Source organism: Atractosteus spatula, chromosome 14, assembly GCF_055471065.1.
Source record: "Atractosteus spatula isolate fAtrSpa1 chromosome 14, fAtrSpa1.hap1, whole genome shotgun sequence".
In the NCBI taxonomy this organism is placed as follows: domain Eukaryota; kingdom Metazoa; phylum Chordata; class Actinopteri; order Semionotiformes; family Lepisosteidae; genus Atractosteus; species Atractosteus spatula.
In genome coordinates this window covers 4450145-4592914 of record NC_142719.1, presented here as the reverse complement: position 1 = coordinate 4592914, position 142770 = coordinate 4450145, and the positions used below count along the sequence as shown (strand labels likewise).

General features: G+C 41.3%; 5 protein-coding genes and 1 long non-coding RNA gene across 18 annotated transcripts; 5 read left to right on the top strand and 1 right to left on the bottom strand.

Moving 5' to 3' along the window:
- Positions 1-15895: 15895 nt before the first annotated feature.
- Positions 15896-25886, top strand: nipal3 (NIPA like domain containing 3). 3 transcript variants are annotated; one of them, XM_088931614.1, is made up of 12 exons: positions 15896-16012; positions 16108-16293; positions 17723-17791; positions 18156-18327; positions 18991-19050; positions 19862-20007; positions 20695-20791; positions 21014-21149; positions 21470-21558; positions 22615-22678; positions 23171-23265; positions 24588-25886. In XM_088931614.1, the coding sequence occupies exons 2-12, from the start codon at positions 16213-16215 to the stop codon at positions 24761-24763; spliced, it is 1185 nt and encodes a 394-aa protein (XP_088787740.1). In that variant the 5' UTR covers positions 15896-16012; positions 16108-16212; the 3' UTR covers positions 24764-25886. The 3 variants fall into 3 exon arrangements, with proteins under 3 accessions (XP_088787740.1, XP_088787739.1, XP_088787738.1); XM_088931613.1 differs by having other exon boundaries at positions 15916-16019; XM_088931612.1 differs by having other exon boundaries at positions 15940-16293.
- Positions 25887-27220: 1334 nt separating this feature from the next.
- Positions 27221-32700, bottom strand: LOC148820445 (uncharacterized). Its single transcript, XR_016094155.1, has 5 exons — positions 32314-32700; positions 31033-31092; positions 28707-28766; positions 28223-28273; positions 27221-27253 (listed from the first exon to the last, which is right to left on the bottom strand). It is a non-coding gene; the product is annotated as an uncharacterized LOC148820445 (long non-coding RNA).
- A 1927-nt stretch (positions 32701-34627) lies between these two features.
- rcan3 (regulator of calcineurin 3) lies at positions 34628-74088 on the top strand. Of its 2 annotated transcripts, XM_088931608.1 has the most exons (6): positions 34628-34868; positions 36313-36531; positions 48341-48433; positions 66364-66537; positions 67410-67581; positions 70678-74088. In XM_088931608.1, the coding sequence occupies exons 2-6, from the start codon at positions 36346-36348 to the stop codon at positions 70830-70832; spliced, it is 780 nt and encodes a 259-aa protein (XP_088787734.1). In that variant the 5' UTR covers positions 34628-34868; positions 36313-36345; the 3' UTR covers positions 70833-74088. The 2 variants fall into 2 exon arrangements, with proteins under 2 accessions (XP_088787734.1, XP_088787735.1); XM_088931609.1 differs by lacking the exon at positions 48341-48433.
- Positions 74089-78553: 4465 nt separating this feature from the next.
- Positions 78554-92059, top strand: ncmap (non-compact myelin associated protein). Its single transcript, XM_088932857.1, has 5 exons — positions 78554-78838; positions 85398-85453; positions 87577-87680; positions 88436-88520; positions 89072-92059. Exons 3-5 carry the CDS (start codon positions 87590-87592, stop codon positions 89334-89336), a joined length of 441 nt encoding a protein of 146 aa, XP_088788983.1. The 5' UTR covers positions 78554-78838; positions 85398-85453; positions 87577-87589; the 3' UTR covers positions 89337-92059.
- A 1039-nt stretch (positions 92060-93098) lies between these two features.
- Positions 93099-106356, top strand: srrm1 (serine/arginine repetitive matrix 1). Of its 10 annotated transcripts, none has more exons than XM_088932438.1 (18): positions 93099-93180; positions 94364-94453; positions 94959-95081; positions 97189-97359; positions 97618-97727; positions 98043-98252; positions 98417-98632; positions 98940-99059; positions 99399-99670; positions 100434-100514; positions 100801-100884; positions 101092-101236; positions 101511-101552; positions 101810-101902; positions 102381-102875; positions 103369-103558; positions 104046-104222; positions 104623-106356. In XM_088932438.1, the coding sequence occupies exons 1-18, from the start codon at positions 93160-93162 to the stop codon at positions 104728-104730; spliced, it is 2748 nt and encodes a 915-aa protein (XP_088788564.1). In that variant the 5' UTR covers positions 93099-93159; the 3' UTR covers positions 104731-106356. The 10 variants fall into 10 exon arrangements, with proteins under 10 accessions (XP_088788564.1, XP_088788567.1, XP_088788563.1 ...); XM_088932441.1 differs by having other exon boundaries at positions 100798-100884; positions 104630-106356; XM_088932437.1 differs by having other exon boundaries at positions 100798-100884.
- Positions 106357-111097: 4741 nt separating this feature from the next.
- clic4 (CLIC family member 4) lies at positions 111098-139653 on the top strand. Its single transcript, XM_088931826.1, has 6 exons — positions 111098-111549; positions 130807-130916; positions 132491-132616; positions 133121-133227; positions 136139-136320; positions 136890-139653. The coding sequence occupies exons 1-6, from the start codon at positions 111481-111483 to the stop codon at positions 137052-137054; spliced, it is 759 nt and encodes a 252-aa protein (XP_088787952.1). The 5' UTR covers positions 111098-111480; the 3' UTR covers positions 137055-139653.
- The last annotated feature ends 3117 nt before the right edge of the window (positions 139654-142770 follow it).

Below are 142770 nucleotides of genomic sequence, written 5' to 3'. Positions count from 1 at the left end.
CAACAAAGTGCAGCTTTGACAGTAAATCTAACACATAGTATCGCTGTGGCAAAATCATGGGGCACCTGACTTGGTCAACTTTTATATGTTTTCTTTACCAGAATTGAAAAAAAATGTTCTTAGCCAGAGATGAACACGCATAGTCGAGCTGAAGAGTTAAGGTGTTCCAAAACAAGTTTCTGCTAAACTGCCCTACGCAGTATCTACAGACATTAGAAATGATTCATTGTAACTCACTGTGTACTGGAGCTTTGTTAGAGTTCTGCACGTATCCTAATGTGCCTGGATATGCTAATTCGAGTGCTGATAATATGTGGATTATGCTTTAGCTGTTCACTTTTCCCCTAAGCTAAGGTGTTGCCAGTTTTCATTTGACATTAAAGGTTTTACCTTTCTCAGGGAGAAAGGTTTCACAAATGGCTTGGCTGTAGTGATTAAATTCCTAGTGCCTACACTTCTACGACATCTTAACCACAGAATGACAAATGTGACAAAAGTGACTTGCAGGCTATTTAACCATTTACGAGGTAACTTTGCTTAGGTAGGGTGATATTGGCTTTTTTGTCTTATACTGTAAGTAGAAGCATCTGCTTAATTTCTCACCCATTTATTAAAAACTGTTTGTTTTAAAGGTTTAAGGCATGCAAACACATGGGAGTCCTATTAGTGCACCGTCTTCTTTCTAACCAGAGCACTATGATTACAAAGTAAAATGTGACATACATTGAACATGTTCTCCATCCCCCTGATAATCCATTTAAAAGCTACAGATTCCTCTGTGGGCTGGGCAGAGAGCTGCAGATTGACAAAATCTGTCATGCCTGTCTTTAAGAAGACAGAGCTGTGCACCTGTTGTAATAGTTCAGCCAGTCTGACACAATGTCTGTATGTTTGAAATGAGCCAGTACAGAACACTACAACATTTGGAGCCTGGCCTTTGCCTCTTAAGGGTTGCTGAAACTGGTCTCTGACAGGTGTTTGTCCTCTGTTTAGAGAGTGGTCTGGGAGCCCAGAGCCAGAGTTTGTTTAGAGAGATAATTCCTGAGAAAAGGGAAAGACACGTTCCCGCCCCACCTGTACTTCCAGGAGTGCTGTGGGATTGTAGAGGAATGTGCAGAATTTGAAGTGACTTCAAAGAAGCCCATTCAACATGTTCTGCTAGAAAAAAGGATCTCTACCGCTTTACATAGGTTGTCTCCGCTCCAGGTTCCTGGTTTTAAATCAGGGTTTTGCAATACCCCTCAGGCCTCTGAAAACAATGCCAAGTAAACCTTCCAAAATTGTTGTTCTTCCAGCTAAGATAAAACATGGGTTGGAAATAAAGGAGCACTGGAGGAATAGCCTGTGTTGAGTGCTATATATTTGCATTCTTCCTCTGGCTAAATGTTGTGGATCTGATTGGCGGCACCTTGAAAGAGCTTGTGCTAATTAGCGTAGGCTTAATAAAATAGGACAAAAACAAAGCATTCATATGCTGGTTTTCAAGAAAAATAGCCCATGTGTTATCCTGTGCAAGTGCCCCAGTCTATCAAATAAAGGGTGTTTATACTGAAAGCTCAGAAGAAAGACAAACCCCATCTTCCATCAATCAGCTATGCGCTAAGGTATATACAGTAAATGTGAGACTTTAGACTTTCTATCCCAGTGTTCCTAGCGCAAACACCTCTCCACCAACCCCACTGCCAATAGCGCTATCCTCTGGCTCGTGATAAAGGGTGTACCAAGTACCCAGTCACACAAGCTCAGGGCAACAGTGTGAAGAAATGGTTATGGTTCCAGACTTGTAACTAGAGGGTTGTGGGCCCAAATCCTGGGTACAACACTTCTGTTGTACTCTTGGGCAAGATTCTTCACTCAATTTGCTCTATAACAGGGTATTTATACTTTTACAACAGGGTAAGTGTTCTATATAAGGTATAAAATATCATAGTGTATAAAAGGGTACAAATATGAGTTCCTTTGGATAAAATTATTAGCCAAACAAATTAGTAACTGCCTGTATCTCTAGAATCTATTATAATTGTCTCTGTAAATTCCTTTTATGAAAGCTAAAGGTTTAATAATTACTACGAAAACTATTTGTCATCAACATTACATTAAAATGCAGCCAGTGACACTTGGTAATTGAAGGCTTGCTGAGCATGAACAATAATATCCTGACGTTGCTGAAGGAGGGTTTTGGATCTAGGCATAGATACTATTTACACACATAACAGAACTTTCTTCATTTCGTTTGGTATTTGCATGTTATATCATTCATTGGCACCACAAAGTACTAGGCTTTCTAGACAGAAAAGGCTTGCCAAGTAGCTTGGTCTTTCTCAATATCAGAAGTCATTGTGTTTTGGACCAATATGTTGGAAGACCTTGTTCAAAGATCATTAATGCTGATATGAGTTTTTTTTGTAGCAGATTCTTTTAAGGATGAGGACAGAAGCACATGTGATTTATCTCTGTAGGTTACAATTACCACATACTTCCTTCAGGGCTGGTCTGCAGCTAGTTCTAGTCCTATTACATCTATTACATTTGTAAGAGTTTTTTTAAAGACAGCATACAGATGTTGCCAGTATATATTAGAGAGACACTCTTTTTTTAACTTTTATTATAAATTTTATTTCTGTAAAGCACCAAGTATGACTTTGTTAAGATGCCAGATTTGATATTTCAACCTTAATTCATTCAATAAAAAAAAAAAAACTGCAGCAATTTGGAATTTGAGTTCTAAGATACAATACGGAAGAAAGGTAGCACAATATTTACTCTAGTAAAGTTAAAAAAATCATGTTAAATGTTAAAGTCGTGTTATAAAATATCTGACAGCCCAAAACGCCTTCAGAATCTCATGACAGAATCATCGGAGTGTAAGACATCTTGAAAAATTAAAACAAATGTAAGGGAAGAAAATAACTAAAAATGCTCAACTGAAACTACTTTTATCGAAAGGGACTGGAAAAGAGGGATTAGGAAACCAGAGGAGCCGGCTGTCTGTGCCCGAACATAAGATGTCATTTCAATACTGCAGTTGTGATACAGGTGGGGATTCTTGTAAAGATAATAATGTCGTTTTTAAAGCACATAACATCTCCAGACTTATAATCAGCATGATAAATCTGCTAACAGTGGTAACCTTGCTGCAGGCCTTCTCATTTCTCTATGGATGGGTTGCAATATTCCCGTGGGATCGTAAGGTGGGAACGTTTTCCAGGGTCCGTTGCCTCATTAGGCACAACTAAACATTGAACATGTACAGACCACCACCTCAGAGCCAGCGGCATGCAGGCTCCGGGGGTCTGGAACAGCCTTCCCAAGTGCTGCTCCAGATTTGCACATCTACAGTTTCACTCCCAGTTTGCGCTCAGCAGGTTTGGTCTTGTCAACGCCGTTTCCAAAGCAAAGAAACGGGGGAAAAAAAAGCAATCGAGAATCCAAAGGGAGAGGGAAACAGAAAGCCAGCACTCCCTTTGTGGATTGTAGGCTATTACTCACGTATGGTCCTTATCGTACTGTTCTTAAGCCTTTTTAAACAATAGGCATGCACAGAGGGACAGAAAGACAGATGGACTGACAGCCGCAAAGATGGATTAGACAGATAAGAAGTGAAAACGTCACTGTAAAAACGGGCTGAAAGATTAAAATCAAACATGCTAGGCATGGAGAGAAGAAATATTATAATTATATATATATACTGTATATGTACTTAACCATTCACCACCTTAAACAAAGTTCTGTAATTTTAGATAATAATAGCAAAAACAAATCGGTTTCTCGATGGATGTATACTCAACAGGTCCCCAGATTTTACCACCTACATTAACAGTATCTTTTATACCCAACTTAGTTCCCCCGTGTGCTGAATAACTCCACATGTGAAGCAGTTCCATACCCTTGAGGACAAAGCCAGCCTGCTATTATATCGATTAAGCCACTGTAAGAGACCACCAATTAGTTTGCCCCCACTTCAATATGAAAGGGGGTCACCTCCAACTGGTTTGACTCGTATCTAGAGCAAGCAAAGAGCCATGATTGCAGGGTGCTGAAAATATGAAGGGAACAACAACAAAGAAAGTGCCTGCTGTTCATTTGCTGCTCAGGTTTCTCTCTCTGTTTTCTTAGCATGTTTTAGTCTCTAAGGCGTCCAATATTGACAGGGATAAAGCTGTCACAAGCTAACCATGACCGCATTTGTATTAGGTCTCAAGCCAACCATAGAAAAGGCCATTGTCTTGGCGGTGCTGCTGTCGCCTGCTGCAAGCCTTTGTAAGACAACAGCAGACACACGCACACACCCTGCTGCACACACACACACGCACCCACATGTATTCAAATACATCCTGTGCTATTGAAATCTGAACACCAAGCAACTGTTTACCATTCATTCCTGCTTTATGATTTATCAAGAAAAATCACGGCTTTGTTATTCTCCCTGACCAAGCTGGCATCAACCCCGAGAGTTCAAAAGTGCTGCTACAGTTCATTGTTCTTTCCTTTTCTGGCATCTGCTTTTTTTTCCTTTTTCTACCCAAAGGCAATTTTTTTTTTGGGTTTCACTCCCTTCCACCTGCTGGTCTAACTATCTGATGAAGGGAGAGAGAAAGAGAAAGCACAAGGAAATGTGACATTTTAAATCAAAAGCCAGCCATTCTGTGGTTGAGCAAGCTGCGCTCTGTAATGTGCTGAAATGTTTACTCCAGTTTTAATGAAAGGCATTTTGGGTATGGGTAAATGGTATTAATTTATTCTTACAGTAACTAAAAGATTACGTTCAGCCCCAGTCCAGCAATAGACAACATAAAAAAGAAGAAATGTAATTCTTACTTTGTCTTTTCCTTATCCCTTTTTTAAAAATCCTGAGAGTTAGCTATACCTAAAGTTAAAAATACTGCAGAAATTCCTGACTGACATATTGACCTTTGAAACTCTTCCTGACAATACGCTTGTACTGGCTCCACAGCCAGAAAGTAGTGTTTCTTTTCTTTACCTTTTAGCATGGAATGGACCTTCATATGCTCATATGTTTGTTCAGGGAGCTCCCACCTAAATGTGGTATAAGGTAGAATTCCTGCAGAACCTTTCATGGGTCCAAATACACACCAATTGCCAGAGCGCTATATTCTACTGCGAAACTGGCAACATGAGTTTCTCTCTCCAGATTGGAGCTCATTGTGTATCCACCCCTCAAATAAACAATCCAGGTGAGCACATGAAGTTTATTTTTGTGTTCCGCCTGTGTCATAGTTCCAGTTTGAATGGGGTGTTCACACGTTAAGAATGATTTCTCTGTACGCAGTGAGAGCAGATTCTCCCCTGGAGGGGGAAAAGGTTTTGAAACCCTCCCTGTCTTCATCTCCTGCTTTAAAAGCAAGGAGGACCCCTGTGGGGACTGGAGACCCCCCTACTGTGCTTACAGGCCTCTGCGTAAGGGAAGGTTCTGGAGAGCTGCAATGGTCGCTCCCTGGATTTCATTGTCAGCCCTGTACAATGGAGGTGGAAGTGTGGATCAGCACTGAAGACCTCTGGTGGTGGAACTGGAAGGTTGTGGAATGCGATCCCAGGTGGAAACTGCTGTACTACTCTTGAGCAAGATTCTGCACTCACGTTCTCAAGTAAAATACACAGATGTACAGTATAAATGAGTACATGTGCAAGTAGCTAACAATTAGCATTTCAGCCAAATTAATACAGAAACGGAAATAACAGCCTTTTTTACTTGTGACTACACAAGTAAACGACTTGCGACTACTTTTACTAGTGACTACTTGCAAAATCCTCAAAGGCTTTGGCAATGTCACCCCAGTGCATGGGCTTTGAAAAATGGAAATACAAACCAGAGGGCCTAGGTAGAAAACATGCGACACTGTTTTTAAAACTGAGAACAGCAGGACTTTCTTTACCCAGAGAGTTGTGGGAGACTTGACCTGGCTTTCCAGCAATGTTCCCTCTAATTTCTAATGGTGATATGCATGCCAAAAATTCAAGTTGACAAGTTTTGTCAAGTGACAAAAACTTGTGTGCACTAAATGGAGTGTATTTAAAGTTGTAAACCTAAAATTATTTTTTGTTAATATTTCTCGCAACAGAACATATATCAAATTATGACTTTTCGGATTGGCGGTTTACACCTGCTCCTTTCAATCCTCCCTCCCCTGTCCTGCAAACGGAAAAGGAATAGTTTAGGAACTAAGAAAAAAATCCCAGAAGTTTTATGAAGAATTATCCCATTAATCCCACCAGATCATGTGAGGAAGACTTTCACAGTCCTTGAAAGGAGACGTGGGGTGAGGTCATTTCGTTTTGAAAGAGAATGCATGTTGTCAGCAGCCACTACCCTAATCCACCAAACGCTCCAGACTTCTGGTATTGTTGCTGGATTTATACAATAAAATACAAGTAACCCCGGTGAAGAAGGAAAACTCTGACACATGCCTTTATTGAAGACACCACCATTTTCAAACAATGCCTTAATCGCCCATCTGTACCTTGCCCTCTCCTCCAGCAGTGTGCCTCTTATTGCACTGGCAGATGCAGGGATGAAGATAGAAGTTCCCTCTGCAGTGCTGTGGGGGCAGAACTCAGCAGAAGCACAAAGCAATGGAACGAGAGGTCAAATGAGGCTATTCGCCAGGACAGGGTGTTTTCGTCTCAACATGGCTGGACAGCAAAAATTCTGCTGATTGATTGCTTGAACAAACTTAATGTTTTACCACTGTGTGGCGTTAATATGCTTATTGGAACCACTTTGGGTGCAAAAAAACATGGAACTCTGAAAAAAATATATTTTTTAAATTCTGTTTGAACAAGTGAGTTACTCCGTTGGTTACAGTGCTAACAATGAGAAAATGACACAGCAAAACAAAACCAGAGGAAAACAGGTGGAAACCATGTGGCAGTGCATTTAAGCCCATGAACAGGAGGCACTTCTTTACTCAAAGGGTAGTGGGAGTGTGGAACAAGCTACCCAGCCATATTGTTGAAGCCCATACCCTGTCTCCCTTCAGGAAACAGCTGGATGTTTCTTAAAGAAAAGCAGAAAAGATTAAAGCACTGGAAATACCTGTGAGAGACAAGACAGTAATATGGGAATTCATTGTTCTGTATGGTATGTGCTGGAAATGCTGTATGCATATATATAGATGCAGCACTTCAATGAGAGCAGAAGACGTGATGTACATGAGTCCACATCCTAAATTTATCTCTTTTAATCTACTTGTACAATTTCAGGTACACCCATGAAATATGTCTCTGTTGCCTTGGTAATTAAACCATGATTACTTAGTCAGCATGAAAAAATGAGTTGATGAGTCATTTCATTGAGCATTTGGGTGGATCCAATTGGATAATAGCTTCTTTTCAGTTGTTGTTGGACAGATTTATAGTCAGGTTCTGGCAAATGCCTTTTTTCCCCTTTAAGACATATAGGAAGCAGTGCAAATGAGGCGGATCCTTTCCTTAAAAAAATAATCCGAATTCCATCCTTTTGGTTTTACAGGTTTGATAAGACCCCACGCATGGTGACATATGATCATGAAAACTTGCACCTTATTCTTATTTGTTGTCACCCTTGAATCAATTTGAAATATTTGGAAATATGCACAGAGACAAGTCTGGACAAGGGAAGGATTTTGGATGTCGTCCTCAATGTGATTGCATTCCACCTGAAAAACATATACAAGGCATACAGTCTGTTCACCAATAGTTTCTGGTCTGTTCAAGTGTGACGTGTGTTACCTGTGTTCAAGTCACAATAAGTGCTTTACATTTGCTTATTTTGAATTTCACAGGGAGATAATCATGTCTAGGTTATGAGGCATTACACTGCTTGTAAAGACGTTTTGTGTACAAGAGCCAGAATTACCTTATAAGGAGTTATGCATGAACCTAATATGGAATTGAGTAGCTGAAAGCTGAGTTGTGATGTTGAGTCATTATGTATGTGCTATTCCTCATGAAACTTTTCCTATGTCTATGTGGTGTTTTTCCATGCTTTCACTGGGCTAATATCTTTAAAATTGAAAATGTAATCTATATAACCACATTATGTATATGCAGCTCATCTGTGCACAGAATCACTTGAAAAAACAACATGATTCTTGGTGTGATGCCTGATCAAAATTTTCCTTGATCAATTTTGTTGGTATTTTGACAGTCTTTTACTCTGCTTTTAGTAAATATGTATATATATATTTTCATTTTGACTATCGGTTTTTAAGATTTGATTCTCTAGCAGATCATAGACCCCTGCCGGCCCTGTACTCACTGGACTGGCTCCTATCTTGCCACTGCAGGGACACTGTCCTCTTCAAGGAGAATGAGTCAGAATGAGTTTTTCCACAGAAGAAAACCAGGATCTGTATGTCTGAGGATCCCATCCAGCTCTTTCTTGAAAAGAAAAAAACAGGACAGAATCCTTTTCAACAACAGGGTCTAGGCAGCTTGTTACAGACACCCGCCTCCTTTTGTGTAAAGACATGTTTTTCATCCTTGGCCCACAGGGCTTCTCAAGATATAGTTACAAGGTCTTAAGAACCATTACAGGTAACTGCAACATTTTGCAATTAAAAAACAGAGAAGAGTGTCTAAATTTCAAGGCACCGGGATTTCATCTAGAACGTTTCCTTTCTGGTCCCATGACTCCAGTGCAGTCATCTTCTGAAGAAAGAGGGTGGTTTGCTTAGCTTGTTTAATTGTGCTGCCTGAAACACAGGGACACGGCAGTGGAGAGCAAATGTTCAACTGAATTCTCCATTCACGTTCACATGGTTTCAAAACAAAAATATTTTTTTCCTCATATTTTCTCTTCTTTCTTCTTTTTGCCTGAAACACAGGGACACGGCAGTGGAGAGCAAATGTTCAACTGAATTCTCCATTCACGTTCACATGGTTTCAAAACAAAAATATTTTTTTCCTCATATTTTCTCTTCTTTCTGTATTTGCAAAAGCAACGTCAAGCCTATTGACACTCCAGGGCCACTTTTGTACACTATGTCCCACGGAGAGTGCTTTCTCAGCACCCGCCCTGTGTGTTAGAAAGATGACAGGAAATGCTCCTGTAAGGAATAATAGTGGAATGTATGGAATTAATCAGGAGGAAGCAGTCTATGTGTTTGTAAGTGGCTAGTCCAGTCACATACTGTACTGAGTGCATTTTATTTTAAATTAAATTTCACATTTTGTAAATATGCTCTCTTATTCTCTATGAGTTTTTATTTCTGAGTGTAGTACACAAGCAGAGGACATTTACAGGAGAAGGTTTTTATTTACAGCTCAACCTCAGAAATACACGTCATGGTTGAGAAAGGGACTAGTCACGCACATCTTTCATTTTCACAAGTTACAAATATGGGGTAGTCCCAGAAAGAACAGGAAAGTTTAAGTGTGGACAAGTTACTATTTTAAGAACTTGTGTGTGTTGGTGCCTCAAGCTTTACTTTATTTACTTCACTGGGAATTTACTTTACTGGGATCAGGTGCTTCACTAATTTTTGGACCAAGAGTTTTTTTTTTTATGGCTTACAAACTCGAACCCACAACAGCACTTCCTTTCCCTCACCTACAGATGGGTTTCTTTCCCTCAGGGTGACACCTGCTTGTCTGCTGTTTGCAAGGAATGCTGCTCCTGTGCGTGACTGGCTTGGAGATTGTAACACCTCGGGAGCCCCACTGGAAAATTACAAGAGTCATGATGATAGATCATCCTATAGAGGCATGTGCACTCTTTGTGCCAGGCAAGGTGATTTTCACAACCCAAAGGATGCCTTGCACGTTTCTTCCACGAATGTCTTTCTCAATAAAAATGGTACTCGGCAAACAAACAAAAAATAGCCTCAGAGAACAGATACTGAACAATCTTGCAGGGGCCTTGATCAAATATACCTGTGCTCATTCTTCCTCCACATCATTTTATGTTATTATGCAAACCGTAATAATAGGTATCTGCCTTTGTTTAGTAGATGAAACTATCTTACAATATCACCTAGGTGGCTGTGTCAGCATGCATAGGCTGCAAAGGAAAAGTGTAGGTTTATTCCCCACTGAAAAGAGAAGAGAACAGGTGTCAGCTGTGTCTCCGTTCTTTTCAGCATGGAATAAACCAATACTTCTTCCTTTGTATCTTACAATATGAACAAAATACCAAATGTACAGTAGCACTGCAGGGATTTCAAAGCAACTCATCTCTATTATAGGACTGGGACTGAATTCTTAGGCACTTTCTTTCTAACACTTAAGACTGGGACTTTAAGACTGGCAGGAGAATCCATGAGTTATGTTGCTTTTCCCTTCTTTGGCTAAACTGAGGGGGTATTATCATGTAGCAAAACCTACAAGAAGAGCCCAGGCTGAGGCTTTCACTGTCAAGAAGACTAACATGACCAAGAATTACTCATTTGCTGTGGGTGGCCTTTAATCCCGCTGTTTGAATGGAGGGGTGTCCAGCACTGACTTTTCCAAGCCCTTGTGCACCTGTAATGTCTGGCTTTAACCAAATCCAACTGATGCATTCCTTTGCCTTTCTCCATGGCTTGACCACTACACCTGATAGCAAGATGCACGCACCTCTGTGCACCCCTTTTTAGCAAGACATTTCCACAGTTTCTAGCACCCTCTCACCTGGATTAGCTGACAGTTTGCATGTTGAGAGGCTGATCAGGTGACTTGGCTTCCACAGTTGCAAAACTGATTGTTCCCAGAAACACTACTCCCTCCACAGTGACATCTTCACTGTGCCTTTGCCCTGGAATGGAATGTGTTTTTTTCTGGGTGTAATTGTTGCTTGGCATATTTCTTGGAGTGTACAGTACCACATAGTTGGATTTATATTGGGATGGTCTTTTCCATTTGTCATCAGCGTAGCATTTCTCATTATTTAATTTCCTTTTATTCGTTATTGATTTATTTTAGACATGCTGGGCTGTAATACTCAAACATTGCAGTATTTCCACACTTTAAAAAGTCATGTGCATAAGGATCTTGGGTGCCCATCTATGATGAATGGGCAGTCCAGTATCCCACAGGTATCAGGGAGTCTGTCCTACAGTACTGTGGCTGTAGGGAAGTTGCTGCTAAAGATTTAGTAAACCTGTTTGTTCTTCTGAACAGAAAAAAACTGTTTTCCCACTTATTCTAGAATGTGTTTTGTGGGCAGATGCTAGCATGACATTTTTTTTGCTGAATGTGGTGCCTCAGCTTTGTTGAATTGAACTAAATTCTGCTTTTGTTCAGTGCAAAATTCAAGCTTCAAGCTCTCCAGCAATGTTTCTTTGGTTAGTCATGACAGAACTCCATATTTTTCACACTGAAGGCTTCTTCAGTAAAATTGCACAATGTCATCATCAAGTTCCCATCTCTGAGGGAAACACAGAGCACACACTGAGAATTTAAATACTCCAGGTAACCTCATCCCATATTCCCTGTATATGGCAGAAATGGCAGAAAACCAGAGCCCCACATCACATTGCAAATGTGTGTATCGCAGCAAAGAATGTTGATGTTATGTAGTCAGTCCTACCTCAGTGAATGTTCCTTAATAAATAAATGAGGGATTTATGGCGTCCAGGGCAGCCAGCTTCATGAACGATACAGTATATACATTTCTAGGTAGTGTATTTTTTAGCAAATGAATATAGAAAATGTAGTCATAAAGAAAAGAAAAAACCGTGGAAAATTAATCTTTCTGTAATTCCAATAGGTACCTCTTCACGAATTTATTCCACAGAACAGCGGCGGTTTCTTAAACTGTGAGGAATGTGTTTTGTTTCTAATCAGTGACTGTGAAAAATAAAGACACAACGCTGAAAAGTGTCGCGTTATAATAATGACATATCACCGTATCATCCATTTTCCGGTTAAGACCCTCGAGGGACTGTTCAATTCACGGATTTCAAGTTAATTGTGAGAGGAGGGAGTGAGATGCCTTTGAAATACAAGTTTTTTAATACTGCGCCCTCTACTGGACTTGCGCGGAATTTTTTTAACATGCTCTGCAGCATGTGAAGAAACGCGTTTTTGCTGTAGTCAAAACATCACCTTAAAGTCAAAATCCATCTAGGAATAATGTATAACTACGAGTAATAATTTAACATATTAAAAAACAAGCTCCCTATTAACATAGGTCTGCATAACGTTAGCTCAGACCGCAGTCCTTCTTTGCAGTGCTCATTTCAATTAGGAGAAAGTATTATCCCCAATGGCAATTTAACAGCAACATACAATATAAACTAAACACAAAAACAATACACGTCAACATTAAGAATAGAATCGGCTTTTGAGCAAGGTTATGGCTATAGGTTTAAAAGAGAACTTGAGCCTAACTTTTTTTAAATTGAGAAGTCTGTTCCTGTGCTCTGATGGGAGTAATCGACATTCGTTAAACAAACGGCGTGAAGGGTCCTCTAGGATTGAATATGTCATGTCGTGTCATTTCCCAAACCGCTGTATACCCTACGGTGTCGCGGGACGCCGGAGCCTACCCGGCAAGCAGCGAGCGCAAGGCAGGGTACACTCTGGGCGGGGCGCCAGTCCATCGCAGGGCAAGTGCAAGCCAACCATACATGAGGACAAACGTGAGACCACGGTAAAGGCCGAGGGGGGAATTTGGCCCGGACACCGGGATAACTCCCTACTCTTCTCGAGAAATGCCCGGGAATCTTTAATGACCACTGAGAGTCAGGACCTCGGTTTAACGTCTCATCCACAAGACGGCGCCCACTACAGTATAGTGTCCCCGCCACTATACCGGGGCATTAGGACCCACACAGACCGCAGGGTGGACGCCCCCTACTGGTCCCACTAACACCTCTTTAGGCAGCAACCAAAGCTTCCCAGGAAGGCTCCCATCCAGGTACTGACCAGGCTCAACCCTAGCATTGAATATGCTTAATTCAATTTATTCAAGACTCGTAATCAATAGACGCGGGCCTGTTCAGACATATCAGAGCCAGGGACTAATTTGACTCCCTTTCAGCTTGCCAAACCAGCGGATCAGTGCAAAAGTTAAAGCAGATTCAATAAAAAGACTAATAAAACGTATACGATTTTTAAAGAAAACAAATACGCTTTCTCACGAAAATGCTGTTGCCTAAGTACTGATGTCCACAGTGGCTGTGAAGGGAAAACAAGGTTTTTCTGTCTGTAGGTACTGAGACCACAAGCCTCAGTATTCAGATCTGGAATTTGTTAATATTGTAGCAAAATATGTATTGATTTAATTCCCCTCGTCTCAGCTCTCTTGTCTCGATTTCTTCAGCGAAATGTCCGCAACAGAGATTGATTCGATGAAAATATATTCGCGTATTTTGTTATTTTATTTTCATGCGCACTAACGCTGCGTTGTGAACGTTCGTTTTCCAGCTAAATACTGGATTGTTGCATGTAAGTAATTGAAGTGAGTTTTTGCACAAAACTAATAGATTTCTTCCTCATACAGTAAATGGAACTCGCTCGACTACGCTTGATGCTGTGGTCTTCAGCAATAGTAACTCGTTAGTCCCACGCCTCGCGTGAAGATGGGAGGTTTGATACAGAACAGCCGAAGGCTCTCAGCAGTTGTTGTGACACAAGACAATGGCATGCGAGTTTTTATTTTTAATGTTCCTGTCACGCTATAGTTGACTGACGTTCTCTTATTAATTCTAACCATTGTTTCCTGTTAGTAAAACAAAAATGAAATGATTGCTCAAAAGATGTAACTATAGAAGCAACACTAACGAAAAATATATACGCAATATCAGACCAGCCAGTTAGGAATCTGTTTTGATTTAAGGAGGTTTTGATACTCGAGATGTTTTTTTTTAATTAAAAATAAACTTGTGGCTGATGGAAATCGATGGTGCACATTTACAAAATGAGAACTCAGATGTTTAGCTACTATCAAACTAGTGCCTCGGAGAGGTTCTGAAAGAATAAACTACAACCAGTTGAATACATGAAATAACAAGAAATAATCCGAATTTATGAAAATTGTGTTTAATTTTCACTATCGTACTATAAACTGTACAGACTCTTAAACTCTTAAGATATTTAAAAAGAAGAAAAATTAAGAACTGTGTTGAAATAGTATATATGGATCGTTTAATAATATAAAAATAGAAATAGATATTCATCCATATTTACGTCTTTTTTGCCGGATCTAACATCAATCTCCCAAAAGACACATTTTAGAAGTTTAACAAACCGTAAGGTTTTTAAGCTCAGCACGTTTGCGCCATCTACCGAATGCATGATGTACTGCAAAACAATAATGTACATGCGCAGCATATTGTTAAAACATCTTTCTTTCACCTCAGAAACATCGCTAGACTACGCCCCTAAACGCTGGAGCTCTCTCCCCAAGGATATCAGAAAGTCATCTTCTCTAAACTCCTTCAGATCCAGACTCAACACCTTCTTCATTAAAAGAGCCTTTACTGAACTGGTTCCATTCTTTACCCCTCTGCTCCTACTGTACTGTATTTAGTACCACCGTCTAGTGTCTGCTGAGCGCCTTCTCATCGGGTTTATCTTGTGTATTTTTACATTATTTTTAATTGCTGTTGTTTTTGTTGTCATTCTGTAAAGCGCTTTGAGAAGCCACCTTTAAAATCGCTACATAAAATAAAGTGTATTATTATTATTATTATTATTATTATTATTATTATTATTATTATTATTATAACTGATTGACACCGTGGCGGGGACACTATACTGTAGTGGGCGCCGTCTTGTGGATGAGACGTTAAACCGAGGTCCTGACTCTCAGTGGTCATTAAAGATTCCCGGGCATTTCTCGAGAAGAGTAGGGAGTTATCCCGGTGTCCGGGCCAAATTCCCCCCTCGGCCTTTATCGTGGTCTCACGTTTGTCCCCATGTATGGTTGGCTTGCACTTGCCCTGCGATGGACTGGTGTCCCGTCCAGGGTGTACCCTGCCTTGCGCTCGCTGCTTGCCGGGTAGGCTCCGGCGTCCCGCGACACCGTAGGGTATACAGCGGTTTGGGAAATGACACGACATGACAAGTAAAACCGCTTGAAAAGAAGCAACACAATAAAAAACGTTCGAGCGGGGAGCGACAGCCTCAGAGTAGCACGTAGAAGCTGAATGAACTCCACGCCGAGAAGAGAAAAGTGAAGATTTTCTCTCCTCAATCTCTTTCAAAGGTGCCTCTTACACCCGAAGATCGCTCAGCTGCCGAAAACTTGTTTTCGCCGACACAATCAAAGACGTGTTTTCTGTTTTGCGTGAGAAAATAGCCGCGTTGTAAACAGTGCCGTTGCCTCGCAGCTCCAGGGTTCCAGACCGGGCTGGGATCCTTCGGTGTGGAACCCGCATGTTCTTCTCGGGTCGACGTGGAAAATTCCCCGGGTGCTGAGGTTTCCCCTCCCACCTATGTCTTGTAAATGCTGCTGCGACCTTCGCCCGTACAAGCGGATTTCTGACCCTAGATGCTTAAAACACCTCAAAAAGACCGATGCAGGCGCTGCAATGTTACTCGACACCAGGAACCGGTAATGCGCATCATCATGCACCGGACAAAACTGATAGTGAACCTGCCCATTCGGATCATACGTTTCAAAGGATGCATGTGGCGGGGAAATAATATCATTGTTAACACTTAAAGGCGTCGTATCATTTTGCAATTCGGGTGAGACTTGATGAGTTCTCGCCCAAGCAGCGACCGAACTAAATGCAAGAGGAAGTCCGCGGCGGCTCGTTCCCTTTCCTCTTTCTTTCTACGACGGAGGGCTGTTAAGACACACCTCCTCCGCTCACGCCCGGGCGAATCGCGATTGATGCGGAGTAACTGCGACAGCCGGCGGCGAGTAACCGGCTTGGGGAGCCTGGAGCTCAGCAGCGCTCCCCGGCTGTGAGCTCTGACGTGCCGGCACCGCGGACGTCAGCCGGCGGCCGGCTCCTGATTGGCTGAGCGCACCCCGAGCTCCACAGGCAGCTGCCGCACCTGCCCGACAGTGATGACGGCATAGACCCGCTCGCCCCGTCTGCCGCTGCGCCTGGTGGGTCCTTCCTGTAACCTGTGGCAGGTAGGAGGTGAGCTGAGCTGAGCAGAGCAACGTTTCAAAGATGGCGTGAGGTTCTGCGGTACTGAGGACACCTCTCGGTGGCTGTCTTTTTGTAGGCTGCGGGTCAGCAAAGCTAAACGGAAGATGCCCTCGGTGTCGATGTACGTGTGTTGTCAGGACAGCTGCTGAAGAAGAAGAAGAAGAAGAAATAGAAATAAAAAATGGAAGTGGCACACGACACCGACGTCATACTCAAGCAAGTAAAAACTTTCCAGGATTCTGGGAAGGAATCCTCTTACACGGTAGGCACAGTTTTATCAGCTCCGGCCAGAACTGAATGACCATTGATGAGTACTGAGTAATGCGTAATTTCACCTTTCGGTAGGGGGCCAGTGTTGCGTGCTGATGATTGCTGTAATAGTCGTGTTCAAACAGGGAGGAAACGGCACAGGCATCGTCGTGCAGTCGTGACAATACGCGTACACTAGCTCCGGCAATGAAACTGCCTTCGGAAACAATGGCGAGAGCGGACTTGCGGGTTGCTTTGCAAGATATTGTAACGGCGCTGTGTATCTGAGGAAATGGCAGGTTAAAAAAAAAAAAACAGATTCATGCAAGTGTACGCAGCAGCCCCTCCGCTGTTATGTCACGTTGTATTTTTAAACTGCTTCAGACACAGTTCACAGAATAACTGTAGGCGACGTGTTTAGCTGAGAAAGTGAAACTGACAAGTCGTTTTTCCTCAATATAAAATTAAAAATCAAACTGGAATTAGAAGGCTTTATCCTCCATCTTCAGCTGTATGCCCATAATTGTATATACAGTGTGTATATAGATTAGGCAGTGTGTTTTGTTCTGGACATTTTGTTTTTTTCTAATTGGTTAATTGTCCTGGATTAGGTTCTTTTTGCCTCTCAGGAGAGAACACGGTGTTTTCCCATCTTTATTCCTGTGACTGCCGAACCAGTAGGACGAACTATTAAAAATTTGCATTGAAAAAGAGCAAGGATTTGCTTATCTCTGTTCCTGTCATTGCTATCATGCACCATCGAGAGTTTCAGGAAATGTTACCCTACTTTGCTGAAAGTCTGAGCACTGCCAGTTTACTGTGTGCAATAAATTTACAGCTCCATGTCCCTGTGAAGGACTTGTAGCCTGGAAGTGGTTGTTTACACTCCCTGATGTTATTGACAATGACGGGAGTTCACACTGGAGCCACACCCCCTTCCTGTCAGTTAACAATGTTGTGATATTCAATGGTGCAGCCAAGACAATGCTATATTAATTGGCAGTGAACTCAATAATGATGCCTTGGGCGAACAATATTTATGATATTGTTTATAATGGTTCAGTGAAACAGCTCAGTACTGGGATATGTGTGTGTAAGAGAGCTTGGTAAGTTAATCAGGGCATGGTATCTGAAAAGGATGTCTTTGTTAGTGGAAAAAAAAGCTCTGCCTATATTTCATCTTTACTGGCAAGCAATGGCTTTGCTGCTATGTGTGAGTTCGGAACGGAAATGATATGAAACGAAACATCAGTTGCCTCTTTCGGCTAATGTTACGAATATCTGTGCTATTACAGTATGCGAAGATAGGTCTTTAACCCTCTGAAGGCTTTGTAATTGTAATGCATCAAATTGTAATATAATTGTAATGCATGCATGTTTTTTTCTGTATTTATCTTGTATTTGAAGGTATTAAGCCACTGTTTTTGCTATGTGATTTGCAGGAGAATCTCATTGGAACGTTGCTAGCTATATTCGGAAACCTCCTCATCAGTATTTCACTGAGTGTGCAGGTGAGTGTTCTTTTGTCAGGCTTTGGTGCTTTAAAGCAATGGATCAGTGAGGGTGTGTCAAGTCTCTCTGAATGCTGATGCTCTTCTGTAAAATACCAGAGTTACATGTAACATTTGAGACTTGTGTTATTAAACACCAGCAACACAGCAGGAAGTTTATTTGCACGCTGTTTCGTCACTGGACATGTAACCTGAGGCAGGTGTATCTGAATAGGACAGTATCTCTGTCCAGGAATTTCACTGGAAGGCCTCTTTTTTTGTAGAATCCTGTAGACTGCATTAAATTGCTGTCAATTCTCAAAAAAGCCTCGTTTGTATTAGTGGGTGACAGTGTTTTTCCATCCGAGTTTTTCTCCCCCTGCAGAAATACGCCCACATGCATCTTGCTGGGACGAAGGACCCGCAGCCTTTTTACCACACCAAGACATGGTGGCTTGGACTGGTGCTCTCGTTCCTCGGAGAAGTGGGCATCTTCGTGGCATACGCCTTCGCTCCAGTCTCGCTGGTGGCGCCTCTCAACGCTGTGTCTGTCATAGGTATAAGATCACTTTATTGGCCATGTACAATGTCTTGCATTAGGAATTTGTCTTTTCGCAGATCCTCTCCATGAGACAGGGAGAGAAGCTTGGGGTCAGAGCGCAGGGTCAGCCATTTATATGGCTTCTGGAGCAGTTGGGGTTAATGGCCTTGCTCAGGGACCCAATGAAGTAGGATTCCCCTGCCGGCTGCATGATTTGAACCGGCAACCTTTCAGCCACAGACGCAGATCTTAGCCACAGTGCCACTGCTCTGTTCCTATCGTATCGTACAGTACCCGTCACTCCAAGCGCTGTGTAGAGTGGGGCACTGCTGCTCGTTTAGCATGACGGGACGAAAAGGACAATAAGAAACTTCCACATTTTTGTCTTCAGCATCTGATTTTTTTTCCACTTTGCTTTTTTTTCTTTTTGCAATGTCTTCTTGTATGTCTATTTACTATGATGTTCTGTGGTAAAACTGTTTGTTAAAGCTTTCTTTGTCTGGTTGCAGAAGTTCGTTCCCTTGTGCCATTTTAAAAGTGGTGCCAGGAGCACAGGAGGATGCCAGGCAGAAACAATTTCATTTTCACCACGCCTGTCTCCTGTGTGTCGACCTTTAGGGTTCACACCGACTGTACTGTTCTGAGCATTACCGCTGAACTGTGCTCTTTCTTTCCACAGCAAGTTCGATTTTAGGATTCATCTTTCTTAGGGAGAAATGGAAATTCAAGGAGTTTTTAAGTAAGTAATGTCTTCAGTAAACAATTTTAAGCTTTTCACTTTCAAACTGCATGGATATACTAGTGTTGACCTGCTGCTGTGTCTTCCCCTGTAGCCATCTTTACTCCCTCTGTTCAGCAGCAGTTAGTGAAATTTCTCTTTCATCTCTACAGTGACAGTGGCTTTAAAAGATTCAAGCTCAGCCAGAAACAATGGCCCTATATTGTAGGGCTGCGAATTCATCTGGTGCCAAGCTACTTGAAAACTATTTTCACAATATGAGAGACAAATAAAAAGATATATCGTTTATGTATTATTATACAAAACTTTAATCTGTTTCTGTTAAACATCTTAAGTGTCTTTTATGTTAGATATATTTCAAAATTGTAGTTTTTACTTAACTAGTGAATTAATTAATCTGGGTTCTCTTCTGCTTTTGGATGTAATCATGCTTGCTTTTGATTGAAAAATCACAATTTACAAACAAGACATTTTACAATGTTTATTGTTCTAATTATGGTATTAGAATAACACTCTGCTTGTGTTTTGTAATGAATCTTAAACATTTCTAAACCCTAACTGCTGAAATTTAAATATGTCTAAAGTCCTTACCCCAGTCCTGCTAATTATTAAAAATACAGGGACAGGAAGAAGTTATGAATACATCAGTGACAAAGCATTGTGACACAGGAAGGAGGCACAGAATGCATTTTATAAGCTGATAAAGTCTGTCAGCCATTCATTAGCATTAACCTCATTCTTTTACAGTTGGCATTACTAACCAGCATGAAAACTTCTTTCTTACTCTCTCCTGTGTCTCCATCCCCTGTAGGACGCTATATCTTATCCTTTTTAGGCTGTGCCTTGACAGTGGTGGGGACCTACCTGTTTGTAACATTTGGGCCCAATACTCATGAGAAACTGACTGCAGATAATATAATAAAGCATGTCATAGGCTGGCCATTCCTTTTGTATTTGGTAAGCATGTTTTCTCTTCAGTTTCCTTTTGTTTTAAAGTTAAACTTTGAATGGCTGTGCTTCAGATAGACAAAATGCCATTTCTGACTAAAATAAAATGTGGACATTCACCGGTGAGTTTATGCTATCTATAATCTTTATGTAAACTGTTTTATTTACTTTCAGTCACAACAGACATTTGCTCTGTTTCTGAAACCTAAATCCTTTTGCTGTGTACAATTGAAGAATTATACAAATTACAAATGTTAGACAAATAGTAACACAACTGTAAAAGATCAAACAGGAAAATAAATTGAAGTGATTTTAGGAGTAGAAGTAGCTCATTTCATTACATGTCAGAGAAGGTTTAACAATTAAAATATGCCATCCCTACATTATTTTGTTGTGATCTTCAGTTTCTTTATCAACAGTGGTACTTTCAAATATAAGAAAACATCTGTACTTTATCTGATTCTCTATAAACAGGACTTTCTGTGTCAGGACATCATGGTCAGGGTGTTAGAATTTCAGCCATAAGCTTTCCCATTCAGACATGGTCAAATATGAAAATGTAGGTTCTTTAAGTGTTTATACTACACAGACATTACTGAATGAAAGAGTATTTGATGTTCATGGTTAAATACAGTTGTTAAAACTGACCAAATCGAAAATCGGTCAATTTTCTTTGTTGATGTCTTTTTATTCTAGCTTCTGGAAATCATCGCTTTCTGCTTCCTGTTATTTTTTTACAAGCAAAGGAAAGTAGTTTTCCTTGTAGTTATTCTCCTGCTGGTAGCATTGCTAGGTATGTATGACTATTTTCTACATTTTTAATTGTACATTTGTGATTGCAAAAAAAAAAGTGATCAACTGCATTTTAAAGACAATGTTAAAACCAGTATGCTGTCGGAAAGAGCAAAAGTCATCTGCTGATTTCACTAAATTTCGACATCTAACACTCATGCTGTATTGTGTAATTTGCAAAGGGTTACATTTAATAGCTAGTGAATCGTTGCTCTTTCCCCAGGCTCCATGACCGTTATTACAGTTAAGGCAGTGTCTGGCATGATTGTTCTCACAGCACAAGGAAACATGCAACTGAACTACCCCATCTTCTACGTCATGTTTGTGTGCATGGTGACGACGGCTGTATTTCAGGCAACGTAAGTTAACCAACCGTCCATTCAGAACAAGCAAGGCAGTCAGTTGTCCCCTGCAGCTGCGAATACACTGAGAAGTTTGAATGCCTTGTGCCGAAATTCAAGGAATTCACTTTTTGCTTTTAGATCTGGATGAGCCAGTGTTAAAGCTCTTCTATATTAGGGCATCACAAACATCGGACTTTAAGCCTTTTAGTTTGGACATTTGGACAAGGTTTGGAGATGCTTATAAACTCTGCTGGACTGAGGACATTCAATATTCAAGGCCCTCTGCAAATTCAGCATGTCCTGTTCTTTGTTTTCATACCGCCTTTGTCTTTCAGATTCCTGACTCAAGCCTCACATCTGTACGAATCCTCACTAATTGCCAGTGTGAATTATATCTTGTCAACGTCTTTTTCCGTCTCGGCTGGTAAGGAAAATCATTTTTATCTGTAGTGCAAAGACTTACTGTAGGGAGGTACTGTGGCTCTGTGGTTAGAATTGCAAGCTCACAGCACAGGGCCCTGGGTTCAATTCCAGACCTGGGGTGCTGTCTGCCTGGAGTTAGTATGTTTTACTATGTTTGTGGGATTTTTCTCCGGGTGCTCCAGTTTCCTCCCACAGCCCTGGAGCATACTGGTAGGTTAATTGGCTTCTGGGTAAATTGGCCCTGGTGTGATGTGTGTTGGTTTGTGCCTGCTCTCTGATTGACTGGCATAACATACAGGGTGTGTCCTGCCTTGAGCCCGTTGCTTGCTGGGAATGACAGCAGCTCCCCTGCGACCCTAAATTGGACAAAGAAGTTAGGAAATGGATCAGTCTGAAGACATTTTTATTTCTTCCACATCCTAGCTCTCATTTTTGGAGGAAGGTGTTTTGAAACATTAGGGGCCTAAGTAAATGTATGTAAATAAATGTATATATGTCCTATATAGTTCCACAGGTTGCCACTCCTGTTGTGCATAGTAGCTTCAACATTTGCAGGATCTTATGATTTCTGACTGTGGCCTTCATACTGTAGTAGTGGCTTATGGAGCTGTTTGTATGAAACATATATAATTTAGTTTTGGGGAACATGGCTCTTGTTTAGCATGCATGCCAGTGTCAGATAACTGTTATATACCAGTAGCCAGCTTTGGCACTTTCAAAGCAGCTACAGCTAGTCCTTAATTATTGTAGTAAGAATCTATGGTAACATAGCATCTATGGTAATTGAGCAATACAGGATGATTTGAGCAATTAATTTATTGGCAAGTCCTTTTATTGGCATAGAATGAAAGTTTGAGTACTCCTGGTGTATTGTTGTTTAATTAATTGTACCTTTTTAATTTTTTGAGTCATTTAATAAAGATCATGGCCTCTTTGTGAAAAACAGCTGATTGCCTTAGATCAAAATCTCAAAAATATTTGGATTCCTGTGACTTAAATGAGAGAATTCATGTTTTGATTGTTTTTTTTTTGACTGATTTTTCTCTTTCTGCTTTAGGAGCAATATTTTACTTGGAATTTAACCATGAAGATGTACTGCACATTTGCATGTTTTTGTTAGGGTATGTACAGTATAAATCATATCCTTCTCTAGTGTAATGTTTAGCAGAAAGGAGCAGAAGCTTTTAGTGTGTGTTTGGTGTAAAATATGATAATAATTAATGTTTTTGCCTAAATAACTTGGGGAAAATGTTTACTTGTACATTTATATATACAAGGTGTGCACATTTCCTTAAGAAGCAGCCTTCCTCACACCTGAAGAAGGCTCCACGGCCGAAACGTTGTGTTTTCTTTCTTCTCTTTTCAGCATGGAATAAACCTGTATGTTTCCTTAGATTACTGAGGAAGAGGCAGAGTGAATGAGATGAGATCTCCAGGCTTCAGTCCCTTGCTGTTGTAGTCCAATTCAGTAGTCCTGCTGCTTTTATTGAAACCCATTGGCAAAAGTCTGACTTGCGCATTTATGTGGAATCATGCTACTGAGGAGCTATGTTACTGAGATGATGCATTGCAAACCCGTGCTCATCAGAAAATGCCTTTTATCATCTTTGCAGATGCTTAATTGCCTTTTTAGGCGTCTTCTTAATCACCAGGAACAGGAAGAAGTCGAAGGCTTTTGAACCCTATGTGACAATGGATGTCATGCAAGGTAAATGCATGGGAGCCACATCAGTGCAGGACTCACACCATCGTTTTAATGATTACAGATTAATTCACATAAGTCTAGAGTATGTAATGTTTCAATGTATACTTATATACTAATGATGTGAATTAAAAATATAAAAGGCTCCGAAGCCTTTTATTTTTAAATCTAAATTAAAATGAAATAAAATGGTAACAAATATCAATGTTTTTTTGACAATAAGTCCTAAGCAGTAACAATATAATTGTGTGATTTATAGGAGAAATTTAGTAACATTTTTGCAGAGGCTAGCATATCTAGTGACACTTTCTTATATCTGCAATTCCCTTGTTAGCTTTTAGAGTTAGCAAGATTCTTTTCACAACTTAAAGGTGAGAATTTGTTTCTAATAAGCTAGTGTCCAGCTCAGCGATATCCTCATGGTTTTTTGGCACAGCTGTAGGCAGAGATCATTTCTGCTATAGCTCAGCTGTACTGTGCCTTACCTGCGGCTGTGGCAGTACACTAACCTGTAACCAATGGGGACAAATTGTGCATTTGGATTTACATCATAATTGCAGAAGTATGTGCTGTGGAGGCAGACAGTGCTTTGCATAAAGGCAGTTGGAAGGGAGACCCTGTGTGGTAAACCAGCATCTCTGGTTCACAGTATTCAGGTGATTTAAATTCTCTCTATGATACAGACAGGAAATAAGATTTAATTTAAAACCGTGGCAATCATCTAGTAGTATTGAATTTAGGATTAAGACAACATTAAAAGATTAAGATCTAATCTTATAAAAAATGTAGTCAGATGGTCTTCAGGTTATTTTTTAGCCCAGTTTTCATTACATCTGTTTAACATTCTCCATCTTCTGCTTGCTTGCCGAGATGTGTTTAACTATATGGCATGACTTCATCATGACTCACTAACACTTCCTCTGTCAGCTGAACATGATACACACTAGACAGTCAGACATAATTAACTGCATCTCGCCAAACTGTCCATGCCTTTAATCCTTCAGCCAGTACTTTATTTTATTGGGAACAAACCTGAAAATCCCACTGGACAGCAATATTTTAGAGTAGTCAATAAAACCTAAACCCTCATAATTTTGGGAGCTGGAGCTCTTAGCAAAAACCCATGGGGAGTTTTCCAGAACACCGGGGGGAACATATTAACTCCACATGGACAGGTGCCCCAAGTTGGAACTAAACTCAGAAGCCTGGAGCTGTGATCAGAAGTAAATCAAAGAATCAGGGTGTTTAATTTCTTTGCTTCCTGAAATACAATATGGAGTCATAGGCTTTTTAGCTTACAGATATTTTTTTTTCCCCACTGATTGCAGGCATCCCAACTATACATGATAAGGGACGGGCTATTCAACCTGACTACAATGGCTCTTTCTCCTATGGTGCCCTGGTGAACAATGACAATGTCACTCCTGCTACTCTCCCTGTCCTGCAGGAGCAGCTCAGGTCTGCTGCAGTTCCATACAGGGTGTCTGACCTCAAAAAGGAATGAGATATGAGGTTGTATCCGAGATCTTCTCAAATTCAGATCAAGGACAGTCTCAGACTGAACAGTCTCAGTTTTGCTTGGTTGTTGTATTAGAACAGTCTCCTCACTACAGTATATATTGCTATAGCTCCTGGTTTCTGGAATTCCAGATTGGCAGTATTGATGCCAAGCAACTCTGTCCTGCTGGTTAGAATGCACAAGAAACTGAATGTGCCTTAGCAATCACCCATCAAGATGCAAGGTATCCTCCTTTGTTAAAATCATGTAGTTGAAGTAAACTCTTATGCGGTATGAGAGATGTTTGTGCACCTGATCTCTTAGAGCTGACCTGGTAAACGGTGGGGTTGGTTTAAACTAGTAACTGAAAACTGGTGCAAGTTACTTCATGTTACTCGGCAGACTTTCCGGCTCATTCTTTTTTATCCCAGAAGGGTTTAGCCATACAGAAAACATGCTGCGGGTGAATACGTGTAAGTGGTAAAGTTTATTTCAGCCACCACTTTCAGTTCCAATAATGCTGTAAGTTTTGTGCGTGCGTAATTGGCTTATCTCTGACCCATTTCCAGCTCAGCTGTTAAATGACTCGTAGGCAAAGCACGGAACTGGATTCTCTTAAATTTATTTATTATTGTCATTTTAAAGACTTTACTTATGAATTGATAAGAATTTATGATTTGTTGTTCTGTTTGTTGACTGCTAATGTAACATAAAATGTATAGTATGTATAATGTTATGATGCTCTTGTGTCCAACGTAATGCCTTAACTTCTTTGAGCTCTTGACAACGTTGACCTCCCTGTTTTGTTCTTTATTTATTCCGCCATGTTAAAAATATTGCGATTTTACTGATTTATCCATGCTTTGGGCTTAAGTAAAGGTAATAAAACCAAAATGCAAGTATTTTGTCTTCCAAATGATATTTCCGTTAAGATTTAAGAAACCTTAATTATTTTAATTGATAGTTTATAATATGACATTTGTTACAGTGCGTAGTGTTGAGCCGTTGACCTTGTAGTCCTTACAGAGGATAAAAAAACAAAATTGCAATGGAAGTCAATTTCAGCTTTCTCATAAAAAGGGAAATTTTGCTCTTGGTGTCCAATAAATGTTTATTTTTGTTATATCAGTATTCCTCCTTCATGTGGTTTTATTTTTATCCTTATTTCATTTACGTTATTATGCTTGTGGCAGGATACCCTGAGGACTGTTTAAATGGAACTATCACTGAAATCTAGTTATAATAAAATAATGTGAGCAATAATATCACAAGACCTGTGGAGCTGGGACAAATTTAGTACTAATGCAGTAAAACTGTAAGCTAGCTCAAATCTCATCTACAGATCATATCTTCACCAAATGGTAATCTTATGAGATTGTTAGTTCAATATGTAGCCTGATCTCTTCGGATCTCAGAATTACAACCAGGCTGATTCCTGGTCTACTGGGTAGACCTCCAGGGAAAAACAGGTTACTGAAAAGAGACAGCATGGTGAGAGGGGACACTATGCTGTGAAGGTTGCCATCCTTTTGAAAACATGGCAAATGGAGGTCAACTCTGTGGTCACTAAAACTCCCATAGCTCTGTTTGAAAGAATATGTGTGTTAGCCACATCTTAGATGAATTCCACTCTGAGCTTTGACAGCCTGGCCTGCCTAATGTTTTGCATTAATTCAGTTGTTGGAAGAATTTTTCATGTCGCCAGCTGATCTGCTGTGCAGTGGGGCTGCTGGCTGCCACCCAGGTGGGAGCTGTAAGTCTTTGATGGATGAAGTGGGTCCCTTCCTATATGTGAAAAAGCGCTTTGGAATGAAAAGTGCTGCATAAAAGAAATATATTCCTATTATACCCAAGTAAGTTTTTTTTTTTAGTGTATCTTCTGTGCTTTCTGTTGTTATTTCAAGGTATATACACAGAGAGTGAATATCAGAGCAATTATTTTTATTTCATTATATGCACATGGTTCTTTTGGACGAGAGCCTAGAATGAAAAAAAAACCATGAGTAATTAAAAAAAACAGTAAAAAGGCTATCCCTTAAAGTTTTGATTAGACGACAGGGTCACTGCACAAAGTGTCTTGCAGGGGTAAAACTGGATGGAATAATATATTGAAAAGTTGTGTGCTGCAGGTTTTGATTATTTCTTCTTAAGATTGTGTCAATGAAATTTGAATTTTGTCACATTATCAGATGTGAAACTACAGTAGGTTTATGGTTGCTTAATTTTGCTTAGTTTTTTTAACACAAGACTAGGAAACATTTTTAATAAACTGGATACCAGTTCATTATAACTAAGGAAGTGACACCAATAATGATATACTGTATTGATACAAGCTACTATCATTTAAATAATTACTTCTAATTGGCTTCTTTACATTCTATTTTCAGGATATATAGGGATAGAAAGTGCTGATTCTGTTTTCATACACATTTCAGTGATTCTATGAAAAAATGAATCATCATCTGAAGGCTTTGTGCTATGATTCCTCTTCAGCCTCTGAAACAAACAAAAAAAAAGGCAGCAGTTTGAAACTGGCAGTATGTGTCATGTTAGTCATTTCCTAATTAAATAAGATGTCACAAATGGTGAGGTGATGTTACTGTAGAAACAAGATCATGATGACACTTAACTCAAAAGCTTTTGTTAATAGTATTTCTCATGGGAGTTACTTTAGATGCGAAAAACATTACTTGGTCTCTACAGAAATCAAAGAGAGAACTTATTAAATTATCAATTGCAATGTGAGCCATAGGGGTCTGGACAGTTACCGGTACTGTTACACAATTTGTATTCACAGCAGGGGAGTGGTAAGAGGAGCTGTGGGAGTTTCGTGCTACATAATGTGAATACAGGTCAAGGTGAAGCTCCGTAGTAGTTTAATCACCTACTAGTCAATAGAAAGTCGTTTCCTTATTAATGCAGAATAATTGGTCTACATTGCTTTCCTGGATTTTCTTTTATTAATGAATTAAGAATTGTTCATCATTTTAGTTGTACCCACAGGATTTGGGGAATTTTCGTGTTTTTCACCTCTCGGCATACAGTGACAAGCCCCATCTCACACGGGAGAATGAGGGAGTGCAGTAAGACTCCTCTGACCCACCTGAGCTCCTCGTCACTCGTCTTTTAACACATCACAGGCAGCATAGCCCTGACTTCTGGATTGGCTTGGTGTATACCTAGTGGCCAAGTACTGCTTGAACCCCAATATCACATGGACCCAGGCTTGGACCCCAATATCAATAGGCTCAGGCTTGAACCCCAGTATCACAAGAACCTAGACTTTAATCCCAGTATCACAGAGCTCAGGCAAGTGCCTTTACAGACTCTGGAGGAATCCATCCTCTTGAATGGATAAAGTCAATATCACTTTAGAAAATAGTCCCGCAGGTATTAGTACATCAATTGGAAGATTTGAGCTCTCCTCCCACACCCGGACTCCTGTCGTGACTGCTTGTTACTTACTGTCTGTCCCCGGTGAGTGCTCGCCTTCATTGCAGGAAGGATTACTCCTCTCTGTGGAGAAAACACAGAGCAGATGTGTGTGTACAGTATATTAAAATCAGATCCCAAAAGCTACTCCTTCAGCAAAACATTCCATATCCCGTAGACATGCACAGATTTCTTTCTGAAATCACTGCTTTATGAAATGGCAGCAATCTTATTATTTATCTGGCAATTCAAAACATGGTATAAATATTAATAGAGTTACTGGGAATGTTCAGAACCTGTTGAAAGGGGGATAAAAGGGTTTTTATAGGTTTTACAAGTATCAGTTTGAGTCACCTGACAGATGATTCCCAATGGAAGATGCTTCTGAATTAAGATATCTCACAGCGTATTCTCAGCTAAAACGTGGTGCTGGGGTAAGATCTTTTTTATTTTTACTATAACTCACTTTTTGTCTCCCAAAGGGTTCTTCAGTGTGTGTTTTCATTGCTTATCTTACCTTCTACTCTCTCTGCTTCAGATTCAGGATGAGATGTAGGTTCCTTGCTCTGTTCTTCATCTGAAAAAAAAAGGTTTTATGTTTTAGCTATTGAGAACGTAAAAAAATATAAGAGTGGTTACATAGAAGAGACAATTCGTCCCATTTAGCTCCTATGGTTGTAGATTGTTAATTCATCCATGGGTCTCATCCTGTATTTAATTTTGTCATCCTTCATTTAAATTTGCATTTGAATCTTCTAATCTTCTTGTTTTGTTCCAGAGAGGAAAGCAGATACTGTACATATTAAAGTGTGGTGGCTCTTTTTGGAACAAGTCCTAGAAATAAGCAGAACAGAGCTCTAATTTTAAGTCCAGTGTGTACACATCGTACAGACAGAGGAATCCGGTGTGTACACACTGTACAGACAAAAATGGCAAAAGTCATGTCCCTGGGCTTTTATTTGGAATACTGCACCATGCTGATAGCCTGTAAGAAGGATGAATGGACACTTGAGAAAATTGGTATTATAAATCAAAGTGATTTTACTACGGAATTTTTGACAACTGTGAAAGATTGGGGCTCATTTTTTGAAGGGTGGCTTAGGGTTGTGAATCTGTTTACGCATCTTAACTCTTCATTCCAAATCACCAGCTGACCTGAGCTGAACCTCTGGTGACAGGTTTGAGAAAAAGGATAGGAACATTATTAGCGTGGGCTTGTGAACTGGGTGACAGTTCTAATACTCATTGGTAGCATGAGATGTTTGTCCTACATAAATCAGAGTTTAGGAATGTCTGCATTCCAATTTCAGTAACTTGTGAAATGGAAGTATCCATTAGGTGTTTTATATATTAATGCAAACCATGGACTATACATAACTAGTTGTGCCTCTTAAGTAGCAAATCTAATTTTCCTTGACCTGTAAGAATTTAAGAACAGCTACAACTCTGAAGAGGACTTCTACAACATAGTTGGGTAGCTTGTTCCAGACGCCTTCAGCTTATGAACTAACAGGATTGTGGATCTCTGGGATCTAGTTTGAAGAGTTATTCCTGTGCAAACTGTAAATGTATCTTTCTTTAGTGTAAACCTTGATGTGTCGAGGCTATAGTGGTTTGCTTTGTTAGTTGATATTTGAGGGTTCGTTCAGCAGGTGACGGACAGTACAGTGGCGCAGTGGTTAATATGGCTGCCCTTGCAGTGCTGGGGCCCTGGGCCCAGCTCCTGGAGTCCTCTCTGTGTGGAGTTGGTACATGCTTCCTGTGTTTGTGTGGGTTTCCTCTGGGCGTTCCAACTTCCTCCCACAGTCCAAGGACGTGCTGAAAGGTTGACTGGCATCTGGGAAAATTGGCCCTGGTATGAGTGTATCTTTGTCTGTGTGTGGCCTGCAATGGGCTGCAATTCCTAAAGAATAGGCAATATCTTCTGTGCTTCCTTTATCAAAAGCCATTTTAAACTGATATATTGCCCACTTAACGGCAGCCAGAATCCTGACCAGGTCTAGTGCAAGAGTTCACATTACCCCTATCCTCGGAGTCCTTACACTGGCTTCCTGTCAAATTCCGTGTGGACTTTAAAATCCTCATGCTCACCTATAAGGCTCTGCATGGCTTGGCACCTCAGTACCTGTCTGAACTATTATCACCCCACTCCCCATCTCACAACTTTCACTCTTCTAATTCTGCTCTCCTAACTGTCCCCCAAGCCCGTCTACATTGTATGTGTGACAGGGCCTTCTCCTGGTATGCCCCCAAGCTCTGGAACTCTCTGCCCAAGGATATCAGAGTCACCTTCTCTAAACTCCTTCAAACCCAGACTCAAACCTTCTTCTTTAGAAGAGCCTTTACTTAACTGGTTCCATTTTTTACCCCTCTGCTCCTACTATACTTATACTTAGTACCACCATCTACTGTCTCCTCTGTGTATTGTAATTGTGTTCTATCTTGTGTATTCTTTTTATTTATTGTTGTTGTCATTCTGTAAAGCGCTTTGAGAAGCCACCTTTAAAGGCACTATATAAAATAAAGTTTATTATTTTATTATATTAACAAAGGAACTATAGATCTTCTACAGAGCATGGTCCATAACCCTATGTTTTCATTCAAATATTTCTGTGTGCGCGTGTTAGTGTCTCTCTGTCCCATGTGACAGACTGGCGTCCAGTCCAGGGTGTACCCTGCCTTGCACCCACTGCTGGCCAGGCGAGACTCCGGCTCCCACCCAGCCCCGAACTGGATAAAGCAGTTCGAAGATGGATGGATTAGTAAGAGAGATGGTCTTCTGTAGTTGTGTTGCTTCCTAACTGTGAGAGCCGAAAATGAGTGTTCTTGTCCACAGGCCATACTTGTAGTGGCAGCTAGGTCGAGGACTTCTTCAAACTGGGAAACTGGAGTTTTATTTCTCTCTACAATTAAAAAGGAGAAAAAAAGAGATTCTATAGAAGCATCATCGCAGACTTTTCAGAGATTTTTATTGAATCTGAAAAGCTATATAATTCTAAGCAGATGAAGAGTTAACCTGTTAAATAGAATTTAAATGAAGCACATGAAAAGAGTACATCAGAACAACCCATACTGTATGATTTTGAATTAACCTATACTTTTTAAGATGGAAGAATCTTAGTTTTGCCTGACAATAATATCACAAAATGACAAATGAACATCTTCTGGGCTGGAAATACAGGGTGTCCAACCATGTTCCTGAAACCAGTACTCTAGTTTGATTCACAAAACCACTGGATGAGATCCTTGGATCAATTAAATACTATCAAATGGGCTGAATGGCTCCTCTCATTTGTAACCTGTCTTATGTTTTTATGGTGGTACTTGACCCAGCACTGAGGAAAGCCATCAAATAAGACTGACTTCTCTGAATGCACACTAGTCAGTGTAAAGACGCAGATATTAGTCATAGCTTCTAACCTACTACAGTCTCATCAAAAATGAATGTGAGTTTTGAAAACAGGATTTTTTTATTCAGAAAAATGGTCAAGTTTGCCTCACTCTCCTTACTGCTGTTTTAGAATATAGTTAATCAAAAGAACTTTCAAATACTCTGTAATCCGATTCATTAACGACCTTCTGAATTAGGTTAATACATGACAGATTTGGAATGCTAATGTTTTTTTTCCCCATTCAAACCACAGTGGAAACTAGTTACACATTACTCAGGTTTTGCAGTATTGTTTCATAAGAACTGCACCTTTATTTCCTTTTCAAATTTCATCTGCTGCCCGCCTAAGAATCTACCTATCTAATGCATGCCTTTCACTTTAGTTTTACTTTTCAAGATACCCTGAATGCAGATGAATTAATTTTAATATTAACTTCATTAGTGATCACAGACATCTGCAATAATTAAAGATGGCTGTGTTGGTATCGTACTTTTCTGCTCCTGTTTTGAGGGCTGCTGAAATATGCCCATATTTGTTGGTTGGAGGAGAGAAGATGGATAGAGACAGAAAACTGCTAATTGAAAAACAAGGAATGTGACTTAAGAATGTAAGAGCATTAAACACGTGAAGGCATCTTCATCTTAAAACTAAAAATTCCCAAATTAGAATATGTCCTAAACATTTCAAAACATTTCTTTAATTTAATGTTGAAATACGTAAAGAAAACCTTACCTGGTGTGTCCTTTGGGGCGTTTGTCGGAGGATTCTGAGTTTTGACTTCTGTGCTGGTTGTGCATCCCATCTTTGAAAACAAGAATATACTCCAAACTCTGGCTGTAGCTGTCTGATTCCTGTATGAACTGATCCCTTTTCCTTCCACTGCTGGTTATTAATCATTTTATTTACACTGCCTTTTATCACAGCTTCCCGTCACTTGTCTGCCATAGTAACACCTTGTGTGGGATGTTTCCCTGCAGAGCCCGGCTATGGTTTTGAAATCTGGAGATAATTCAACAAAGTTAATCTTTCAGTTAAGCAAAAGTTAATGATTTAACTCTCATTACCCATGGCAGAACTAATGCCCAAGGAGCTGATCCCAACATAGTTCTCGTTCACAGGCTTCTTAGTCACTAACTCTAATTGTTAGTACTTTAAATGTTTATCTTTTGTGACTTTCTCCAGAGAAGACAAAGACCAAGGTACAAAAGCTTTCAAAAGTGCTGAAGAATTCAGTAAGCTTCTGTGTTGTAAAATCATTTTATATGTTCAAAATAGGCATATTGCTTTGCTGTCCAGCAACATTTTAGAGTCATCAATTTGGAAAAAAAACACACAGCTTTTTACAAACCCCCAAATGTGTATGTGCATGTCTCCAGGAAGTTGGTAATACTGACTCCCTGTCCCTTTCGGATTTTGTTTTGCTCTGCTCTATTTTCCCTAATGTATATACAACAAATGTGTTTACACAAGAACCACAGCACTAACAATATTATCAGAACCGCAGCGTAAGCCAAAATAAATTAGATTATGGGATTTGGGAGGAAAACAGGAAAACTTTAATGCCCGTTGCTTAACTGGTCCTGTAGTACTACAAATTTTAGCCTCCCTTCACTCTGTGCTGTGTCGGCAAATAAAATCATATCAGTGCACAGTTCAGGCGGCTCGGAATGTTCTTTGTAAATGATGGTGACGGATGAGCGTGACTGCTGCCGTGGCAACAGATGCCCTCTTTTGAACAAGTTCCTACTTGTGGAACAAAAACCGAGGCAATGTCAGAGGAGGGGCGGACACCAGGTTACACTTCACCTGGCATTTACAAGGCATTTGCTAAGTGGTAACCTTTTAAGAACATGCTTAAATATGCTAGAATACATACTGTAAATCTGGAAGGTTTCTTCTCATAAAAAAATAAGAATGACCTCTAGTTAAACGCATTTTATCGAGACACTTTGAAGTGTATGGTATTGTAAATTAATCGGAAAGACTCACAAGCTCAGCAGGTGTGAGCCTGGTCACTACCTGGATGGGAGATCTCTTGGGAACGCTAAGGTTGCTGCTGGAAGAGGTGTTACTGGGGCCAGCAGGGGGCGCTCACCCTGCGGTCTGTGTGGGTCCTAATGCCCCAGTATAGCGACGGGGACACTATACTGTAAAAAGGCACCATCCTTCAGTTGTGATGTAAAAACGAGGTCCTGACTCTCTGTGGTCATTAAAAATCCCAGGGCGTTTCTTGAAAAGAGTACCATCTCTGAACCGGCTTCATCACTCTGCTCTCCTCCCCACTGAGAGCTGGTGTGTGGGGAGTGTACTGGTGCACTATGGCTGCCGTCACATCATCCAGGTGGGCTGCACATTGTTGGTGGAGGGGAGTCCCCACTACCTGTAAAGCACTTTGAGTGGAGTGTCCAGAAAAGCGCTACAGAAGTGTAAGGATTTATTATTATTCCTTCATAAGATAAAATTTGCACAGTAGATTTCATGGCACACAGGGGACTCTTAAAGAATATTTTGGATGTTATCAGGATTAAGAATGCCCTTTTCACTTTCATTTTGGAGGCGCAGTCTATTTTCTCTTATCTACTCTAGTTAACCTCGTACGTTTTTTAATTTCTTTGTACGATGTTTCATTTTTAATTTTCTTTTCACGTCCGGTACTTGTTAGACGTGCCACCCCTGTAGAAGTACCATTGCCATGGGAACCCGTGTACTGCAAGAAGCAGCTCCTTTGAAGAACCTTCCGAAGCCTCCAGTTTTGTTTTGTTTGTTTGTTTTTTTGTTACTAAAACGAAATCCGCGACGTCTGAAAACTGAATGACGCCGAATTGAAACAGCCACGAATGGGCCGCATTCATTTTTTTTTCCTCGCCGAGCGCCAGGAGGGGCTTCTGGCCGAGCTGTCGCCGCCGGCACGGCGAATCTTCCCAGGTGAGCCGTGTTTACCCAGCGCTCGCCACCAGTCTTGACGCGCAGCCTCCCCGACCCCGTCCACCGCCGTCCCGATTGGTCACAGAGCGAGAGGGGCGGCAGGCCATTGGTCCTGTCCTGCAGCCCTGTGATGAAGGTGTAGGGTGCACCCACCTGCAGCCGGAGCGGTCACGGGGTGGGGTGGGGGGAGGTGATGCACGGGGGATTGAGCGATATAACTTCCAGCTGTTAAAATACAGCTGCAGGCGCACCAAAACAGCCCGAGGATTGCGCTGCCTTTGTGCGCCGCGCTGCGCGTCTGTTTTGCACTAAATCCAAGAGCAGCGGAAACTCGGCAGACTGTTAACGCGGGTGGCTTTGTGGTGAGTAAGGCGATCCGCCCGTTGTCGATCTGTAGTTGACCCGAGCGGTCCTCTTGATCTGCGGAGAGCGTGATTTGGAGCTGGCAGGAAGACGCGCCGGCTACGCTGGGGCTGCGTGATGTAACCGCGCTCCGGTTGTCATTTTGACATTGAGCCGGTGTGACGCGAGGTCTGTGTGGTGTCCCACATGCACGTCTATTTTTAAGTCTATTTAGTTGTTATCCCATCATATTTTAGGTGCATGTAACGGCAGCTCTTACAACGCTACAATGAATCTTCTCCGACCAGTGTTGTGAACATTCCCGGTGTATTTAAGTACGGGATGGCCCAGATTAACAACTGTATACTTTGTTAGAGGAACAAATCTGTGCTCCTTAGATTGTGTTGCAACGTTTATGAATAATAAAAAAAACTTTCTACGATAAGTTCCACGATCCGCTGGTGTATTAATTAAAAAAGAAATATATGGTCTTGAAAGTCAAACGTTTTAATTGTTTGAAATGTAGACGCCACATGAGAGTAAAGTTCTTTTAAAGAAATATTCCTCAAATATTACATCATGGTGTATTTACCTCCTCTGCACTTCACCGCTTTTTTCGAATGATGTCGCTGCGCGGCGACAAATTATGGTTTAAAGTGGAGGTCGTTCACAGTGCTGTTTCTGTTTATACCTGACGAATGTTTGTATTCGCACTTCAAAACTATGCGGTATTTGTCTGTGAAAATAGTAATAACACTGTTATGTAAGAGGACGGTAGTCACAAATGTGGTTCTTTTCTTTATGTCTTTGCAATGGTTGTCACAACACTTGATTGTCGTCTAGGACAATATGTATTTTTTCTCTGTTTCAATCAATCTAACAATATTACAATAATTACCTACATACAAAAATGCCTTCCTGCTTTGTGCAACACGTGTTAGACGGACGTTATTGTCGTAAAGATCTAAAAAAGTCATTTTTATTCCTTGATTGTTACCTATGTGGTATGTTCTGTTTCTTATATCTATTATTGCATCTACTGTACGGGGGTGGAGGAGCACGGGTATACAAAAGATCAGTGCAATCTTAGTTTTAAACACCCTGCGTTTAAATAACACTTTAGCAGAAGAAGCATACAATTCTTGTTCCAGTGATTTCCTTCCCTGCTTCTTCCTTTCAATTCTTTCTCAAACAATTAAAAAAACAAGGGACCGCAACAACAACAATATTAATGTTGGAGTAGCGAGCTGCGTCGGCATGCGTAGGCTGCAAAAGAACAGGCGAAGGCTTAGGACAGAGGGGAACCAGCAGAAAATAATCAGGAATAATAATAGCTTTGATTTATAAAGCGCCTTTCGAAACCCAACCACACCGTACGTGGTGATGCAGAAACAGACGAAGATGCATGTCGGATGTTGCACCGACAGGGCAGCTGCTAAGTGTGCGACTCTTTGTTCCCCTCAGCACGCGCAGTGTCCGGCCCACTCCCATCCCACCATGCTGAGAGACAGCGGGAAGGCCTGGAGCGACCCGGAGGAGGAGGAGGAGGAGGAGGAGGAAGAGGAGATGATCTTCGGGGAGAACGACGAGGACGCGGAGGAGATGATGGACCTCAGCGACCTGCCCACGTCCCTGTTCGCCTGCAGCGTCCACGAGGCTGCGTTCGAGGAGGACCTGCACCGGGTGAGCACTGCAGCTCCAAGGGGCAGGGTGTCCTGGTCATGTCATTGTGTGCCACCCAGTGGAGAAGCGATCCCAGTAACAGTTAACCCAGCGACACTACCCGGCCTCCAGCCCCTGACCTGCGCTCAGAGTGAGTGCCTGTATTGATAGATAGATACTTTATTGATCCCAAGAGGGAAATTGCAGTGCAACAGCAGCTTAACACAGACAACACAGCAACAGTGTAATGAATGATACAATAATAATAATACAATACATACAATTGATCCAGCCATGTGTTATATGGATTTTCTTTACCCTGCATTATTTGTTTTTAAGTGTGCGTTGCCTTGATCAGAGGCATGGGATCAATAATTTAATATTGCTGGCACCGCTCAAAAGGGTACAATAAAGCAATTGTCAGGTTGCCGGTATGAAAAATAGCAGGCGCGTGCACTGAGGTTTCTGAAGCAATGAAGAGCAGTGAGTCTGGAAACCAGAATTCTCCACAAGAGCCAGAACCCTGCTATAGGTGACCTCAGTCCTAATGTACTGTGGAAATGTGCACCTGCTGTATGGTCCAGTAAATGCTAGCCGTGCACTCAGGCTAACGGTGACAAGAGTGGTCTCACGTCTCTTTCAGTGTGTGCCGATTCCTGCTCAGATCTCCTCTCCTGCGTTATGTTCCTCATCAAACAGCACCAGAGCATTGACATGCTAATGATCATCATTTGTAAGGATTACCGTTTTGTAATCTCTGTCGTTACTTTCATAATGGAAAGATTTGGCTTGCACTGTAGCGAATACAACCTCTCTCTTTTATGCATTTTGATCCACTTACTTTTTTCAGCCTCCCAACTGGCGACTCTTTGGGGCCTAACGAAAAGAACAAGTTAGTGGGTATTCCGTTACCCATGCATTTTCACTTCCGAAAAAGGGAATTCAAGTTAATCACCTGTTGATTTTAAATGTGCAATTTCCACGCATCTCCATTTGATCAAATTATCTGCCCACTGCATCATCAGTTGCTGGTGTTGTGTTTCACTGACGTTGTTTTAATAAGAACGCTCCCCTCTCTTAACCTACCCCTCCACGGCCTAGTTTACCTTCGTGTGATTAATGAGCAAAGAAAGCGTGGCTGAATGAGGCTTCAGAAAATAAGTCCCACAAGTTGTCTTATGACATCAATTTGCATCTATCTGTCCATTTCATCCTCCTGTTAAAAATCCAGTAATCTGCCTGGATCCCATGTATAAAGGTTTTTCTTGAGGTGATGTTTTTTTTTTTGGCAAATCTAAAGTCATTCGGTGTCTGTCTGACTTTCCTTTTCACATTCTCGTCACTCTGCACATTGTCCAGTCATCTTGGCTTTGTTCTGTTCAGAGGGCTGTTTTCTTTACAGAGCAGGTGTGCCAATTTAAGACAAAGCTCTCAACATCTCTCTCAGATGGAAAGTGCATTAGTGGAAACAGAGTTTAGTAGAACACCCCGTTCTTTTATCTTAAGTATAATGGCTGCTACTCAGCTCTCAGCATCACCCTCATAACCTGAAAATATACCATTACCTCCTGTTTTTCTCAATTTCTAGATTGAATGCTTTTACGAAGGTCGCCCCTTTTCATCCGCAAGATCTTTTATTTTTACAGTGTTTGAAATTTCAAGATCAAGTGGAGCACTCTTAGGGAACATGGCTGGTTAAGGTACACTCCGTACCATTTCTGGACTTTGCATAGGTATTGTGCTCGTGTGAGAGCAACAGGTTGGAAAACGGAAATCAAACTTTCTGAAAGGAAAGGTTTCAAACTTTACGTTCTATTTGTGCTATATTTATTTGTGGATTTTGTTGCTTTTGGTACATCAAAAGGGGAGGTGATGAGGCATGAGAGAGAGTTGTGCAGATCTGACTCTCTACACAATGGTTTAAGGTCAAGTGCGTGGCAGTGTGGTAAAATTACTGCCGACATCTCCCTGCATCGATATCCTGCAGTCATGCAAGAGGGATGCAACAAAACCTTCATTATTGTGATATTGAAAAGCTCTACTTTATAATTGTGCTGGTTAAATCTTTAATGCACCTCTTCATTTTCAATGTCCACATTAGACAAATTAAGGTGGGTAAGTTTTATAATGGTAAGGATACTTATTAAAGTAATGATGTGCCAGAAGGATGTTAAGTTATAGGGCCGCATGGTGTTGCAGTGGTCAGCACTGCTGCCTTGTCATGCTGGGGCCCTGGGTTCAATTCCTGACCTGGGGTGCTGTCTTCATGGAGTTTGTATGTTCTCCCTGTGTTTGTGTGGGTTTCCTCCAGGTGCTCTGGTTTCTTCCTACAGTCCAAAAACATGCTGGTAGGTTAAGTGGCTTCTGGGAAAATGATTGCTTGCCAGGATAGACTCCAGCTCCCCTGCGATCCTGAACTGGATAAAGCACTTACAGGATGGTTGGATGGTAAGTAATAGCTAATGGGGTTTGAACTGGGAAGCTTCTCTCAGCAGTGCTTTGGCCTTAACTACGGCCCCATTTAGCCCGCTGAATGGAGCCATGGGCAGGCTGAGTGTACAGTCTGGTTATTTACTATTTTACTGGGAGAGCTGGGGTCAAGCAGCCCGACCATATTGTTGAAGTTGATGCCCTGTCTTTTTTTGAGAAACGTCTGGACAAGATTGTGAGCTCAATTAGAGGAACAAACAAGCTAGATGGCCCAAATGGACTCCTATTATTTGCAAACTTTCTTGCGTTAAATGCTTAGCAGAAGCAGGGTGATGTAGATATATATAGTAGAACCTAAAGGTTAATGAGTCTAAAAGCCATACAGATTAAGTGTCCCTCTTCCTTTTCTCAGAGATCACTGTTACGTCATTTTTTGGAAAATGTATCTTTTTCCTGGTTACAGTCCTTGACCGTGTGTCACTGACGCCTTGTCTTTTTTTGCAGTCCAACATTGCTGCCTCAGACTCCCTTTGGATGTTTTGTTTTCTTGTCCTTCCTTTCCGATCTCTTGGGTATCTTCTTCTGATCTCACGGCGGGCTCTCCTGCGCTGTGATCCAAAACTTATTTAAAATTTCCATTTGCTAAATTTTCCAGTCAGTCTGCCAGGAGATTGTTTAGTTCATGGAGCATAAAGAAATGCAGTTCTTAACTGCAACAAATGATTGGTTATTACCAGGAAAGGGAGAATATTGTTTAGCAGCAGATGCACTGGCGTGTTATTGATGGATACATCCCTGAAACTGAATGAGTCTATAATAAAAGGTATAGGCTAGAAGTTCATCCCTCCATCCATTTTCTGACTGCTCAGTTCAGTACGGGATCATGGGGAAGACTGAAATCTAATCAGGCAGGCAGTGGGCACAAGGCAGGAAACATCCTGGATGGGACGCCAGTCCATTGCAGGGCACACACGGACACAACTGTGCACATCAGAGCCAATGTGACAGAAGCCAGTTAATTTGCCAGTATGTCTTTGGACTGTGGGAGGAATCCGGAGGACCTGGAAACCCTTCCCAACGCAGGGAGAGACCTATAAACTCCATGCGGAGAGCACCCCATGCCTCCTTGGCTGGAAGGGAGAGGGGGTACTGCTTTCTGAATTGTTCTCCAGGCTGGACATTGGACAGGATAAATGATGGCAATTTAGTTCTCATGCAGTAGTCCACCTAACCCAAGTGACTCGCAGTCAGTCATGAATGATCAGTTCATTAAAATAACAACAACAAGAACAATTTAAATTATTGAAAAATAAAAGTAAGATTTTTTTTATTTCTAAGAATATGCATTAAGAGTGATCAGATCCTTTTTATGCTCCCTATATTTCTAAAAATATGATGGCTGAAGATTAGCAAGAAAAAGCTCTTATTCTTTAAAGCAGGACACGAAAGCCTGTACTGTAACACTTTTTTTTTTCAGCATGCTTCCTACTCCAACAGCAACGTTGAAATAATGAAACATTAGCAGAGTGTTATAGTTGCAGTGATGTGTGGTTGGGGCGGCTCTTTGCATTCAGTCAGCGCACCGAGTCATGAAAAGATGCCAGAGAGCTTTACTACACCTCATCAATGTCAAGTTCTTTTTTCCTCTCCTAGAAAGTAGCAGGTTTTTTTCCTGCTCTTACGAGCTCATCTGTTATTTACTGAATGGAGTCTTTAATATCCTGAAGCAATCAGCTGCCCACACAGCACTTTCACAACAATTGTTTTTTTATTCTCTCTCTCTCTCTCTCAAAAATAAAAAGTACACACCGTCCCAGAAAATATTCCACAGTACAGATCTTGCGTGCCTATTTATAAATCTCACCATCTCAGCTATGTCTGTCAGTCTCTGGTTCTAGTCGGTTTTCTTCATGCTCAGTATCTTTCCTGTTCAGAATGTTGCTTCGGCCTATAGGCTGTCACCTGGATTGACAGACCAAGCACAACAATAGGCACAAATCCAGAGCAGTAGTCTTACACACACGAGTCCAGCGGGGATGGAATGGAGGGTCGCAGAGCTTGGAACAGGACAGCTTTTACACTGCTTGGTTCCCTTAAAGAAATGTAGCTAAATAGAATATTTTACTAGATTAGACTATATAACAACACTGACCTATTGTAGAAAAATGTAAATGTTGTTTTCAGTTTGCTGGTCCACTAGATTAGGGCTCAGTGGAGCTGTCTTCTTGCTGCATTGTAACTCATTTTCACGAAGTGTATTACAGAATCCAGATCTTTTAATTAGTGAATGATTAAACGAAGTAAATAAAAAGTGGCAGAAATAGACACTTGATTAAAAAACAAACAAACAAACAAACAAACAAACAGCCCTGGGCTTGCCAGTTAAGACACAAGAGATGTGTCATCCCTGTACAGCGTACTGTGAAAATTGCTCCTCTGCATGCAAAATATAGGAACTGCAGCATTCTGTGAATTTCCCTGGTTTAGCCTGCCTGGATGCCTGCTTTATAAATAGAATGGCCTAGATTACAACAACTGCAGTGGTGACAGGAAGCTGCCTTGAGCACTGCTTCGGCTTTGTTGTGTAGACGGGACTGTGATGGCACAGGCATTCTGCCAAAGTTATCCTTCCTTTGCTGGATTAGCCTGGTATTGACAGAAATGACCACAGTCACAAGCTGACTGATTCAGCGTTCGCCCCCATTCCAAAACATAAGCGTGCACTCTTCTCAGATGAGCTGGTTGTCCTGTCTGTCTGTTTGGTGGAGGAGTATGGTGTACATTTATACTGTGTCGCCTGAGATGAAGGCAGAGAACACAGAGACAAAGTGGACTTTTTTATTATATTATTTTAGTATTTTATTAGACGCACTTCTCTCCTTTATAATAATGTTTTCATAGAAAACAATTCGCAGCCACGTTATCGGGGAACCAAATGTTGCGCAGTTGCATGGATAAAGGACTTTTTATCACAGAGTATGAAATTTCCGCTCTGTTTTTTTCGTCTGAGAGACACAGAAGAAATACTGCCTCTTGTCTGCAGCAGCTTCTGTCTCGGGCTGCAGTCCATCATTGCACTCCAGAAATTTCCTGCTTGAGTCTTGTACAAGACCCCAGTGCCTGTGTCCAAAAATAACCCCTTTTCAGTGGCTTAGGTGTGCTGCCTTCATGAAGCTTCAAAAGAAAGAATACTTTCTTCATTCTTGTTCTAAAGGTTTCCTGTGCTATTCCTTGTATGACCGAATATGGGGCAAAGTTATAGAGGGTGTCTGTTGGGCCAGTGATATGGCATAATGCATACCCCTTTGTAACCTTTTAATAGTGCAAGGAGCTCCTCAGAAGGAGCTAGACCTACATACAGTAGTCTGGTGGAATACTGGATAAACCTGTCCAATTTCTAGGATTTCCAGAGTTAACTGAGCACAGGTGTTGTCAACAAAGGCCTGTACTCAGTTGTTATAATGCCATGGAACACTGGAGTGAGGGGTCTGTTATTTCAGATCAGGTGATTGTGTTGAAAACTGGGGATTTCAACAGAAGAATAGAAAAAAGAAGAGGCATTTTGAATGTGAATATTGAGTCTAAGAGAAGCTCAAGACCTCTTTTGGTAGTTGGTGGGGTGGAATAGCCACACATCCTACAAGTTTGTTAGTATTGCTCATAAACAGAGATGCTTCTTTGTTTTCACAAGTGCTACTTCTGTGACATGTTGGAAGTTATTAAAAATCTTTAGTGGCATTGAAACACTGGAACCTTAATTTTGCACTAGAGTAGAAGCACAAACTCTTCTATATGCTAGAGGTCAAGCCAGGAAGAGTCAAGCTGTGGAGACCAGTGCCCGCTGGTGTCCCACATAGTAAAAACATAGGAACAAGCTGTAGATCTCAGTGTAAGCAAGGTAAATGCATGGTAAAGCACATAATTATTGTGGTATTGTGACATGCAAAGCAGATGTGTGGTATTAGCATGGTAAAGCTCCAAAATGCCCTGGTTAACTTTTATGAGATGTCAGGCTTGAGACATTAGCCCCGCTGGATAATGAAATGAGTTAGCTATGGGTTAGTTATGAGTTCATTCCAGCTGGAGAACACAAATCGCTTCCGATATGAAAATCTTTAGAAAGATTGGCTGCTCTTGTCCTTTACAGGCTTTTTTAAAGAGAATTTGTTTTACACCACTTTTCTAGTCCTGTCTGTCCAGTACCTTTAATAAGCATTAAAAACACAGTACACTAAGGGAAGAAATGTTCTATACGTAACCTGTATACGACAAAACATCTGCTTTAAAGGGTTTGATCTTCTAGACTTCTCTGCTTTTGGGCATCTTGTTATCTAGTACTTGCTTTTTACGCCTGTGCCCTTACATCCTGGCCATTTTCAGAGTGGAACATGTGTAGTCCCTGCAGGCTATATGCGTGGTGAGCGTTTGATTAATTGCACAGGGTTTTGTTCTGTTGTAAGAGAATTATCAGCTCCAGAAACCTTGTAGAATTTATTCAAATGAAACACTGTTCTCTCCTAACAGAAAATTGCTTGTTTTAACACTGAGGTAACATTATAGCATATAGAGGAAATGTGCAATTGGTCAGAAAAGCAAGTGGCATGCTTGTTGCCACCCTAAAACAAATGTTTGATAGACTCCTAACTTTAGCCTGTGCTTTCAAAGTGACCTAATTAGCCAACCCAGTTTAAATCAGTGTATGGTATACGCTTTGTACATAACAGCACCACAAGCATGGAAGAGAACGAAGGGATGTATCTGTAGGCTAGCAAACATTTGCCTTGGTATTTAAAAACTGCACTTGCTTGCCTGCAAGCCTGCCTGTGCTCTCAGTCTTTAGAACATTATGCATTGTCTTTTGCCCCAAAAGAAGCACGATGTGAGTGTGATTGAACCTACCCATAGTTCCTGCTTGTCTCCTCTAGCATGTGTTTTGCAGTATACTGCATTGTGTGCTACAGTACGCGAAGTGCCATGCTTTGTTTTTTCCATTAGGGATGAGGTTTTAAGTGCGGTCGACCATTGTGAACTTTGAACATTGAACTCTTTCTCGAGAGTTTGAGACTGTATCTGGGACTGTGGTGGGACTGTGGTGGTGGACACTTAAATACACTGGACATTTCAAGCGTCAAATCATAATTAGTAGAGTGCGCTAAAGACAAATCCATCATAGTGGACTGTATATAGCTGTGGTAATGTTTCTTATTGACAAAAGCTTTTTGTGACAGATTGATCGATAAACATAATTAGTCAGGTGATTATAAAGAAACCCGATGAAGCATGCAGTTTATCATTTTCATTTGCTATTTTTCAAAATTACTTTTAAATGAGATATTTTGTTAAAATGTAAAAACACTGGGGATCTTGGACTGCCTTTAGGAGTGTGGCCGGATTTGTTTAGACTTCTGTGATAGTGGCTCATGCTTGCTTTCTGCTTTTGTCTGTTGTACATTGAAACAACGTGTAAGCTCATCTGTCAAGCTGCATGCTGTAGTACACCCCCTTGCCTCCTGTTTTTTGTTGCAGTGCAGCAAAACATTTTGATAGAGGCAGAGTAATCAAGTAAGAATTAATGATGTTACTGCTTTCCTTTTTTGTTTTTTTCAGACTCATAGCTCTGGTTTAGCGCACTCACAAGGTAAAGAAAGCAGGGTTTTATGACCAACATACAATTCTAAAAATAGAAACTGAGAAAAAAAGAAGATAATCCTTACCTTTGTCTCTGATACATTTTGCATCACTGCATTTCGTTGTTCATGAATGGAAAATGATCCGCTTCCTTTTGTATAGCCTTGCACTGTGTTGTAAGCTGTCTCCCAGCCCATGTGTTCCACATTAAGGCTTTCGAAATAGATGGTAAACCTGGGCTTTGGCTTAAGGAGTCTTATTTCCTGCAGATGCAAATTACACAACAGTAACAGGCTGTGCTGTGTGGGCTGTCCAGGTGTGTTATGCAATGCTTGAAAACCGGTTGAAGGTCTGCCCCCTGAGTTTCTATGAAATGAAGACAAATGAAGCATTGTGGTGCCCTTCCAAAATGAGCCTTACTTTTCACATGCTGATCTCTCAAGAGTTATTCAGCTAGACAGTGATTAGATGTGGGGCAGGAGCAGTTCAATAATTACTGTCATTTTGTTCAATTTGTAAGTGTATGTACAGTATTTAGAATGCTTTTCCAAGTGTGGCCTAGATTTTCAGCAGGGGGGAGAACTTGCCCAAAGGAATATTGTTTACTAATGACTGTTTACAGTAGAATTATTTTTTGTTGTACCAGTTGCATATTGCGGATTATGACAAGATGGCAGATTTTGCTTTTTCAGAGGATTTTCGATCCAGTCCAGAGAAAACCCTCCGTAACATTTTGGCAGGTGGATCAAAGTTTTGATTGAATCCAGTCCGTAGGGGATTCGTTGTTCCTCTACCAGAGGGTTGCTTCTTCAGAAGTACTTGGAGTAAGAATGAAAACCACTGAGGGACAGCGTGTTGTTTTGCTTTCATTAACATAGATTATGTTAATTAAATGTGGGAGATGGACTCTTATGATAGAAACATCGAGGAATTGGATATCTTTTGCAGACGTTCTTCTACATCCCCAGGAGTTCATTGTGATTAAGTTGTTTGCTCATCGGCTATTGCTCCGATTTACATAAAAGAATGCAAAGACTCTGTTCCTTAATGCCAGCAGGCATTGATTAGCAGCTGTACAGGAACTGCGTCCCACAGTTTCTAATGGATTATCAGCAATGACTCCTTTAAACCAAAATGGACTCTGTGTTAACAAATCAGCCCCTTTGAGTGCTGTGAATGCCTTTATTGCACAGATTATATAAATCCTGGTGTGCAGTTGCCAAGCAGATTTACAGTGCAGTTTTGGAATAATTAAGGAAAAAGAACAAAGCTTAGGCTTTCTGGATATCTGGGAGCTGTGCGTGGACTGTGCGCATGGCCCGTTTTATAAGGAGGAATGGGATCTTGTGATCTGATGATGCCACTGTGGTTTTGCAGGGCATCTGTGGGAACATTGGGCCTTAAAGAAACAGTACTAGGAGGTCTGAGTGCCATGTGTGAAGGTTGCATTTTAGACCCAATCTAAGATTAAGGTGTAATGGCCCGGCTCTAACCCAAGGAATTCTAGGCCTTTGAAAGCCAGTGGACACTCTGAGTGGAGCATGCACTGGTATTCAGGCAGACCAGGGAACATGCTGTACACGCTGTAAGCGGCCGTGCAGCACACAGAATAATGGAGGAGGTTTTCGAGCTGGTGGTCAGGTCTGGTGTCTGGTCTGAAGGGTCGGGCTGTTGTGGGTGGAATTCTGGAGTAGCACAGACAGACAGGTTTGTGTGAAGATCACTGAGACTCTCAGGGCAATTACCCAATGACAGGGCACCTGAGAGAGGACAGGACACGGCTTAAGTATCCAGCGCCAATAAAGTAATTGCCCGTTAAGTGGGAGCAGGTAGCAGTGACAGACAACCGTATCATGTTCTCACGGCAGCGGGAGGTGTTTGATTCTGCGTGCGAACGTGGCCGGTTGCCGTGGGGACTGGGGGCTGTGAGCAGGGGGCAGAGACTAGGTGTTATATTAGGATGACAGGATCCTGAGTGTGTAGTCTTACTGCACCTGTTTTTACAGGTGCTTACAGGTAAGGATGGGAGTTTGTTCAAGGCCTAAAAGCTGTCCACCTGAGAAAAACTTGTGGCTACAAGGGTATCATATATTTACCGAAAACATAGAAACAGCCAATACTCCACCTGCTTGCTAATGGAAAAACCAGTTATCCTGGCGATGCAGCCGGCAAGCCACAGGCCTGTCCTGTAGATTCAGAGCTCAAGGCAGCACCGGGAGGATGAGACCATTCTCTTGCCTGAATGGGAGATAGAAAGAAGGTCAGTTTGGAGTGGCCAGTCAGGTCTAGCCAGCACTTCGCAATCTCTGCACAGACACCTGAATCTGGCTAGAGTGGCCAGTCTCGGACCCAGGACCTAGGAGCGGTGAGGTAACACACTAGTCCCTGTGCCTCCTTTCCACCCTGGCCACGATGGAATGCCTTCAGATGCATTCTTTATTCTGCATGACAACATGGCAGCCATTATCTATATTCCTATCCACTTGTGAACCTTAAAAAAAAGTTTAATTTGAGTCAGTCATGCTTGATTCCATGCATCACGGTACCCGATGGAGCTCATTAAAATAACTGAAATACAGGATACTGAAAACAGTTTTTTTTTCCTACTTCTTGCACAATCATTAAATCCTTTGAATGTGGACGACTTGCATGATATTATGTGACAAAGAAAATTTACATTTCCAGTTAATCACACAGCTTGAGACTTTATCTTTTAATTAGTTTCGTAAAAAGACAATATATTCTAGGTTGATAAAAGCGGGCTATCAACAAAGAAATGAAGTACAGTAGCCTTTTTGTTGTTCCCTCACTTTGAATGTCCAATATTAATTGAATGATATCATGCCTGAAGTGATTTCATTCAGCATTAATTGACTAGAGGCTAAATGTACTTTGTGTGAGCAATAGCCTATTCATGGTATGCTAGAGAACTTTTGAAGACGTTTCCATCAAAGGAAGAATCATTCCAAGCCTCACCTGTCCTGATGTGGTGAATTGTGTGCCTGTCATGAGTGCTAGTAGCACCTAACAGTTGACCAGACTTCACATGCTTCAGCTTTTTTTACACCAATTATCTCAATGTGGTCTTGTTCCTACAGTATATTAAACACCATCAAGTAAAAGAGCACCAACACTGCTAGCCCAAATTCAGATAGCAGCTGGTTCAGACAATTATATCTGAAGTCGTTCCTGATGTTTTCAGAATTGTAGTTAAAAACCAGCTGGAAAATAACGCTGGAAACTTCATTAATTTAAATGCTGTTACAAGTCTTTAATTCTGGTTTTGTGATATTGGTAAACATTTTCCTTTTTTGTTACATAAAAAACATTGGAGGTAGTCAGTCTTGCTGTATGTTTTTCAAGATGCAATTCGCAGGTATCATAATGCTGTGTTGTTGAATGGGCAGTTTTGCCCACAGGAAGCCCTTTGTATCAGCAGAGAAGCAGGTTTTAAGTTTTTATTGTCTGCAGTGCATGGTGTTGTTCTGCAAGTACTAGCACAGCGGGATTAGTCAAGAGCAGCACTGCAAATTAGCAGGCAGCGAATGACGTCAGTGCTGGGTCTGAACGCTCTCTGGTTGGTGCATCTAAAAGCAGGCTGTCTGTGAAGCACAGAGAGCATACAGCCACAGAGCTCCTTCTCACAAGTCTAGTGGTGTTACCAGTGCTTCCAAAAGCACCTTACAGCTAGCAGAGCTTTTGGAGTTACAGAATTACTCTTTTGCTTAAAACTAGAACAAATAGGTTTCAATATCCTTTTTTCTTGATCTAGAAGGGAATGCCATCTCTTAATATGAAACTGGAAGTCCTGGCTGTGATTGCGTGTGAGGTAGACTCAGAGGTGTTTACATCCGACAAAATGCAGGTACAGTAATGCTCTGTTGTTTATTTTAATTTCTACTTGCTGCCTGAAAAGATGTTTATATTCTGTACGCGAAGCAGTCAGGACAAGCTCCTGTGCAGGGTATTGTGTTGACTCTCTTGTCTTCTGATTCATGGACTTTGTGAATGAATCCACAGTAGATGGAATCGTGATGACAGATGTGCTTCTCTTCTGAGGAGGAAGGAAAATGCCGTAATACGGTGCTGTGTACATTCATGCCTATTTATTATTGATAACCCAAGCTAGTTAGGATCAGATATCTCCCTGTGAATACGTGCACCATTCAATTCTGGAAGTCAACTACCTCTGTAAAAGAGTGGAGTGATGAATGGAAATGAATCACAGCGGAATACCGAGAGGCAGTTTGATATGCAGTGCCAATTCCCTGCAAGAACATTGCAGGTAGCTTTGTTCCTAATGGTCACGGGGCAGGATTCAATAAAAAACAGGAAGCAGTAACCTCTGGCAGATGAGAGTGCCAGTACTTATTCTGCCACTGCACTGCAGATAGCTTTATTGGAGACGACAGATTCGACCGTTTAAGTATTCCAATGCAAATTTCCCAGTGCCATCTAGGCATAGCCATTGCACTGTACCTGATGGTGCACACCCCAAACCAAGAAAAATAACCTGGAAGAGAGCAGAGAGGCATCTTTCAGATCTCCGCTGTTGCGGAGAGATGTTATCAAAGTAATTGGAGCGCTGCAATGTCGTCTTCTCCTATGTGCCAGTTCAGTCATAAATGATAGAGTATATGTTGGTAAGCAGTACAGTTAGGTCACCTATAAACAACATTTGCACCCTCTGAAATGTGAACAAGTTAGAGCTTTGGGTTACTGGCTGGATTTGACTGAGATTTTGTGGCAATGCAGTACAAATTGACTTTACTTCCTTTTTTTCCCAGATCATTAACACACAGTCAGAGATCTTTGCGTGAGATCTTTGACTGCAGGTATTGATATTGACTCTCCCAAAAGATAAATTTGATTGGGATTTTTAGTTTTCCTTTGTGTATTTGAATGTTGTGTGGTTTACTAACATATTGTATTATAGCTCTTTTGCCATGGCTGCACGGAGTTGTAATAATTTTTTCAGTGCCCATACCCTGGTCCAACACAGTAAATGTTATAGTGCTGTTAGCCACAATGCTTCCCTGCTGGTCTGAATTGATCCACAGCGGTGCTGTCATGACCAGCCATTGAGCCTTCATTATTAGTAGTATTGGCTGTTATCGGAAAGCCACAGTGGAAAGCGGGAGTCACGGCAGGCTGGAGCTTCTCCCAAAATCATCGCGGGGGGAGGTGGAACTTGCTCAAGACTCTGTCCACTGGACGAAACCGCCAGTCCCTCCCCTGGCCACAGGCACAGACAGAAATCACAGACAAAAATCAGTCCTAGCCAGCGTGTTCTTGAGCGACAACTGAAGCACCCAGGGAAAACCCACACCAGCGTGAGGGCAACATGCAGACTCCACACAGACACACCCAAGACCAGAGCCGATCCCAGGACCGTGTTGGTCAGGAGGATCCGAAACATATTTTCTACTTTTTAACTGATGTAACCGATGGCGGTATCATCTCTTTGAAGTGAGCGATGTTACCTTTTGACATTAGCTTGCACAGTCTGAGGTATTGCAGTTTGACGTGTTAGAAAGGGGCCTTTGTTTCCGTGCTGGAGAATTAATCTTTCCCTGCACAGCCGGTGATTGTAAATGATGATGTGCATTGTACATTGTTTTATACCTAAGCTGCTCTTGCTGTCTGCAGTTTTTCCATACTGCAGTTATGAGCAGCATGGATAGGAATATACCGTCTATACTATATCAGGACTGACCAGTGTTAACATTTTACCTATGTTGTCTCTTGCCTTTCTGAGTGGGTCTGGGAAAACACTTTGTCAAACACAGCATCTCCCAAGTGTTGAGTGACAGAATGAGAATCGCTCGAAGAAAAGAGCAAAATAAATCCTCCAGAAGAATTTGCACCTTGAATGCTCTGGTTGGGTGGTTATTTCATTTGAACGCACTAGCATGGGAGAGGTTGAGGCCGAGGCCTTGCGAGCCTTCCTCTGCAACACGCAGCTGCCAGAGCTCATCCCCTGTTTTCAATGATCTGCAGCCCCTTTGCTACTGCTGCATGTCTGGGCTCCCTGCTGTAAGATTCCAAATGTCAGCCGAACATACCGTATGAATGAATGAATGAAAGTATGAACCTCTAGCCCTGCCACCGATGTGGTACTGGCTTGGTAGTAAGTTTAAAAGACCTCTGGTGATAGCGTTGCGTCAGTGAGTGCACAAGAGAGAAGGAGGATCCCAGCTGATAGTGGTGTAGATTTAGAAGAAGAAAGAGAAGTTTGGCCGTGGTCTCCTGAAGATTTGTTTGAAGAGTCCGTTGTTCAAGAAGGACATCTGAAATAAAACTGTACGTGTGGGAATTCATTCGGAATTAGCAATAAGAGGCATGAACTCCGAAGCAATGCCTTGGGGAGAAAAAAAATAAAGCAGGATTGCAAATGAAATTTGTTTCTGTGACGTCCTGCACTCTGGCTCGAATACCGCAGTGGAAAGATTCCCGACCTGTGGTGACCGACCCCCGGCAGGTTCAGGTCTGGCACTTGCTAGGCTCAGGTGTGCCAGTGGAAACGGGGTACCCACGCCTGTTGAGTTTAATTAAAACCCACAAGTGCCTAATATGATCCAGGTGGCACTGTTGCATGCTGTGCCAAGGATACTCTGACCAACCCCAGCCCACCACACCCCCAGCAGCAGGTGGCAGATTGTCAGTGACCACCTCACTGTCAGTTAAGGGCATAGTCAAGGCTGGAATAGGCCATGTTGGACCTAGAGGTCTCAGTTTGCACTCTGGGCAATGCCTTTAGTGGCAGAGGCATTCAGAAATCCCTCTTGACAGGTAACCAGAAAGACATTAAAGACATAAGCTGCTGCAGCATGTTTGTTGAGAAATCACTGTCCACCCCCAAACACTTGCACATTGTATTATAAGTGTTTTGTTGGTGATCTTCACTCTTGGAGGTGGAGTGCTGTCAATTGTGCTTCCCTCTGCATCTATCGTCACGTCGTGAAGGTTGCAGACCTGTAATTCCTTTTGTTGGAACATTTTCTGCTTCGTGCATAATTGTCCTTTCCAACTTTTTTTAAGCACTTCCTGTTTTTTTCATCATGTCATGATTAATATTGAGAAATTGTGTGGAATCTGACCTGCTGTCAGAAAATGTAGTGTTGAATATTAATTTATGTATGCTGTATACTGGTGGCTGTTCAGAAAACAGACCAGTTGGTTCATTTCTAATGCTGTGCTCTCTTTTTCTGCACTTGTACCTGTGTGTGGTATATGTGCTGGCTAATATGCATGTAAACGGAAAGAACAAAGTCTCCAGTCGATCCAGAATAACCTAAATAAGCATTTTTGAAGTCGAAAAGCTGGCAGTCTATTCCTCCAGACGTTATTCAATCACACTGATGTCAGTCTTACACCCTGTAATTTATTTTTCCCTGCCCCAGCCTTACTTTTGAGACAATAATACCTTGCGTGAAGCTGATAATGACAAATGGTAAGATATAAGCTAGTTTAATACCACTGCTGTGATAACCGCAGACCTGTCCATAGCTGCAGGTAGCCATTTTGGAATGACACATGCTGTTTAACAGCTCTCTCGTCCAGCTAAATCTGTAGCAGCTCTGCCATTTCTTTCTTATTTCAGGCTTAAGAAGCCGGGCTTAAAATTGCTTTGGAAATGTTTTGATGTTCTTGGAATCTAAGTGAATGACACCCTAAGTGAAGCCCCATTCATTTAGAAACATCCATAAACATCTTATGTGTGCATTGGCTGGCCTTAGGCTTTAAGAAGAGCCCTTATACACATGGCACTGAAAATCAGTGTGTCAGATCAGGACACAACACTGCAGTGGCTCAGATTTACATTGTGAAATATAGTTCATTTTTTTCATTTTATTCGCAGGGTGTGCTTTGTGTTTCTTAGGGGCCAAGTGTTGCTGCTGTAGTACAGGTTGCCCACAGTCTGACACAGACATTTTTGGTGCTCATCTGGCCCCCATGTGCTGCGTTTAGCACAACCTCGGGCAAATTTCATTAGGAAGACTTTGAACACCGTGTATGTGTGTGTGTGTATACAGCACTTAATCTGTACATGTGAAATAAGAAATGTAAGTAAACCCTAGAAAACAAGCAGCTGTTGATGCTGTACAGGTCAGGGTTAGGCTTATCTCAGATAAACTGCTGTTTCTGAAGCCCCTTGGAAAGACTGCAGTCATTCCTTGAATGATGGTGCTCCTAGGGCTGGCCTTTTGGATTGAGCTTCAGCTTGATGCCTCTGTGTGGCTCACCAGCTCCCAGTAAGCAAGGCCACCAGCCAAGCTCTCTTTTCAGACTGCAGGTGGTGCAAGCACTGATGCCATCGATTGTTCAAGTCCAGTCTGCTATGGGATTCTACAACACCGACAGAGAAAAGAAATGAATTTTATTGTGCTATTTTAGTGCACTCTGTCTCAGCTGAAGCTCTCATTCAACTAAATGATCCTGCTTCCACCATTACAACCTATGAAAGTCTAGGAATGAGAGGAGGCCATTCGGCCTGACTAGCTAGCCCCTGAGGTCCGGGCGGGTTGATAATTTCAGACCCTCTCGCTTTACCAGAAGCGTGACATTCGTTAAGCCCAGTGTCTACTAGGAGGACTAGGAGGCACTCAAGGTTATCTTGTGCAAACTGGGTTGCATTGGCCCTTGTGAAGGTTATTAATATGAATGTTCTAATTATGAGAGTCAGTGAGCAGGACAATACTCCTGCACAAAAAAGCAGTTTTGCCTTATTGTTTTTTTTCACTACACTGTATAAGTTCATTGTAGTCTTTACCTGCTAGGGGTTTGTATATGAGCCAGTATGTTTTGATTAAATGAGCACAGATAAATGTGTGGTTGACACAATTAATGATTTTTCTGCATCTCCAGAGCAACTTTTCTGAAGAGCCTTTGATCAAAAGGATCAGCCAAATACATACTGAGAGTCTTATTTGATTCATTAACCTTATTACATATAAATCACTACGATGGACATAAGCCCCTGGTTGATTTATTTTGTTGTATTTTGCTTTCAGAGCTAAATTTTTAATGTGGTTTTAACCTTGCACTTCCACGTCTCTGTCTGAGGCTTATGCAATATTCATTTGATTCATGTCAAGCACATCGGGAAGCAGGGCACCACTTTTCCAGTTTTTTAATGACGTTTTCCCTAAACTCATCACTTTCGGCTGCACAGGAAAGCCAATCACATGTGCACTCGCACACACATGAAGACCAGGCCCATTGCTGTTGCAGCTACATTCTGCCCAGTCTGTGGAAAGTGGACTTGCTCAGCAGAGTCGCAGATTTCTGACTTTCTTATTTTGGAATTTGCTGTCAGACTGAAGAGGAGCCTGACGAAGGAGGTGCTGCACTGTCATCCTGTGCAAGAGAACGTTTTCATTTTTCCTGGTTCCGTTTTCTCTAGTGTCAAAACTGACTGAACACCCACTCTTCAGTACTGTGATTTTCACCATCTGCTGTGGTCAACCTGCAAAAAATCAAGTGCAAGAAAGAAACATGGCAGTTATACCCACTTTATCATTAATTTTTAAGCTAGGAGCTCTTCAAACAATGCTCATCATTTTGGAATGTCCATCCATCCATTTTCTGACCACATAATCCTGTACAGGGTTGTGGAGGAGCTGGAGCCTTTCCCAACAAGCAACAGGCACAAGACAGAATCCGCCCTGGACGGGTCACCAGTCTATCATAGGGCACACATGTATCTGTACATATTTAAATGAAAATGTGGGCTTATGGACGCTGCTCTGAAAAAAAACCATAGTACTTTCAGACTCGGCAATATATAGTATAAAAGGAAACACAGGAGAAGGTACCTATAAACAGCCTATTAAGGAGTTGCACAACATTGTGTGGATAGGATTAGCTTAAGAAAGTATTACGGATTGCCACAAACCACCTGTCTGACTGAAAACATTAGTTCCAAATTGAAATAACAGGATTAATAACCCACATGCTGTGCAGAGATAATCGACTCAGGAGTGTTTACATCCCAAACATTAGCCTGCATTATTTAAGATCCTTAAAATACTGTAATTAACTAGTGGTGTGGACTGGGTTGAGATGGACTACAGAAACACATGCCTGGTTATAATAGGTGCGAACTCTATTATGCCAATATATGTGCTTCACTCTGCTTTTATTCAAGACTTTGGCGTGAACAAGAGTTGTGGAAACACCTAGTTCCCTATATTCTGACACAAAACCTCAGAACATTACCAATTATGTTAAAATGAATGGAAGTTATGATGAGACAATAATTTTAGCTTCTTTCGGAAAAATCCTGGCAGCTTCAAGTCGGCACAAGTTTAGGAGAACAATAGCCTGTGCCGTGCCTGTTTGGCCCCATGAGCAACTCTTAGACTTAGGGTGTTTAAGCACAGTTTTTATGAAAACACAGGCCATGTTAATCTTGGTATTGATAAAGGAGCTGTACAGTCTGCCTAGGTGACATCAGCATTGTTGTATCAAATTAATTTGAACTTTTTTCCATGATCCGTGATCCGATGACACCAGCAAATGAGTTCCTGCACACACAGTACGCGCAGTATTGCATTTGTGGGGCATACTCATTACCTCGATCTCATACTCTTCTTCTGCTCTATTTATAATTCAACAATAATGCCCACCACCGCTTATTGTACTGTGCCTGTTTTAAAGTCATGCGTCGGTGTAATGGAAATTGTAGTATAAATAGAGACCATTGTTATTAAATAGATCGTAAAAGGTTGCTATTTGTTCTGTCTTTATTTATTTAACTTTATTGCGTGATAGGTTAATCTCATGATATTTCCATTAACATGAAGCTTTCCTATGGTAGCTTGTGTGTTGGGGTGGGTCTGGCTGACTGGTCAATTAGGGGATCAGAGAGAATCTGGCTTGTTACCTCTGATCAGATCTGCTGAAAGTGCGAATGAGCACAGGGAAAGTAATTAAAAGCGCACTTTGAACAGATACATGTTCATAATTATTTTCAGCTAATTTTGTGCTTAGTCCCAAGTGGCACAGGTCCCATAGAGTATGCAGTTTTTAATTTTTTACTCAAGTTCCATAAATGACGAACGAGTGTACTTTGACTAAAATCTTGTCTCTCTCCAGGGAGAACATTTTAGCTTGATCTTGTACCGACTTAATGAGCCTGGCTTCAGCATGCATGATTTGTGCTTTAGTATAGGCTGACCTTAACTCACATTTTCAAAAATTCTGAGGCATTCTGCACCTTAATTGAGTCAGTTTACCGCATCTGCTAATAACCCTGTTGCTAGGATGAATAAGTGCTTAATTAAGTAAGAAGAAGTATCACTGATTAATATAGTTCAATAATATTATGTATACTAAATGTTCTGGTAAATAACATTATTTTTATCTCCACCTTTATTTGTACATTTATAAACATCGGAAAGGCAGAAAAATCTGCCTTACAATGTATTTTCAGTTTTTTCCCCCTTGTTTAGGACTGTGTGTGCGATCACAGAGCTGAGATCCAACATGATGCTTTGTTGAATAGTCATGGCATACACAGAGACCTTTATTGTTGTGAATAATCTGTGGCTAAATTGTTTAGTAGCCCGAACTGTACTAATGCTGTGCAGGAAAAAAAAACTATTGTTAATATGAGCCTTCATATTTTCTTTAACAAGAAACGGAACAGGCATTACAAATCACATATTTATCTCCTTTTGTGTGGTGGCCTTTTAATACATTTGTTTGTGTGGGAAGTTATTCAGGATCTTTCATTCAGAATTCAGATTTTGTGTTTCGTTTTCTTCCATGCGAACTGTGATCTCTTGCTGCTGTGTGCGCGTCTCTTCCCTTTATACCCCCTCTGTGAATTTCATTTTCTCTGCTGAATCACCTGAAGCAAGGCTGCTAACAGATACACTCCTTCAGTACAACAAATTTAATCCGTCTTTTGCATAATGCGGGGGTTGTGAGAGAGTAGTGTGAGGATAGAACGAAAAAGAGTTTTAATCCATTACCTAGGGAGAACTGTTCAACAGTTTGCCTAATCTTGCAAGTGGGCGTCATCAATCATATTTTCCTACTCTACGTTAAACGTTTTCCATCTGGATTTAGAGAACAGCGAGTACAGTAGGTTTTTGTTTTGATGATCACTAGAAATGTTTGATTTAAAGCAAAAAAAAAACAACAACAGTCGATACTGTAAAAATGGGATAGGATAGTTATGAATGATGAATGATTTTCTTTATTATTATTGAATGGGCAACCGGCAAAAATCTCAAAACCGTAAGCACCACAGTACTATCGGATCACCAGAATTTAAACAAATATTAGAAAATGTAAAAGAAAAATATACATTTAGTGCATTTGTGTTAAAAAATGCGAGTTGTAAGATGGGTAATTGCCTCAATTTCTGGAAAAAAAAAGTCTCAGGCCATCCTCTCCTGATTTTTGATGATTCTCATAATTTTCTGTCCACTGACATCAAGTCACTTAAGTCATATGGGGAAGCACAAGAAATTGTCTGTTATCACATTGCAATGCCCCTTCTTTTCCTTGACAAAGGGGTCTGTGATGGTTCCTGTCCTGCACTCGTCCGTGTAATCATACAGAGGACTCCAAATCCAGGAAATCCTCAGCAATTGTATTGACCTTTCAAATTTCTCGTCGTAAAATTTCACGGCTGTTTACGGATTTATGAGGAGGTGGGAGCCGTTCCATATCTGGAAAGCTGGAAAAACTGCCGCTTTATTTACTTTCCCCAGTTATCACTGGTACCCCCCCATCTCTAATTTGTGCTGCTGCTCACGAAGTTCAACAAGCGTTTTGAACAGGAGAAACGATCGAAACCTCGTGTTTCGAGGAGAAAAGAGATTTCAGGAGCGGCTTCCAAAAATGGCGGGCAGCATAATGTCTAAGAAAGGGGGGGGGGGAAATGTAATTAGCACTCTAGTAACTGCTCCGTTTTCTTTTTTTTATTGTGTACTGGATGATTTCTGGCTCTGTGTACCTAGTACCTGTGGTAAAAGAGCTACTTAATGCCACATAAAAATGATTACTAGTTCAGAGCTGCGTCTTCTGGGAGAACTGAGTTCCAGAAGCTCACGGTTGCAATCAGCGTTGTATTTACGGCCGTCATGGGGAAACAAATCAATTTTCACTGTATGTTTTGTATAGAAAGCAAGCAAAAGAAACAATTAACCGTCATTGAGGTGAAAATATGGCTCTATTGCCCCCGACGAACAGTGTTAACGATTTTAAACTTTCTTATCCTACAGTGTGCTTTTAATAAGACCGTAACTGTGGAAATGATCACTCGTAGAGCCACAGAGACGTGAATGTATGTTGATAGACGCACTTCATTTGTATTGTTTTTAAAATAACCTGTGATTTAAATGCAGACAATCCTTACGTCGGCATGTTACATTAACGGCTTGCTCAGAGTTTCAGGAGAGTGTGTAAGGAGCGTTTTGGAGGGAGAAAAACAATGTTGACAGACCCATCGCTCTGGTGTGCAAAACTCTTAAATTTCACCTAGAAATAGCCCGTTACCGTCAGTCTGGTGTTTACTGAAGTATCGGCTGCCCAACGAGACGGATCGCGTCACTGCTTGTGTAGCGACAATTATGTACATCCTAAACTTGTGCACTTTAAAAGCCCAGTTCAGATTCTACTCCCACCTTTTGCCCATCAACTTCAAAAACCACAAAAATCAAAGGCTGACATCAGACGGCGTTCAAGTGTGTCATTCCAAAGTGTTGTGCATTCGTTACAGTTTGGCAGAAACGATAAAACAGAACAGATGAGGTGTTTGTTCGAAAGCGCAGGCTCTAACCTGCATCCTCTTCCAAAGCAGGTTTCTTCTCTGAAGTGTTTTTGTGAGCTATCACTCTGCATTACTGGTGCGTGTCCTAGCCATCATTATAGATCTAAACATCTGGGCTCCGCGGTGTCACTGTTTTAACCTCATGTTCATGCTTTCCATTTCAGGGAGTTGAAATGTGGCGTAAAGTTTGCTCTGCGAATCTAACAACTGCTTAATCTAAAGGTTCCGACAGGCGCAGTATAAGGTTTACAAAGTTGCCACTGCGAGAGCAACCGGCGTTTCTTCGCCTCTGCCTCTGCAACACGATCTCTCGCTCCGGAAGTCCAACTAAACCCCATGACATAAATAAATAAGTAAGTGCGTGCGGTTAGGTTACAGATTTGTTTTGTAAAATAAAGGAAGCCCATGAACCCTGTAGAGCTACAGGTTTTGAAGCTACCTGCTTCACGTTCATGCAGTAGAAAATGTTGATTTTTGTTTTTAAAAAGCTTTTTTTCCCCCCCCAAAAAAGACTGCACCTCGGAGCAGGATCACAGCATCAGAATTACCCTTTGGTTCATGTGCACTTTGCTTTTCAAGAACACTTATGGGCCGTTCATTTTTTGTGCATTTTGTTATTTCTAAGAGTCTCTCTATATTGAAAGTCTGGACTGGTGTTTTTGTGTGGAAATATTACTTGACAGGCTTGGCACCTTCAACGCTGGTTCCATCTGAATTGTAGCACCTGGATTCTGTTTTTTTGGTAGTATGCTGTGTTGAAACCAGAACTCTGCTTTCTGTTGCATTGCAGTTGATAGTGTGAGAGTCCTGCTGGGCACAGCTATTGGGTGATTCTGGTTTCCTGATATCTCTTTATATATTTGTTGGGGTTATTAACATTCTGTAAGATGCGTGCTACTTTACACACTCTTATTCATTTTAAAAGGGAAAACAGATGTTCCCAACAATGAAAGCAGGATGACAATGGATTACACTGAATCGTACGATGTTTCCTAGACCCAAGACAATAGATTTGAAGTTAAAGAGCACATTTTGGAATGTTATCCTTTACTGTAAATACATTGTAAGTCTTCACCCCTTAAAAACTGTGAATGTCTGTTTTTTTGCACTGGAGTGGTGAAATGGGCCTCATTTAATATGATCACTAGCTACAAATATGGCACATTTCTGCACACTTTCTTTCTGTTATAGCAGGCTTCTGTGCGGTGAGAGACAATTTTTACACCAAGGGTGGTGGGTGTCTGGAACAAACTGTCCAGCCATAACCTTAATGAAGCAAGTGATCCCTAATTGACTAGCAGGGACATGTACGATGGAAAGTGTTTAATGTCCTTACAACTGGAAGTGAAGGGCAAGTAGGGTATCTTAAGTTTACTTGACACATTCCAAGCAAGTAGAAAAACAGGTAATCCTGTTGGAATTTGATTGTGTAAAAAGTTATTTTAATATCCATCCATTTTCTAACACCGGGAACCTATTCTGGCAAGCAGGGGACACAAGGCAGGGTATACCCTGGATTGGACACCAGTCCATTGTAGAGCAGACACACAGATACAAACACACACTCACACACACACTTGTATCAGGACCAGTTTTTCTAGAAAACAACTAACATACAGGTATATCTTTGGATTGTGGGAGGAAACTCATGGGAATATGGGGAGAACATGCAAACTCCACTCAGATAGCTCCCCAAGTCCAGAACTGAACCCCAGCCCCAGTGCTAGTTTATCACTGCGCCACCATGCTGCCTGCAATCATATTGAATTTGGTTAAAGTATCGATCCTAATAACTTTATTTCTCTTTGTCTAATTGATTAGGCTCTAAAAATAAGAAGTCTGGCAACAGAAGGGACAGCAGTTTGCTTGTCCTTTCAACGTGTTCCTTACTGAGAAAACAAATACTGTGAACTGAACGTTTCTGCTCATGTTGATTAATTTCCTGGCAATCGCTTGGTGTTGGAAGCAAAGAGTCTCTTTATTTTTTTTCCTCATTGATTAAGTGTTACTTAGAAAAGTATTTTTGGCTTCTGGAATTGTGCTTATCTAGTGAACAACAGTGTGTTACTAATTCAGCAAAACCCCCCAGTGAAAATGAAAAAAAGCACTCATGAACAATTGCGTCAGTCCAGGTTTTTGAGATGCTGTTCAGATCTGATTTGTTTGACGCAGACAGTCAAACAATTTTGGTGCGCCACTGGTAGTTGAAAGAGGCTGTGCATAATGTAGTGTTTTATCAGCAGAGAGCTGGTGAGGTTTTGTCATATTCACTTCATTTAAAAAATGATATGGCCCAACTGTGTAAAATGAATAGCAAGTAACATCTGTGATTGCACTGGTCTCTTGCTTTGATTTCAGTCTCCTTTACAAATCACACAAGTGCTGTGCAATTTTCATCCTGTTCGGTTATAGATTAGAGTATGAATATGCAGATACAGGAGGAAAGATGTGCAAAAAACTGTTCTGAGAAGTGTTAGCAGTTCTTTGTTTTAGCAGCAAATGGAGAAATTCTCAAATTCTCCTGTCAGGTGACAAGCTGCAGACTCATAACTGGAGCAATGTGAGTGGAGTACTGTACAGTACCTTGCTTAAAGATATTAGGGCAGAGTTTCACAGGGTTGGGATCCATGCACCTCCAACCTGGACTCCAAACCTCCTGTCTACTGCTCAGCCCTTATACATGGAGCTATCTTCAAGGATGAGATTGTGAAGGTCTGTAGATGCTTATCGACAGATGATAATCACTTAAAAAAACCTGTGCATTACAAAGCAGAGAGTCTTCTGAGGGTTAGAATAAGAGTGAAGTGTCCACTTTATGCAGTTTGTTAAGAGCTGTATGTACTGTACAAGCATAAAGGGATTCAAGCTCAGGGCTCTGTTGAGTCATTTTAGCAGTCAAGGCAGCTGCTTACAGTGAACTTGAAGCCTGGCTTCTCACAATATGACCCAACAGGAGGAGATGAGGAGGGGGGTCTTTGTACAGGAAATTGAACGCAGTGGGGCCCTGGGAGAGTAGTCGTCTTGCACTGCAAAGCAGTATTTTTTTTTAAAAGCGATTTGCTGAAATTTTGCACAGCAGACTGCAGTCTGACTTTTAAGAGCTGTAACTGCAGCAGAATTCAACCACAAAGCTGTCCTCTTTGTAGTCCTTGGCAAAATCGAGAAGACCTACAAATATGAAATAAAATAAAGTAAAACTTGCTAAATAATAAAACTCTGGCTACTAAACCCGAATAAAATTTCGAAAAGCATAAAATGAGAGATGTTTCTATTTCCTATATAATCCAGGCAAATTTAAATGCCTGTAAATTAATTCAGTAGTTTAATTTGTCAGTTGCAAGGCAAGAGAGTACATTATTTCAACCAGCACATTATCATATAATCACATATAAACATATGAAGTGTCCAATTAGTATCGGACACTTTGTACAGAATGTTTTTTTTTTCTGAAGTGTCACAGAATACTGTGAAGTTTTATATTGTTTTAACCCTTCACTGCAATGAGGCTTCATTTCAGACAAGAGACCCAGATCAACCAAAATGAAATAAATATAACTGTCACTGAAAAAACAAACCATCAACAAAACCTCAGTTCAGTGTTCTTCTTCTCATGAGAACTGCTAGGTCTTAACCATTCATTACTTGTGAATGAATTTGGACAAAATCTGTTGTATCATGTGAATGTATTATATCTGTTCTTTTCTTCATGGGGAGAAATGTAATTTAGAAACATGCTGCAATCCGCAGAGTCAGTAAGAGAAATACTCCCCTTCCCAAAGAGTGCTGTCAGCAATCTGAAACCAGATAAGCATCGAAGAAGAGCAACCTGTATCTGAAAAAAAAATCAAAAAGTGACCGATAAAAAAACAATATAACTGATTGGCATGGAAAAAGTCAATGAACATTTAATAGTCAAAAATATCACACCTACAAATACCTGTTGGGGAAAAAAGCTATTTTGAACTAAAATTTTCATCCTGCCATGGCTCAAAAAATAATTTTCTATGTAGTTTTTCTAAACTCCAGTTCTCGTACTGCTAGGTAATTGTTTCATTTTTGATGCTTCTCTCTTCCTGCTGTTAGTTTCTCTCAAAGTGCCTCTCCAAAAAGTGAACGTGTAGCACACTTTACTTGCAATATGTATAATAACTCAGTTCACCACAGAGAAACATGACCCATACTGGAGAGAGTGGATTTTAATCATATCTGGAAACCTGTATTACCAGAGTAAATATCCATGCCAGCTGAGTTGTGCACCTTAGTTAGCAGCCTGAGATTGGATGCTCTTAAAATTCCACTGTTTTGGGCTTGGAGTGAACCAAATTAGCTAAATGTATTAAATGTTTTCCTGTCATTTTTTTACCTTTATTTTCGTGTGATTCACATTAACTGAAAATAAGCTTCATAACTAAATATGTGTTAACGATATGAGTTGTAGTGTATTAAATTCACTGCAAGGGTAGAAAAGTGGTTAGCATTGCTGCCTCACAGAATCTGGGTCTTGGATGTAATTCCTGGGGTACCATCTGTGGGGAGTTTATATGTTCTCATTGAGTTTTGTGTGGGTTTCCTGCAAATGGTCCGGTATCCTGCCTCAGTCCACAGACATACTGGTAGGCTAATTGGCTTCTGGGAAAATTTGTCATGATGCATGTCTGAGTCTGTGGGTGTTCTGTGATGGACCAGCATCCAGGGTGTATCCTGCCTTGTGCCCATTGCTTGCTGGGATAGACTCCAGCTTCCCTGCATCCCTAAATTGGATGAAGTGGTTAGAAAATGGATGGATGGAAATTCACCTCTACAAAACCTGGGTGGTACTGTCAGCATAGTTTTTTAAAAAAGGATGAATTGCAGAATTGGTTCACATTGAAAACCTCTTCAGAAAAGCACACAGTACCCCAGACTTGCAGGTATTTCAGTGACAGGAGAGAGAGAGAGTCCTGATTTGACAATGTTACTCTTGTCTAAAGCTTAAGCATCTCAATGCTTGGCTTTTTGGCTAAGATCATGTGTAGTGTGTGTGTAGTGTCTTTTCCAATAGCCAGATCAGCAAAGAGACTTTGTTCTTTTGTGTTTTAAAAATTAATATTTCCAGATTTTAAAATCTGAGCAAAGATGAATTGTATCGGGGAACAGAAAAGAGTCAGAACGGAAGAAGAATAAGCTTGTTCCCAACCTGTCTTAACGTCCTGTCTGTGGTTATCCTGGATTATGTCACAGTGTTGCTTAGCTACTGTCTTTGCAAGCCTTAACTGCCAGCAGGAAGGAACTGTAATCGATGAGGCCAGTGGATTGTCCACTCACAGCAAATACAGGACCAGCACTCTCCTGCCCAGGAGGCTCACAACTCTTTTGACACCCAGCCATTTGCTGATTAGTCCCCGAAGGGCTTTTGGTATCACGTTGTTCTGAAAGGGATACACAGCCTTTTAATTATTCAGCTTTACTGTTTGTTTTTCAGTTCCAGGATAATATTTTGTTTCCAAAGTACAGTACTTCATCTCAGTAATTGAAAGCACTCTGGAATTAATAGGCTAATGAAGCACTTAGTTGTATAATCAGCCTTCCAATACTTAACTTTACTTGGACCACTTTCCCTGGTTCTGTTCTTTTTTAGACATACAGTAGATCATTCTTATCTGAGCGTTAGTTGACATTTATAGTCTAAAAAGTGTTTGGTAATGGGCAATGCATAGCATTTTGATCTATCATTACATATTAAGTATTGACAGTGGAGCGATCCTGTCTTTCCTACAGCGAAGATAATTGGTTTTTAATTTACCTTCTGGCGTGTGACGTGCTTTGGAGAAAGGCCGTTGCCATTAAAACCACAATCATTTCAGGTATGTATTATTGTGGAAGAGCCAGTGCCAGCAATGTGCATCTCCTTCATCTGTTTGTGTTGGATCCATGAGAAAAAAGAATTAATGTTTAATTAAACTTTTTTTTGATAAGGGTTCGATGATTGTGAATCAGTAATTAGGTGGCATCATTTTCCTGTGCAATCAACCTTTAATTTGAATGTTAGAAAAACCATCCATGACACCTAATATTTTAAAACATTCCATCCATTTTCTAACCCCTTAATCCACTTCACAGGTGGGACACACCCTCGGGAGGACGTCCATCGCAGGGCCTAAACAGACACTTATCATGCTCACACTCATACCAGGGCCAATTATCCCGGAAGCCAATTAACCTACAGTAGGAGTATGTAATTAACCTACTAGTATGCCTTTGGCCTTTGGCAGAAAACTGGAGCGCCTGGTGGAAACCCACACAAACCCAGGGATAGCATGCAGACTCCACACAGACAGCAGGTCTGGAATTTATCCCAAGGCCCCAGTGCTGTGAGGCAACAGTGTGGGGTTACTTGCAATATACTGTAGCATACATTCCTGTCAATTTCTATTCTTCTTTTATGATTAAAATTTATGTTTGTTATGCACTACAGGATCCACAGACACTAGGCACAACTGCAGGTCAGACTTCACATGTAAAATAATTAGTAAATTATTTTTGTAGTTTCTTTTTGGTAGAATGGTGTTCTCCCTGGGTGGGACACTGGTCCAGTGCAGGGATCACCCCCCAGTGATGCTGATCCCTACTTATACAGCTGGCTGGACTGGAGCCACTGGGGTGCAATGCCTCACTCGAGACACTACAGCACAGCGGTGTCTGCAGCGGGTACTCAATCCCACAACCCATTAGTTCAGAGTCCAGTGTCTCACCCACTGCACCCATGCTGCCCCCTGCTGAGCAAAGCACTTCACTCGGATTGCCCCAGTATATGGTCTGCTGTGTCAACAGATCGCCAGGTTATCATTGTAACAGAGAATTGGTGTTCTGCTCACCTACCTGTTAAAACAAAGGAATAGGAATATATTTGATTGTTCTCATTTTAGGACGCTCCCAACCGAGAACAGTAAAGTATAGTAACAGAATACAACACCATTACAAATGACCTGGATTACTGTTTGGAACCCCTTTGGATTTTTGCTTTCCTCCTCAAAGCCTGAATAAACATCTCTTCATTCCTCGACAGTTTGTTTTCCTGCCTGCCTTCAGGATTGGAATTGGTATGCCCTGGCCAAAGCATGGAAAAGCGAAGCAAAATCACAGTGCAATAATGGTGTAGGAATGGACAGATACCCATTCCCTTCCATGATAGTGGCATGGGGACATGTACGCGAGACTCCATCACCACTCCTTGCCTTGTTGTTGTTTATGGTCCTGGAGTCCAGTAGGTGGCTTGATTGCTGGCAGGAGGAACACAGATTACATCATTCTGGCACCGAGCGTCTCCCTCAGCCTACCCTGTAAGCAGATAGAGGTCATATTTGATTACCCACAGTGCCATTCTGCTCTGTGTATTGTTGGCGATTACAGTAATTGGCTCCCCTGCTACCAAAGGTTTAAATGTGCTGCCTTTTTATGTTTGCTGTATAGCTATGATACAGCGGAAAATGTATGATGCCAAAACCTGTACTTTTCAGCTCCGAAAATGCATGAACGAACTGTTTAATTGCAGGGGAGATTAGTTTGTTGTAAACTGAAACCAGTCATTGTGTGAAAATAAGTGTCAAGATTTGCACAGTATCATTAAATAATTTCAGTCCTCTCCAGTGGTCCTTATAATTTAAGGATATTTTCCGACAAAAACATATTATTAGTAATGTTCAATGCAGAAAGTGCTCCTCATCCACACATTCCTGAGCACAAAAGATTTGTTTATTTGTTTAGAGGTTTATGCAAAAATAATTATCCTGTTGACCTTCTTAACAGGATCAGACACTTGGAAGTTTTGTTACACTAGGTATTTTTTTTGTACAACTGCTTTGCTTTCAGTGGTATTAGGATACCCTTCAAGCTAAAATCAGACTTGTTTATTTTCCTGACATCCTCCTACTTTCATGCCCTTTCCTCTCTTTTAATTAAGCAGAATCTTTTTGATTGTTGTTTTTTCGTTTCGAATCATTGTTCGCTTTTGTTCCGTTTTGTTTCAGGAAAGGTTTGAGGCCCTGTTCCGGATATACGACGAGCAGGCATCGTTCCAGATGTTCAAGAGCTTCAGGAGAGTGCGGATCAACTTCACCTCCCCTGAGGCAGCAGCCAGAGCCCGGATAGAGCTCCATGAGTCCGAGTTCAATGGAAAGAAACTCAAACTGTACTTTGCACAGGTACGATGCCGCGTGCAGACAGCATTGGTCTCTGCCTTGGTAGAAGTTTGCAATTTATAATAAATTAGGGAAAATTAATAACTTTGAAGCATGTGATGACCTACATGTTACCAGCTTTGAGTCTCATCTCAACAAATCCCAGACCTCCTCAGCCCTCCCAAGGAACACCAGTGAACCGCTACAAGTTTCCACTGGAAACCTGGACCCTAAAATGATGACGGGGGACATTGTGTGGTACGAGGTACTATCCTCTAGATGAGTTCACTGAAACCTTGTAGCTGGTGTCCTGGCTTAATTCCTCTCTGGGCCAGTGTAACCTGTTTTATGTTCGCTCTTAATTGGCAAATCTGCTGTGCATAAGCCAGGAGGGGGCTGAATGTCAGTAGTGGATGAATTGGTTCCCCACTGGTCTGTAGAGAGCTTTGGGGTTCCTTTTGGATGAACACCTAAGAGAAAATGCAAGTAACTGTCCATGTGTGACCTGCTAGTCCGCTTTTGAATGAAAGTTTTCCATGTGATATCAACATTGCCGCTTTTCCCAATGAGGTTCCAGTCCTAATTCACACAGATTTCATTGTAGTCTTCTCATCTGTGATCTGAGCCTTTCGGTGTGGTTTTGGTTTTTGGATGAGGGTCCAGTTGATGGAGGGATGGAGGGGAGTGTGGGGTGTCCTAAAAATCAAAGCAGATCACGTTTCCAAAAAAGCCACGTCTTTTCACAGAGTGCGCAATACGCAGACAGAATGGGGATGGGATGCAGATCACTCTCATTTTCGGGGGATGAGCTAGGTTAGATGGACACAAACATAGTACAGCAGAGCAAAGGATTCTGAGCATCTCTCTCGCCCGTGTCCGTGTGTGTGTGTGTATAGGTGCAGAACTCTGGCGAGGAGACAGACAAGTCCTATCTGGCCCCCCCACAGCCGGTTAAGCAGTTCCTCATCTCCCCCCCGGCCTCCCCCCCAGTTGGCTGGAGTCAAAGCGAGGACGCCACACCGGTCATCAACTACGATCTGCTGTGTGCTGTTGCCAAGCTGGGCCCAGGTACAGTACGTGCCTTCGCAGGGCTGACAGAGGGGCGCCACTGTCACCCCAAGAATTTCCATAGCTTTCCCATGGCTACATCACACCCCTACTGTCCTTTTCCTTGGGTTCCCGTAGCTTTTATTCCTCTTCCATGTTCTCCTGTGTCTCTTTAAACTCATCCAGGCTTTTAATCGGAGACACGACAGTCCCCTTTTGTAAGATTTCTGTAGAAGCACTCATCATCAAGGTTGATTTTTATAGCTGCAGGAAGCTATATCTGTTCATGCAGTTTCAGTGCTACTAAAACGTAGTTTTGCTACTGTTAATTACCATCATGTAGATCAACCATCATGTAGAGTCATAACTAATTATCACGAATAAACATTTTAAAATAACCAAGCACTGAAGTTAATTACTATAATATCTCTTCTGTTTGTGAAATGAAATAACTTTGCTGGCTGTCAGTTTTCCACTGTTGTCTGCAGATCTACAGCTGCATGATTTAAGTAACAGCCTGTATGAGTAACAAGCTTGTTTAGTGTATTTGCTTATTTTTTTAGGTAGAGTTTACTATCCTTTTTGTTCATCCTAGCAAGTGGTGGTTCTTGATTAGGAAGAACTAAAGGCGCAACTGTATATGTTCAGGAAACACTGTACTGTCCCCATGAATTTTCTATACTGTAAGTCGGAGTGGAGTGGTGTGAAGCACAACTGTTCTAATGTGGTGCAGGGAGGCATGGACTCGAGCCTGCTGGCTGGCGACAGCAGCTCAAGTAACCTTTCAAAAATACCACACATCAAAGGGGCTAATTGAAACCTGCTTCCCCTCAGTGTTGCGCAACACAAAACTCTACTGATCTCATTAGAGGAAGGTAGGGCTTCGGCCTGTATTTATTTTAAGACTGCTACTCATATTAGATGATCAGATTAACTTAAATGTAACAAAGGCAGAGAAACAGTGGAGAGGGGGAAGGGGTGGGACATTTAAATTAATTGATCTCTTACTGCTTGTTCTCCCCTTTTTTAAAGGAAGCAAGTCAACTTAAATATAAAAGGCACTGGGAATATAAATTAAGTTTCTCTTTCTAGTATTAGTCCTATTATGAAACCATAGGGATAGCGAGATGTGTAATGTGAGTAGTGTGTGTTTTTGGCAAGAAAAGCAGGGTGCTTGGACAGAGACCCCTTCAGCATTCTGCATTCAGACACTCAGACACCTGTGATGTGGCTCCTGCTTAATTGAAGACAATGGAGATGTTACCAGTGTGTGGAAATAACCCTTGTGTACAAATATCTTTTCACTTGAAAACAGTGAAGCTGTAAGCAAAAATCAGAAGTTGAAGAACAGGCTTTGCATGCAAAACATTAATTGCAGTTGATGCCTCAATGATTTAAAACACTTACTTGGTACGAGACATGAACTACGAACTGAGCTGAATATCTCCCCTTGTTTGTAACCTTTCTTATGTTCTTACGGTCTCAGTATTTCCTGGGTGATTTATCATGTTTTTTTCATTCATTCCTTTCAACTGGTGACGCACCACACAACACCACCACCACCTCCCTCCCCACACACTTGCTCGTAAAGTCTGCATCTTAAATTGCTTTTACACATCTGACAAGGCCTTTCAGTGCCTGCACAATTATTGTAAAAGCAGCAATAAAAGAAGGAAGAAAGAGATCTTTATTACAAGCACATAGGAGCCGCAAATTATTGTAAAGTCTGGAAAAATAAAATCTGTACCGCATTTCACTGAAGATGATTCCAGGGCTTGTCAGGTTTTGAAAAATTGCAGTAGTTTTAGTTTTACTTCTACAAATACCACCAACATACCTTTCAAGTGTCTTTGTTTATAATTAGGCTCCTCAGTGTCTAAAAATGTTTTGTATATTATTGTTCAAAAGAGTGCGAAGAGTATATTCTGCATTAGCTGGGTGTGAAAAACATCTGAAAAACGATTTTGAATCTCATTGCAGTAGTTTTTGAGTGGCACACTTGTGCCCTCTGGTGTGTGTTGTAGAAAGCAGCATTTCTCCGAAAGGTCACGGAGAGGAAGTCTTGTTTACAAAAACCTCTCATCACGTTTCCTCGGCTCATCTCGTCTCCTTGGCAACCTCGATACGATCTTTTTTTAATATATTACAAACTCCGAGGATTATAAGGTGCAGGGAGGCTGTATCTCAAGATAAATTCTTGTCTGAGAATCGTTCTTCTAAAATAGCACCAGACAGATTTAGTAATTCCCCTCTTGAAAGCGACTTTTTTTCTCAGGTTTGGAGAAAGGCAGCGTCACAAAAAGCAAATGGCACAAGCCAGTCATGAACATTATTGAATTGAACGTCTTAACATTTAGATCACGCAGTTTATCAGACATTCTGTTTACTATTAAAAACACAATACTTATTTCTGGTCTGGATTGATAGACCCTTTATTGCTAAATGTCCTTGAACAAGCAAGATTCAGTGTAATCAGTCATTGCATTAGTCTCAGTAATATCGCATCTGACAGCACCAGTCACCAGGAAGTGTGAGTGAAGTGTTACTTCAGAATAATGGCCATCTGTGGTCGTGTGACATTTTTGTAAGTCTGGTCCTGCTGCTCAATTCAAGATTAGGGTCCCAGTGTAGTATTTTTGTGCCTGGGATGCACTGTAAAGCATCTTAACCTCTTCATGGGTTTCTAGCTTTGCTGCCTTGCAGTGCTGGGGCCCTGAGTTCAGTTCCTGGGGTGCTGTCTAACTGGGGTTTATCCGGTATGTTCACCCCATGTTCGTGTGTCTTTCCTGCGGGCAGTATGAGTGTGTGTCTGTGTCTGTGTGTCTGCACACCCTGTGATGGGCTGGCTCTGTTGCTCGCTGGGATAGACTCTGGCTCTCCGTGACCCTGAAGTGGAAGAAGCGATTAGAAAATGGATGGATGAGATAGACCAAGACAGAAGGTAGTAGATTCAGAAAAAAATAGATATAGAGAGGTTCACAAAACTCTGTTAGCGGATGGTGCAGTTCCCGTTGTCCTCTGCATCACAGTTCCGTTCCTTGCGTGAGGCGTGAATCCGTCCTGCTAGTGATTTATTTTCTCTTCCGGGGTTTTTTTTAACCTGCGCTCTTTCTCCAGGAGAGAAGTACGAGCTCCACGCTGGCACCGAGTCCACCCCCAGCGTGGTGGTGCACGTCTGTGAGAGCGAGACCGAGGAAGAGGAGGAGGCCAAGCCCAAGCAAAAGATAATCCAGACGAGACGCCCAGAGGCTCCTCCCAAGCTGTTCAACTAAAAGCTGTGAAGCTCGTCCTTCGTTTCAGTTTCAATAACGTTTAGCAAAGGAGCACGCAGAGGTGGCAGGTCTGTACTGGTGCTTCACGCACACTTTGTATAGAGAGAGACCTGCTCGCTGACACGAAGCAGGTGAATCTTGAGAAAGACAAAACTCATGTGTTCATTTCAAGCACTGTGGCTTCTCGCTGGCTTTTCTTCAGTTAGTTTTTTTTTCATTCTTATTATTCTTATTCATGAACCAGTATGAGAATTGCGATAACCATAATCAGGTGCAGATCCAGAGACTTTGTTTCACCAGGGTCTGCTGCTTGCGTCCATATCTGCTGACCTGTCGCCCTGCAGACCTTCGGACAGAAATAGGATGCACTTTACGTTACACGTAAACCGGACAAGAAGCTCAGAAGAAAGTTGACTGCATAGCAACGGCTTGTCCTGTTTGGAGGATCAAGCGTTGTGAGGGTTGTTTTTTTCAAAGGAGAGTTGTTTACTGAAATATGTGTTCTCCCCCTGCACTTGATACCGTAAGCTGTTTGCACACATGCATGCTGATGTAGTGGTCGCTGTTTATTTTTTTTACTTGTCCTAGAAACCAAAACAAACATATCTAGAAGTTGTGATGTTTTTTTTGTATCAGACAAAGCTAGATTTCATGCAACATCAAAAGTGGGGTCCCATCTTTATAGCAGCTGTTCCAGCTCGTGATGGTGATGGACAGCTTTAGGAAGCCTTGAATCCGGCTTTGGTTTGTGTTAACCCTGAGCAAGGCGAAAAACATTGACTTGTAAAAGCAAAATAACGCATCATTCAGAGGGAACTAGACAATAAAAACAGGAAGATCATAGGTCTTAGGACAGATTATAGCAAATCTGTTTTGTTCACAATGTCCCAAAACAAAAGAAAGCTCAAGGGAAAAAAGGATCATTGAGCTTCTAATCATTGTCAGATAAGAATACTTAATAAATGTGTTTAGGACAACTGTTGTTTTGTGCTATTGGTCAGTTAAAGCCATTACATTTTCATTGCGTTTTAGACTTGCATCATATACACTGCATGGCTGCTAGCGTTTTTCAAAATGCCACAACAGGGCCATTATTGTGAAAGGAAACCCATGGTAACTGAATGCCTTCTAATTGTAAGTATTTTGAGCTGTCAGAGAGCTTTGAAGAGAACATCTGGATCTTTGGCTGTATAGTGTTGCATAGCTAATAAATCTTCTCACTCTGCATTTATTATACACTAGAAGTCTCGTTTGCATCCAGAAGCATTTTGTTTTTGCAGCATTTAGGAAATATTTAATTACTGTTGTGTTGTATGGTAACATTGCCAAAAATTAAGACAAAAACATAAAACTGGCTGTGGTGTTCCCTGCCTTGAGCCTGTTGCTTGCCGACAAATCAAACTGCTGAATTAGACCTTTTCCTTTATACTATTTAAGGTCAACGATGTCTGTTTAAAAACTGATTTGGACCAATAAAAACGTGATTATCTTCTGAATTGCTTATTTAAAGTGCAATGCAAAATGTTAAAAATGTTGCATTTGAAACTTAGCTTCTTGGCAGAGGTAATCAGTCTAAGACTAGTATCAGTAGGAGAAAATTTTCAACAGATTTAGAAAATACCAACCTTTAACTTTTTGCAACATGCATATTGTGGTTTATTCCTAATAAAGTCTGCCGTGTTGATTTGCATATTATCAATTGTAATTGCTTACTTGTTCTAAGCATCATGAAAAAATAAGAAAGGTGTTAAAATAATAATTTAAAGTGTAACTTGCTATCTCATTTTAACCCTTTTGCCCTTTTATTATTGTTAGACTGTATGCTTAAGAAGAAGTATTTTCATTGCATTGCACTAGAAGAAGCCTTTTTGTTCCTTACTACAAACTTCAGTGTGAGGTGAACTTTACATGTGATACCTGGTAACTTAAAACAGAGAACTTTAGCCCCTGTAGACTAGGCTGGGCTGGACATCAGATTTGTTTCAAAGTCAGCAGGAAGAAAAGAGTTTATAGTCCAGCATTTAAATATGAAGTGATGTCACAGTAAAAACACACACAGACTTTATTTGTGCAGTATTTGCCCAACAACATTTGTACTTTAAAATGTAATACCACAGTATTCTCACATACTAAACCTCCAGTAAGTGGAATATATTGTGGAGAAGTGCTCCTTCATCAGTTCCAAAATAAACTGGTGGAGGTCAAAACTGGTGAGCAGAACGGGAAAGCTGCTTTAACTGGGTATTATTACTGTTGTCATTGTAATGATTATTATGTGATTAGTCTGCATTTGTAGCACTTTATTCCCTTTGGCATTGATCATCTTTTGTTTTTCATAAGATGACGCATCCTCGTGGAGGAGTATCATTATGTTGTATTTAATTAAAATGGTCTTTTTCATAATCACCTTATAGCCTTTGCTTTCACAGGCCTAGAAGTGTAGGTGTTAAAGTTTAAATTTCATATACTGTACCAACTGTTAAAAAACTTTCAGGTATAGTATCGATAGTTAAACAGGCTCATGTGCTCTAAGTGTAGCTCTAGAGAGAAAGGATATATTAACGACAGGGGGGTATTTTAAAAATGCCTTCAGAATCTTATGACTTTGTGTGTATTTGCACATAAATATGCTATCTGACTCGAGCTTAACTTCTATGTCTATGGTTTAAAACCAGTGTATCTTGTTCAATTGTAAGATGTCAACAGGATATGTACTCAGCAAACGCATTGTCAGATGATGGTGTTCGTTTAGCATTTTACTATCGGGATCTTTTGAAACTGGGTGCGTTTTCTGTCTCAAAAACTGTTTTAAAAATGTGTACAGAGCATTACGTTATGGTGGCCAATGAACTAAGCTTTTGCTTTTCTAAGGTTTTAGTTAAGGATTTAAATCAATTGAAAGGAATAGTCATTTAAAAAAGAGGGACTTGTGTTTGTCTTGAATCATCACTCAGCAATCACAAGGTGTTTGTTGAAAATGGATTCAGTTTTCACTTTCCTTGGAAGTCTATAAATGGTCAATAACATCACTGTTGTACTGTTTGGTTGAAATATAAATACTGTGTCTTCTTGTATTGTAGTTGTTCAGAAAAAAAGTAGCAATCAAGCAATAATTTATGGTTATAACTGTATTTAATGTGTTGTATGTAATAATTTTCAGGATTGTTTTATTGACTGTTACTTGCTTATATTTGTGTAGAAATATGAATGTAATTTGTTTCACTTAGGAGTATATAAAGAATTATTCTTAAACCTGCTTTTTAGTCAGTTTATTTTTTCTCTAATAATTCTCATGTTTACCTTTCTGGAGAAGACTGTAATCTTCACACTGCCAGGAAAAATTCAATTAAATGACAGAAATATCATCAGTACAGGAGTATGAAGTTGTGCCTTTGAAGATGATGCTGGCTCCTTTCAGGATACACCTGGCTGAAGTCCTCCAATCAGGATACTCACTTCTTTACACAAAGGGTTGTGGGAGTGTGGAACAGGTTACCTGGCCATGTTCCTGAAGCTCATACCTTGGCTTCCTTCTAGAAACAGATTAGATCCTCAGGTCAGTTAGCTGCTAACAACAAACCATGCTACATGGACTGCATGCTCTTTTTTGTGTAACTGTTGTATGAGTCAGATTGTTGTATGAGTCAGTCAAGCAGGATGCAACTAATTACCACAGGCAGCCAAGGTAAGTGTTTAAAAGAACAGCTATAGGTAATACTCGGCTTTCCATCCTAATTTCAGTCCACGTTCATCAGAATGAATACTGAACATCTGATAGGCAGAAACATTTCCCTGGCTCGTGGTAACCTTTCACACGGGCTTTCAAAGGACTGCCAATCCCTGACTGCGGATTTAAACTCTTAAAACTGATGACGCATGACAATAAGGCTTTAATTATTGCATGATATTGATCTGATGGATTTTCGGCCTGTATTTTCAGTACAGCTTCGTTGATCAGTTATTTGTCCCATTTGTGTATTAATTTCGAACTTGATGCAGATATATGTGTGCATGCATTTTCTATCTTCCATGTGCTAACAATGTGTGAGCTATCTATGTATTTTATAAATATAATAGTGATTGATTTCATACAGTAAAGTCAGCAGATAAGCGTAATTCCAAATGCACTGTCAGACTATGAATCCCCTTTATTCTAAGTAATTTGCTTGATTAGAATCACCTCACATATCGGGTCAACCTTCATAAGCAGTTGGCCTTCTATTACTATTTCTGATTTACAGAAAATGTATTTCACAATAATGGTGATTAGGCTATTACTAAGATGGGCACATGCACTGAAAAATAAGGGGATTGTTATGTGATGAACCCTGTTTCTTGCTTATTGACAAGTTTTATCTCCAATTAAGTGTGATCTGTTGGTTTAAAATGGGTGTCAAACTCAAATCCTGTAGGTTTCTGTTCCCCTGTGATCTCTCAGTTACATAGTGGGTCTAATTGTTTAATTAATTGAATACGTAACTTGGCTCTGGGATGTAAGTAAACGTACTTTTCATGAAGTGGGCGTTTTGAGTCATCAGCCATATAAAACATTAAATCCTGTTTATATGTCTGACTAAGAAAATAATTGGGTTGATTGTTGAATCAACTGTTCAGGTAGGAAGAAAAACTAGCATATACAAGATCATCCAGAATGACACCCCTGATTTAAAAGGTTTTTAAAGGATTGTTGTAGCAATCCCTTGAGTACATGCTGTCCCAAACCAAAAACAAAAACAGGATTGGGAAGTCTGCTGCAAGGATGATGTTGAAAATAACCTGTTTGTAATGCACATTTTGCTGTAGTTTCATCCTCGACAAGAGAAACATTGATCTCCTGGGGCCTGCCTGTGTCAACCATGGGCTGTATTAAGCAACTTCTGTTGGTGGGCTGTATCCCATTAGTACCCCAGATTAGTCCATCAAGGACGCTCTGGGGGAAGAATGATTAACCTTGCTGCCACTGAGATTTATCACTTCCTTTAAATCAATCTCAAGAACTATCCTGTAATTGACCAGGAGGGAGGAGAGAAGCATGTTGAGCACACGGCTACCAGAAAGCTGGGCTCCATCAGGAGCTCGTGAGAGCAGGAGGCTGTGACCTGTGATTGGATTTCACCTGGGCATCCTGGCCTTGTTTCAGTTAATGAAAGCACAGAACCACACTGTGTTCTTTGGTTTTGCCATAATTGCTTTCGGTGGCCCAGAAAGTGTTGGACCAAGATTTCCAGAAGAGACGAGTCACAGCGCCGTACAAGGTGTCATCCTTCAGCCGAGAAGTTAAACTGAGGTCTCACTCCTCCACCTGCTCTGCTGTGCAGACCGACTGCTTTCAGGGGATGAAGTGGGTCCCCTCTAACATGTCTAGCGCCTTGAAATGAAAAGTACCATAAAACTATAAGGAATTATTATAAAAAACATCTCTGAGTCAGGTACTTGAAAATTAAATACTGGTATATTGTTGCTGACAAAAATCTCAATCTTTTATTTCATTTCTTTGGGTAGAACTGCACTCAGGCCTTTCCAACACGGTTCTACATAATTGATGAAATCCTGGAAATACAGTATAAATTTTAAAAGCCTACACGTGCAGGGGAAACTTTGAACCCCAAATGCTGTGTCTAGGACATGAAAGAAGTAATCATAGTGAATTGATTTTTAGCTGGGAGATAAGGCAAGACCTGCGATCGACTGGAGTCCCATCCAGCATGTATCCTGCCTTGCTTGCCAGGCTACCCTGCGACCCTGCACTGGATAAAGTGGTTCGAAGATGGAGGGATTAAGAAAGACCTCTTACTCTTGCGCACAGAGTACCTCGGGAAATCTGTTCATCAGTTGTCAATATTTGAATTGATAATGTGTAGCTGGGAATGCCAATAATATTGAATGCAAAAGGAGTGATGAGTTAATAGATTACCATTCACTATTATTTAACCAAATATTAGTAAGATTAGGGCTCAGTATCGAATCTAAACTTCAACAAATCCACCAATTCAAAATGACAAAACCGATAGTGGCTCTGTTTTTAGGAAGTTTCCCTGTTCAACCTGTTAGAAACCAGTCATGACATACTGCCTCAGTTCAGGTTCAATCATTAATAGCAGACTCAATGTTTTGATTTGATCTGGGCCCTAATTTTACTTTTTATCACCCCATGAAGCCCTGTGCAGGTTGCTTATTACCGTTGTCTACAGGAACAAATGATAACAATGATAGCACCCTGGACAAGGGTGCTGGTATCCTGACGCCTTATTACGTGAAACGGGAGAGTGTTCTTGCTTCGAGGGGCTACTGAATAATTGGTGGATTTCAATTCCAAGCAGGTGTGTGATTTGTCAGCTATACAATATAGCCGTTTCTGCCGCCTGAAGGAATATCTTCCTGCAAGCTCATTCTGATCTTAGAGAGGACTCAAGCCGGAATCGCAGGGGCATAAGAAAGAAACACAAACACAAACAGCAGGATCAACATGCTAGCTCAGAGTGCTGCTTTGTTTTAAAAGAATTATCAGACCTTCTGACACCACAGCTATGGTTTCAAAGTGTCTCATGTTTCGTTTTTATATCAACTGAAAGAGCAACCCCATTTCAGAACATAGAATGTTCTGACAGTGTTGCACATGAATTGATCAAGCCAGGCACGTCTGTGGTCAGTGTACACATGAGGGAAAACCCACTGTGTTCTCAAACCATGGGGCAATAAAAATTCAATCTGGTGCATTTATAGTCCAGAATCACACACTTCTCTAATTCTGAGGCTGAGCGATCCATCTTTCTGTCTTGCCTAGTCTAGTCTGTATGCTTGAATTCTTGGCAGCCTTTAGTTCACTTGTGTGTAGTTCTTAGAAGTCAGTGAGGAAGTCAGTCTTTTCTCTGAGCTGCCTGAGGCTTATCATACCTCGTACAAAACCTGCTACAGAGAAAATAATGTAAGTAGCTTTGATACTATTCACTGTTAAAAGTCTTTTTTATATGATTCACTGTGGAAACAGCTGAAACGTCTCGGGGTTTAACGCCAACAGGGGATTTGGACAGAGGCCGTTGCTGTAAGACTGCGATGTGGAAGAGTGCGCGAATATCCATCTGAAAATCGACTTGGTTACCTCCTGAGCTGTCAATCCCAGTCGTCAGATGCACAAAATAAAAATCCCAGCTTTCTAAGAGCTGAAGTCATTTTTAAAACACAAAAAGTAATGGTACAGAAGTCTTCCATGACAGAAGAACAGCATTTCCGTGGCAAGATTAGCGAAATGGACAAGCTTTCAGCGGGAAAGACGGTCCAACAGTCGACGTGATGAAAAGAAAACGGAGTGTTGCTGTAGGTGTAAATCATATTTGTTCCCGTGCGTATTTCTAGTTGTGTAAGACACTTTCCCGAGGAGATGCATAAAGGCATTCACTGTTTTAACAGTGAGATAGCAAAGGAAACGACAGGCGTTGCTCTACAAAAACCTTAAGTTTTAATTAAACTTGCATTTAAGTTCTACTTGCCACTTTACGTCTCCCGTCAAATCACTCAAACAGGGGTCACTGAGTAATAAAATCTTTGCTGTTTGGCATCTATCAAACACACAACCTTTGTGCGCCCGCTCCTGACGTCACACTGAGAAACACCTCGGTGAGCGGAGAAGCAGGGTGGCTGCTCGGTCAGTAAGACACTGAGGCAGTGGGCAGGCTCTGTGCATGCTCACAAGCCCATAGGATGACACACACTAAACCGAATAGCTGAACGCTTTGATCACCTGTAGCGCAGATCCGAGGCAGCTCAACTAGAAAAACCGGCTCTCACAGGAATTACAGCACCATGGCGTTCACACATCAAGAGCTTGTACACTTTTATCGGCTCTAGGAGGAGGCTTTGGAGGAATTTCTCTGCCTCTCGCTCCTTCTTAAACCCCAAGTCCGACTATGACTCTGCGGTGGCAGAGGTCGGAGTACTGACCGGAGGAAGACTGAGCTGGAGTTCCAGAGACGGGCAGGAGCTCAGCTACACCTGCGGGGACAGGAGAGGTGAGGAGAGTTGAGTCTGATGCTCATTTATCTCGCAGCTCGTCGATCTTTTCATGTATTACCGATTATATCTGAAGTTAGAAACAATATAGGCTAATGGAAGTTACACAGGTCAAGAAGCTGAAAGTTCAGATATCTCCTTTCCTTCGCTTCTATGAGGGAAACATTTCTTGTATTTTCTAGTTTAGGTGGTATTATATATTAATAATAATACATTGTAACAATCGATTTTGTATTTAAATATATCTGTATATAATGCATAATGGCTATTACATATTTAAACTTGTTTATAGGTAATAGTTATGACTTGTTTGATTTTTGTTAAACAACAAAAAACAAATACTGCGCTGGTTATAAACTATAAGAATATTTTATATAACAACCTAAGCTATTATGAAATAAGTCAAATCTTGTAACAATAGTTCTAGTGTCTATTCTGAGGTCATACTTCACAGGAAAAAATCTGATCTCTGCATTACAATTGGGTACTGTCTTAGTAAAGCCTGTTGCTCTGTTGAACTTGTGATTCACCAGGTATCGTGAACATGTCTTTAAAACGTGATATCGATCCTGCCGAATTGAGAATTGTCGCTATAATACTACAGAAACAAAATACTGTTACCGAAGAGCATCCATGAATTGGTTGATATTGTGAGACATTTGTAAATGAAATGCGGCGCTTGTACTACCTGAGATCACCTTGCAGTGAGGCATCAGGCGATCTCTAAATCGTCTGGCTCCACATGCAATTACACGGAGTGAGCTCTCCACTCACGAATAAAGCATCGAATGCTCTATCTCCAGATTGTTTAAAGGATTCACTGCGTGTACGGCTCTGCTCCTGGCCTTGGGACACAGCCTGCGTGCAGACTCCACACAAGGGCCTTCTCGCTTGCAGCACCGTGCCTGTAAAATCCGCTGCCCAATTCATTACAAATGCTACGACTCTGGACACTTGCGAAACTCGCTTAAAGGCGAATTATCTTTTTACTTAAGTTTTTTTCCTGATGAGGTACAGGCTCATGTGTAATTTAGTCATTTTCCCGGTTTCTCATTTATCTCTCAGCTCTCTCAGCCTTGAACGTTTTCAAAATACAGTTGTAGCCTTTTCCTTTTTACAGTACATACAGTAAGTCATTAAGTAAGTCATATAAGTAAGTTATGTTAGCATTTTGGTTGAAGGCACGCTGTGCTTGCTTTATTCGATGAGACCATTTACAAATGAAAATAAAAATCTGGCTCCATTTCTAAGAAACAACTTAACAAATGTTTTTTTAAAACATCTACCATCTACATAAGCTTCAATAATATAAGGGAAGTCCTGTGTTAACGTTTATAGCATGTATTGAACTTGTAGCTGCAACTTTGAGAGACATGCTGTCCTCTGATGGGCAGATCCAGTCTAGTCAATCTAGTCTAGTCTTCATGCCTGAGTGTATCAAATAAGCAGAAATGTGCAATTTGACAGTTCATAACATATTAAGTCGTCGACACTGACCCGAATGATTTTTTTCTTGTTAAGGGCAAAAATCAGGCCCAGCTGGACAAACACACAAAATGTGATCATGTACTTTAGATTTTTCCCTGATTTTATTCTTGATCTAAAGAATATACTGTAGGGGAAACTCATTCATTCTTACGTGAGTAAAGGAAGATTTTTTAAAAATAATTTTCACAGACTGAATGATTTTGCAGATTTGAACACTTTTAGAGGTCGGAGTGACTAATAACTGACATACCAACCAAACGAGGGTACATCTTGCAGGTAATTAAGCTGTTGCTGTTCAGTGTTCACTTAATAAATTACTTTGAAATAAATAAAAAAGGGAACTAGCAGCTGCTTTTGTTGTCCTATAAATCCTCTCTTGACATTGGTTGACTGTTCAAATATTGACCTTGGCTCCTGCTGAGCTTGAGATTTTGTTTATGACAGTACCTGTTTCCAGAGTGTTATATTCCAGAGCTCAAAAGAAGTGGGTTAGAGTAAGTGATATCAAGTGTCACTAATGGGCAAAGTGTAGGTAAAAGCATCGTTTCAGTTCACGGTTGCCTTTAAAAGGCATTTTCCACAAAAAACTCATAACAGGTCAGGAGCATCTTTATGATTGGGAGAATCACATGACATGTACATTTTTCAGAAACGTCGTATTCAAAGTTTGCGTAAAATAATTACCAAATATTTTATTTTAAAAAAGTAGATATTTGAATATCATTAACACCATCATGAAATTTCACTGTTGACTTTGTTTTTTTAAATTCTGATTAGCGTTGTACCTTTTTGAGTCTTTTGTATTGGGGTGATATTTGCTCTGCTATAGATATGAATTCCTTTACGTGTGCTACGCAGGTACACGAGCTACCATCCATCTATAAGGATCGACTGAAATATGACATTTAAGTTAACAAAGAAACAGGGAAATTGACTGATGCTTCCTACAGTATGTAATGAGGAAGTTAAATGTGGTTACCAAATACTGTAAATGTGGAGAGTCAGCTTTTCTTTCTTAAAATATTCCAAATAATGTCATGCGAAAACAAGATAATAAAGGTGACTCAGGAAAAGTGCAGCTGAACAGTGTGTCTTTTGTTCTCCACAAGAGCCCCTTTTTTTAAAAATATCTGCAATTCTAAAAGAAAAAGTGTTGTAATGGTTTATTTAATGGTTTCTCCAGTGTGTGTCTTTCTGAAGTCTTTATTTCAGGTTGCTAACCCTTTCCTCTCCTAGCAGAAATGCTGCTGTATATTTCAAGTATAGCTTGGAGCTGGATCTATAACATTGCATCTGATATTGTATTAATATAGGACTTTGTTGATCTACAGAGCCCGTGTTTTTATTTTGATCACCACCTTGGTACTATGATTTGAGCAGGATTCGAGTTGGTTACAGACAAAAGGCATTAGGAAATAAAAGATTGGTTAATAGAAGCCCATTGGCTTTGATTAATCAAATAGCAGTTTCTTATACCACTAACCTATCACTAGCCAGAGTTAGGATGGGGCTTTTAGCCTGCACTTACCTGTTTAAATGAACTTAAAGCATTATGACAATAAAATAATTTGGGTGTATTTTCTTGGGTGTATTAATATGACTGTATAAACCAAACGGTTCTGCAGTATCTAGTCCAATGAGCTGTTGCCAGAGCACACCTTGTAATTATCTTTGTATGATGCATTTAAGTTTGTGCCCTGCCAGTCATTTTGAAGCATTCTATTGGAACATGCGTGTAGTTCATTTCAGGAATGTGCCACAGGTGAATGCACTGGATAAGAGCAGGCGCTTTGTGTGGGATGTCTGCTGCACTTCTAAATCAAAACCTTTAAAACCGCTGTAGGAAATCAGATGGGTCTCCGCTAGATTCTCTCATGGTTCTGTTTTCTATTTAATTCTGCTTCCTCATTTTCTTGTTCTCCTTCCTCATGCTACTTTCCCAGCTACATGGTAGCAGCTACATGCAGCTACATGGTAGCTCGCCATAGGACAGCGAGACAGAGCAGTGGAAGATGCTTACTTACATCACTATGCAATGGGCCATCTAAAATGAACGACACAGAAGATTCTTATTTCTGTCTTGCAGCACAATAAATGTTTTGCTCAGCAACCTTGTGCAGTTATCTTGCATTATTCCCCATCAGTGTGGACAAATGAATTGCTCATGTGAAACTGCAAATTTGCATGTGCGTAATTGTGAAGAATTTAATTAGCTGGGTGTTGACTGCTGTCCCAATCTATTGCTAATACATGATCCAGCACGTTTTATTCTGGGTCTCAGGTATCTGGTTCTGCTTATGGGATTTTGTTCTCTTTTGGAGCACCTGAGTTCTGCTTAAGGTCCAATAAGTGGGAAAAGGCTTAAAAATCTGAGGTGCTCTCTTTTGGAGAAGCTTTAGGTTTGAACATGAAAAACTTCTGCTGAATAGAAAGGCCAATTTTCCCTCTCATACCATCCAGCGTCCCACCTATTAATCAATACAGAGTTGTTTCTGATGTATTCCTTTGGTTATTTAAAGAGGTACTTCACTGGAGAACAAATTTTGATTTTCAGTGACAACCTGAAGATAATTATGGACATCAACGCTTGTAAAAATTGATTGGTAATGTCAGTATATGGCATCATTTAACGCATAAAGCATAGTTTATAAATGTATACCAATAATGAAAATAAAATATAAATGTTAAGAAAGAGCCAACCTGCTCAAAACCAGCCTCTGATAGATAATGGTTCCAGAATATCAGACATACAGTATACTGAATATGCATATAGCCTGTCCAGAATAATGTTTGCATTTTTTAATGTATCAAATTCGTAACAACATGAGGGAGAGCTTTATAAATAACGCTATGGTATTTTCTCTGAAAAGAGGTCTTTATGCACAGTGTGGTTTGATCTTTGACTTAACAATGATCATTTGTTTCTGAACGTTCTCAAAACTGGATAGAGAGCTTATAGCCTAGAAACCTTAATCCCTTTTCCGATTCATATCTGAAACACAATGGACACAGGCCTAAAAAGACTGGTTCTCTGGTTTCTTATCCTGAGAATAGTTTATTTTATCAAAGAGGTCACGCTAAAATGGAACTGATCCCTTCAATTCACCTGTTTTTCACTGCCCATCATTTCTTTGGGTGAAGGCTAAAGCCTTGTTTTAAGAACAGGGCTTAAGAAAATAGCCAAATCACTTTGTGCTTTAAATAGATTATCCCATAATCATCAAATTTGCAAATTAAAAGCCATAAAATAATATTTAATGAGGCAGGTAAAAACTTCATATATCTGTTATTAAGATGACATGGAATGATGGATCTACACAGAGCTTTTGAACGAAAAATTCCCTTCCTTTTTGTCAATTCAGTCTTGTTTTATAATGGTTTATAATAGTGTCACACCCGATGAAGGCTTCACAGCTGAAACATTGTGTCTCCTTTCTTCTCTTTTCAGCATGGAATAAACCTTTAACTTGTTCTTTTGTAGCCTACGCATGCTGATGCAGCTACCCACCTGAACTACTTGTTTTATAATGCCTGTGAAGGTCTTGACACCTTTGAAGTATTTTGTTTAAAGAAACACAGTCAGCATTGTGACTTCCTGAATACATTTAATTTTATTTTATTAACTCAGATTTGTAGGCAGGCAACTTACATAGCAAGAAATTTCTCAAAATGATTGAATGGTGTTTATCTGTATTTGAGCATTTTTAATTAATTTTGAGTCAAAACAATAAAATACAGCAGATAAAAAGAAAGAATGGGGAGTTCATACAAAATTCAATTTTAAATGGGGGAAAAAGCATATGTGACCATAGACTATACTGTAATAAAAAGGTGACAACATCAGGGTGAGGCATAACACTGAGGTCCTGACTCTTAGTGGTCATTAAAAAATTCCCAGGGTGTTTCTCGAAAAGGGTAGAGGTGTTATCCCTGGTTTCACTTGTCAGAGTGTATTCTAGCCCTGCATATTTGTATAGAATGATGTCTGCAAATGAATCTCCACCCAACCTTGTAGAATTGATTTTTATTATGTGTCTGAAGATTTATAGCAACTTGGAAACTGTCATTGAACAGGAGCAGTCAAGAGCTAAGAAGCACAGTTACATCAGTCACATCCTAAAGAATATTAGTCACATGTAACCAAAAGTAATTTACTGCTGGGCACTCCCAAAACACATGCAGATAGGAATCAGCCATACCTTGACAGCATCTGTAACAAACAGGGTCAGATGCAATCTTCAAAGATGTGTCTGCTTGTATAGACTATACAAAATGCACCTAAGGAGCAAGCACAGGGCTTTTCCTGATGGTCTTCACTGTTGCATTGAACAATATGGGCATTTGTGAAAAACACCAAAATTGTCCAATTGAATCAATTAAAAAAGATCCAACCTTGTTAAATGTTTTCTGTGTTTCAGATTTTCACAGGAACTCCTTAATATTTCCCTGATGACATTCTCTTCTGAAGGTTTACCATATATTTGCTGTTTTCAAATGCTTGTTATACTACAGACTTTGTATAATGGCTTAGAATACTGTATATTTAGGTATTGGCTGTAATATCACTTCTATTGTCTTTGAAAATGCTTATAACTGTTGAGGTACTTCGATAGTATTATTTATCTAAACCTTTCATTCAAGGAAACCGATAAACATCATATAGAGTGTCATCGACAAATGGTTTAATAAACTCCAAATGTACAATACCATAGCCCCTAACCAGAAACTCTGAGACTCTAAAGGAATTTGCACTGGGAAATGAAACAATGTAAGGTGCAGATATGTCAGTAATTTGAGGTGTTAGTGGGGCCAGCAGGGGGCACTCACCCTGCAGTGTGTGGGTCCTAATGCCTCCATATAAAAAGACGATACTGTAATAAAAAGGTGACGACATCAGGGTGAGGCATAACACTGAGGTCCTGACTCTTAGTGGTCATTAAAAAATTCCCAGGGTGATTCTCGAAAAGGGTAGAGGTGTTATCCCTGGTTTCCTGTTGACCTCAACAGTCATGGCCTCCTAATAATCCCCATCCATCAATTGGCTTTATCATTCTGTTCTTCTCCCTACAGATAGCTGGTGTGTGGTGAGAGTATCGGCGCACTCTGGCTGCTGTCGCATCATCCAGGTGGGTCTTCACACTGGAGGTGGTGGAGGGGATCCCCATTACCTGTAAAGCATAACTTGAACAGAATAAAGGGGCATTTCCCCACCTCCTCTGACAGAAGGGACCTGAAGCACTTGAATGTATCAGATGCTTCTTTTCCTTTTCATTGACATCAACAGCATTAGCTTTATGCGAAACGTAAAAGATGTGACGTTTTTATCTGTTGTTTTCCATGTCATTACTGCATTCCATCTTGCATTCTTAAAGTTCCTTCTGGCTCTGTCAGATTCTGAAACATACAAAGGCTGTCCAGGATCTCTAGGTGTGCTCGTATGTAATTAGTTGTGAAAGGTTGCAAGTTTAGCTCTTAATGAACAAAGTTTAGGGGAGCAATCTGTTCACAGGTAGCTATATTGTGTCATCTAAAGCACCCTATAACCCTACCCCAGGGAAGCTGGTGTCTAAAAAGGCAAGAAAAATAAAATCTGCTTATACTTGAAGCCATCCTCACATGTTTTGGTATATAGAAGGAGCAGGCATAAAGATACTATGTTTCTAGAAGGCAGAACATTTTTTGAGTTTGATTGTGATTCTGAGCCTGATTTCCTCATTGGGCAAATTGCTTATACCAAATGCTAATACCAAAATTGCAAATCTATTATACCAGTAATGATTGCCTAATAGCTCTGCCTGCAAGCAAAAGAAACACCTCCATTTAACAGAAAACTTTCACTTTGACTGGATTTAAATGTATATTTTTGTTAAGATGGTCTCAGACCAAAAAACAAAAATGTGCATATATTAACTAACAATCAAAAAATACAACGCACTTTAAAGTCCATCTGCAGTTAAAGCCTGTAATAGCTATGTGCAGACCTTCTCTGGTGTACCTAAAGAACTACTATGAATATGGTTGTAAAGTGGACACATTAAGTACAGGTGTTACTGTGTAACAGCTAGAATGACAGGGGTCAAATGGCTTCAATACAATCCTGTATTGGCCAAAGCAGTTAGACAGTGGATGGAGGAATGGATTTCCTTCTTTCATTAGTTTTTTCTGCTTGGATGCTTGAAATGTATCCAATTTCATTCTCCCTCATCACTGTCAGTTGTTAATCAACTCATCTTATACTTCTTATAACTCGTATGCTACCCTTTAACTAGTTATTTTCTATTCATCTGGGTGAAACTTTCATCCAAAGCAACATACATTTCTGCTAATTCCAACAGCTGGGTATTTTATTATAGAGCTTTGACTGAAGGACCTCGCCCGAGGTTACGACCGCAGTGTCTCGCCTGGAATTTGATCACACAACCTTCCAGTTCTGAGTCCAGAATCCTTAACAACTCATTCACAACAGCAAGTCTTGCAAACAATTAAGTAATTAAAAACTGACATCTTAAGCACCCAAAGTTATATGGCATAGTACAGTGCGTAGAGCCACCAAGAACAAATAGGATGTTTTTTCTGACAGGAAAAGGGAATATCATTCTTGTCAAAGTAAGTGCGTAATTAAGAGGCTTCATTCCTGTGACTTAATTTAGGAATGAGTGTGTCTCTTCAAGGAGATGTTTACTTATTTTCACACAGAGCAGTTCTCCATGTCACGTAGGCTCTGGGGATATTCCTCATCCTGACACATCTTTAAAACCTCTTTAAAAATTAATTTTCGAAACAATTACTGCTACCACTTCTGGCATAATTAAACATGCTGAGGTGTGCATTATGAATGCCAGTTTAGCTCCAGTTTCCTCCCACAGTCCATAGCCATACTAGTAGGTGAATTCTGGGAAGGCCGGTCCTGGTGTGGGTGTGTGAGTGTCTGTGTCTGCTCGTGGATGGACTGGCGTCCTGCCCAGGGTGTACCCCACCCTATCCTGTTGCCTGCCAGGGTAGAGCCTGTGTTGGTTGAAGTGGTTAGAAAATGGATGGCCAGTCCTCCTGTTTAATCTGGCTGATATTTTCTTTGAACCGCGCCCTTGTCTTTGCACAGGTGCACTGTCACTCACCCGGTTTCCTGTCGTGTCCAAAGTTAAAATCTCAACACCTTTCTAAAAGGGAAAATGAGAACTCACCTGGCAGAGATTTCTTTTATTTTATTAAAAACACATGGTTCAGTTTTAAATGTTTTCTTTTTCTCCAGGAGGCTCCTGAAGATGCAGGGTACAACGGTACAGCCAGTGCCGAGTGTCACCACAGCTCCCTTGAACACCACCACCATGTCCAGAGAGCAGATTCTCATTCAGAGTAAGACGCCAGCATTGCATCGCTTGCTTGTTTCTTGTAGGGTTTCCAGAACGGCACAGTTCGGTGAAGGTCTGGGATGTGTTTAATTTGTGACAAAAACGGCCATTTCCAAAGGACAATGGGAGAAGACAAATACAAGCTGTAGCCCCCACACCATCCTGCATTCCAGCAGTGTTACAGAGGGGTTTATAATCTGGGTCCAGCCATGGTATTACCATGAATGGGTGTCTGAGGGACCATTACCAATGGTATTGGAATCACAGAAAATGTTTCCACTTCTGGCACGATGGCTGATAATGTTGCCCCTGCCTTGCAGTTACTACTGAGGCATCACATGCAACAGTTATTTCTGACGTGTCACATACAGCAGGTGTGTGTTTAAATGCAAGGTAAGGAGTACTGACGGCAGATGTCTGCATTTCTAAGTAGAAGTGAAGAACTCCTATGGTCCCGTTGTAAATGAGTTTTTGCTCAGCTTACTCCATAACACCAAGTTATTAATGCAAAACACGTTAGGAAGTAGTTGCTCCTGTGTAACGTTTTTCAGTGCCAAGTGTTTCACCACAATCATTTAGATCCTCTTTGTTAAGTTAACTGTGACTTCAGACACTAAAACCCAAAGTTCATCATGATTTAACCTGTAGAATATTGTAGGATCATTTCTCAAGACACTGTGATCCTACACTTGTACAGGTAGGTACAAACGACTCATGAGACAAAAATATTGTATTAAAACTGCTGTCTGTTTTTTTCAGGTTCGGGGGCTATGATTGCTGTAATTGTTGTTGGGATTACTATCATACTTGCAATAATCCTGATCATATTAATGATATATAACAGGTAAGATATTCTGATTATTAAAAAAAACAACTACAGAAATATTTCACGCTAAAGTTCCAGTTACATAAACAATTCCTAACTAATAGCTACTGTATGTAGCCCTGTGCTCTTTTTAGATTTCTGACTGGAAATATGTTTGATTGCTGAGAATTACTATTTTATTACAATTCTGTGCTAAGATTTACAAAGTCTTAATTATACCTAACTTGTGATTTTATGGTGGGTAAAAGCCAAAAATGGACATACAGTTTGAATTAACCCAATTATCAAGTCAATTAGGAGTTCAGTGCAAACTTGTGCTAAAACCTGCATATGTGTGGGGCTTGAGCAACAGGATCAGTAACTCCTGGGGTCTAGAATAAGTACAATATACATCTATTCTGCTCCGTGTGATTTGTCAAATGGACACTCAGTCTGTTTCATTCAATTTATCTGTTTCCCAGTTTCCCTGTTACATTAGACAAAAATTAAAAACTGCAGGAGAAGGAAATGTAGTCGTTACCCCATAACCCGAAACAGAATTGTCTCCTCTTTGTTTTTTCCCGCCACAGGAAAACGCGTGTCTCACGGGTACTGGGGTCAAAGTCTCGCAAGAAGATGTGGTCCTCAACAGCTCAGACCAACCTGCCCATGGGGAATCTGGGCGGCAACAGCTCTGCTTCAGGAAGCCAGTATCGAAATGAAAATGGCATCTTGGAAAACGGGTTCAGACTCCCCAGGGTGGAGATGCACCAGAACGTCTTTGTCCTCTATGCCACAGACACCGAGCCTGCTCCGGTGTCTGTGCACAGCTCCTCTTCCTTGGAGAACACATAACGTCTCAGCAGCAAAGCTGGTGGAGCCGTGGAACAAGTCTAAAGTCTTCTGGAACTGTGCAGTTCACTACGTTCTTAGGATACACACCCATAACTGAGCCAGTACCAGCTGCTCGGTCCTCGGTCCTGTCCTTGAGAGCACTGCATTGAAAAACTCCCATGCTGTTTGGAAGGAAGCAAACCAGACACTTAATAGACGGAAAACAGGTCTTGAAATCTTTAAACCTGTGAGCAACAGGGCTAAAGTGCTGTGATACTCTAGTGTTCACCAGCAGTGTTTCCATGGCTGTGTATCCAAGTGTTGTGCATACTAGTAGTCAATGAGTGTCGGACTCAGAAAGTGGCACTGCCTACCACCACAGAACTTTTCTAGGTTTTGTGAACTTTATTGTTCTCCTTTCTCTGATCTGTAAAAGCCCTCATTGTTAAAAGGGATGTATCTAGACAGTGTGTACAGTGTCTCGATTGGACCGCAATGCTACTGAGCTAAAATGTTTCCTTTTTGAAACCCAGAAGGTTTCAGCCATAAGTTAGACCAGGGGTCTCCATCCCTGGTGCAGGGTTTTCTGGGTAAGGACTGCAGTATGTCACAAACTTTGAAGAACCTAGAATAAATTAACTGTGATCTATTAAACAGGACACGTTTTAAAAGTATTAACAAGTTAGCAAAGATTGTTTGGGTCAAAAACCTCAATGCCGTTCAGCGCTGTTTGGAATCTGGTGTTTTTTTGCCACTCTTAGGTTAAGAAAGAGACCCTAAAAGAAGTTTAGGATTATGTTGTATCTCTTAGGCTTTGAAAAAAGGTTGGACACACAGGAGTGATTTGTTTCAGAATTATCTGCCGTAACGGAACAAATTACTTGCTTATTTCATCTATAACTCATAATTACCATATTAACATTCCATCAGTCCATCAGAAAGCTGCTTATTCTTGTTCAGGGTCACAGCAAACTGGAGTCAATTCTGGAGTCACAGGGCCCAGCGTGGGACAACACCCTGGACAGAATGCCAGTCCAACAGGCGTTCCCAATCATTAGAAACAGGTGATTTAGGATTAGGGTTAGGTTAATAACCTGTAAAATACACTGTACTGGGTCACTCTGGAAGCAGGTATAAGTCCTTTCATTCAGATGATGTTTAATCTGAGCCTTTTCAACAAAATCAAGGATTTTATCTCCTTTTTCTCCCCCCCTGGCTGAAGCATTCATTCCTGGTTGATGTTCTGTTCATTTTTTGTAATTGAAATGACCTTGATTTCCATGTAATAAAGCAATTCATGTCCTCTCTACTGTTTCTCAGACTTGCGTTAGGCAGGTGACAATAGCGTGCAATAAAGTGCTTTAGAGGAAGTTCTGCATCTATATAGACCTTTATGTAGGATTTATGTTTTCAGTTTTTGTAATGAAATGGGAAACGTTTCAACCTGCTTTCCTGGTGAAAGTCTGGTGATCCTGATATTGTAAAAAATAGACTTTATTTGCAATGCTTGCGGGTGTTTTGAAGAGGAAGGCAACTTATAGGTACAGTATAAGTAAACCTAAAATGAAAGCACATGGCTATAACTGTACAAAGAACCTTTATACATCAATACAAGATGTTGCTTGTGATCAACTTGAGCCGGGAGATTTTTCTAACATGGTTATGTATCCAGAACTGCTCTCTGGCATCAAGAAATGTCACTAGACTGAATTATTCAATATTTACTGTATATGTATATATAATTGAAATCAATGTCTATGCAATGATAGTGTTACATGTTCTAATAACAGGCTGGATTTAATGTCGAGCAATTATGCTTGCTTTCTGCTGGTGTTGGAATAATAAGCCACAGTAAGAAGTATTGTGTCCTAATTTTTAAGAAGAATAAATAAATGGAGCTTTTATTTAAAGTATGGAGTCCTCTCAGAAAACATATTGCTTTTATAATAAAGAAATTGCATTATATTGTCATAAAAATTACAGTTTACATATGCAACTGTCATCCTAGAAGGCTTGATATCCCCACTTCCTTTGAAGAGAAACCTTGTCTTGCTTTGCATCAGCTTCCAATGCTATATTCCCGACTATATTGGTATTTCCCTTTTTTGTTTCACTGGCATTTGAGAGATTTATCATTTGAACTATTAATCCAGACATCATAGCTCATGTATGATTTAGGGTAGATGCTTGACCTTATGTAAATGAAACTCCCAAAATGGCAGCACATGAGTGAGCCCTGCCCAGCTGGGTGGAGCTTGAGTGGCCAGCAGTTCCCCTGGTTGGTGCACAGGAGTGGCCCATGTGACTTACGGATTGGCCAATGAGCTCTCAGAGCTGTGACACTCTCCCCTCAAAGCTGGGTCTGAATGAGAAATGGACAGCTCAGGATCAGTGCATGTTTCAGGGAGTCAGAGATGGCCTCCTCTCCTCCATGCTAGTACAAAGGGTGGCGGAAGTGAGCCATATTGACTAACCATCGGAGATTCCCAATAAGTTGGGGTGGAAAATTTCAAATCTTACAAAAAAGAATTATAGTTATTGGCTAAATTTATAAGGGTCGAGGACTTCCAGTTAATCCTTTATTATTGGGGAAGACTACAATTGTTCAATGTCCAGGTAGGATCTCTGTACTCCACGGACTACAAAAAAACATGGCTTTCCAGAATGTATTCTTAACCCCTTTTCCCCCACATTTGTCTTTTTCTAGAAACAAAACAGCCTGTCATTTAAAATCATGTGCTGTGTCTGGGTGATGTTAGACAAGTTATACTGTTCTATAAAGTATGTGACAAAGCTCTGGATGATTATGTAAGTTCGGAAACCACTGTAGCATTAAAAGATTATTTTCTGTGGAAAGATTGAAGTCTTGAAGTCTGATTTAAACTCATGGAGGATTTGAGCAGTGAGGACACCTGGGTAAACATCAGGGGTTTCTGCCAGCATCTGCTGCACTGGAACTGTATGACTGTGGAACCCAGAATGTAGGCACAGACATACACAGAGGGAATCACGATTTATACGTCATCCCTCATCATCGGCATCGTCTTGTGAACCTGTTAAAAAAAGATCTACCAGTTAAATTTGCGATTAGTTCTGGAGCTCTGCTGCTGCACCGTGACTCACACTGCTGCTCCGATCTGTGAGGCTCATGGTCTTTAGGGAAACTGACGAGTCCTCATCCCACTACAACACGATATGATTGTCAGTTTTGTCTATCATGACGCTGGAAAGTAATGAATCATCTTCAGCACATTGACAAGTTTGTAACACACTCAAAGCAGAGTGATTTTGCGTACGGAGTGCAAATAACCTTCACAGACCTGTCTGTTCGTACCTGCATTGCTATCAGTCTGTTGAGGGTGAACTCATGGGAATATCGACATTTAGTTTTGTAAATAAAAAAATCACATGTTTTGGAACATTTTAGTTATATTTGCAGTGAAGAACTTCATCTGTCAAATAATAACAGTAACGGTGGTGTTATGGAGTCGTTAAGGCGTTCAGTTTTAAAACAGCTGATGGCCACGTTTCAGAACAATTGGCGCTCCTTGATAGGTTTGCCCGGGAATTTTGGACTCTTGAGAGTTTTGTTTGGTTTTGCAGACGACGGTGTTAAATGTGTTGAGGCGCCTTGAACCTGCTGTTTAAAAGTTCTGCGGAGAGCCGAGCTCCAGAGCCTGAGGTGTAAATGCATCTAAATGCATCAATAAAGTTATATTATAATAACGCCGCCTGGTGGTTATTTATGGTACTACACGAAGGGGGGGGGGGCTTCTTCCCGCATTGCACTGTGGGAGTCGTGGGCATTTTTCTTTCAGAGACACATTGCACATTTCGGCAGAAGATGGACGCGGGTTTTTTCCGCGTAAGTACATGTCTTCTTTTTGGCTAAAAAATGGAATTTCGAGTTTATTGTTCTGCTTATTGCGACCTAGGCGTCCACTCGGCTCGGTTTCCGGAGCCAAAAGCGTGGCTTATTCAGAAGCATTTTTTTTTCCTTGTGTACTTCATGCGCCATCCCGGAGCAACGACATGCAATGGGAGAATAAAAATGGCGGCTGTATGTGAATTCAACCGGGGATCAAAATCATTTGTTGAAAATGAATTGGAATCTGTATTGTCTCGTGTTGTCTTGAGGGTGCAATTAATAAAAGCGCACATCATCTTTAAGGATGTTCTTTCTGTACTTGTTAATCTTTAAAAAAAAAAACCTTCAGAGCCCGTGTAGGGCCTGCGTCGACAAGCAGTCAGCCAGGGTGAAGGGTTTGTTTGAATAGACTATGCCCAGGTCCTCCAAACGTTGTGTTTGTGTGGCTGCGGAGAAATGTTGAGTTTAGGAGTTTTTTTTTTTTTAAATCTTGTGTGCTGGGAAAAAAAAAACCCCTCAGCGGCCTATAACGGAGAAGAAAAAACGCGATCGGGTATTTAAGCGTCTTGACCTGTGCGGCAACATCTACTGCGTCTTCTGGAGAAAAGACAACTTTCTCTGGCTTCGCCTCGCCGTGCCTGTTAGCTCCTTGGGGACTTAGGTGTTGGGAAGTGACGAGAGAAAGTCACCTTCGAAGTACACGCTCACATGTGGAGGAATATTGCTTGAGAGTTTCCGTCGTGTGATAACCTCGGTTTTTATTTTTTAAAGCTGCTCTTACCAAATCTATCACGCCTCACGATGTGCGCAAAAATGCTGAGAGACCCAGTGAGTTTGGGGAGCTCAAGCTTTTAAAAAATGCAGCTGGGCTCGTCCTTCACTAGTCATTCTTGCATCCAACTTCACGTTTCCGTGCCTTGTCTTATACTGTTACCAGCAGCCTGAAGAGCTTTTCAACTTTCAGAGATCCCTCCAGGAGTTCAGCAGATATTCTGGTTTAGTAAATGATACGGCTGCTACGAAGAATTGTAGGTTTCATTGTAACCTTTTGCTGTTTAAATACTGTTTGTAAGCAGTGTTACAGCCGGGGTGTTACATAACACACTGGTTTCATGATGAAATTGTTCATGTGAACCTGTACTGAAACCTAAAACCTGTCTTGTCTGTATTTTCTTACCAGGGCACGAGTGCGGAGCAAGACAATCGCTTCAGCAACAAGCAGAAGAAACTTTTGAAACAGCTCAAATTTGCAGAATGTCTCGAGAAGAAGGTATGTGAGCAGCGCCCTCAGATTAATTGTCGTCTCAAAATATTCTTAGAGACCCAAAGGATCATCCTTGGTCACCTGGGGTGTCTACTTGCAATAGGCAAGGCAATATAATTGCAGTTATATATTTTTTTGTGGTTCTGATCAGAAAATAAGATTCAGTTTAGGCTGTGGACACAATGTGTCCTCCAATGTTTTTTAAGTTTTATTTTTGATGTTGTGGTAGGGTGACTGTTTTGTAGACGCGTGGCTAAATAGGTTTATTCCATGCTTGAAAAAAAGAAGAAAGAACACAACGTTTCGGCCGTGGAGCCTTCTTCAGGCCGAAGAAGGCTCCTGAAGCCTGACACCTGACACCTGAAGAAGGCTCCACGGCCGAAACGTTGTGTTCTCTTTCTTCTTTTTTTCAGCATGGAATAAACCTGTTACTTGTTCCTTTGCAGCCTACGCATGCTGACGCAGCTACCCACCTGAACTATGTGTGGCTAAATGTCAGTTTTCTTTTCAGGTGGATATGACCAAGGTGAACTTGGAAGTCATCAAACCATGGATAACTCAAAGAGTGACAGAGATTTTAGGGTTCGAGGACGATGTCGTCATCGAGTTCATTTTCAACCAGCTGGAGGAAAAGGTAACGCCGTCGAAACAGTTTCTTCTTCCTGAGATTCTTGTTTTGTAAAGCAGTGAACTAGTTCTTATTTTTTTGTGCAAGAGGCGGGTGGGTGGGTGAGAGGACTAGAGAAGAGTATTTTTTCTAGTTGAGAATTGACTTTTTATAAAATAAATTTACTGCTCCTAGGAGGTTTTGTTCTGACTGCTGAGGTGAAAGGAAATGAAGCTATATGTATTTGAAAGAAATGTTGCTGTTATATGTAACAAAGTGCCTTTGACAGCAGTTTTCTAATGATGATGTGATTTATGATTTAAAAGGCCTGAACCAATATGGATGTTATTCCTTGCGTCTGAAGTATAGCACCATCACCTAATTAGGTCACAGCAGAGTGAGTGTCCAATGTCGCTCTGACCCAACTCCCTTGATGATGCAGTGTGTGTTTGGAGGTGAGTTGTGTAAAGTGACCAACAATTCCAGTGACGAGCACTTGGACAGATCCTTACACTGCTTAACCACCTACATTTACCTGTGGCTAGATGTATATAGACGGTAGCAGTATACCTTTTTAAAACCTGTATGCAGTATGCCTGAATTGTTTCCGGTTTGCTGTGTTCCAGTTATGACGGCTGATGGCGAAGACAGCCATCCCTTTTTTCTCCTTCACTGTCGGGCATGGTGCATGGTGTAAAAAGAAATACTGCTATATTTATTGGTGAAAGGAAAAATACTACATTGAAAGTGGCCTGACTGCACTTCTGATGTCAGATTATTCAGACCTGCTGACAAGGTCTTTTTTTTAAAAAAAAAGTAGCAGTGATATTTATGATTCCTCACGTGTATGCAGACAAACTGATAATGCAGACATTGGCGTTCATTTGCCTAAAGTTGATCTAGCTCCTAGACCCTCTATATCTTGAGTTAATATGCCTTTTGTTTGACCTTTTGACTTTGTGTGAAAATAGGCACTGCTTTTGTGGTCCATATTGAGGTATGCTTAAGACTTGTTGATTTGCTTGCCAGGTAGAATAGCTTTTTTAAAAAAAAAGTCAATGCAAACAGTATGTAAAGCCCATTGTTGACATTGGTTCAAAGTGTATTTTTTAAATCAGACGTAGGGTATTTGCCTTTTGTAAATGCTCAATGTTACAGAACACTGCCTTGATAGGGTTTGTACTAAACTCTCTTGTAATTCTCTGTTGCTGAAATTAAAAGCGAAATTTATTTTTATTTTTTTAGAGTGATTTAAAAAAAATTCAATTCTCTTGTGGCTGTGTACTCATTATTGCTTGTTCGTCTTTTGCAATTTAGATAAATGATATAACATTAAGCTCAAGGTGGTTGAGTTGCAGTAGGGAGGCGGAAGCAAGCCAAGGGAACATCTCTCTCTGCAGGAGACTTGGCGATTCCATTTCCAAGGGTTCCACGTGGGGAGAGAAGACGTCAGGACTGTGTACTTGCTTTGTGGCGTTGATGCGCTTGGCTCTGTGGATCTTGTTGCTTGAACGAGAATGACTTTCAAGAATTTTACTTTGGGGGAAAAAAAAAACAACAACTCACTGGACATTGTAGGGAATAGCTGTGAGACTCTTGGCTACTTAACCCTTTGAAGACAGAATCCCAGATACTTTAGTTTTGTATCCTGTGGATGAATTGCAAAAGTGTAGCTCAGGGTTTTGTTGTAATTATTATTATGTTCCATTGCATGCAGGGACATTGTGTTTAGTCGCCCTTGTATTGTCAACGCAGCTGAGCAGTAAGCCAGAATGTATGTCAAATGAGTTTCCAAAATGAGATTAGCTTTAAAAAAAGGGGAATTTGGTTATTTTTTTATAAGAGTTAGTGCAATAGAGGTGCTGTAGCACAGTTCTCAAGTCAACAAAGGGTTAATAGGCCGTATGGACTCTTGACTCCCTGTGAAGGTGAGCAAAATAACAGCTTTTCAGGGTTAGAGTGATATTAGACAGCTAAAATGGGGCTGGCTTTTATTTTATTTTTTTTCCTTGTTATGGGACCATAGGAAAGGCTATGATTAGGAAGAGATAGAAGGAAGAATAAGCCCACAGTACCTTTTTTTTTCTTGCTCAGCAACCCTGTTTTTTTTTTTCCCACCTTGTATCTGTTGCAGAATCCAGACAGTAAAATGATGCAGATTAACCTGACTGGGTTCCTGAATGGAAAGAACGCACGGGAATTCATGAAGGATCTGTGGCCCCTGCTTTTGAGTGCCCAAGAGAACATTGCTGGCATACCCTCTGCCTTCCTGGAGCAGAAGAAAGAGGAGATAAAGCAGAGACAGGTGAAGTGCATGTCAGATGCATGGAAGCATGTTAAAACCTTTAGTTCTTGCTGGAGGCATCATTTTTTTACAAGTATAAAAAGGCAGCCGAAAAGCTGTAGAGTAAGATGAGCCTTTCCATCCCCTAAATTTCTAACATTATGACTGGACTCTGAAGTTTTGGAGAAAACATACCCTTTTAAATGTAGGCAATCGAACTTTGTGCTGTGTGCGCAGTTTTTGTACAGACCTAGTCCTAATTTTGTCTTGCGGTTGCAGATTGAACAAGAAAAGCTGGCGTCACTGAAGAAACAGGATGAGGAAAAGGAGAAGAAGGAAAAGGAGGACAAAGAGAACAGAGAAAGGGACAGATCCAAAAGCCCACGAAGGTATGCGGAGCAGTTCACATGGATATGAGTATTTGAATGGGCTTGAATTCTTCCACTGTGGCAGAGTTATACTTTTCAAGCACTCCAGCCTGGAATTTTATCCCGTTTTTAGGTTTTTGTCCTTAATCATATGTTTTAGTAGCTTTTATATTACTATTAATTTACTCCTGAACAGTTGCAAAAGCCAGTTTCACAAACTCAGAATCCTTTGATGCTTCCACGTGCGTCGTGTAAGACGCTTTGCGCTGAAATGGGGGAAAGGGGAAAGGGCGCTCTTTGCAGGTGTGCTGTAGAGACTGTTTGATTTGACCGCAGGAGGAAATCGCGGTCCGCTTCCCCCCGGCGGCGCTCCCCGGCGAAGCGCGACCGGAAGCGGAGCCACTCGCGGTCCCCTCGGCGCAGGACGAAGAGCCCCAGCAGCTCGCCGCTGCGGCTGCTCCGAAAGCCGGAGCCGCAGCTGCCCGAGCCCGATCAGTCCGAGGCGGTGAAGAAGGACCTGCTTGTACAGGAAGCGTCATCGACAAGGTACTATCTGACTTCTTGTGTTCCTGTGTTTCGTGCTGTTGACTGCCGGCGGCTCCTGGTATTTCGGAATTGAATGCTTTACTAGTTTATTTCGGTCGCGCTTTTGGCTCAGTAGTCTTTGTCAGCCTGAATGAGACCAGCCTTCGCTCTTGGCCCGTTTTTAGTGACGTTGTAAAGGATGTCAAGCCGGACTCGGCGGCGGAGACGAAGGAAGCTTCTCCCGAGAAGCCATCGAAGAAAGAGGAGAAGCCGAAGCCGAAAGAAAAGGACAAGGACGGCAGGCGGGACAGGAACCGGCACCGGTCGCGCTCCCGCTCGAAATCCCGGTCGCGCTCCCGCTCGCACTCCCGCTCTCGGAGGCGGCCCAGATCCCGCTCCAGGTCAGCGTCCTTTAATCCTCTCGCTTGCCGCCTTCTCGCCACTTCATCGCCAGTGCACCTTCCCGACTAGGTCGGTCCTGAAATTGTGCGCTTTTGATTTAATCGCCCCGTACTCGAGTGGTTGATATTTGTTCGTACAGGCTGTCATATTGTGCTCCTGAAACTGGTGAGACAGTTACATGAGTTGCACTCTGCCCTTCCCCGTGGTGTTTGTCCCTTTGGCATAGATACAGTATGGATGACTTCTTTCTTTATAATGTCAGACTCATTCCTTAAAGCTAAACAGAGTCTGTCTGTCTCGATTTAGATCCTACTCTCCAAGGAGGAGGCCGAGTCCAAGGAGACGCCCCTCGCCTCGCAGGAGGAGCCCTCCCAGACGTCCCCCTCCACCTCCACGTCACAGGAGAAGCAGATCCCCCGTCAGGAGGTGCGTGTGATTTTTCTTACTTCTGCCTTAGGATGCGTTTGTCTGGGACCTCTCTTACTGTAATCAGGAAAAATCTAAATGTTTTGAATCTTCAAAACAAGTTTTTTTTTCTTTTGCTGCCCACAAGTTATTTCACAATCAAGCTAAATATTTCTTAGACATCACAGTTTACAGTATATTACAGATGAATCCTTCCAAAATTAGTTTCATGTTAGAGCTTTGTTTTGCCAAATGATACAAGTATTTGTACAGCTTCCCCGGTGGGTCTTGTCTTTCCGTTTGAGAAAATGTGAAGAAGGAAGAATGTTTCCATAGTCACGTTTTTCGGCTTGCTTGCAGGCGACGCTCTCCCTCCCCCTCATCTTCCGGGAGCAGCTCGTCGTCCTCATCGTCGCGCTCGCGGTCCCCGCAAAAGAAGGCCGTGAAGCGCGTCTCCAACACGCCGCCCCGCAAACCCCGCCGCGGGTCCCCGTCGACCAGCCCGGCGAGGAGGAGGGTCAGGACGCCCCCAGCGGCCAGCTCGCCTCCCAAGAGCCGCCGGTCCCCGTCGCCGCTGCAGTCGGGCCGGGCCAGGAAGGGTCGCGGCTCCCCTTCGCCTTCCAGAGCCTCAGGTAACGCAGGGGGACTCGCACGAGCTCCCGATGAGGTGGTCTGCGGCTTCGTTTCTTCTGTCATCCTCCAGACATTTTCCTTTCTTTAAATAGCTTGACTGGGGTGACAAGAAGAATCTGTAGGAAAACCGCAATTGTTTCCTATTTGGTCTCCACATTTGCCTCCAAAATACAAGAGGCTTCTATTTTCTGCTTCCAGACTCGAGGCGTTTTTTTAAGGAACAGGTTATTAAGCGATAAGGTGCACCTTCTCTGTGGACTTAGAATTGGATAGGTCATCCCTTGTGGCATAAGAACACATGGTGAACGAGGCTCTTGGACTCAATTTCCTCTGTTGATGTGGAAAGTTGATATCCTTGCACAGGGGCAGAAGAAAGTAAGACATGTATTGCATTGCAAGAACCACTGAGTGACATCCATGGCTTCTGTTTTTGTGAGCTCTGCTTCCCTCTGACCTATAGAAAATATCCTCAGTTCCTCTCAGGTTAACTTTTATAAGATCCAATCTTCAGAAACCTCAAAAAGGACTGGTGAAAAATGCACCTTCTGGGGGGGATTAAGTTCACGTCTGTGCTAGAAATCTTTCTCATTTAGCCCTAGCTGAATTAGGACTAACAGAATTGAACTGGTTTTCTGATGGGTAGAAAAAATTACATTGTGTAGCAGGCAATAGTGTTCAGAGTGCTGATAAATTCCGTGCTTGCTGGAAAAACTACAGTGAAAGTATTTTTAAAATTAATCGCTCTCTTGCTTTTTTTAAAAGCTGGAAAACGTAAACCTGGTACAAAGGTTGAATCGCCATCACCAGCCCCAAAGCCAAGAAGATCAGAGCCTTCGGAATCAGGTTTGTTTGTTTTTTTTTTTACTGTTGTTGATCACAAATAAATTCAGGTCGTGGGCTTTGTATTAAAATAATTGCTGGTTTCTGCTGATTGTGGCCTGTTCCCCATCGTTTATTTCAGTTTCAGCAGTTCCATGTTAAATTTTTTTGCTTCTCATTGGCTTTAAGTATGAAGTGAAATTCGAACATTAAATCTCTGAAAGCATTGTAGCACTAGTGTGGAATAGATGTGCTCTATGTAAAGTAAGATTTATACTGAGTACTGAAGGACATTCCTCTGTTACAGAAGATGATAAAGGTGGGAAGGGGGCTACAGCAGATTCTGTGCAGCAGAGACGTCAGTATCGCAGACAGAATCAGCAGTCTTCATCAGGTTACTTGTTTTTCTTTAAATGTTATTTTCATGCGCTAACGTTTTGCAGTAGTACATTGGTAGTGTGCTTGCAGTGTTTGTCAGTTTTTTTTTTCTTTTACGAACATCTTGTGCTTTTTTTTAACCCATAATGTCCCATTGGCAGTTTTCTTTTTGGTTTACCGTTGCCTCCCCCCCCCCCCCCCCCTTTAAATTTGGTCTTTGCAGAGACGGGCTCCTCCTCTTCCTCTGAAGACGAAGGCCCCAAAAAGACGGGGGCGCGGAACGGAGAGATCAAGAGGAGGCGCCCCCGCTCGGCCTCCCGCAGCGCCTCCCCGTCGCCCAGGAGACGGCACAGGGAGGCGTCTCCGAGGTGAGCGGCGTTGAAGGCTCTGTGCCGTCTTCGTGCGGGGGAATGTCGGAAGTCCTCTGTGTGCCACACGTTAAAAGAAAACGCGTATGGGCACGCAGAAGCCTAGTGTCGAGTCGTTTGTCCAAGGCTTCGTCCAGCCTTTCTCGCTGGTGCTGAGGACGGTGTGGGGTTAGAGTCTCAAACCTGAAAAGGAACCTTTACCTTTCCCCCCACTGCGGTGTCTTTGTTAAATCTTTAGTGGTGATGGCTGGTTTCTGTTCTTTCTTGCTGCCAGGATGCCGCTTGGAAAGAGGTGGCAGTCACCAGTGGCTAAAAGGTTGGTTAGAATATAGTATGCTGTTTCTCTGATTAGCAGCAGCCTTGCGCGCTAGGCTAGGCTTTCCTCGACGCGAGCCCAGTAAATGACTTGCTCCGCCGCACCTCCTTATTCTGTGTTGCATTTGAGTAGCGGTTTACGAAAAGGTGTATTTAGACTCCATCCGATTGCACCAGGAAGAAAATGTTGCGCTGCGAGATGCGTCGGTGGGTGTCTTCGGTCACTGACCTGTTGAACGATGGGCGATTGCTTTCCAGGCGCAGGAGAAGCCCCTCTCCCCCAGGAAGACGCCACCGATCTCCTTCCCCGCCGAGGCGCCGCAGATCTCCATCCCCTCCACCCAGACGAAGGCAGGTGTTTCTGGCATTCGTGTTTGTCTGAGAACCTCTCTGGGGTCCCCTGTGGATAAGCTTAAGGGCCTGCTGTTTTTGATTTTTTTATATTTGATAAAATATAAAAATGTTTGTCATTGTCTCTTATTTCAAAGTCGGCGTTAATTGTGAAATCAGCTGCTCATGTAGGAAAAAACATAGCTCTTCAGTTGCACTGCAAAAGAACAGTATGTGGATTTGCGAGTACAACTGTTTTTTTTTACTACTTTTTACTGGCTTTTTATTTACATGGTAAGGCCACAGATTGCTGTGCGATACTTTGCAAAACATCAACTATTGGTGTCATTTTTCTAGTTTTAAGGTGAATCATCTCTATTGTAAAAATGTTGTGATAGGTATCGGTGTTATTACACCTCACTAACTTGTCAATCTCCGCTTGCCTGGCAGTTCACTGTTCCGTGTGGTTGATGCGATTTGTTTTATGGTCATTTTCCAGGTCCCCGACTCCTCCACCTCGCAGGCGCTCCCCCTCTCCCAGGCGGTACTCTCCCCCAATTCAGCGCCGCTACTCTCCATCTCCGCTCCCACCAAAGCGAAGAGGGTCCGCATCGCCCCTTCCCCCCAAACGTCGCACTTCTCCTTCCCCGGCACCCAAACGGAGACCCTCCAGGTCGCCCCCTCCTAAGCGCAGGAGCTCCCCGCTGCCGAAGAGGCGCACCCCGCCTGCCTCTCCTCCCCGACACAGGAGGAGCCCCCCCCCAGCGGGCCGGCCAAACCGAGACGCTCGCTCCCCTCCTGTCCACAGCAAGCGCCTGTCGCCCTCGCCCGCGGGCCGGGGCCGAGCGCTGCGGGGGTCTCCGAGCCCCCCCCCGCGCCGCGTCCCCTCCGGCTCTCCACCTCCCCCGCCTGTGAGGCGGCAGCAGTCTCCCTCTCCGACTAACAGGCCCATACGGAGGGTGTCTCGAACGCCAGAACCGAAGAAGACAAAGAAGTAATTTTCTCGTGTTGCGTAAATGGTCTTGTCCAGTTAGAAAACGGTGTCTTTCAGCTTAAATCATTTCAGTTATTTTCCTTTAGTCCAATATGTAGAGAAAAAAGTAATAGGTTTATTCCATGCTGAAAAGAGAAGAAAGAAAACGTTTCGGCCGTGGAGCCTCCTTCTGTTGACACACCTTAAGAAGGCTCCACGCCCAAAACGTTGTTTTCTTTTTTCTGTTTTCAGCAGGGAATAAACCTTTACTTGTGTAGGCTACAAAGGAACATGTTGATGCAGCTCCCCACCTGAACTACTACAATATGTAGAGAGCCTTCTTTGTGCAGTAAGGGAGTTTAATGGAGTTGGTTGTCTTGTAGGCTTTGCGATAAGATGCGTACTTTTGTAAATTACTTGAATACGTGTCCGAGGCTGAGCCTTGCTTATTTCTGTAGGGTGTGGATTTTTGGCTTTGCTTTTCATTGTGTGTCTTTTTCCCTTTTTCTCCAAGGGCATCGCCAAGCCCCCTGCCTGTGAGGAGGATGCCCACCAGATCCGTGTCCCGGTCTCCAGAACCAGCTGCCAAAAAGCGCCCACTAGCTCCCTCTGCTTCCCCTTCTCCATCTCGGTCAGCCAGCGGGTCCCCTCCCCCAGCGGTTAAAAAAGCCAATAGCGCCTCACCAAGTCCATCTCCTGCAAAGGTACAGGCATCTTTTTTTGTTTTTTTTTGTAGTTTCTGTGGTTTAACAACCCTTCGGATCTGGCAGTGCCTAAAGTACACTGAACATGATAATACACTGAAGTGGATGATTAAATGTTTCAAATGACAGACAAATGCCCCCTCCCCCTTCAGGAAATAGAAATGTGTGGTTTACAGTGCAGTCTTCTACTTTAATTGGTCTGCAAAATAGGTTTTCTGACCACTATTGGGGTTATGTACCTAATTTTATTGAGGCTCATGGGAGATAGCTCATATTCTAACCAAAACGTTAATTAAATTCAGGTCCACAACAGAGATTTTACAGGTTCAGTTGGAAAGGTAATCTGTGTGGCACTTTTCCTAAACTCAGTAGATGTTGTGATGTATCGGACGTATTAAGCCGTATGGATTTTGGGAAAAACCCGATCTGATTTCTCGCCTTGAGGGAGTTCAACACGTCCACTTATTCCTCCATTCGTTTTCTCCAGAACTCTGATCAAGAAGCCGGTGGCAAGAAAAAGAAGAAGAAGAAGGACAAGAAACACAAGAAGGACAAAAAGCACAAGAAGCACAAGAAACACAAGAAGGAGAAGGCAGCCATGGTGGCGGCTGCCGGCCCGGACGCTGCAGTCCCAGAAGCCCATCCTGACTCGGATCCCAAGAAGGTGAGGTGTCTTTGGGAAGAAATGACCGAGAAGGAGGGTGGGATTGGCTATAAAACTTGGTCTGGCTATACATGCCCAACTTTAGGAATCGGAAACAGAATAACTTGCTCAGTGCCAGTTTTTTAAATCGGTACGCTGAAAGCATTTCGTCGTCCTTTGGCAAAAATGTCTTAAAACTTCATACCGTACATGTTCAGGTGCTTCATTACACTGGTTTGCGTATGCATTTTCATAAAAGGATTCAGCGGCTTGACGTGAAAAATAAAGAATTGGTAGAACAAGTCTCCAAAATGTTCGTTTGGAAGCTGGGAGATGATAGAAACGGACCGTTTGACTTCAGATCCTTTGGTGTAGTAGACGCCCTGTCTTTTTAATGTAATCACTACGGTGTTTTTTTAAGGATTCAGACAGTGAAGCAGAAGACAACCTTGATGACTTAGAGAAGCACCTGCGAGAGAAGGCCCTGCGGTCCATGCGGAAGGCTCAGATGTCCCCCTCAGATTCTTGAAGATGCGGAATGCTCTGAATGTCTCGGCATATTTGTTTTTTTTAATTTGGTCTTGTTCACATGGTTGAGCTTTAGAACGTACAGTTTGTTGTTTATTCCCCTTATCTACAGAGTTCTTTTTGTACAGAAAATAGAATGAGGTTTTCATGTAAGAGAAGTGGCCAAACGTTTACCTGGCACCCCCCTCTGCTCCTGGTTTTGCCAAGCAAACGGAGACTCAAGCCTGTTAATCCATGACCCTAATCCACGAGGAGTTGTCCTGAAATTGGCTTTAAGTGCGGAAAAATTACACATTGCCCGCTTCCCAGTTAGAGGAACGAGTTTAATTCTGTGTGTAGGCAGTAAAGCACTGAAAATGACCTAAAACCCCTTTTGATTTGCATGGATCAGACAAGGAACAACCCAGCCATAGTTAAAAGGTGTGTCTTCTCTGTAAAACTAATTTGAAATATTAAATTGCACTCCTGCAGTGCTATACATTTCCAGTTAAGTGCTGCTTTTATTTTTCCTTCATTTATTTTTTGGCTCCTTAATTGTAGTGTTTTTTTTAAATTCCATGTCATGATTGTGGATTGCATACTGGGGGGGGGATGGTGTACGCAAAATGCATTGGTCGGAAACTAAAGGAAAAAACACTGGATTTGCTTTTTATGATTGTTTTGCTAAAGGCTTTAGTCAAAGGAGAATTTTACTTTGTATACTGCCTCTGGTAAAAACTGAATAGCTCAATGATGGATGTTAGGCTTTAGTTGATGTGGTTGTTCCAACATCCACATTTATTTTCAAACTTTTTGCCTGTGGGAGTTCATTGGACCTGTATTTAAATATACTGCTCTTGTCATCCTTTTGAAATTACTTTTTTTATATCAACATTGTGGTGTGAATGGATTTTTTTTTAAGTTGTCAATGGACTGGTGAAAGTCTCTTGAGGATTATACACAAGTATGATTGATTCTTCAAGCTTGAAACAACCTTTCACTGTGAAGTCATTAAAATGTTTTGTCATAGAACCTTGAAGAACCTAATTCCTTTGTTGTATATCGTAAAATTAATAGATATGGGAGTTCATATAAACATGTGTGGCTAACTTCTACATGCAATAATTGGAGAACAGTTTTTCATGCATTTTACATCCCTGAAAAAATTGTTTTTTAAATTGGAATCTTGTGGTCTTGATTAACAATGCAATTCTAAGAAATTGGCTACCTGTGTGGATTGTCCATAAAACCTCTCCCAACAGAGGGCGCATTTGCACAATTGCATATAATATACGTTAAACAGGTATAATAAATGGTTATCCCCAGTGAGAGAGTAGTCAAGTTTACGTTATCTTTTTTCATTAAACATTTTTCTTATAGCAAAGAAATATTTGCAGTAAAATGGATTCAGACATCTTGAGTTTCTCAAATAGTTCTGGGGACAGGGATTTCTTGAGCTCTGCAGTTTAACAGGAATACTGTTTTGTAATAGTGTATGTACCAGGAGCAGGATAAGTAAGCAGGTGGATTAAAAGTGACCAGTGTCGATTTTTTTAAAAAAATACATTGTTATAAATAAATAAGATCTCTTGATATTTTTGGTAAATGGACCGCACTGTTCGAGGTCAATAAATGTTTTCGGTGAAAAGCTTCGATTTTGATCTTTTGCATACACCTATATAGCACTTATATATGAGAAATCAAATGGAATTGCTATGTGGGTTCCCCGAATGAATTAAATATTTAGTATTATAGGGATGTTGATTTTTGACCCCGTTTTACAGTGGTATATACCTAAAGCTTTCCTTCATGCATGAGACATAGCAGTAGTTATGGCTGTCATATTTTGTTATGCCAACTATTAGATTTAATTATATACGAATCATTGTTTGCAGGTGTCGTTAAGAACTGGTGTTTATGCATCCTTTACAAACTCTTTTGCAACTTCACTAGCATAGATTGCAGGAATGTCACCATTTTTTAGGACTCCTAACGTGACTTTTCTGTGCCTCTGAATGAATAGTGCATTGTTGGATATTTTTGTTTGACCAGAGCAAGCCTGAGTTTTTGCTGTTGAAAAACATGAAGGTAAACATTTTAAAGCTGCAATGTGAATCCTAAATACCCAGAGTATTTGTATTTAAGTGTTAAAAGGATGATTATTAAATAGCAGTATGTTTATTCTCTGATTTACAAATCCTCTTGGATTTAGTGTTCAATTTTCAGGTCTTCAAAGCTTGCTGTTCCTTTTCCATGTTTATGCCTGTGAACACACGCTGTATTGCTAAAAACCTTAAATCTTGCATGGCTTCTGGTTTATAATACACAAGGGTGGAAATAAATCCTAGTTAAGTTTACCTATTAAAAACAGGAAAAACGTAATCTCTTGGAGGAGATGCAAAAAGCGTAATTTGTCAAATTTAGATTTATACATCGAAAGGAACTAGAGCTACATATGATGTAACTGAAATGGCTTTAACAGTTTTTTTTATTTTAGCAGTATGGAAAAAGTGGATCTTTAGGGCCATTGTGACACGATGTATTTTTATATGATGTTGGTCAGCATGTTGAAAATGAACCTTTCCTAACAATTACCAACTTTTCAAATGTACAGTGTTTGTTGAAAGTTCAGGAAGAATAAACCTTGATGTTACAAAATTCCAGGTTTTGTATAGCCCTTCTAGATTGATGTATATTCTGTAAAAGCATTAGTCTTGATTTGAAGGAAACTTGATAATTACACTCCACATTACGGTTTAAGCTTGTGTCCCTTAACTCGGGTGGGCACATCGAATTTTGACTCAGAAGAGCAATAGCAACAATAACAGCTTAAAAAGATTTGAAGCACTGAAAGTGATTTGATTGACGACACCAGTCATTGTCCTTTGCAAGACAAATTTGAGAAATGTTTTCCAAGATAGTCATTTTCTTTTTGCGGGAGCTGACTACACAGGTTCTAGCATTGTTTTTCCCCCTTTGTGTGGATATTTAGATTTCTTCCAAGTCAAAACGTCGAGAACGTACATCTGTACAATACTTGTCACATTCTTCAAATAAGTGGCATGTTAAAAGGGGGGGAGATGTCCTCCAAATTACCGTTATCTCCTGCGTAGATGTGCTCTAGGCAGCCAGTCAAGGCTATAGATAGAGAGCAACTCCAGCGTGTTGGTATTTATGAGCCACCTTTGTTAATCTTTTGGGTTTTGATTATTCAGTTGCCAAATGCATTATAAGAAGCTGTGTGGCCAGATGCTCTACAGATTTGCCTCTTGTAATTTTTTTAACACTGAACACAAATCAGAGATGCATATTCAGGCAAGGGCCATTTATATTTGCAGCTGGGTGTTAGGGAAGGACTAAGAGTGGCTTTTGATTGAACCAGGGGACTCGTCAGAAGGAAATCTGATTTTGACAAATGATCGGTGTGATCTGCAATAATTAATTGCTTACACTTATATAGCGCTTTTCTGGACACTCAAAGCGCTTTACAGGTAAAGGGGATCCCCTCCACCACCACCAATGTGCAGCATCCACTTGGATGATGCGACAGCAGCCATAGTGCGCCAGAAAGCTCACCACACATCAGCTCTCAGTGGGGAGGAGAGCAGAGTAATGAAGCCAATTCATAGATGGGGATTATAAGGAGCCCGTGATTGGTAAGGGCCAACGGGAAATTTGGCCAGGATGACGGGGTTACACCCCTACTCTTTTCGAGAAACGCCCTGGGATTTTTAATTACCACAGAGTCAGGACCTCGGTTTTACGTCTCATCCGAAGGATGGTGCCTGTTTACAGTATAGTGTCCCTGTCATTATATTGGGGCATAAGGACCCATATGGACCGCAGGGTGAGCGCCCCCCTGCTGGCCCCACTAACACCCCTTCCAGCAGCAACCTTAGTTTTTCCCAGTAGGTCTCCCATCCAGGTACACTAAATGACCGAGTTAGAATTCGTACGATGCAGCCCTGGCAAAAGAGGTGTAACCTTTTAAGTGTAAATTGCAAAAACAATTTCTCCGTGTTGTGAAATCATTTAATACTTTTATTACTTCATATTTAAATCTTGAATTTGTTGAGAAGGAATTGGAGTGGCAAGGAAACGTGCCCTGGCAATCTCTTGTATAGTAGGTTATTTCTCATTACATCTCACATCTGTCACAATAGGCAAGGCTGCGATTACTCCTTGTTGACTGGATGGGTAAAAAATCATCTGTTTTTATTCTCCTCCTGTGTTTGTCTAAAAACCTTGTGTCTGCTTCCTCTCCTGACCTCTCGTTATTGGTCAGAGTGTTCCTGCAGAACACAGATAAGCCACAGAGAAGGACAATTTAAAGCCACAAGCCCGTCTACAAACCAGATTTTTCTGTATTGTATTGAGCTGTTTTTAATGTCTTTATAGAAAATAACTTGCCCGATATCCTTTGTTCTAGGGGACTGAGAAAACGCATTTATTAAACCTTTTAGTATCTAGGTGAGATGTACCCTGAAACATTAAGATCCTGGACTGTTTGCTCAAAATTTTAGTTATCTTTATATACTTTATCTTTTTCAAATAAAGTATTACGGTCTGTAAACAGCTCTCTATTGCTACTGCTGTATAGCATTAAAGGAGCATAGCACAGTACACTTCTTTTAAGGGTGTACTAATACAAATAATTCAGGGTGATTTTGATTTCATATTTTCATTTTTAGCATATTAGACACATATCACATCACATCCCAGGCATGTCTTGATCATGGGTATGCTCGTCAATTTGTATGTCAGCACATCAGGAAGTCTGCAGTGAGCTCTGCAGTTTTATCCAGCTAACGTGGTTTCTTTGACATTTACATTCTAGCCTAAAACGCTAAGGTTAAATATGAATTTGTAGTCTTACTAACAAGGTGGATTCCCCCCCCCCCCTCCCTCTGTTGCTCCAAGAAAACAAAGATACCTAGGAATTAACTGTTTACACACCTGCCTGAAACACAAAATTGATTGTTGTTGAAATGAGTGGCAGAAATAGCTGCATAGTGTGGTTTCTGTGAAGATCGGGGAAAATAACAAGGCCTTGGGGACTTCCTCCAGCTGCCTGCCTGCAGTCGAGGGCCTACTCCCTCTCCTTGTGTTGCATTCCCTGCTTTTCTGTAGCTAATAGATCAATGCCATGATGACTTTGCAGGGAAAAGAAGCAATGCCCTGATTCGGCAGGCTTGCAAATGCGATTTAATGGAGCTTGAAGCCTCTTAAAAGATGCATAACTCCCCAGGGCTTGCACAAAATAAAAAAAGCATCACTTTCCATTTCAAGCGTCACCCCTTGACTTAAGGTAATCTTTTTCCCTTCCGCAGTATTTTCTCAACCAGTCCTTCGGTGCGACAACACCAGTGCTTTCCTTCTGAGTTTCAGACAGTGGCCATCCCAGCCTCCTCCTCCGGTCTCTCCTTTGAGCACTGAAAAACTAGAAATTAAAAAAAAACTGATGTCTCTAAGATGCAATAGTAAAAACGCAACTCACGTTATGAAAAGGGCCACCCGTTTTTAAGTTTGAAGTTTCACATCCACATAAATTTAGTCTTAGTTTCACAATTACAAGACTTTTTTTCCTGAGACGAGGCACGATTTAATATGCCTTATTGTGGATTCTGTTGTTAATCACATTATAGTTCTCTTGTAATGCTTTATACTGTGATACTGTGTTTACTTTTAGATAAGATCATCCAGTTTTTTTTATAGATTAGAAAGCAAAGATTTTAAGTCTTATTTTAAACACTAGTTCCACACTTCTATTTTCATTTTTAAAAAGGATTTCCTTTGTCTCAGCCTCCATGAGCTAAAAAACCGTGATCACACTAGAAAGCTGGCTCTCCAAGCCCTTGTTATTTAATGTCAGTTTGTTACATCAAGTCAGATGCTAGTCATCATGCTAGAGCGTGATGAAAACCGCTCTTGCCCAGAGTGAAAAAGATATATATATATACACTGTAAATATACTGTATACACACGTAGGTGTGGCGTTTTAAACAAGTGCCGTGGCTTTAACTTTTACAAGTACAGCATTTCCAAGCGATAAGAAAACCAAACAGTAAGATATTATGGGCGGTGAACAGTAAACGGTGTCTTTACTCCAGAATAAACAATAATTTAATGAGCGTAATTTTTTTTAAAAAAGAGCAGACATTAGGTCATGCATTTCCAACTCAACTTCCAAAGAGGAGGAAAATAAACAAAAGAAACAAACCCAGCTTCAGCCTTGCAGATGTTGGGCCAGTCCGGATACTTCTCTTCTGCTAAGACTCCCCAAATTCCAAGCGCCATCCCTTCTCCTGCTGGATAGACCCACCCACTTCGTCTGCGCCATGTGTGTGTGACATCACAGCTTTAAATATTCCCGTTGCCTTTTCTCCCCCAGTTGTGTGTGTGTGTGGGGGGGTGTTCTCTTCTTTTCTGCAATAGTTTTGTAGCGAGGGGTTTCCGGTGAGCCGGGGGCGCAGTGCGAGGCGAGGCGACTGCAAGAGCATCTTGAGGTGTTTCCAGTCCCGGGCTGTCCGCCGTGCGCTCTCTCCGGCCAGACTCGGCGCGGCTCAGTCTCACCGCAGTTCTTGGCGACGTTATTGGTTTGGGGAGGGGGGACAAAAAAATACACGGCTACTGACCGCTGGGCTGAAAGGAAGAAAAAAAAAAGGAGAACGGAGGAGGAGGGGGGACAGAAAAAAAAAAAGTGAGAAGACTGCGTCAAAAAAAAAAGTAATTTCTGTGGACTGTTGGAAGAGCTTTTGAACCGCGGTCCGCTATGTCGCTATCGGTACCCCAAAACGGAGTGAAGGGGGATAACGAGCCGGTTATCGAGCTCTTTGTAAAGGTAAGTGAAGCCGGAGTGATGCGGGACCATGTAAAACTTCTTTGTTTTTGGCTCCCTCCCGTCTTATTCGGTTTTATTCCCTCCCGTTTAAACAGCCGTGCTCTCCAGCAAATAAACTCTGGGCGTTTTAAGTACGTTTTGAAATGAATAAAAACGTGTAAAAACGGCATATGGACATTTTTCCCCGTATAAGCTAGCTGGGTCCGAGTACGAAAAACCGAGATAAAACGACACAATGCTTCTATTCTTTGAAAGTTCGGATTGTTCACAGTAGGGAGGTGGCATTGTGTTGCCTAACCGATACTTTTATTTCATTTACATTTCTGGCGTTTACGCTCTAAAATAAGGACCGTTAGTTTGCACAGTCCACATTGCACGTTTTTCCTCTGCTTGATCTTGCCAACGCCTAAAGCATGCATAATGGTTTTTTGTGTAGAAAGACTGCTAAGAGCAGGTAAAATGTCCAGATTTCTCCAGAAGCACTTCGGGCTGCCGTGTATAGGAAGGTTTTCAGCCACAATACACATGGGCGTATGCGATGAGTTATCTGCTTTTTATACGCACGGAGAAAACGGGCAAATAGAGACTGCATTCATAATTGTTGTATTAGCTTAAATGCAACATACCTTTGACGCCTAGGCGCAACAGTCTGTACTTCTTTTCCAACACTAAGCTACAGTACGCTGTCTGTATAAATAACGTTATATTTAAGCAACTACTGTATTTGGCAAAACCGTTGTATGGCGTCTGGTATAACGAATGATTAACGATCTCAAACGTAAGCAGTTTTCAACTTTCTTTGGCCTACATACCAAAAACGGAAATGTGCTTTATTAAAAAAAAATCCATCTAATTTCTGGTCCAGGGTTTCACCTGGTGATTGGAGTAGGGAGAAGAAGTTCCTTTGTGTTAGAAAACTTTGAAACCGAGAAAGAATAACAGGATACCCTCCCCCCTCTCTCAGAAGAAGGCGATCTTTGCTTGGCACATTCGAGAAAAGGCAAAAACGCCACTTTCTTTGCTAACTCCTGGAGTCTCCGAGCCACGTTTTTTTTTAAAACTGAACCTAGTCTTTTGACCAGACTCTACAACGAACAAAATATTTTATCGTCGTACGCGGTTATTAGTTTCACATCACATATTTTAACGTTTCTCTGAGAGTTGCGTGCGTCGGGTCATTACTTTAACATTTGCTCACAAATGAAATTGCGCTTTCATCAGAAGCAGGTTCAGGTTCTCAAGTTTGATCGCAGAGGTATGGAACTTGAAAGACTCAGCACACCAGCGAGCCACGATAAACCGGTGTCAAGGAAATTGGAAAATACTCACCCATCACACCAGTAAATTATTGTCCAGATAACAATTTTCCTTAAAGCGTAGGAGCAGCAGAGCGTAAAACTGACTTGTATTTCGTTTGGGATAACTCTGAAAGGTCTGACATATGTTAAGCGAGTGCTTATGCGGTGTTATCATCCTGCCTTGATAGGATGCTGAGGAGATCCCTCTCTACCTTTGAGCAAAAATACCTTTTTCTTTTCCGTGGACTTTGTAATGTGTCTCTTCGTTGTGTCTTTGCTGTAAAAGCCATCAGTGAAAGGCCACAAACAATGTGCAGATAAACAGATTTTAATTGAAGTTCAAGTTCGGGAGCGGGGGCTGAGATACTTTGCACCTCGATAGCACCTGCTGTGCGGTGTCTGATGCCATGGCATGCCTCTTTGTGTAATTCAGGGTCGGAGAGAATGTGCCAGGCTATTGCATTTTGAAAATGTTTGTGTGTGTGAGAGGGCGGTAACAATGGCTTTTGTCCACTGTCCATCGTGAAAGCAGTAGCTCAGTCTGAGTGAACGGCTCGCTCAGTGCAGTGCCCAAGTCATGCCTGACTGTAGCACATACAGTAGTGCTAAAAATAGTCTGGTTTGGCTTTATAATGGGTGAATATTGGGCTGGGTTTGGAAGAGTGTGAGGCTGATGCACAGCCCAGCGTGAAACACGAGCAAAACAGAAAGGAGAAGGATCTGGATGGTTTTTGGGATGAATGCACATCCTCATCTGTGAGGCACTGGAGTGCCGAACTCTGCAACTCATTTTCTCCTGAGCATGGTGTTTAGATTTCTACTTCATCTCGCTGCCAGCCCCCAAATTAAAGAATGAAAAGCAATCCTTTGTGGAATTGTCTTCTCATTAAAAAATAATAAAAGTCACATTATCTGCACCAATGTGCATGGCTGCTAAAATGAAATTCTTCCTCAAACCGCAGGTATTGCTAATTTTTGAGAAGGGATCGGCAGAAATCTCAGTTCAGTTTTTCTTTTGAATTCTTAAATTAATCTGTGTTGTCCTTTTTTAAAAAATAGATCTGCCTATGTCGGTAAATTTCTAAACATACATTGTCTGCTGCAGTTGCGTGCAAAGCCTGTGATAATGTCAAACCTTTCACCCCAGATGACATTCAGAAAAGCATGAACTGCCCCCATTCCCTCCCCCATCACCACCCAGGTTTGACTCCACTGTGCTCTTTGCTGCTGTGTTAAATACTGAGCTAGTCCAGTTTTCTCTTCTTGTCTTTCTGCAGGTGTGGCAGATAATGAAAGTGCATGTTTGAGTGTATGAAACTGTTCTAAATACTGCTAGGGGACATGGGAAGCTTATGGATAGCAGCTGTTTTGCATGTTTTGACATTGTAAAAATATAATATGCAAATGTCCCTGTTGTTTCTTGGTATAGAATTACACCTAGGCATTGTGCTCATTATTTAACATTAATAAGTGCCGATTACACTTCGCTTTGCTTCCTGTTTGATTCAGACATTTGTCCCAGACCTATGAATGGGGACGCCTTGGACTGGGATAGCCCTTTCAGGAGCGATAGAGAGATGTCTTTGTGGATTGTGAAAAGTTGAGGGGACAACGGGTTTGCGGTGCCCTCCTATTCTCTTGTGTCACTTGCTAGCATGTACAGATCTATTATTGATGACAGGGAATTCTTTTCATTGTGCGGTAGAGATGGCTTTAAAAAGAGCAGCACAAGCCATCGTGACACTTGAAGACTTGTCTGGGTGTTCTGGTAGTCCCACCTGGCAATGGCTGATAGCATTGTGCTTGAATTTGCTCAGGGTGGTTATTAATAATATCCTCTATCGCATTGTGTTGTGAGTGCAGATATGTGGTTTCAGAGGCTTCCAGCATACTGCTTGCAATTGCTAGTTGTTGGGGGGGGGCTGTAAGAGATTATAATAATTATTTACACTTATATAGTGCTTTTCTGGACACTCCACTCAGTGCTTTACAGGTAATGGGGACTCCCCTACACCACCGCCAGTGTGCAGCCCCCACCTGGATGATGTAATGAAAGTAGTGGAAATTAGTAATGCAGACGCATTTGAGAGGTTGTGAATGAGAGAAGGCCATTGGGCTCATCTGGGTTTTCTTCCATATTGGTAAAGGAAAAGTTTCTCCATACAGGTGTGAAGGAAGTGCAATTTGGCTGATGATGTAAACTCTTTTACTGTGGAAATGATGACACATGACCATTCATACAGTAGGTGTTGCACCAGATCCCAAAATAAGTGCTTACGTAGTTGACCTAATGGCCTATAACACAGGCTTTTCTAGAAAGCTATTTATAGATTCCTTAATCAGATGACCTCATTGGTTAGCTGGAACAAAAATGAACGTGGGGGAACTGAGTCATGAAATCATATGAAGTTCCTGGGCTAATAACTCACTCTGTAAATTGTTTTTGAATGTGCCAGGGTTGCTGTGGAAACGGAGGGGTGGCGGTTGTTCACATCGGAGGTGGTGCCTCAGGGCGCAGTGAGGGACGGGGTTATAATGAGCGGAATCTTATCCCAGGACAACTGTGGCCCGATCACCAAGGGTGGAACCTGCCTTTATCCCGTGATCATTCATAACCACTGTAAACATGAGCAAACGATTCAAGGACCTCCCTGAAAAGACAGTGCAAAGGGTGTCCATAGGATTAATGTGAGCATTAGAAATTCTTAACCTTCTGGGCCTGATCTCTGATATGTGCAGCAGTGCTGAGAAGAAACAACTCCTGTCGAGGCTGTCTGATGGTAGAGATGGAGCTCTGTGTCGCTGACCACACCCCTCTTCTTGTGCTGAATCACTAGAGTGACTGCTGTCAGGTTTAGGTAGCTTGTGTTTGTTTTGAAGTATGATTTATAACGCCTGTATATCCTTGTCCAGAGTACACGATGTCTGTAAATCCTTCGCAAGGATACTGTAAGCCCCTTGTAATACTGCAATTAAAAAAAAAACTGCTTAAGGTTATTATACACAGCACATCTTTGAGGCCTAATTTTTCAAATAGTGCATCTTGAAAATGTTGTATTTTATCTTGCATTTTCATTTTGTTTTGTTTTTTGCTTTTTGTAAAACACAGGCGTAATGTACTGTATCCTGGTTCGTTAGTTATTTGTATTTAAACATGATCGCAGAAGAGCAAGACCGCTGAACCATGCCCACACATGGGAAAGGGAACTGTAAAAGATTTTGCATCCCCTCAAACAGATATTTCTGACACCCTTGTGTTGCACAGCGATATCGTTTGTGATTACTTTTCCTGTTAGAGGTGGGAGAGCTGGAAGTTATTTGCATAGAGACGTGGCCTTACAATGGTATAGTAGAATTGTTGCAAAGCAAGCCCAACCAAAACCATTGAACTGTAATACTCTTTGATAGTGTTTTGTAATACAGTGTACTAGGAATTCAATTTGAGACTACATGTTGATGAAGGTTCTTTGATAAAATTTCCACAGTACAGGAATACACAGTTCCCCAGTGTGTGCACTGTGATATTGTCATCTCATTATTATTCAGTTTTACAGACACAATAGCCAGTTATACCCCGGGGCTCCATGTGGTACTAGTAACGCACCTCTGTGTCAGTGACACACTTATAAGCCAAATGCCTTAAAGCTTTGGGTGTCGGACTCGATCTCTCTTCGGGTTTAGCAGGCCGATATTGACTTCTGGAAATGTCGGTGCCAACTACAGAAGATTGAGGAAATGATTCTTATACAATACATGAAGGTAGTTGTATGAAGTATTTTTGGCACACGGGGTGATGTGTTAAAAAGAATGGGAGACGATTAAATCATGCACGCATAGCCCTTTTGCATTGTGCCAGATCAGAAAAGGGCTAAAAGGTATAAAAAACAACAGCACAGCAGAAAAACAAAAAGGACCCTCTGCTGCTTAGTATAGCACACTCTTCCCTAGAAGACTGCTATTGATTTGAGGATATATCAGTGGCAGACAGTTTATAAAGGCGCAGTACAGGTGTGTAGCTCATTTGATGCCTTGTTAGTATGTGGCATTACTTGCTTTGTTATTGTCCAGCAGTTTGAATGTATTTAATGCTGCCTTAATTTCCCCCCCTTAGCTCCTTTACCCCAGACTGTGTAGCTGCAACACATACAGTAACTAAATTCATACGGACAGTTTGGTGTCTGACTTGCTTACAGCCATCGCAGTACAAACAGTCCTAACTGCTGTGGCCCTCCTGTTCCAAAAAGTCTTAATTCTGGTTTATTTAGTCAGGGGCTGTCGGTTGTCAAACCTTCTGTAGTAAGGCCTAACTTCTCCCTGTTGTCACAAAGGCTGAGGTCGGTTATATAGTTGGTCCGTTTTACCTCGTCATTTCTGATGTATGGAATTCAGAATGGTTTGGTACCGATACTCAGCCTGCATCTTCAACACTTGCATTTCACAGGCACACCCCATCATTGCAAGAGAACGGCAGGGCTCATGCCAGGCGTGGCCTGCTTTGGCCTGCCAGTTGCAGTCAATTATTATTTTTTTGCCCCTGAGGGTGGTGACCCCTCGCTTCCTCAGTCCGTTACTCTACCTTGTCGCGTTCCGAGGCCCTCCCAGCAGAATCTGCAGGAAGCAAAGATTGCCATCCTGCACTGGTTACAGTCTGCAATTGCATTTAGTTATTCTTGCCTCTGCCTCCACAGACCAAAACTCCTGGCAAAGCAGATGTTATTTTAGACTTGGATGCTTCTGGAACTTTGAGCTGTTTTTAAGCTTTTTGCCAAGGCTGAAGAGAAGGTCTTAACCGCTTAACACTGTACACGTTTCCTTCTGAGAAAATGGCTGCTTCCAGCTATTGCCTGACATGTCAGGAATGGCTTATAAAGATCTCAAGCTTCTATTCATAGAAGCTGTATGGGGGATTTGGAAAGAAGCAGACCTCTCTTGTCATACCTTAGCCATTTCCATTTCACAAGCACAGTGTAACTTTGGTGAACATGCAGAGTCAACAGTCGGGCTCACTGAGGGCTTTTTGAAGAGCTACTTAAATGTCAGATTTTCTGCTCCATCTGTTAGTAACTGACTGCCTGGAAAGGTATTGTACTGCTTGTTCAGTTTCTCAGAAGGTGCTGTGCCTGTGTCTGCGTACAGCACTCAAGGGTAGGCATGGCTTTCATCCTGATGTCTGCTTACCATTTTATGAAATGGCAACTGACAAGAGAAGCCTGTATTTCAAAGACGGCAGTGATGTATTTCAGCACTGCAACTCTGCAATGTGATTAGATCTCGTGAACCTGAACTCCAAGTGCATTTTATGATTAAAGCCTCTATATCACGTTTGGCTCTAGTCCAGCTCAGAGCAGTTAAGAAATGGTGTGCTGCTTTGCTTTGCAGAAGAAGAGCTAATCATGCCTCCTTAACATTAAACGGGGTAATTATTTTTTTGTAACTGCAGAAACAAAGGATTATGTGGGATTTCCTTGTTTTTGCTCAAGAAAGGAAGTGTGGATCCTAGTTTTTTAGCCATGACGCCCTGTAAATTGCACAAAGGAAGAACCGCTTTTAAGAGCCTGGATGTCTAACTGCAGATCAAACTGCTGTACGATACTGTGGTTTAGATTTAGCCCTGACGTACATCTGTAGTGGCTAACACTTTCATTTGGCAAAGAACATTGCATTTGAAATATGGAGTTGTAATGATTTTGAGTTTGCAAAATCAAAACTCAATTTCATTTGTCATGTATGGCGATTACCTGTTTTTTTCAGGCCTTTTTTACAAATACAACATTGTCAGCATTCTTGTAGAATTCTGTATGAAAGCTTATCTGCCCGCCAGAGCAGCACCTGAAAACTTGCATTATTAGGAGGTCATAATGACATGCGATGGAAATACAGACTCTGGAGAAATACTTGCATTAAACACCTGAGAAGACTGGCCACATTCTCTTTGTCCCCGTCGTAAAATGCATTTTGGAATTTCCTTTTAAACCGAGGTATGCTTTTACATCAAAAAGGTCTCCTCCCAACTCCTAAAAACGTGGAGTGCACCCCTTGGTGAGATTGACTTGATCAGTCGCTAATTGACTCGGGGTGAAAACTCACTCTGGTGTGATTAAAACAAGAAAGCTCAAGTTGAATTGCAGCCTTAAATTGCAAAACCTGTGCTGATTAATGGTTTGCTTTTGTGTCTTACCAATAGAAACTGTCCATAAAACACTGGTATTTGTAATTTAAGTTTTAAGTGGCACGTGGAACAAAAATGGAGAAATACTGGTCTGCATCCTTTGGAGGGGTGTTAAGGGGCTCTATAGGGCAGAGGTGCTGGTCATTGAGCAGATGGTAGAACGATCCGTCAGCGATCATTGAGTTTATTAGTGAACCAGCAGGAAATGGGGCTGAGTCTGCTGTTTTGACAATTACCCACACGGCCAACTATACGCTTCTGTGTGCTGAGAGAGCCTTCCTTTTTTGGCGTCGTTTCATTTTCTGCTCGGCGTTACTCCTCCACAGAGGAGATGGAGATGGAGATGTCAGCAAAATCCTGAAATCTGCCTGCCAGATCAAAGGTTTTCAGCTGCTCCCCAGAAGCTGGGTTGATTTGAACCAATGGACAATCAACAGTGCATGAAAACGAAGTAAATAATTCTTCAGGTGCTCTTCTCATAAGTGTGGTGCTGCTGCCCCAGTGTCTAGTTGTTGTATTAACTTGCTGTTTTAGCCCCATTTTTACCCCTTTTCATAATGCTGTTGAATGATGTATGCACACATGGTGACAGTGCACCCTTAAACTTTCTCTAACATCTGAAAGAAATGTCAGGACAGCCAGGGACAATCCTTGTTGAGGGATTATAAAACTCCTTTTGTTCATCCCAGAACTGTGTGATAGATGGCCTTTTTTCAATTTGAACAGGTATTCAGATAAACTAGAACAGAATGTAGAGTGTGGCTGACCTGCCTTATTAAAACGGCAGAAATGTGTTTCCATTTCCCTTAGCTCAGAAGGTATTTCTGAGTGAAAGTGACCTCTCTGACTTCTGCTGTAATTGTCTGTCAGTCAGCAGAAGCTCTGTATTATGGTTTTGTAAAATTTCCTTTGACTTTGGAATAACTTCTGTTTAAATATAACTTACTAGCTCCAGAATCATAACCTATGATTATAGAGCCCAGCTATAGTAATGCCATATGCCTTGACATCATTTGCATAACGGTGATCATAAAAGGTGAGCACACAAAAGTGAACAAGAGGGCTTATTGCAGACAACTCTGCACAAGGCTGGTGTTTAGAGACGTTATGGGAAACGAAGACCATTCTGAGTTTAGCAAGCCTGGCCCCTGGTTCTGCGATTGTGGTATTGGAAGTAAGTTCTATGGGAATATCTTAAGGTCAAAGAGTTAACCTGCCACACAGGGAAGAACAGTATTTATACCTCAACTTCATTGAACGTGCTGCGTCATTGACCTGTGAAAGAAGCAAAAATAATAGTACTAAACGAGGATGTCTGTAAAATATGCTACACCGGATAGTAGCAGAATGTTATTTTAATTGTCTGGTGCTGTAGATTTTAAATTATTGAGTTGGGCATCATCCTGGGTCAGTGGAAACACTCGTGTCTTGGGTTAAATTGCAAATTCAGACTATTCTGGGTGTCTCCGGTGGATCCCTGACGGCTACATGCTGGAATTTTAACGAAGAGGTGATCATTAGTCTGCGAGATTCCAATTTTAATTTTAGGGACCAGCCCTTCTCCCCTTTCCAACAGCACAGTTTCTACTGAGCAGGAATTTGCTTTCAGAAATGCCACTGAAGCTATTTTCATGTCTTCTGTTTAACTACCTTTGATTTAGCAGATTTTGGAAGTTTGTCACCTGTCTGTCGACTTCACTGAAAGCAGATTATCCAGTTACTCTTTTATTCGATTTCAGAAGACAGGCAGTTTTTTTAATTTAGAATTTCCAATCATTTGTTGTACTCAACTGATTTGTACCTCAGAGTAACCCCAGAAGTTATTTTATGGGAGATGTCCTACTGGGAATTATTACACATAGAAAAACAAATCCATAAATTTACTTCAATTTTTTTTTTTTACAGTTGCAAGGGAATTATACCATTAATGTAGCTTAATAGCTTCATGAAATTGCTTTGTTGTTTTTTTACTGCTTGGCTATAGCTGAGCTGTAGGCTTTGGAAGCTGATGGGGGGGAAATAGAAACGAGCTGTTTTTTAACGAGAGTGCAAAAGTCACTTTTTTTAGCAAACATTAACGGTGGAAATGACTGTACGATTACCTCTCACTGGAGCATGATGGCAACTGTGCACATTGAAACTGGCTTTTTCATGGCTGTTGAACTTTCTCCCCGTCGTCCCATTTTTTTTCTTTCACAAAGGGTTGCTCAGGGGGTGTGGTGTAGCTGTGGCCCATTTAAACCCCCTACTGCTTAAGTTCCTCTGATTACATGTCCTCCGCAAAGCCTGCTGTCCAGCTGGGAGAAGGAGCATGAAATGTCCTGCTGATCATCACAGAAATCTGCTTGGAGAAAATGTGCTTGCAAGTGCCTAATTAGAATTGCTGTTCACTAGGAAGCTAGGTCCCAGTTGCTGTAGTGTGTTTGCAATTGCAGTACTTCACTGAGAGCAGCCGGACTTGTTCACTTTGATCTTTGCTTCAGTCACAGGTTGGTCCTGGTACCTCTTCCTAAGTGGGGGAAACTCCCATAAAAAGAATATGAACAGCCCTGAGCTCACTCTTGCGATGCTGCCCAGGGTTGTAAGTATATGTCCAAGGCCAGCCTGACAGTGTTGGAAATCTACAGCCGCCCCGGCCCGTATTCATATCGTAGAGTGTCATTATATTGCCAGTTTGAACACGGGGGCACTCAATCTCGGTGGCATGTGGATGGGATCCAAGATGGCTGAGATCTGGCCGTGGGCCTGTGTGAAAGGCCACTGAGTGAATTGTATTGATACAGACCTGGTCCCAGGCTGCCTTCAGTGTCTTAATTCAGTGGCTGATTCTTGAAAGAAGTCAGGGTTACAGCTTCAACAACATGGCTGGGCAGCTTGTTCCACACTCCCACCACCCGTTGTAATAAAACCCTCCTTGTAGAAGTTGTTGATTATTTGAAGTCCCACACATTACCATGGTCTGAGCTGTGACTCTGGTATCTTCAGAAGTGCTGTTGTAAATGTGGTCTCTTTTTTTTATTTATTTGCCAAACGCCTGTGTTAAATACTGGAATTATAAGTACTAAGAAGAGTTTCTAATTCTACATACACAGAAAACTCTAAAAGGAATAATGATATTTTAAAAAACTGTTATTTTAAATACAGTGACTCTGCTCTGAGCAGGACTTCTGGAAACTTTTCCATTTAAACGAGTGTGTTAAAAGGTGCTTCAGTGTCTTAATAGTTAACATCGGAGTAGTTTCTGTGTTTCCAGCTCCTGCCTCAGATGTGGTTGACTTTGTTTATAAAAGCCTTGCTGGTGGTGATTCAGTAGAGTGAGTTTTCATAACTCACAAAAGCCCAGATGTCCAGATATGTGTTCTTTCACTCCTTGATGAGTTTAATACAAATTTGACAGTCTTGTGTGCTATACTCCAGGAATGCCGAGTATCTGGATGAAACCATTCATGATGGCTCTCTACATTAAAACTACTGTATGTCAGAAATGGGAAAACAAACAGTTGTCAATAAATCTGTTTTATTTCTTTGGAAGTCGGATCTGTAAAACCAAAACTCTGATCCATGTGTTCTCCTATTATCCTGCTTAGCTCCTCGAAGGGTCCATGGCTGGTACCTGTGTCATAGAAATAGCCCTCAGTACAGTGGGGAGGATGCTTGAATATATTTAAAAAATGACCCTAAGTATGGTATTTAATACTCTGTTGCTGTGTTGCGTGTCAGAGAATTTACACGAGTATATTTTAGCCCATTTCTTGGGGAATTAACATGGTGAATTGAACAGAGGGGAGGAGGGCACACAGCGAGTAACTGTGCAGGAGCCATTCTCGCTGGTGTCCAGATGCTTCTAGGAGACAGTAGTGCTTTTCACCTTGAAAACGAAGTCATTTCATTCGAGGCCCGATGTGAGCGGAGTCTTGGCTTTAGCCGCTGTGGAGCGAGCGAGAGAGAGAGGCGCTGGGAGAGCGAGACCGAGGCAGCAGTGCCCAAGTGGGAGCTGGGAATTCTAGGCCTCTGACTCATTCGCCCGGGTTGTGTTATTACTCAACAGCTTGGCAGCTGGGAGCGCGCTGCTGTGCAGCGTGGCCGTTTCCCCTTTGGAAAAGGAAAGTGAAGCTGTGGTCGCTGCAGTCTCTTCTGTTTGCTGTTCTTCTGGGCACCTCCCTCTCGTGTGGGCGAGAGAAGCCCAGTGGTTCTGTCTTGACCATGCAGACAGCTCAGACTGACTTGTCCTTGACAAACACTGGCACCTAGACTGTATTGCCAAATGGGTAAGGAAGCTGTCTGGCTTTGACCGTTTTACAGTCTGCCCATTTATTGGTCGGACAAGTCTATCGCAAGGCTTAATGGAAATGCTGTGTTATTGGCCTTTGTTTCATGAAACCGAGCATTCTCGCGTTGCTCAAAATAGTCGGATTTGTCAAAGATAGAATAAGCACCTATAATGTTATATTCCTGTATAGCAGGATCAGTGCATATAGTTCAGCTGTGACAGAAAAGATAGAGCCATACTACACCAGTATAATGTGATTGTATTAGTCTAGCTTCTGCAACAGCAATATCAATCAGCTGATAACGCAATCACACCATGCTAGGAAGTAACAGGTTCAATCCGACTCCGTCACTTTTAGTCTAAGTATTCAAATACCTGGAAAGCTGGTTAATATTGACACATTTTCCCAAAGCCTTTTAGGATAGAAGGCTCATTTAATGTGTATCCTTATTTGGTTAAACCCAAGAAAGCACCCTGGACACTTTATTTAGAAAAGGGTGGGTCTCTTTTGGTCTATGTTTAGATGTTTCCTCACCAATGTATTATACCCAACACAAAACATGCAGTGGTCATCTGTCATTACTCTACAGGAGTGTCTGTTATCTTGGGAGGCTTTGCAGCAGAGCAGCTAGTTTGCTTAGGTCTGATCCAGTGGCACACAGTACTTTCACAGCAGTTCGTTAGCTTCCATATTTAAATTACAGTGATCGTAAACAATGTTATTTGAGTCCCATGATGTTCTTGTAATACCCTAAATTAGAATGTAGAAAGAGTTTAAAAACATCAGAAAAAACAAGGTACAGAGAGCTAGTCTTAAATTCTGATAATTGTTGAATGCGATGTTCTTTTTTTGTATGGAGAGACATTTTCATTTCTGTTTTGGAAAATGTAATTGGTGAGCTAATGATAAAAAAGTAAAACTGGCAACACATAGTTTCTTGGCCTTTAAAAACCTGCACTGATCTCTTGTACAGTATACAGTATGTATAGAAGCTGCAGAGAAGAGTGTTGATTTTTAAACCCTAGATCTCAGTTTTCCTCTGTCCCCGAGCAGATAAATCTCCTCTGTCTGCCCATGGTTTTATGCAGGCTGGCACTCTCGCAGCAAGTCCACTTGAAAAACAGCCATCCTGCACAGCTGACTTCTCTTCCAGGAACTGTTGTTCTCCACACACTTTCCCAGCAGCTGACCCAGGTGCGTGGAGCGACAGCTCTCAATGGGAAATGACTCCCTTAGGAATGCCAGTTACCGCTGGGTGTGAAGCAACACATTAACAGACATCACTAATGCATGATTTCAACTAGCATTCACCTGGGCAGGTTTATATGGTATTACTGATTTGCTCTTTAATTAACCTGTTAATAAGACTCATTTGTTTTTAAATTTTAAGTATAATAAGTAATATAAGATCTCCAATCATACTAGGAAATATGAACTCTTTAATTATTCAGACTTCTACTTTATATTTAATTTGTGTTATTTTGAAATTAGTTTCTGTAAATTCCCAGGGCTTTCTGCTTTAGGCAGTTTACGTTTCACTGTGCTTTTAATTAGGCTTCCCTTTTAAATATTTAGATTAGTGGCAGTTCAGAAATCGCTGCTAAAATGGACACTACATACGATTTTAAATTTAAAGCACTAATGATATTATTACAGCATGCCTTTGTAAACATCTTAAATAGCACTCCTAATATCCAGTTGTACCAACAAATTTAGACCTGAGTTTGAAACCTAAATTATCTTCCTTTTTGTAACTCCTCTGTTGAATTGACACAATAACTCTAATTGCTGGAGTAAGCATAGGTGTGGAATACTTCTGGCTGCTGGCTTCTCCTCTATATTCCATTTCCTAAAATAGTTCCTTTGCATCTTCCAGATCTTTTCCTGGCTGTTTTCTGTTAGCTTGGCCAGAACAACACTATGTGGACTTCGTGATTTGCTTTTTTCCCATTTATGGTAAATGGATAAGAATACACGATTTCTATGGCTTTGTATCATGTTTGAAGTAAAAGTGGTTGAACCATGCAGTGTTTCTTTACCTAACAGAGTTAAGCCTCGTCTCCTAACCCTCTTCAAGCGGTTGCGTATGCAAAACCTTCGTTGTTTTAGGTGTGCTGGACTGTAGGACCACCTTCTTGAAATTGCGGAGATGTTCTGCTTTTCCTAGAGTTTTATATAGGTTACAGTGCTGATTAGAGGGGGTTCCCTTAATGTTGCATTTGGTGGAACAGATGTAGTGGTAGAGCACAGGCCAGTAGGTGTGGTACAGAACACCCTGCCCTAGCATGCGTGAAGCTTAAACTGGAGACGATCATTTTGTAGTCTAAAGGGTTTTGCAGTGTATATGTGTTCAGGTTTGACGTTCTTGAAACTGAAGTCGCTGCTCTTCTCCCATCTGATATACGGCTCCACCTCTCTGGGAAGAGGAAAAGACTCGCATGCGTTTTGCTCAGTCTGTTCTTTTTGGGAATATCTGGGAACGCGGTGAGCCGTGCTTCTCGACAGACGGAAGCACTGGGACCCCTGGCAGGCGAAACGGGACATTTCTAAAATAGTTTGCATCCCTTGGCTGTGCCGAGAGGCCCTGTGAAGGGGGGTGGTTGTTGTGTTCAGCGCTTGGCGGCTTGGGAAGTTAATGAGAGCTGACTGGGAGCTGCTCCTTCCCAGGTCTTGATGGAAACGTCCTCCTGGGAAAGAGGCTGTGGCAACAGTCTTTCAGAGCTGCCTGTGAAGACGGAGTTCGGGGGAAAGCGTGGGCAGGATTAACAGCCACTTATTCGTACAGGGACATGAGTGAAACCAGGGACTTGCAAATCTCTGCTGGGGTGGTGGTACCCTGATTATCCACTAGTTTAGTACATTGTTTCAAACCTTCCATTCATCTCAGTTGTACCGAGTTCAGGGGTCTCACTGAGTTTGATTTATGATGCAGATACGTAGTGTACAACATGGAGTCTTGGAGTTTACGTGCAGTCTGATCATGTGTGTGCAGCTTTAGAAACTTGTTCCATTCGGAGGCACCTTGTATACTGTGGGATTACATATCAATAAGACTGTCTGCCTTTTGAGTTTTTGTTAGTAAAGTCTACTAGCTCCAGTCGTCTTCAGAATCCTGAAAGTGGAATATTCTTAAAAGTAATCCCAATGGCTTCTGAGGGTAGAATTGTAGCGAAAGCTCTGGTGTCATAAATGGAGGGATTCAACATGTATATGTGTGTTTTAACAAAGCACCGTATAGCCTGTTTCATATGATATATTTATATTCCCCAGCTCTTTATTTCTAGATATAATCACGTTATCTTCTGAGGTAGTTTAAAATACATCCAATTCAAAAGAGCTAAAAATTTATACTTCCACAATTCCTCTTTTTTTTAGCAAGTAAGCCTTTAACCTTTGGTCACGCAGGACCACTGTTTAACATCTGTGAAGTGCTGCTGGATCAATGATCAACTCACGCCTGTGTGATGCAGGAGGAGCTTTTACAATATTCCTGCACTGCTCTCTAGAGATCAATGATTGCTGAGCTCAGAGGATTTATTTGGCAATTTCAGTCGTTTATGCTGAAAATGCTTCAGTATAATCTCTTGGGGAGTGGGTGACATAATTTGAAACTTTATTAGCCCTTTGAGTGGAGATGCATGTTCATTTCGCTTTAATAGACTGCAGACAACATACACACATTGCGTGCAGAAATCGTCATGGGAACAGCAGGCAGAGGCAGCAGAGTGCGAGTCTTCAATTTCCGCTGATGTTGCTCTGCTGGTTTCTAATAAGCAGCCAGTCTTCTCAGGTGAGCTGGCTGAAAGTGGGGAGTTTAACCCTTCATGGGCTGAAGTGAAGCAACATTTGCACACTAGAAAAGTTCAAAAGCATTTCTTGGCTTCACCATTGTCTCCCACAGTCGTCATTCATTACAGTGTTTGAGAAAATGGCATTTGTATGTTATGCATGAGCGATAATGCAAAGGCGTCCTGTATATGGAAATAAACAAGTTGATCACTTACATGTTGATAACTTGATTACATACAAGAAACAGTATGTTCGCACTTATTAGAAAGAATACAGGCCTGCACACTTGTAAAATATGGTTTGACCTCTGTTTTAGTTCTGACTGAACAAAATGTGTGCTACTTAAATATTTTTGTTATATTCCTCCATTTTAAATGTCATGAAAAGATAAAACAGCAGAGATGTTAGCTCAAGGTCGCTTACGTGCCTGTGGTATTTTCCTCTGTGGTGTTTATTTGTATATCTCTGTCCTAGAGGCATTAACTCCAGTCTGACTGGAACACTGTGGGCTTTCTGTACAGAGCTGCGTTCTCCACAGACACGCTAACTGTCAGTGTATCTGGAGGGCTAAGTTTTTCTAATCAAATAATCAGAGTGTGTCTGAGGTTGCGCTGATTTCTCGAAGCTGCATGGGAAACTGTATACTGTATGTGAGGCATAACCCACAGAAACTCCCGTGATTCATATGGGAGACGCCATGCCCTGGGTGATGATTCACACCCAGACTTCAGTCCCCAAGGGTGGGGCTGCATGACCTTCTACACTGGAGACCCTGACTCATCCAGATACAGTATGAACCTGCAACCGACTTCCTTTGGTGAAAGGATTCCTGGGGCTGCCAGAGGCACGGGCATTTCTTCAGTGGAGAAAAAAACGGGGGCTTTCATGAAACAGTCAGCTCTGACCTCTCAGCACCATCGGCTTGGTGATTAATAATAATAATTGCTTACACTTATATAGCGCTTTTCTGGACACTCCACTCAAAGCACTTTACAGGTAGTGGGGACTCCCCTCCACCACCACCAATGTGCAGCCCCACCTGGATGATGTGACGGCAGCCATAGTGCACTAGTACGATCCCCACACAGCAGCTCTCAGTGGGGAGGAGAGCAGAGTAGTGGTTTGGATAAGGATGGATTTTTATCCTTCTTTAAAAAGAAGGTTCTGAAAGCAGTAGCTTTATGTGGGTTTTTTTCCTAAAATAAACTTCTTGATGCAATTTGCTGTTTGCACAAACCTATCCAGATATGGTTTTCTAGCTAATGTCAGCTCCAGCTTTTGACAGACATGGTTTATGTTTTTATAAGGCTAAAATTACTTAGATGTGTGCTGTAATTGAAGCATGGCATAACATTATGTAAACCTGCTCTTGACTAGCAAGAAATGTAGTTTTCATTGGAGATTGCATTACAAATGAAACTTTTTCAACAGGCTGGTATAAGAATTGCAGGGCGATGGAACATCAAGCTGAGAAGCAAAGCTTAGAGTGCTTGAGTGCTCTGCTCTTTTAATCACATTTACCTCATTCTTTGTTAGCTGGTGATTGTGGTCAAAAGTGTTGCACCACAGTGATATGTATTGTATGTTTATATAGAATATACAGTATATAAAAATAGCCCTGTGAGGTGTTCTAGTTTCCTGGCAATGCTAATAAGACTTTGTTTCAGCTTCTTAATCTCATCTTTTTCTTTTGCTGGCTGCTGAAATCCTTCCTCTCTTTGAGAGCTCATTATATTTAGAGGACATAGCAGGGTTTCTGTGTATTTAAATAAAATTAAAAGTCCTTCTCCCCAGGAGCATCTGTGGCATACAAGAATGGAATTTCATCAAATATTAAATATATTTTTCATGGCTCCAAACATACCTTCATGTCACGCTGGTAGCTAATTGTCATTCAGGAGCGCAGACTTTGCAGGCTGTCTGGCAGGATCTGCCCGAAAACATCTGCCTTGGGTATTTGCCTGTCCTCCCAGGCCCAATCAAATAACAAACTGTGCTAGTGAGATTGTCAAATTTGTGGAGCACGTTTCTTGAGATTTATGTCCGAATGACTTCTGCCTTCTGTGAGTGTTGGGAAGATTTCCTTAGACTTTGGCTGTGCTTGATTTTACTATATCATATCCACATATATAAACCAATGTGTAAAGCTTGGATTAAAATACTGCAGTACATTCCAGAAACCTCCTGATTCACTAGTGAATTTAAAACTCACTTAGAGGGATCTTAGAAGATTGCTGGCCTTGGCATCATCAGTAACAATGCTTAGTGGGCTGTTGTGCAGCAAGCATGCAACAGGTTCTTATTTTTGTATGTACCTTGGTTCAACGTTTAAAAAGAAGCAAAACTTAACTTTCCTTAATGATACAAGTACTCATTGTCCAAGGACTGTTCAGCCTCATTTATCATTTACTGACCAAAACACTTGAAGTGAGCTTGGAAACAGTTCAGTGAAGCCATTGAACTGAAGCCTTAGGCGCGTTTCTGAAGAGGCTTTCTACCTTAGTTAAAAGTCACTGTAACTAAAGGCTCCTAACACTGGCAGGCACAGTAAATCCTTGATAATGTATAGCTTGCAGTTGTTGGCAGCGAAGTGTAAAAAGGAGGTAAGGGCGGTCGAAATGCCTATTTACTGGTAGTTCTGAAGTTCGTTGGTAAACCTGGAATCTGACCTGACTTTTTTTTTTAGTGATTTGTATACTTTTTGTAACATTACATGGCTCAACAACTTCCCCTTTGTGCCCCTTTTGGAGATCCTGATGTGTTAGTCATACTTGGAACAGGAAAAGCCATTAACATTACTGGAAATCCACAGAGAAAGAGCTTGCTCCCATTTCACACCATTGAGGGATCATTGTATACTTGTTAGGCTCATAATCTAGACCGTAAATGTTATTATATTGACAGTTCATGGGGCTGTACAAAATATCAGTACAGTGTTTTGTGCTTTTTAATCAGCATCTATGAAGGATAACATGAAGCAGTTGGAACAGGCAACTTCATAGAGTTCAGTATGTAGATGAAATATTTAAAGAACGGTCTTATTTAGTGAGTTTTTTCCATCTCTGTATGCAGGCTTATGTTTAATTCAGGGCACCATTAAGTTTGTCGTGTGGCAGCACAAATATGATTTATGACAGCAGATCTGCTCGCCCTGCACAAAGGGCAAGACTGCTTTGTTTTAAAGAGACTCTATTTCCCGTCACACTGTGGTGACCCACATCAGGAACATGGTTATTGTTTCCTTGTGAGCGTCAGGGGCACCTTCTCAGCTGGATTGCCGGAGGTCGTACCCGTGTCAGGAATGGCACAGAGATGGCTCTTCCCCCTTGTCAGTGTCATTTTTTTTTGGTTTGGCTGTTTAATCCAGGTACCTCTAAAGAACTTTGGTTAATCTGGTTTTCTAAAAACGCTTGCTTAGGAGCTTAAGTCAATAAGTCTAAACTTTTTGAAGTTCAGTTAGTTATAAATCCAGGTCTTTATTATCGTGCCACATCATTGTTTTTGAGGTTTTGTGATTTCCGATCTGGTGGGTGGTTTGACGTTTTGGTTTAATCCAAGAATGTTAATGTAACTGAAGCAACAAATACTCTTCGAAGTTCATTAAGAACTAACTTCGTGTGCGTGTGGTTAATTGTTCAGCCGCTGTGAATATCGTTTGTTAGGTGTTAACCATGTAAACTTTGGAGGGGAAAGGCGTGATATTAAATGGGGAATTGTCCTCTGTTCGCAGGCGGGGAGCGATGGGGAGAGTATTGGGAACTGCCCCTTCTCTCAGAGGCTCTTCATGATTCTGTGGCTGAAAGGAGTGGTGTTCAACGTCACGACCGTCGACCTGAAGAGGTGAGGCTGCCGTCTTCGTCTTGGCTTTTTATTCAGCAGGAATTTCACCCCCTGGTCTGAGCACGGAAGCAACCTTGTCACCACATGTTGGGGTTAAATAATGTTAGTAGAGGCGGTATATGGGTCTAAACCTTCCAGCTCTCCCCTTCTTTCATGTGTTGTGATGTCACCGTCGGTGGCTTTGCCAGCAGGCTGAGTGGTTCGAGCTTCTCGCGGCCCAGTGCGATGGCCTGTTTCCTAGAGAGGAATGCAGCTGCCGGCCCTCTTCTCTCCTCCTCCTCTGTACTCATGCTGCTGAAGTCATGCCAAGGCTGTGAAGTCATTTCCTGCCATTGTAGCAGCAAGCTGGCTGCTGATTTTAGAACATTACCGTTTGTGTTGCTCAACACGGTCTTGGTTGAGGTTTATATTGTAGTTCTGCTCTCCTGCTGAGTTGTTTTAAAACATAAATTGGACACATTTAGCATTAGAACGTTTCATCTTGACATTTTTGCTGTGCTTTTTCATCTAGCAAAACATTTGCAAGGGAATATAGGGACCAAATCCACCCGCCAGGAATATACTGTTAAATCACTCATTGTAGGAATTTTTATACCATCAACTTTACTCCATTTAACTAAATGTTCTACTCTCTTGGTGATACACAATGTAATATTCACTTGGTCCCAGTATATAGAATATATTCTTCAATGCGCTTTTAACCTTGCTTTTTAAATTGTTGATATCTGATGCAATTTTATTATCAAAGTGAAAATTTAAAGCAGTTTGGCTGCTTTTCTAGTTAGAAATTGTGAAAAGGAAGTTTGTGCTTGGCTGTTGAGCTTTTAATTGTAACCTGTAATGGCTAAACAGTTTAATGAAAACAGAGCAGAACAGAGAGAAAGTTTGAAACAAAGCAGTTTATTTTGAAATTCATAGAACTTGTTGATCCAGCTAAATCTATTGTAAACACTGACTGGAAATTCTAACTGTTGAAAAGCTTAGCAGTGCTGTCCAGACTAGATTTCACTGGAAATGTCTTGCCTAACGTTTGCATTGTTCTGTGCAAAATTGGCCTGTGCTGTCCTGTTGAATAGCGGCTCTGAGATGTCTGTTGATCAGCATCCAACGCTTAGCTCACAAACTTCTGGCATCAGTCGGTGTGGTACAATGGAGAGTATCGTCCTGCTGTGAGTTCTCGGACCACAACTAGGATTTCTCAGTCTGCTCCTGGCATGTGTGTGATCACACTGGGTTCACCTCAGGAATACAATGGCATGCACATCCATTATTTGCATTTTAGAGTTTGATAAGCAGTATATATTTGTTTTGCCTCATTGATCGCCAAATGTGCTTTCAGAATATCCCACATTTCAAAATAGGTAACTTGCATTTGACTTATGTTCTTGCTTGCAAAGAGCTCATCGCCAAATGGAGAAAGACAAAATGGTCTCTTCTCTGGTTATCAGTTTATGAGCCTCGTAAGACGTGGTTTCTTGGGAAATCCCACTCCAGGTCATAAACATTCTTGCCCTCTACGTTTGTCAGTGAGTTGCGTGCTCTCCAATGATGCATGTGGTTGTGCGGTGTTACAGGAAACCAGCAGACCTGCAGAACCTGGCCCCTGGCACCCACCCCCCCTTCATCACCTTCAATGGAGAGGTGAAGACCGACGTCAACAAGATCGAGGAGTTCCTGGAGGACGTGCTGAGCCCCCCCAGGTAAGCCTTCCTGGAGGAGCCCTTTCAACATCTGCATACCTTCCAGTGCTAAATAAATTATCACACCACTTATAGAAGATCATGACTCTGTTCTGCGAAAATCCTTCTTTCAGAAATGTTACCGGTGCGCTTTCACAGTACTTAGGAGCTTTGGGGAACGCCTTCAAGCACTCAATACTAAGATAAAGGAATCTTGCATATCTTATGTGCTTTTGAACAGTGTAAATGTACCTAGGTTAGGTTATACACATTGATATAATGTACTTGGGTGAATTTACAAAGAAATGCAGTGTTTTTAAAATGGAGAACAAGACTAACTTCATCAATGTTTGGAAGATATTTTTGCAAGAGGTTCTTTGGGTTGCTGACTGTTCTTTCTCGTACTGAAGGGTTTCATCACATGCTTAAAACCCACTGGCAGCTGCTGTGTCCTTCCTTAGTATGATTCCTCAGACTTGAGGTGTTCTGTATGGAAAAGATACTGATGTGTGAATCTGGTGTTAGGTACATGAAGCTGGCCGCTCGACACCCAGAATCCAACACTGCTGGAATGGACATTTTCGCCAAGTTCTCCGCTTACATCAAGAACTCCAGACCAGATGCCAATGAAGGTGAGCTCTGCACCACCACCACCATGAACACTGATGAAAACTGGCAGGACACAGTCGCATAGAGGAAAAGTAGACCTAAGAGTTCATTGCATTTGCAAGCAACTTGCCAGATCCCCAGTAATACAGCAACAAAGCAGTGGAATCCTTTCATACTGCTTATGCAACACCATTGCAAATATACAGCTTTGGAAATATGCATTCTTTATTTTGCGAGAAATAATTGGATTAAAGGTGGACAAATAATTCTTAGGCCTGTTCGGAATTAAAACTGTAAAAAGCTGACAGGTTGTTAAAGGAAAAACCCATTAAAATCATGAATTCTGTGTAGTTCCATCAAGTGGCATTTAGGAAGCGACTAGTAGAATTCCAGAGAGCAACATGGGGAAACATCGCTTGCACAGAAAATATCACAGGGCCACATGTATAACAAAAGTTTCCTTGTAAGAAAGCACTCTGTCAAAGAAAAGTGCTACTCCCATGAAAAGCTGGTTTCTGCCCTAGGAAGATATTTATGGAAATGCCTTCCCAGTTTTTCAAATCTGATTTTTTTTTTTCCCCATTTTAAGCACACTAGCCAGTAAACCAGAAAGTGGACAGTGAATGTTTTATCCATTTATTCTGCGGCAATTCTCAACAGTTTGGAGCAGGGCACAGTTTTTTTAATATCCGCAACAGATGGGAATACTGTAACTTTTTTTTTGTAGAGCCTGTGGGGTTTTGGTATTGATTATGTGGCTAAGCTCTAGGCATGTTTGAAATGAGAACTTTATTGCTGAAGAAAGCAAGGGATGAAACACTACGAACCTTGTAAGTCTCAGATTGAATTACTCACTGTTGGTAGAGAATTCCAGTTGCTTAGCAACCCCCAGAGGCTTATTAGAGCTGCTGGTTTTGAGAGAACAGTGTTCAGCATTGGCCTGTCTTTGTATTGTTTCATCTGTGGACATTGTGATCCTACGGTACCCTCACATTTTATTTTAAGCTTTGTATTAAAAGAGGATACAGCCACTAATCTAAAGGAATAAACATTAAAAAAGCACATTGTAGTAAACGATCAAAGTGGCAGATCATTTTTCAAAACCACAAATCCTTTTGTCTTCCCTGGAATCAGCCCAGAGAAGAGCTACCAGCCAGATACATTTCTGGTCTTAAAGGAATGTGCTGCTCTGGAACTTTTCGGTTTTTATCGCAGAGCAAACATGTTCAAAAATCCTTGAAGGATTCAAGTATTCACGAAAGGCCTTTTTCTAGACAAAAGGTTGTAGGAGTCTGGAACAAGCTACCTCGTTTTATTGTTGACAGAAGAGCATCAGTTTCAAGATGTGGCTGAATTAGATCCTCAGATCAATTAGCTAATTATTTGCTAGTAAATAAACTTGATAGAATAAATGGCGTCCCATCAAGTTTTTTCTCAAAACATAAGTTTATAATGTATTTTTCACATACTCCCAAGAGAACCCATTTAATATCAATATTTCCGAATAATAGGGATATTATTTTAACCACCACTAATTTGAATTGACTTGCTGAGCTGTGTCATGTACTCCTGTATTCATTTACTCCCATTTTATCCCTGTATGTGAACACAGTACATCAACGTAAAACACCACACTACTACCCTGCTACTGTAAGTGAAGTGTCAAATGGAATCAAATCTTTCCTGCTGCCTTCCAGCACTTCCAAAAGACTCCACTGGAATAGCATCTCTCCCGTGGTATGTGAGCACTTGGCTGGTGCATTCCAGGGAGTGATAAAGGCAGAATCCTGGCTGACAATGTCAGGGTGAGCCTTGAGTCTTAAGCACATGAAGTCCTGTCATGGTGTTCACTCACAAGGAACATTTTGAAGCATGGAGTTTTGTAATAAAACGGTGTGTGTTTTGCTGCTTTGGTTTAAGATGGGATTTTCTTCTATAGGATTTTATGAAGATAAATTGTAAATTGTCGCTTTTCTAGAAGGCGCTGAACCAAACCATTAACTGGATATTAGAATAATAGGTGGCATGAATTTTAATAAAAGAGCTTTTATTGAAGGGAGGTAGAAATATACTTTGCAAAGGTTGTATCTGACTTCATGAGGACTCTGTAAGAGTAGCCAATTTGCCAGCATGTCGTTGAGTGTTGGAATGATTGCAGGAGGAACATGCAAGCTCCACACAGCCTGACACCAGCGGAGGCAGTAATGCTAACCGCCATGTTACCACGGTGCACATGATGACCCTGTTCATTTTAACTGTGGCTAGTGCCTCTGTGTCCAGCAAAATTTTTTTGGGTGTTAAAAGATTACATTCAAAAAGACATTATCATAGGGAAGCTATGAACTAACTTTTACAAAAGGTCTGACTTGACATTGGCTCATTTTTCTCTTGTCAGGACTGAACACTGCTTAAAACTAAAATGACTCCATATTCCTCCATGTGCAAAGTTTGTTCAGCTGTGGTTAGAGCTGTATTCCACATCAATACTTCATGCCATTGGAGGCTTCCAGTCTGTGATGCATTTCCAGTATACTGCACTGCCCTCTTGTGGCTGACCAGTCCTTTTTTTTTACCCTGTTTTTTTTCCCTAGCTGTCTTTCCAACATCTAGTTGGTGTGTTTTTGGTCCAGTGTTCCCCTGGAAAATGTTAAATCTCAGGGAGTTTTTGGCTCCTGGTTGTCCTGGTTGAAAGTGCTCGTGTTAATTAACTGCGGATTTGAATGCTGTGTCTTAATTGAGTAGCTCTGTGGCTATATCTTAATATATATGGCATCTACATATACATTTCTGTATGTAACTGTGTAATATAGGATATACAGTGTATAGTAAAGGCCAGCAAGCGTGTTTACAATGATATGCAGTCGGCTTGAACAAAGCCGTGCCGGTGTAGAAGACTAGCGAAGGGGCAGTACTGACGACCCGTCCTGTCCTCAGGCCTGGAGCGGGGCCTGCTGAAGACCCTGCAGAAGCTGGACGAGTACCTGACCTCGCCCTTGCCCGACGAGATCGACCACAACAGCATGGAGGACGTCAAGGTGTCGAGCCGCAGGTTCCTGGACGGGGACGAGATGACGCTGGCGGACTGCAACCTGCTTCCCAAGCTGCACATCGTCAAGGTAGCGCCGCTGGCCCGGCCTCGCCCTCCGGCAGAGTCCAGTCAGCTTCTTTATTAATCCCGTCTTTGAACTGTATTTCTGGGAGAAAACCTGCAAACCTTACATGATGCCTGCATAAGCAGCAATTCATTGTCATCTTGCTGAACCGTCCCTCAGGTCGTTTGCAGGGGTGTTACTGCATTTAATTACGGATGTTAAAGCATTGTGAGAATTGAGGGTTTCATCCAGCATGGAAAGAACGTTATGTTTCAGGTTTAACCATTTAATTCCAGCTAAGTACAATACACGGGTATCCTCAGGTACTTGACAATTGCTGCTTTTTTACAAAATTCTTGTCTGACATCTCGCCTCATGTGTAATACAAATGGTTTAGTAAATTGTAACTCATTCCCTGTGGATTTGTAGATAAAATGATTTGTTTTTTATTCACGCAATATCCGTACCAAAAAAAAAGGCAAGACCCGTCGCAACTCTGATAACTCAATACATGAATGTGTTTATTGCAAAGTTACTGAGTTGGGTTGCTAACAATTTAATTCACTGAATTTCCTATGTTTTTCGTCTTGAAGGTGGTGACGAAGAAATACCGCGGTTTTGAAATCCCCAAGGACATGACGGGCATTTGGAAGTACCTGAGCAGCGCCTACACCCGCGAGGAGTTCACCAACACCTGCCCGAGCGACAAGGAGATCGAGATCGCCTACGCAGACGTGGCCAAGAGGCTCACCAAGTAATCAGGCCTGGAGCCCTCCTCTAACCTCAGCACTGGGACTGCTCATGGAGAGAACGCGTTGCATTTATTCAACAGTGTGCATCTATTCATTTAGAAGCCGTGTCCAAAAAAAATGAACAAAAAGCTGCATGATTTTTTTTTTTCCATTTGCTGAAGGTAAATCAGTTTGCAAGTGTGACAGGGAATGGTGAAGCAATATGAGAGCTGCCAGACGCTGAACCGTTTTCGTATTTCTGCAAGATGGTTCTCTGGCTTGAAAACGGGGATCATCTACCTTCTCACAGCTTCAGCGACTTAAAAAAAACAAAAACAAGACACAGGGGTCAGGAGGAGGTTGATTTTGGAAAGCTTTCTTTTAGGGATTTTCAAATGTTGCTTTGTGTTATTTCTCGATTTCTGTAAATGGCACGTGAGATGAAGAAGTGTAAGTGAAATCTGCTCTATCACATTGGGGTTACAGGGACTGAAGGGGTGTTTGCCCCTGATATTAATGCTTTGGGGGAGTTTTTAGTTGGATTACCAGTCACAGAATAAGAATTATCACAGTTATTATACTAGGGAAAATGTAGTGAAGTAGTTAAAAGTTATTACAAGGATAGAGAGGCATGAAGATGTTTGACAAAATATGCATAGCTGCCAATAGGAATAGTGGAAAGATGTAAGACACTGATCTAAGTATCAAAGCGCAGATGAGTTTCTAGCTCTTTCGTCTTGAACAGCGAGCCTTTTGTTTGACTGGCATGTTGGGCTTGAGGGAATGTTTCTCAGGTCTCCACTGTTTTAAATTCTTAGTCCTTTATCTGGGTATTTTAAAACAAATTGGTCAAACTATGTTTCTAAACTAAATCCAATTAATGAAAAACTTGGGTACACGTTTAATAAAAACAGTCATCCAACAGCGAGTTTAGATGAAAAATAGTTCTTTGTAAAAAAAAAAGTAAGCTTAATTTTTCCTTGGCTTAGCATGCAGGATTCTGATAAACGCAAATGCAGTTGCAAACTTTTGCAAGAAAATGGCATGAAGAAGGTCCAGAAAAGTCAGCCGGGTCTAATAGATAGTTGATGTTCCAGTTTTGTGTGTTCAAAGATTGCAGTGGTTTTACACTTAATCCTCTTAGAAATTGTTTTCCATTTCGAAAGTTTTTTTTTCTTTTTGGCATTGAATTAAAGTATATGAAGGAAACTGTTGAATCCTGTTGTGCTGGCAGTATTGTCTTGTATTTCTTCACCAAAAAAAAGGCTCATTGCTGTGAGCAGTACAGTACGATTTTCAGTCGGGTATATAGTTTTTTTTTAACCTTTTCACATGTAAAAACTCTAACATGTATTTGAAAAGTTGACACTACAGATATTTAGGATAATGAATAGTAGTGCAATGATTACATTTTTTGTGTACCAATTGATTTTGCTACATCCTAACATTGGGAGTGTCTTGAGAGCAGTGAATGTATACCCCACACCCGGAGAATATTTTTCTAGGACTTTTTTTTAACCTTTTTAAGATGATGTGCATTGTTTTGATCTGATTTTTAAAAAAGGAATTTGTAAATATCTTGAGTGTTCTCATTTTGAAATGTAATTTTTGTCCGTGTAGTTAATTTGGAGGGAAATTCTCTCTTCCTGTTTATTTTATTGATAGTAGCAGATGTTCAATCTAAACAATTTGAAGTCCATGTGGACAATTCTATAGCTCAAGATCCAGAATTAAGTTCTATTAATCATTGCATTACTATATGTGTGTCAATAACAAACCTGCTGGAAGTGGTGGTATTTTAAAAAAAAGTGAAGTGCAGACCAGCAAGCTGCTGAAAACAGCACAGCCTTTTTACATCAGTTAAAACAATTTTACATGTTAAAAACTGGTGCTGCTCATTCCTTCTAACCTGGTTATAAAATCAAGTTCGCAACTACAAAATGTAATTTTTTAAATGCTTTTTTCATAATACAGTATTTATTGTAATTATACCCTGCTATTGCTTTAAACTGCTGTCACAGCTTAAGAAGCAATACACCGATACCAGACTTTCACTAACATCCATAGAATTGTTTGCATTAAAAATCATTTAAAGTGTCATTATTACAAATATAGTACTGTTGATTCCTGCATCTACCATTTTATTTCAGAAAGTTTTTATGTAATCATTTAAAGGAACATTTTACCTCCATCGAAATTAAATGCAGTAAGACATTAAGAATTGATGCATTAAGAAAAAGATGACAGGTAATGCTAATTGCTAATGCTGTATTGTCTTCATATAAGACGTTTTGCCGTAATGTGAAATAAGCAATTAAAGACTTCAGATTTTTTCAGCCCTCTATGGAATAAAGCAGTTTTTTATTTTTTACTATTTTTGCTTACTAACCTAACAATATTTTTTTTACATATTTATATATACACTTTTTTCCTGGATATTGTTGGAGAAAACAGCTCTGCCAGTTGCAGGTTTTCTGAATTTACTGGTGTTTAGATCCTGTGTCAGTGTATTAACGACAAGTTGCAGTAGTACAGTATCTTACCTGCTGCACTGTATATCAAACAACATGCATATATACAAGTAAATTGCTGGGAGCTTACAATAAAACTTATATTTTGACTAGCATTTCTGTGGTTTTATGTCATTGACCTTTTATGGTTTTGCCGAAGTACCATGAAATCATGCTTTTCATACTTGGATCTGTCTGTTCTGTATACAGAACAGTGTAGGACTGCTTTAATTTTATTTAGGAAGGATTTAATTTCTCATTGTAGGTGGTGACCTAGGGGATTTTTTTTCCCATGCTTGATCCAGCTGATTTTGAACACTGTGATGTTGATTATAGTTTATAACAGGTCTTTAAACTTAATTAGACTTTTGCCCATTAAAGTGCTCTTTTCAGAAAATTCTAACTCGTATTTACTGTGCATTGAGTGCACTATGTATTGCACAGTGACGCAGTGGTTAACATTGCTGCCTTGCAGCACTGGGGCCCCGAGTTCAGTTCTGAACCTGGGGTGCTGTCTGTGTGGGGTTTGTATGTTTTTGTGAGGGTTTCTTCTGGTGCTCAAATTTCCTCCCACAGCTCCAGTGGGAGGCAGGTGCTGGTAGGTTAACTGGTTCTGGGAGAATTGGCCTGAATGTTTGTGCAGCTGTGTGCCCTCCGGAGGACTGGTGTCCCATCCAGGGTGTACCTTGCCTTGCACCTGTATCTTGCCAGGACAGACTTTGGCTCCCCTGCAACCTTGAATTGGGTGAAGCAGAAAACGAATGGAAGTGTTGATGTGCAGTTACACAAAATCCCCACTGGGTGTCACTAAAAACTTGCCAGTGAGTTGGAGACAGCCTTGTTATCTGCAGCGTTGCGCTGTGAATGAAAAGGCAGTTACAGCCTATGACAGTGCTGCTTCTCTTTACACGTGAAAAATAAGAAATTTAAAAATAATGAAAATGCACATGAACGGCAGTGTCAGGTAGGAGAGGAGCTATTACATGCAGAATCTAATGTTGCATTTATGGTCACTTGGCATATTTGCACAGTTCCAGTTAAGCTGTTTTTCTTAAGGCAAAACACTAAGTTTTCCCCATACCCAGCATGAGAGATTAAAGACTTCTCCTCAGCAGTGCCAGTGGGCAAAATAACAGATCGCATTTCTTGAAATTATTCTGATTTTTGTTTTTCCGACAACATTTTCAAATGCCCATGAAATCCCCACACCTAGTGAACCCTCATGAAACCTGGCAAGAGTGTCAATCCATTTGTTGTCTTTTTAAATTTCTATAACTCCAATGAACATGCAAATGTAAAACTTAGCCCAAATTTTATACTTGTTCAGTGTAGATCAGTAAGTCGCAAGTTAGGACTGCCATATTTGACAAACATTCAAGATTCCTTTTAAACCCCTTGCCCAGTTGGAGCAAAACTGGGTTTATTCATAGTAGGACAAGTTCATGGTTATTATGGGACTCATATTGGACCCCATACATCCTCAAAATGTATCATCAAAAAGGTGTCCTTGCCCATGACTTCTACATCTCCTCAAGGTGAAAATGTGTCCTCCGGTTATTGCTCCTTTCAGCTCGATTTCTTCTGATCTGCAATATATTCACATGATTCCACTTTTTCATTGAACGTCTGTGTGCGAAGACAAAGAAGCTTTCTCATGTATTAGATTTTGAAACTTATTTTGAATTCGCTGAACAAACAAGCCTCCTCTTAAAAGTACGTGTTATTCCATGTGTTTTGTAAGTGAGAAAGGGGGTGTTGTAACAGTGGGGCGAAGCTTTCAGCTTGATTAAAGTATCACATTTCACAGAACAACATGCTTTTTTGTTCCAAGTCTTTCGCAGTTGTGAGGCTTGTGAAGTTTATCCCCTTCCTAAAATAATTGCTAAAATTCTTCACCTAACTTATCGCACCTATTTTAGAAGATGAAAAGAACCTACAAATTCCTCCTCCCACACATCTTTTATAAGAATGGTATACATTTTTTGTAATAAAACAGTGAAGTAAAAACGACTGAATTTATATCTGAAATACTCAGAAAGCTCTGCTTTCTGTTTTTTTCTTATTAACCTTAACCTTAATGAATTTAGGTTATCCTTCTGCATTTAGCTGTTATAGTCAGCTGTTGTATGTTTTTTATGCTCAGAATGTTTCTTCTGCAATCCACTTACCACAACCCAAAATATAAAATGAGTTAATATGCTTGTAATAATGTTCTCTGCTGAATGTATCACTTTATCCTGGGCCTCACAATCGAACAATAAGTTCGATGTTGGTGCTCTAACATCGTCGTGTTGAGTGAAAGGTTTATAGCAGGGTTCCCAGTCCTGTGCACAGACACACACACACAAATCAGCTAATGTTTTTCCATCGGAGTCCTAAATTAAATAATTGAAACTATTATCAGGTCTGTTAAAGGTTGAATTTGAATTCTGCATCTGGTTATAGTTCCTAAACATGTATGAAGTTGCCTTGTAGCTGTTGTGTTTCTTCAAGTCTCCAAACTTCGATAAAATAAAAGGAACGTGCGAAGAGCCCGGCCACACAATTTGTTTGTGCAGTTAAGGATTCATGTCAGTCAAGAACTGAGCTGCAACGCAGCAGACCTGCTGGGGGGGGTCCCCAGGTTTACAGGACAGGCCACACTCAGGCCGCTTCACTAGATCGGAAAGGAAGGCAACTTTTCTTTTTTTGGCCTCCTGCTTTCCTTCGCACGATTTCTGCCAAGAGGCTGTTTAGCCAAGCCGGTGGCTCTGTTTCGTGCCTGTTATCACATGGGCACAGCTTTTGCTGTTTAAAACATAACCTGCTGGTCACACGCATGGGAGTCCTTGAGACGGGAAAGCAGGCTTTCCTGGCTCTCTGGGATCTCTGTGCAGTTGTTGTTCTTGGAAGAGAGGAGGCCAGAAAATGCCTACATGATTCCAGCACTGTAGGCCTTTACATCCCTTAATGGTTTCCATGCCATTTTATCAACTTTTCAAATCTTCGGCAGTGCTGGTTTTTTTTTTTTAATTTATTAAATATGTTGGCATCTAATGCCTCTTTGGGGAGGGGAAAAAAATCAACGGTGCAGTCTTATGAGCAAACTGTAACTCTTCCGCCTGAACGGGCTCAGATTTCTTACTGGGACTTGAAAACTGTCACTTTCGTGTTACAGTAATAACCGGCTGAGTTTTACCATGAGCGCTGGAGAAAACCTTTTACGTTTTCTTTAAATGGGATTTTTTTAACGT

What these genes read in the sequence shown, in the direction of transcription:
- nipal3 (XM_088931614.1), top strand. Translation starts at nt 16,213, where the DNA reads ATGGAAGTGGCACACGACACCGACGTCATACTCAAGCAAGTAAAAACT. An exon ending in GTATTTCACTGAGTGTGCAG is followed by an intron (nt 17,792 to 18,155) that starts GTGAGTGTTCTT and finishes CTCCCCCTGCAG; the next exon opens with AAATACGCCCACATGCATCT. An exon ending in GAAATTCAAGGAGTTTTTAA is followed by an intron (nt 19,051 to 19,861) that starts GTAAGTAATGTC and finishes CATCCCCTGTAG; the next exon opens with GACGCTATATCTTATCCTTT.
- rcan3 (XM_088931608.1), top strand. Translation starts at nt 36,346, where the DNA reads ATGCTGAGAGACAGCGGGAAGGCCTGGAGCGACCCGGAGGAGGAGGAG. An exon ending in TCGAGGAGGACCTGCACCGG is followed by an intron (nt 36,532 to 48,340) that starts GTGAGCACTGCA and finishes TTCTTGATCTAG; the next exon opens with AAGGGAATGCCATCTCTTAA. An exon ending in TCAAACTGTACTTTGCACAG is followed by an intron (nt 66,538 to 67,409) that starts GTACGATGCCGC and finishes GTGTGTGTATAG; the next exon opens with GTGCAGAACTCTGGCGAGGA.
- ncmap (XM_088932857.1), top strand. Translation starts at nt 87,590, where the DNA reads ATGCAGGGTACAACGGTACAGCCAGTGCCGAGTGTCACCACAGCTCCC. An exon ending in AGAGCAGATTCTCATTCAGA is followed by an intron (nt 87,681 to 88,435) that starts GTAAGACGCCAG and finishes TGTTTTTTTCAG; the next exon opens with GTTCGGGGGCTATGATTGCT. An exon ending in ATATTAATGATATATAACAG is followed by an intron (nt 88,521 to 89,071) that starts GTAAGATATTCT and finishes TTCCCGCCACAG; the next exon opens with GAAAACGCGTGTCTCACGGG.
- srrm1 (XM_088932437.1), top strand. Translation starts at nt 93,160, where the DNA reads ATGGACGCGGGTTTTTTCCGC. An exon ending in TGGACGCGGGTTTTTTCCGC is followed by an intron (nt 93,181 to 94,363) that starts GTAAGTACATGT and finishes TTTTCTTACCAG; the next exon opens with GGCACGAGTGCGGAGCAAGA. An exon ending in CAAGTCCATCTCCTGCAAAG is followed by an intron (nt 103,559 to 104,045) that starts GTACAGGCATCT and finishes CGTTTTCTCCAG; the next exon opens with AACTCTGATCAAGAAGCCGG.
- clic4 (XM_088931826.1), top strand. Translation starts at nt 111,481, where the DNA reads ATGTCGCTATCGGTACCCCAAAACGGAGTGAAGGGGGATAACGAGCCG. An exon ending in ACGACCGTCGACCTGAAGAG is followed by an intron (nt 130,917 to 132,490) that starts GTGAGGCTGCCG and finishes GCGGTGTTACAG; the next exon opens with GAAACCAGCAGACCTGCAGA. An exon ending in CCAAGCTGCACATCGTCAAG is followed by an intron (nt 136,321 to 136,889) that starts GTAGCGCCGCTG and finishes TTCGTCTTGAAG; the next exon opens with GTGGTGACGAAGAAATACCG.